Source organism: Rhinichthys klamathensis, unplaced genomic scaffold (assembly GCF_029890125.1).
Source record: "Rhinichthys klamathensis goyatoka isolate OS25496 unplaced genomic scaffold, OSU_Roscu_1.1 h1tg000127l_1, whole genome shotgun sequence".
NCBI classification, from domain to species: domain Eukaryota; kingdom Metazoa; phylum Chordata; class Actinopteri; order Cypriniformes; family Leuciscidae; genus Rhinichthys; species Rhinichthys klamathensis.
In genome coordinates, this window is record NW_026606664.1 from 1,556,257 (window position 1) to 1,700,435 (window position 144,179).

The following is a 144,179-nucleotide window of genomic DNA, read 5'->3' on the forward strand; positions in this document are numbered from 1 at the left end:
TAATAGCTCCCATTATTAATTGTTTTCGCTCTCCTGCTAACATACGGACTCTCTTCCAATCCCCCTACATCACCCACCTCCACCCCCAATGCGAACTCAGTCTCCATGTTTCGCTTCAAAGTACTTCAACTGACATTCAACCAATGGTAAATGGCATCAGCACAAAAACGTACATTTTATCCACTAGTTACTAGTATTTTTTATTTCATTTTTCGTTACATATTCTGTGGACTACTCGTATGAAACTCCCAAAATATTAGCTTATTTTGTAATAATGCGATTGTGGTGAATCGCACAATGATTTATGTCTCATGTCGACCACAGACTTCCTGCTAGATGCCTCCGATGCAGGTGGCCAAGATAACCAGAGTGCCACACTGTGCGGTCGCTTGCATAAACATCCGTTTCTAATTCGGGATCGGTCCACTGCCGCCACAACTGAAGATCAATCTACAACAAGCCTATTTGCATTTCCTGCTTCGTGACCATTGTCCATTGTAGCCAAAATCAGTGATAAGTTAGCAGTCTATCTGATCAACAGCTCATAGTATTCGTCCTCTCTGGAAAGTTGACAGAGATCTGAGTGATAACATGGACTGTTACTTTTTAAAGTGAAAAGATTGTGTATGTGATTGGTGGACATTCATCCTTAGTGATAATCAAAAAGAGACGCGACTCACAGATGTGGGAGATGTTCCAAGTGTGCAAACTTCAAATTTGCCTTCAAGTTCCATGAGGATATTTTTATTTCATATTTCTGTGCATACTGAATTATTAGTATTAACAGGTGTGGAGAGATTTTCCTAAATGTGTTGCATGAGGGTATGCTAACCTTCGCAGTGTGGTTGTAAAAACACCAAACATTGGTATGTTTAGAGGACTTAAAAAAGGACTCAATTCTGAGCAAGAATGTTCTATTTCCAGAATTGTTCACTGTCCTTCTTCCAGAAACCTCAACTCATACTTGCATGAAGCATTGGCTAATCAAGTGATAATTTTAAAAGCACCTCCTATTTCCAAAAAAAACACACCCCAATAGGTGTGCAAAAAAGTCTGAATATCAGAGTCCAAGAGAATGACAGCCTCATCCTAGCTGGAGTTATTATCAGGGTCTTGAATGGCTCTCTTCTCTCCTTTTATTGAGAGCCAATCACCCAGTAATGACTATCACACCAGAGTTTGAAACATCAAAAGGGCCTGTCAGAAAGGCGACCCTGTGAACCGTAGTAACAAACAACGTCTGAACTCCACCTACTAGCTATGCACAACTTGCTGGGATGACTGCCACCATACTGTCAAAATGTGTTTACTGACTTATTACAACATTTTAAAGTCAAATTAAATTGTTAAAGTAAACAATAATAATACAGATTTTACACACACACATACATAATACATACCATTCAAAAGTTTAAAGTCTATAAGATATAATGTTTTTAAAAGCAGTTAAATATTAAAATAACTGTTTTCAATTTTAATATGTGTTATTATATTATATGTGATGGCATAGCTGAATTTTCAGCATCATTCTTCAGTATCTGGGATTCCATCAATACGTGAAGCGAATCTTTTCAAAGTAAAAAATAAAAAGTGAATTAGGTGTGTTTCAATCAAGTTGTTTGATCGGATGACGGTGGTATTGATAACATAGTAGTAAAACACCATCAGCAGAAACAGCCGATTTGTCACATGGTTTTGATGTTCGCTACGTCAGAATTTATTTGGCAAATGCATTTACTTTCCACCTCTAGCGAGTGTGAAAACTTTTTAGCGAAATAAGAGATTTTTTTCTTCTTCAAAATTTGGTGTTTCCATCCTTCGTTTTGATCAGTTAAATGCATCCTTGCTGAATAAAACTATAGCCTATACATTTCTTAAAAGCTTATAACCCCAAACTTCTATATGCCTATACTGTAGATTTGTTAGCCTATACTCTCATCATCTATTTTCATTTTTAATTTCACATTGTATTATAGACTACAGAAGACAGCTCATAAAGTAGAAAAGCCTTAAACGCCTCACACAAAGGTGAAAACCCGAAAGACATACATTTGTGTAGCCGTACTTTGCGCGGGAAATGCCGAGGCGCATTGTGACCTTGCTGGATCAAGTGATAGGTCTACTGTATAATTTGTCAAAGTTCGCCATCTACTGCATGTATGGCTTCTAATAGCCTACACACCTTTTGAATTCAGACAATCCTTTGATAAGTAAATCGTTTATTATTTTAACACTTAAATAGGCTGTCAGTTGACAGTCACTGAGCCTTCCCCATTGTTATATCGGAAAAAACCCCCAGCTAATACCGGTTTTGTACACAAGTGTTTTTGATTATGGGAACTTATCCTGTTTTTCACTTGCATTAAGAATAGTTCCTAAAGCTTATCCAAAATAAGTGATTATATATCAATGAAATATAACCTACATACGATGTACAGTAGGTGTTTTTATCCTACGTCAAGATAAAATCTGATCGATCTGCTCGTTACTCTCTGAGGTCTGGACTCGTTATATCGCCTATGAACTAGTCAGGTCTGAACAAAATGGCCGCCTTCTGCACGGGATAATGCGGTGTTTCAAAACTATTATGACAACATGTCACTTTTGAGACTGTGTGCCTATTCAGCGGGTTTATCTCGCAGTTTTGCGGTTGACAGGGCTGTAAGATTTCTAAATGGCGATTATTGCCGCTTGTGTCTTAGAATACGGAGTAATGGAGAGAGACAAATTCAAGGTAATGAGAAAACTGTCTTATTGTCATGCTGTCATTTGTCTTGTCCTTCAAAGCACATTAAGTCTGTCATTTTACTAAACTGTAATGTCTTTAATATCAGGTGTATTTTACATTTAACGGTAAAATGTCCTTTGCAAAAAGTCAAGTTGTTTACATCTCAGATGCTCATTTATATCTCAATGTCAAGGAGGCTTTGACATCTAACAAAGTCTGTCATAGTTCATAAAATGAGGTGATTTTGTAACGCGATGCACATTTCTGGTCTTAAATGTAACGTTAATCTAGACTTACAGTAATATGTCTGTATGGAGTCTTTGTTGTATTAGGTTTTATGTCTCGGTCTGTGCTCCAGCACCAAAAAACAATCAGTAGAGTTTGTAAACTTTTTATTTCACTGTTTTTCTCTGTCATTTCTCAGACAAAACATGGACTACAGTTTACCAAAGACACTATTCAGCCATCCCTAAGAAGGAAGATAGAAAGAAAAGATTCTGGGAACAGTCTCAGTTGTTGGATGGTATGGTATCTTTTCCCCTTATGGTTATATCTAATATCATTGATTTGCAGCTGTTGAATTAGCTTTGTGTTATACGAGAACAATTTAATTTTTTATTATTTATTTTATACCAAATTGGCTGTGTATGATCTTTGGCTGGCTATTTTTTGCACATTCAAATATTAATTAATAAAATAAATAAAATGTTTATTTCAATTTTAATTTCAAGACCGTTTGATTTGTATAGCTCTTTTCACAGTACTCATTGTTTCAAAACAGCTTTACAGAAAATCATGAAGTTAAAATTTCTAATATCTTAATATCACCATGTCTTATAGTTACATTTATCAGATGTGTGACAATATAGTTTACATTTTGCAGTGATATAAACAATTACTCAGCAGCGATATGCTACAGTATATATTGCTTTGCGTGAGTTTGATATACATTATGTATGCGGTTAAAGTTGGATGTACTATATATCTTACTTCAATTATATCACTGGGTGATAATATAGTTTATATTTTGTGCCGATATAGAAAATCACTCAGCCAAGATTTGCTATATAATATGTATTGCTTGTATGTGAGTTTACTGTATGTGTGTATATATAGAACTGTGCGGTTATATAGTTTACATTTTTTTATTATATAAAAAATCAAGCAGTTGAGATAAATATAAAATATTAAAACTAAAATGTATTACTAAATATACAATAATAGCTATTAATTGGTTACAATATTTACAATAAACCTTCATGGGAAAATATTGAAGCTCCAATACAAGCATTTTTATATATAAGATTCATAATACTCATGTGCACTTCATTTATCTCTCTTTTTTTCCCCACAGTTCTGGAGGCCAGAATCCAACAGCTCCAATCTGACGTTGTTGTAGACGTCAAACATGCAAAGGTGCAAATCATCAAAATGCAGCAGAGACTAAAGAAAACAGCACCTGGGAATAGTCAAAAGAACTTGCCAGGAGAAAAAGCAGAAACGCTTAAAAGTGGGCCAGCTGCTAAAAAGGGTGTAACTGAAGGTTTCAAAACTAACGCGAGTCGCTGGATGGAGAAACTCAAGCGTGAAAAGTGGATTAAACCCAAAAACCAAACTTCACATAAAATGCACGACAAGTCAGTTCCGGGTAAAAGCAGCAAAGGCAGTTCGATGGTTCCTGGTACATCTTCAAAGACAATCACGACAGGCAAGAGAAGTATGACGAAAACTAAAATAGAAGCCACTACGTCTACCGCAACATCCTCCAAAGGCAAAGAATATGCCTTGCAAAAAAAGGCGAAACGGAAGGTTTTGAGAACCTCAGAAAGTTTAGCCGTCAGGTTTCCAGGATTGCAGAAGTCTTCCGGCAGTGAAGTTTCTGTGATGTCTACTGAAGAGAAACCAGCAGTGGTTACAGGTAATGAATTGGTTAAGGAAGAGGAGCTGGATGTAGACCAGAAGAGCTTGACTGCTCCTGAAAGGCTTCTGGAGGATAAGGAAGGAAACCGCTATGGTGATCCTCAGCTCAGAATTCGCTGTTACTTGGAGGCGTGCGTGTTCATTGACGACGTGGCTCGAGCTCAGAACTATTTATTATGTCATCACCGTCAGTTATCCAAACGCACGCATCTGTCTATCAGCGCCTACAACATCATAATGAGGATGTGGGCCAAAAAAGTATGTATGCACATGTGCATCTCTCTTTCGGCACCATATTAACGTTTTTGATGAAAAAATATAGTGAATATAGTAATATTGAGAAATATATGAATAATTTTTTATAATAATAATAATCTTACTGATTCCAAACTTTTGAGTGGTACTTTTTCATTGTGTATATATATATATTGCTTGTTTTTTCCCCTTATTTTGAATTTATATAATTTTAATTTTTTTAAATAAATGTTCAATATTTTGCTGATTCTTTTCTCTTTAGTCTTATATTTTTCTTTAAATAATTTTCCACAGCATTAAAAAAATTATTTTATTATTTTTCAGAATTTTTAAGTATTTCGCTGTTTTTCCCTTTAGTCATTACATTTTTAAAAAAAATCCCTTTTTAACAATATTTGTTCTGTATTTTGTGTGTTCAGTCTTACATTTTTATGATTTTTCATTTAAATGTTTTAAAAAACTTTATTTTAAGTAATTTTTTAACTGTGCTTTGCAGGGTTCCATCAATCACATTCGTCGCTTGTTTGTTCTGATTGAAGAAGCAGGCCTGAAAGCCAATGTCAAGTCTTACTGTGCTGCTCTGGAGTGCATGGGCCGCATGTCTGCGTGTGAAAGATTGATCATTACCAGGTAACCACTTACCAAAAGCCGAACTTCAATGTATTCCAATCACAACTATGTATAGGTGGATCTGACAGATGGTGCACTGCCAGTTTATCATCACACAAGTACTATCTCACGAAAGCATGATATGGTCATATTTTACTCAAAAACCTGATCGGGGGGAAAAAAGATATGATAAGCAAAGCAATGCAGAAAATTCATAATGGTAGTATGGTACTAAAACTCGCTTCATAGTCTATATAATTTTTCCATGACGTAATTCAAGTTTTTTAGGATTAGAATTTAGGATTAAATATAACCCGGAAAGTATTTTAGAACATTTAGAAAGTATAACATAATCATGTCAAAAGTAATAATTCGAGTTCCGCAATGCTGAATTGATTGACAGTTCCAGACGGTGTCTCTAGATGTCAGTGTTGCAGTGTGCAATAAGTCATGGATAACAAAGACTCCCTCGTTCTCTTATACGAATCCAAATTAAATTGATAAACATGCAAATTCGTAATGGCGCTCATATATATGCTTCTTTTTTTTTTTTTGGGTGAATACATCATCCATGAGCTGATTCATTCATCCATGGGACTATAGGATTATTCTGAGCCTGCCTTGACTAGGTCCAAAAATAGAAATTCAAATTGTGGTCATTCATCTAAAGAGCATTAACTCAGTGGACCGCCATTTTCTCTCTGGTCATCTGTTTGTTTTGTGCCCTGCTCGTCTCCTGGCAGAAGGATTTAGCAGAACACCTTCTCTCTTGCATTTATATGGGGAGCTCCTTGACAGAATGAGGCCAAATCAAAAAACTGTTGTTTTGGCTTTACCCCCCCTCTATATTGTATATGTTATCATCACATATATTAAAATAGGTTTATTAATTAGGGCTGTCAATTTTGTATAGTATAATTGTTGACCTTAACATTTGTTTAGATTATTTTTTATTAAATATTCAATGCTTGTCAGCCACAATTTCGTACTAAATGTCTTGTCTATATTTGTTTTTCTCAGAAAATATTGATAGAAATGCAGTTAATTGTGATCAATTTCATTCATTAATCAGTAATTAATGCGATTATAAAGTCATTCTTCTAGAGCTGAACGATTAATCGTTAAAAGATCGCAATCTCAATTTCAATAACGTGATTCTCAATTTATCCAGAATCGTGCAGCTCTACATTCTTCTATGGAACACAAATGAAGATATTTAGAAAAATGTCTCATACTAGAGTTTCAAAATATCCCAATTGAGTTTTCATTGTATGGACAAAAACAGTCGCAACATTTTTCAAAATATTAGTATAGTGTATATTTAGACGTATCTGTGAAAAAATCCCTTTAAGCCTCATGTTTGAGCTAATCTGCTAAACGTCTTAAAACGATCAGGTTCAAATGACAGTTTTTCCCTTAGCAGCTTGTGTTACCACACTGTAACCGTTTTAAGTTATCCAATTGATTGTATTAGGCTTCTGTGCGTCTGAGTATCTCCGCATTTATAAGTGCTAACGGTGACTGCTGAGGCTATATGGTGCCGCCCAGTGACCGAACAGAAGGACAGGTGCAGGGTGGCTTGTGGCAGCTGGCTGTGTGATCGATCACAGTCAGCTGATGGCAAACACAGTTGTGCAGTGGAAATCTTCTTTTTACAAACCCCAGTGGTGCCTATTTTCTATCCATCTGTCTCTCTTTGTTCTCCTCGCCACAGTTTCAATTTGTCTTTCAGCTCTCATGTGGCACGGTTGTTGCATCCTTTCCTGCAATCCAAACTTGCCTATTTACACGTGAATGTGGTTTCCTTTCAAGTCACGATCCTTAGGATCAACCGTTCACACTGTTGTTTTGTGTGCAAGGACACTGTAGTCAAAATCAGGTGATGCAAACACCATCGTGAAGTCAAGAGCTGTCAGTGTGGATGGAAAACTCAAAATTTGGACTTATTGACCTCAAAAGGTGCATGAGAAGATATATGCGAGAGGCATTTTATGCATTCACATATGCGTCCAAAGTCGCTGACTCGGTCACTATACAGTGAGTGTCACGTAGTTTGCTGTACGGAGGAGGAATTGGCAAAAAAAAGAAGCAAATTTGGATGTAGTGCCACACAATATTGTGCACTTCGTATGATGTTGATGAATCACAAAACAAATTTGTCTGTTCACACTGAGAGCATTTGAATCTGAATTCACACCACATATGGATATGTTTGGATTTGGTTTATAAACATTTAGTTTATAAACATTCAACTTGTTGTGGCTGGAAATTATTTTAACATTATGGGTTATAATCGATAAATGGCAGATGTTAAAATTTAACTAATTTAAAAACAAAATGGTAAAAAACTGAAGTGATTTGTTTTAAATGCTACAAGTGAATTAAGGCAAGTGAATTAATATTATAATGTAATATTATAATATATATATATATATATATATATATATATATATATATACACATATTTATAATGTACCAGTGTTGTTAACTAAGACTGAAACTTTTTTAAATTCTTTAATTGAGAAAAGGCTGAAATAAAACGAAAAGTTAAAGTTGAAATACTAAAATTTCTAAAGCTGAAATACAAATATACAGTTTGTACACTAGAAACAAATATAAAATAATAAAAATAATAATGACAACATCACATAAATTACAAAAACTTCAGAATTTAGAATATGAATAAATACTATAATAATACTGTAATGTATAGAATGAAAATTGCTCATTTATTTTGAGATTTGCAGTATTATTAGTGTTTTTAAAGATTAACTTTATTTATTTATGTGTGTGTATATGTTTGTCAACCAATTAAATGGGACCAATATTTTGTGCACTTTTCAATAAAAAAAAAACAAATTTTTAACCCATTAACACACATTAGGAGGAGCGAGTAGTGAACACACACACTGCAACCATGGGCACAATGAAAGAAGCACTTTGAATTCTCCACCAAAAATCCCAAGTAAAGTCAACTCTCACCCACCTCTATACTTATCAGCTTCCTTTGTCCTCTGCAAGAGATCAGGCGGTTAAAAGAATGCTTCAGAATTACCCTGATAGAGTTATCCGGCTCTCCTAATTGCATTTGCATCAGCTCAGTGTTTAACATTTCCTAGAGTATTGAATGCAACCCTCAGGAGGTAATGATGCGATTGTTGCTCTGTCACGCACAAGATGGAAAGGGTAAAGGAATGTCTTTCTCAAGGCCTCACGCGCCCTCGACGGCTTCATCTTCACGGTGTTCGCCCACTAGAGGGCACTGATGACTCATCGCCGGTGTGTTTCACTCCTAAAGGAGCCTGTTGCTTTGGAAACTGCCTCTGCTTTTCTCAGGCGAACCTTAGGAATAACCCGGTCTGTCCTGAAGCCTCATGGTAATGTAAAATACCGCAGCCGGATGCAGACCTTAACGAATAAATGTGATTAAACAACTAGTACCACAGCTCTGTTGAATTCTTGATTTTGATTGGTTGATAAACATTATCCAACACCTTAGAAAGTCGAGTAAGTAGTTCCTGGTTTGTTGAAGGGATTACAGTTCTGTAACTTCTGTATGATGTGCATTGTGTGCTAGTAACATCAGCTTTTGCTGTTATTTAATTGTAATCAGTGGAATGAAGGTCAGATAGTTATCCACCAAACAATGACTAGTTGTTTTCAATAGCTGGAGATTTTAAGGTAAATTGAGAGATTGTAATAGATTCACTGCATGAAACAATAGATCTCAAGACGTTTACTGTCGACTTTAAATAGCCTGCTGTGATTGGTCTTTCAGTTCTTGGTTTAGTTCAAATCATTCTGTTCGTACCTGAAATTGAACATCTTTGGCCATGTATTGATGTGATTTTCTACGGGTGTTACACATTTTCGAAGATGTCTTGTTTGTTAAAGGGATAGTTCAGCTAAAAATGAAAATTGTCATTATTTACTCGCCCTCATGTTTTTCCCAAACCTGTATGAGTTTCTTTCTTCTGTTGAACACAAACATATATTTTAAAGAATGTTGGAAACCAGACAGTTCACGGCACCCATTGACTTCCATAGTATTTCTTTTCCTACTATAGAAGTCAATGGGTGCTCTGAAAGCCTTAGTTATATTTTTATTAATATATTTAATTATATTTGTAAGTTTATTTATATAGTTTAATTGTTCACAACCAACTAGTTCAGACAACTCAAAGACTAGTCAGTTTTGAAAATATGTACACTACTGTTTGGGATCTGTAAATATTTTTTTAATGTTTTTGAAAGAAATCTCTTATGCTGATCAAGCCTGCATTTATTTGAACAAAAATACAATAAAAACAGTAATATTGTGAAATAGCATTACAGTTTAAAACAACTGTTTTCTATTTTAATATATTTTAAATTAAATTAAAATCTTTATTTATTCCTGTGATTGCAAAGCTGAATTTTCACTATTATGTCTTCAGTGTCACATGATCCTTCAGAAATCATTCGAATATGCGGATTTGTTGCTCAAGAAACATTTCTTATTATTATCAATGCTGAAAACAGTTATTCCAGAATTCTTTGATCAATAAGAACGGCATTTCTGTTTAAATAGTCCTTGAAAAAGAAAAGTATTAATTTCTTGAAAAAAAAAATCTTACCCAAACTTTTGGACAGTACTGTATATTCCCTAATTTTAATATATCACATGACTGTGAAGTATTTGCAAATTTGTTGACCATATTACACTTCCATATCACTTCACCACATGTTTTCCAGACTAGTAATGGACTGTTTTGGGCAAGATTTCTAATCAATGGTGTATAAATAATGTAATTAATTAACTTTAGTAATAATTGCTTTGCATCATGACTGCACAGTAACATTAAGCGAGTATTAAATATTCCTTACCTATTTTCTCTGGCACAGACTCTCATTCTCATGCTTTGATTAGTATTCTGTCCACGACAGGAACATAGCTTTACATCAACAGTGAGCAGTCCAGCTGCGTGGGGCTCTGACTTTATTCACACTTTTTCTGTTCAAATAAACACGGCCTTGTAATTCTTGGGACATGTGGCAGTGGCCTATCTAACACCCATTACTAGAGGGAGCAGAACGTTCTGTTCGAAGGCACTCCGTGTCAATGCAAATATTTGATATTCCGCTCCAACACCCCGCCAGTCTCGGTGCTATGAGCACAGGTGCTGCGGCCAGTTTTCTCATTATAAGGACTTTCCCTTAATCCTTTGGATTATCAATGTTATTTTTTTTCAAGGTGTATTTTAGCTATTTTTTGAGAGAAAATGGCTTCATCTGAGATAAATTCACAGTTGAAATGAACGTGAGAGGATGAGATTTGACATTGAAGGCCATGTTAACCTGGTATAGGAAAGTAACTATGAAAAAAATTCAGAAATTCATTTTTTTTTTTATTGTATTCATCTCTCTTCTGGTCCACACAGGTGTCTGCAGCAGATGGAGGTGGACGGCTTGTCCGTGGATGATGTGTTCAGCCAGTGTGTGTTTAAGAAGGATGAGAGAGAAATGGTCCTGAGGGCCGTCCGATTGGTGCAACCCGAATACCAACCTCTTGTGTCCAAAGATCAGCCTGTCTGTTCCCTGTCATTGGTGGAACAATTTTATGCTGAGGTACTGTTTTATTTTTATCTATGGTTGTATTCTGATATTTTATTTTATTTTGAAAGAAGGCTCTTTATGATCACCATGGCTGCATTTATTTGATCAAAAAATGGTCAAATAAATGTAATTAAAATGTCATTTATTCCTGTGATCAAAGCTTCATTACTCCAGTCTTCAGTGTCACATGATCCTTCAGAAATCATTTTAATATGATGATTTTCTGCTTAAGAAACATCAATGTTGAAAACAGTTCAGAAAGTTCATAGTTTATTTGAAATTTTGTTACATTATAAATCTTTTTACAGTCTTTTCTGTCACTTTTGGTCTCCTTGCTGAACAAAAGTATAATCATTTTGGAGGCTTTTCTCAGTTATGTTAGAGTTTGTCATATACAGATACAAGCATTTGTGTTAAACCTTCCTCGTTCATTGTTAGTGAACTGGTTGTAAAACAGTTTAATTGCACTGTTAAAATGGAGTTGGAGTGGAGGCTGGTACCATAAAACAGCTGGTGCTTTTCATAAGACTATATACCTGTCAGCGTTAAAAGACCTGCCTGAACTTGTCTTGTGTGTCAAAATGACGAGTTTCACTACTATGTCAGCTGTCATCTGCTATATAATTCCTTCGAAAAGAGATGCCCGCGCTATTTTTGGGCGCACTTGAGGGTGTCTTTGGGCCAGTCTGCCCCTCAACCAATTCCCAGGCATCCCCCTTTTTCCCCCAACTGATTTATAATCGCAGGTGCACATAAGCCCATTTGTAACCCACACTTCGCGGCACAACACCTTCAATGGAAACTTTCCTGGAAAGTATAGAAGAACTGGGTCATGTGAAGGTCTGAGATGAAAATGCTGAAACTCACAGGACAAATCAGTAATGAAACTCTGTTACCAACTTTTCAGAGATGCCCAACAGGCTCAAAATACGTTCAGATATGTTGCTTGGGTTTTTTTGTGTCGTTTTTTTTTCTTCTTTTTGTGTCGTTTTGCTTTGTTTAATTTAGTTTTGTTCATTTTTTAAAAAAAATGTTAACAGCCATTGTTTGATTGTTGTCATGAAAAATACAAAACAATCTAACAGAAGCTTTCTTGTGTAAATTATAATAGAATTTATATTGTACTATAATTTATATTTCTATACTAATTATTTCAATGAATGTAAAAATAGTCCAGCTAGGTCAGTAAATGGGACCGAAGCGTTTTTTGAATAAATTGCGATTGGCCTACTTTTGGCAAGTTAAAAGTGCACTATGCAGGAATTCCGTTTTTTGTCAAACAGCGACCCCTAGAGTCGCTGTGGAGTACTTGTTCTGTCGTAAATAGCACTCACGCAGAGATGGCTCGCACTCACGGCCTGATCCCCTCCCACTGTACACCGGTACCTGTTCAGTAGGATGGACGCTGTAACGAGTTGAAATAAGGTGTGGCCCCTTTAAGAGCTGCGCGCGCCCTGTTTAACGGCAGTCTGTATTGTATGTGCGCCTCGAACACCACATGTATACGGCGCCGGGTTATTTCTGTTTGGTGCTTATTTTATCAGAATTTTATCAGATCTTTTTTGCCGTAAAGCAATTCGTTACATCGCGAGACCTGATATCACGCGACACTTCCTGATGCTGCGGCCGGCGGCTCGCCGGTGTTCTGACGATTCATGCTACCCATCGAGATTTGCTACTTACTTGTTATGCGCATGTGCAGACTCACAGTTTTTTTAACAAAAGTAAAATTTTCATATGTTATAATGTAATTTGAATTTCCCTTTAAAAAATGCTAACTACCATATGAATATTTGTAAACCTGCTCAAAGTTGGAAGTGTGTTTTTTCCGCTCACATGCGATAGGGGGGTGCGGAACGACCACCATTCAACCCGAAAAGAGTAATATAACCATTCCAATGACTCCGAAGCTGTTCGGTTGAGGTAAAAAACCTGCATAGTTCACCTTTAAGATAGTGCAGGATTTATGTAATGTTTGTTTTGTTTTGCTTTGCGTTTTTTTTTTTTACTTGTTTTTTTTTTATTTTTTTTTTCCCCCAAAGCCATTTATGATTATTGTCACGAAAAGTACAAAACAATCTAACAGAAGTTTTCTTGTTAATGCTTGTTTTGTTTAGCTTTGTATATTATTTTATTTGATCATGTGTTTTGTTTGTTTATTGTTTTGTAGGTTTTTTTTTTTTTTTTTTTTTTTGTGATTTTTACTTTATTTAAAGACAAAACTGTGTGATCTTAATCCAGACTGTAAAAATATCCATCATAGTACTATGGTAACGATTGACAATGTTGACCGGACAATCATTTGAGGTCATGGCAAGCAAAATATTCATACATATTTCACCTTAGGAGGAAAAAAACAGGGAATTTCGAAAGTCACCATTAAGTTTAAATGTGACCAAATACTGCCCATTTACCTCCTTTTATAATTCCCCAAATTTTAAAATCATGTTGTGTGCACTAGGTTTGGGGTAGATTGAGATGCGTTTCCTCACAGAGTTGCCATAAATGCCCTTTCTTGCATCCTTTATCTGCACAACCTCATTGAAGCATTGAAGATTGGAACGACACATCCCTAACGCCGAGGTCGCCACACATGATTCTCCCTGTCAGGGGAGAAAATATGGCTTTGTGAAAATATGGGCCTTAGCCAAACCGTCTCTAAATACACAACACTGCATCTCGTGTTCTGCCTGGCCGGGCTGTAGTAGTCATCCCCGTGGGCATGATTTATCCCTCCACAACCTTTGTGCTTGCTTTGGCCGGCGTCCATGTGATCTCTATTGAGGACAGATTTAGCCGTCGCGAGTATTAATGCACCGGCCGACCTGTTCTGTCCCAACCCTTCCATGATGTGTTTGGCGATAATTCCCAGCTGTCTGTGTAAAGCCGCCAACGCCTCCCTTCGAATAATAAATGACTGCACATGTCAACGCACAGCCCACATTAACACGATCTCCGCACCTCTTAGCAAGCTGTTGCTATAATATATGCCGTATTTACAGTTCGTATTTTATGCAGCCGCACATTTGGCTGACGACCAGACCTCCGAGAGGGGGACTGTTCAACCTCACTGGATTTTAATTGGCCGTACGTGGAAGTTATGAGACAGAATAAATACATTCAGCGTTTGACATTCTCATGGTTATTTTAGCTAGCTAGTTTGCTTGGTTCTTTCGAAAATAAGTGCACTTAAACGTAATGATGTTTGGTTCTTTAATTGGGCCATAAAGTGCAATGGTTTCTTTCGATCAGGCCTCATAACAAAGTGTGCCGCCTGTGAAAGGTTGAAGTAAATAGTCTCTGTAATTGGCAGTCAAATGAATGATCGTTTTTTTATGTTGTCCTAATGAGATTTAAACCTTCTCAGTCTTCTTATCCAGTTATAAGGAGCCAGTAATATTCAACTTGAGCCTCTGGCGATGAGCGATTCTCGGCGCTCATTATTTAACGGGTCGTCTTGCGCTTTTATGATTTTGCATACAAATAACATACACCAAACTCACTGGTTCTGCCAGGAAGCCTTAAGCATTACTTGAGTTATAATATTATGCAATCAGGTGAGTAACTTAATAGTAGGACTCTGTTTAACATGATAATTTGGTACAATTATATTTAAAATGTGTTAAACTACAATTTTACATCAAAGTTCAACATCATACTACTTTACTAATAAAATTGTTACTAATAAAACTAAATGAAAGATAGTAAAAGGGAATATTCTGACCCATATTTGAATCTCAGATAATTACCCTTCTTTTTTCAATCTAAGCAACAAGGCGCATTTGATTGCATTTATTATCTAATTTGATTCCTATCTTGTGTTTTTCAGAGGGAAGGAGCCACGTATCCGAAACTGGACTTCAGTCTTAAGGATCTGCAGGACCGGTTCAGTCTTCAGCTGGCAATGGAGAAGGCCACAACTGCCACTATTGACTCCGTAGAGGCCTTGAAGCCTGTCACCGATCACATGGCCAAAATGGTACGAAACCGCAACCTGTCTGATTTTTATTTAAGATTGGATTAGAAAAAGCAGGGTGTTTCTGTTAAAGCATTTATGGCAGATGTGTCAGTCTATAAGCTGTGTCTAGCAAATGCATTATTTTTGTCCCATGACCATATATTTAGAACAAGCTCATAATATATAGCTGTTTTTTTTTTAATTATGCTTAAATTATAAAAACTTTTATTTAAATTCCCAAATTGATAGCTGTGGGGTAATAGTGTGTTGGCTTCGTGGTAAGATGTACATCTACTATGTATGTATTCTTTGCCTTGTTACAAAATGGTGTAACTATATTGAGATATTTTTGAATATTAAAAATTGGGAGGAAAATTGGGCTGGTTTATGAAAATTTGGGGAAAAAATATCAGCAAAGTATTTTGGAGTAGGATTATGTGTTCATAAGTTGTTTCTTTCATTTAAAATATACATAGTTTTCACATATTCCCCAATGAATTAACTTACTCTTAATACTGGTTAAGTTGGACTTGTTAGGAATATTAGTTTTTACATAAATTCTCTTGGTCAGCATACCTAAGAAGTGGCACAGCTTACCCCACTTTCCCCTACACCAAATTATTTATATCCGTTTGTGTGCCAGAATTAATATTGCTATGACTAGTTTCACTGAAATAAGCACAGTGGGATTCCTCAAACATAGGAAACTATCATAAAGAGGCCTTTCAAAATCTTGTACACATGTGGAGACTCACAGAATTTCCTTTCAATAGTTAACACGTCAAATTTTGTTTTTAGGATCCAGATTTGCACCTAAGCTATGATACATTGGCTAAACGCAGACATTTGTGAAAGCTTCCAGCTCATGCATTGAAAGTAGCCATATTCCCACACTCCTGCATCTTTCTACACTGGCATTTGCTCCACTGCCTGTTCCTTCGCAAAAAAGGTCCCCAGTGGTCCCGCAACATTTGCAATTGGGTTTAATGGAATAGAAATGCATTGTAATGTCTCTCCACCAGTCCTGTGAGAGAGCCACCCTTTCATCAGAGGGTCAGCATAACTGATCTGAATCATATCTGCCTTCTCTGTCGGTCTGCAGGGAAACCAAAAAGCACCTTGATAAAGAGATGACCCACTTTCAACCGGGCGGCACTAACTGCCCACTGAACCCGATCTGTGTTGTGCATAAAACTCACATCTACATTTATATGAAATTTTATTTTTTTAAAGCCACAGGCTGCATGAGAGGTGAATGGGATTTTGAGTGAACATCATGAAAACTATCAAGAAATCACTTTTTTCCCCCCACATAATTCTGACTTTTTCCCTCACAATTTTTTTTTGTCTCAGAATTATGAGGTATAAGCGTGTAATTGTGTGTTATAAAGTCGATTCCTAAAAAAAAAAGTCAGAATTGTGAGATAAAAAGTCACAATTACCTGTTTTATTCAGAAACAAGCATCCATACATTTCACCCCAAAAGCCTGTAATGAAGCCTGTAATGAAATAATAATAAGAAAGCCTTTTTTTTTAGGAGCGTAAAGACACTTTATTTTTATGACAATTAGCATCCTCTCCCTAAAATCTCAGTATGTTACTGTAATGGAGAAAAATATTGTATTATATCAGGGATCCCCAAACAAATTAAATAGATACTATAATATATTCAAATCATGTTAGCAAGTCATGTTAAATCATGCTAGCAACATGCCAAATCATGTTAGAAATGATAGCAATGTGCTAAATCATGTCTAGAAACATGTTAAATCGTGCTAAACATGTTAGCATTGTGTTGAATTCATGCTAGAAACATGCTAGCACAGTGTAATATCATGATAGAAACATGTTTAATTAACTGATTTTTCTTTGTTACAACAATGAGAATTGGTTAATGCAAGTTAATGTGCTTAATTTTTGTCAAAAGCATCTCTTTTTTTTTTGTCTACCTGTTTGTTGTGCACAAGTTGTAATCAGCATTTGGTTTCCAAACCCTTGTGCAAGTCTGTACAATGCCCAGTTCTCCAACATTTCGATCTGAATGTATTGTCTTTAATATTGTCACACAAATTGAGCTCTGAAATAAAAATTGAAAAATACATTTATATTTTTATAGAGAGAATTACTAGCAACACAGAGGAAACACTGGGAGAAAGCTCTCCTCCAGGCACTGAAGGAAAAGAAACGGATATTATCTAACAACAGCCAGAGGTCCTGGAATACCTGCATTTACCCATACCTGTGTATCCTGGATGATCAGGATTATGTGAACATCATGCTTCAGGTACCAACTTAATCAAACATATAAAGTTCATGAATTTGAGCTGAATTTCCTTAGGTAGAAAAAATGTCTATCTCTTGGCCACTGTAGTTATTTTTAAGCGTTTTAACATAGTCAGAATAACTGTTTGTTTCTTTTGAAGTGAGAAAAGATGTACTTTGTGCACCTTTTAAAGTTATTTTTCTCCACATTCAGAGTTTAGACAAACTGTCTCCCAGTGGTGAATCTTTGCTCTTCATGGCTGAAGAGATGGGAAATAGAGTCCACAATCTGTACTGCATCCGGCAGAAGATCCACAGTCAGATGATCGAGAAGCTCAGGAGTATCTACAGCTCATATGCTGAACTCCTGGCGAACGACACCAAGGTACAAGCTTTGGTTGACCAGATACCAGTGTTGGGCAAGTTACTTTTAAAAAGTAATTAGTTACAGTTACTAGTTACTTCTTCCAAAAAGTAACTAAATTAGTTACTCAGTTACAAATTTTAAAAGTAACTAGTTACTTAAGAAAGTAACTATTGCGTTACTTTCAAGTAAAATTACATTTTAAATGCTCAAATGTGACCCCACCTCTACCCTGTCCGACTATGCGTTATGATGGGTCGTTCGCAATTCATGAGCGTTAGCCGTTAGTGATGATGGATCGACTCGTTCGCGAATGAGCTTTTGATGGGTCGTTCGCGAATGAGCCGATTGACTCTAAGAGCCGTCTCTTTTAGGTGAATGTCAGGAGCTGGCTCGCATATCTGAAGAGCCGACTCTATTTTTACAAATTTAGCCTATAGAAATGAAATGATTATGTAATAAAAATTTAAATATTATAGTCAAAGTCATTTAAAGAGGCGTTTGTGAGCCAAAAGAGCCGGCTCTTTTCAGTGAGCCGAGTCAAAAGAGCCGAATGCCCATCACTACTATGCGTGCTTTCGAACACCCGCCCAACTCTACCTCTGATTGGCTTACAATGACATTTTACTCTACCTCAGCCAATCGTCAGCATTTATGCGCTTGTCTCGTGCTCAGCCCACTAACCAAGGAAGAACAGTAAAAAAAGTATTTGCCTCTCGCTCAGAGATCTAGTTGGTCTGATAAAAAAAAAAAAACAGCTTCATCAGTTTTAGTAACGCACCGCATTTTTTGGCAGTAACGGTAACGACGTTATTAAGATGAGAAGAGTAATCAATTAGATTACTCGTTACTGGAAAAAGTAATGCCGTTATTCCCATCACTGGATATGACACCTTCAGTCTGCTTTCATATGAAATATCCAGTTGCTTGTTCATTATAATGCTTCCCGTTTCATCGTAGACAAACGGCATGCTGCCGCGGGAGTGTTGGACGAGTCTTGAGATGGAGAAGTGTAGCGGCCCCTCTCTTTTAAGTGACGACACCCCTTGGCCCCTGGTCCTGATGGTGCAGCTTGGCAGCTTCCTGGTCGACCTGATGGTTCATGAGCTCAAAGTCCGAAGCAACATCCTCAATCCTGCTCAAGAGAAGAAGCTCATTCCCGTCCTATACCACATGTACACGTTCCGCAGCAATCATAAGGTAAGAGGTAGAGACCAGCTGGACTGGAAGTCATACTAGTTGAAATGATGCACAATCCTATAGGAAGCGAGCTTGTTTTTGCTGTCATACTGAAGGCTGTTCATGGCCAGATAGCTTTCATTTGAATCCAAATGACTGTCCATTAAAAGTCATCCATTCCCACTCTGAAACCTCTCACAGACACGCATGTTTTCATGAATTATGGAATCCTTTTTCCAGTGCGAGTGATCGCGGGTCAGCGGAGGAAGATGGATTGTGCCAAAACTAATCTCTTTTTTACTGTCCCCTTAATTGCCCGGTTGATTAACCGCAGAGGGATTGTAGAAAGGGGGAGGAAGAGCCGAAAAAGATCAGGAGAGTTTCCTTTTTTGTCTTGAATCTCATTCCCAAGGCTTCTGCCCCGGCTCTCGGCATGGCAGAGGCCTCCGCCGTGGGCTTCAAAGACCTGAAGCTTAACCCCTGTTTCTCCGCTGAGCTTGCAGATGGCCCGTGCAGCAGGGAAGAGCTCTCAGTTTAGCGTGTTTGTGGATTATTCATGTGGCATGAATGCAGTCAAGTGAATTCACATTAATTTTTGAGACATTTAAAATGCCACGATCTTCTTTCTTTTTTAGATTTAGGGTACGTTTACACGACAACAATGTACTAAAAGCAGAAGCATTTTTCCTTTTGCGTTTTTCGCATACAGGCAACAACGTTGTCAAAACGTTCCCTGTTCACACGAACCGCAATAATTATTAAATATGCTGTATTATTCATGCCAGGCCAGTAGTTGGCGATGTCACTTTGTAAAGAAAAACTATGCGCCTCTAGACCTTATGCGCCAGAGAAACAAGCACGCAGCTTCTTTAGAATATTGTCTTTGAACTTCCGTTTTTGCGGTAAATCTGTATATTTCTATGGCATCGCTGTCGAAGAGTAATTAGCTGGTGAAGTGGATTTTTTTACTGTAGAGTTCACAAAAGTTATCATGAGCTTTGTAATGTTTGAAGCTGATGTCATAATAAATGTCAGTTAGACCCGGAAGATTTTAAATGAACGGTTCATTCATAAATCCGTAAGATCTTCTCTTCATGCTCTGGAAATACAAACTGGAAGACGGAACACAACGAGCGCTGCACTGGAAAGGGGCGGGGCTACATAAGGTCTATAGACTGAACATGTAATACGCATATGCATGAAGTCTCCATTTTCACTTTTTTTGTATTGAAACTTTCACTTTGAAACCAATTTTCAAAAGTTTGCGTTTTCAGGCCCACAAAGCGCCATTGCCATATAAATGAACGGCTAAAACTCATAAAGTTTTTTACGTTTTTAGTTGAAAACGTTGTTGTTTAAACAGCCCCATAGACCAGTGAAATACCTTTACAACCGTTGTAGTTCGATGCACAAACAAATCACTCTTTTGAGGAATTCTTTTTCGTGAATCAAAAACCTACAGTGAAATGTAATTCAGTTCACAAGCAAATAACTCTGGTTCTTTAATTTTAGTTAATCCACAACACACAGCATGAACAGTGCAGTCCGATTCACGAAGCAACGGACTTTTATGAACCAATTATTTGGTTCATAAAAGTTACTCGTTTATACAAGTTACTTGTTTGTACATGAACCTACAAACAGGTCATGTCAATTGAACCTTATTGTATATTCATATTTCAAAATTTGCTTGATTTCGGCAATTGTTTATATGAATATATTGTGTACTTTCTCTTTCTCTTTGAATAGAAGTTGTTTATCCAGCTGTCAAAGACAGTTACGTCTGTTTTGCACCATAAACACTTTACCAGCAGCACTCATAAATCATCTCTGATTTATTTGAGGTTGGATTACAGGGTTGCTGCGAGCTAGCGACGAGAGATGTTTATTAATGTAGATCTGTCACGGCATTTAAGGATTTAATTGTCCATGTTTAATGTCCTTTTTGTGACATGCCTTGAAGTTAAGTCTTGATTTTCATTTGCTCTCTTTGGCATCCCCATTAGATCGGCTTCATCAAACCGCATCCTATTGTGACACAAATCCAGAGGATTGCGATGGAAACCAAACTTACATTTGAATCCTACGTCATGCCCATGTTGTGTCCACCCGTGCCCTGGATGTCCCCTAAGAGCGGCGCGTACCTGCTGATGTCCACCAAGCTGATGCGTGCCACCGATGGAGCCATCCAACACCAACTTCTCCTGGAGAAGAGCCGAGATGAAGATCTCCATGCTGTGCTGGACTCCCTCAATCAGGTGGGCAACTGTCCCTGGAAGATCAACAAGCCCCTGTTGGACATCATCATCTCGATATTCAACGACAAAGGCAGCGAAAAGCTCAGCATCCCTCCCCCGCTGTCGGAAGCGCCTGAGATTCCTCGCTTCAACCCTCATGACCCATCCTACACTCAGATTGAGAAGGCCTACATGAAGCGGGAGGGTGTCAAAGCCAAGAAAAAGGTGACGGAGATGCACAGCCTCCGAATGGACGCGCTGTATAAGCTGTCAATCGCCAACCACATGAGGGACGAGATCTTTTGGTTTCCACATAATATGGACTTTCGAGGTCGTACGTACCCCCAGCCGCCTTACTTTAACCACCTTGGCAGTGACGTGACCAGGGCCTTGCTGGTGTTTGCCGAGGGACGACCTCTCGGTCCCAAAGGCCTCGACTGGTTGAAGATCCACCTGGTGAACCTCACAGGGTTGAAGAAGCGTAGCTCACTAGCTGGAAGACTGGAGTATGCTGAGAGCATCATGGAGGACGTCCTAGACTCAGCAGACCATCCTCTTGACGTAAGCATTTCAATCGCACACTTACCGTACCAGTGTACTAGGGGTCGCAGGACTACATGTTTTTAAATTACTTTTAAATAAGTCTTCTAGAAAAGTATTTCACTAGATGGTGGGTCTATGTTTAACTTAAGTACGATTAGTGACGAGATTGATTAGTCGAGATGTTGGTACTAAGTCATTGAATCGTGGGTTCGTTCGTTCATTCATTCATTCAGTGACGAAGCAAGGCTGTATTAATGAAAGGGTCATTGAATCATCGACTCTCCCTATTCGTTCGTGAAACAGTTCTGTCGTGGCTTTTGTTGGAACTATTATTTTGTTGCAAAATAGACCAAATAATATTGACAATACTGTGTTACCTTTTTGTTTGTTGAACTGTTGTATACAGCTTAAGTCAAATGTGCAATGTGTAGATATTCGGGAAAAATGGCATTCTTGCTCATATAATATATGATCAACATTAAAAACAAGAAGAATTTACTCAGGGAATGTTTTTGTAACAAAGAGAGTTTGAGTCTTAAATCGATCTCTATGCACAGTCTGTGTCTATATTTGTTCATTCACACTAAAAAAGTGCTGAATCCCCACTTTTACAAAGGCACATTGTCGAGAACAGCAGTAATGTAACGCCGATTTACTAAGGCAGCATAATCTGACTGCACGCAACCTATCATATGGACGCTGCTTGTGTGGATGCAGTCAGTTTTGACCGCAAAAGATGTGGTCATTTGATTGGATGTCATGTATTTGACCTTTTACGGCACTACCATTTTACTGTTTTTTCACTAGATGTGACAAACATGCTCTGTTTTAATGTTATTTTAAGGTGGGGCAGAATTTAACGAACGGTAAAACTCAACATTTTGGGAACCACTGCAGTACACCGACCTCATATACATTGTATAATTGATTCCATGGTATCTTTTTTTTCCAAATCTGAGTGCATCACAATGCAGGCTCGGAGTTATGACTGAGCAATATTATACTGAATGTTTTATTGAAATGACTGTCACATTCCTTGCTCCCTAAAGAGTCGCAGCTCTAATTTTGCAGGGTCGCAAATGGTGGATGAATGCAGATGAGCCGTGGCAGGCACTGGGTTGCTGTATGGAGATAGCAAATGCCTCGCGCTCACCCGACCACACCAAATTCGTCTCCAGTTACCCTGTACATCAGGTACTGCGTGGTTACTTTATAATTTAAATATATTAAGAAGACCAAGCTTTTGCTATTCCAGTACAAGTCACTATTGCACCTAATTGCTGTTTAGGGATACGTTATAGATTGTAAAACTACTTCCATTAACTACACTCTCTCTCTCTCTCTCTCTCTCTCTCTCTCTCTCTCTCTCTCTCTCTCTCTCTCTCTCTCTCTCTCTCTCTCTCTCTCTCTCTCTCTCTCTCTCTCTCTCTCTCTCTCTCTCTCTCTCTCTCTCTCTCTCTCTCTCTCTCTCTCTCTCAGGATGGCTCATGTAACGGCCTCCAGCACTATGCTGCCCTCGGGCGGGATGTGATTGGTGCTACTTCAGTGAACCTCGTGCCCTGTGAACTGCCTCAGGATGTCTACAGTGGCGTAGCTCAGCAGGTCAGTCATTCTGCGGCACCAGGGGGCGTCAGTGCATCTTACTGCCCCTTTCAGTCTAAGTTGAATAGTCATCTTAAACGGCTTCTCATCCACAACTCACAACACATGGTCTCAAAGCTCCAGTTTTCTTTTCATTTCTGGGAAGACTGTGTATTTTTTAGAGAACACTATCTGAGATATATTGACCTACCTATTGATTTGACTATATTTGAGAACACAGTGTACCCTTTGAATACACTGTTGTATCGTTCTTGCCATAGACATCGGGTTGCACCAACCTTAGCTGAAGGGTACATTGCAGACATCTCAATGAGCTCTGCTGAGTCAGAGATTGGCCCAAACAGCCTCATTGTTCCTCAGCAGCCGGCATCAGAGCTTCTGTTTGATAGCGTAAGCTCTCAAGAGCCCCAATAAGACCGTCAACAACTTTTACACCTCATGTGTGATTAATGAACCTGCTCCTCCCTCCATGCAGATTAAGCTATTTATAGTTTAAGTGAAGGACAACTGGGATATTTCTGTTATCGTTGTTTTTATTTCTGAATTGCCCCTCAGTTATATTCAATTGTTGAAAATAATGAATACAAATTAGTAATCATTCATTTCATGATTTGTTTTGATTGTATTTTAAAAGATGTTAATAAAAATACATTTTAATATGTCATTTCTATATATTATGTTTACATTTTGATTTATATTTCAAATCTAAAAAAACTTTTATATTGTTACAATATATAAAATAATGTTTATTATAATATTTACATTTTTTATAAAAAAATAATATACAGTGTTATAATAAATATAATATAAAAAAATGATAAATTATCGTATTATATTATAACACTTTATATAAAATATAATAAAATAATATAATAAATTGTGTTATACACACACACACACACACACACACACACACACAATAATTATAAATATGTTATAATAAAAAATGTTTTATTTCTATTTTTTCTATTATTATTATTATTATTATTATTATTATTATTGTATTTTAAAATATATATATATATATATTATATATATATTATATAATAGTATATAATTTATAATAAATATATTATTATTAAAAATAATACTAATAAATTATTGTTATTATATTATATATCACAATTTATCAAATATAATCAAATAATATAAAATTCTGTTTTATTTATCTTATTTTAATTATATCTTATTTTAGAATATAAATAATTATATATATATATACTTATGATTATTTATATATTATTAAAAACTTAAAAAATATATATTTTAAATCTTACAATAATACTAATAATAAACTATTTGTATATATTATATAAAATACTATAATATAATGTATTTTATATTGGAAAATATATACAAAAATATAACAATGTTTAACCTAATCGACTAGCCTGTAGTCTGATGACTGTTCAACTAGTCATCAATTGTGATCCATCACTAACATAAACATGATGAATAAGTGCATTGATTTATGGGGTCTCAGAAAAGTGCGCTGTCCCGTGTCTCACAGGTGGAAGAGTTCAGGGCTCGGGATGCGGAGCAGGGATTGAAGATCGCACAGGTGCTGGAGGGCTTCATCAGCAGGAAGGTGGTGAAGCAGACGGTGATGACTGTGGTCTATGGCGTCACTCGGTACGGGGGTCGTCTGCAAATCGAAAAACGGCTGAAGGAAATCGATGATTTCCCTAAGGTGAGGCTTGTTGCACTTCAATTATAATTATCATAGATGGAGCAAAAAACTCGGGGAAGATGAAGAATGAGTTTGTACACGAAACAAACCTTGTCCTGCATGATGTGTGGATGGATGTGGTCTGTATTTTGCAGACCCAAATTTACTATTAAAGCAATAAAAAAAGCAGTTCCAGCCAGATTGAGACCCTTTTCCAGCCAAAAGGTGTTTGTACTCAATCTGGCTGTCTAGTGCTTTAGCTATACAAACTCCCCATTTCTCTCTTATTTCAGTCCATGATTTCTGGCTATCTAACCTTTTCCTCAACTCGATTTAAAGGCGAAGATAAGCTTGGTAATCTTGCTTTACATCGCAGGTGACGTGAACTTTAAGGATTTACTTTCCCCTCCGTTTGCTTCAGTCTTGATTTCCCCAAGTGCGGCCATAGAAACAGGTGATGCTTCTCTCGTCTCTCCCGGGCTGCGGAGAATAAAAAAGAGGAATTATCAGGGGATCTCATCTCCACAATCTGCTTGTGAAAGCAAAAATTTAGATGGATGGTCCTTTTGGTCTCTTCGGAGACTTTTTTTTATATGTTCAGTTATTTTCAGGAATTTCAATAATTATTGGTACCTGACAGACACATACAAATGCATTTAAATATTATATTCACAACCTGATCGGGGTTTGGATAAAGCATTCACAGTGTTGTGCCTGTGTGTATATAACAATGTGCTATTTTTAATCCGCAGGATTACATATGGGATGCTTCACATTACCTGGTGGTTCAGGTTTTTAACAGCTTGAAGGAAATGTTTACTGGGACGAGGGAGATTCAGGTATACAATATGTCATCCCCTTTTACTCTTTATTAATCATGGTTCAATTTTCTCAGGCAAAAATACAGTTAATTTAATAGGAATCCACGCAATCAGGAAATTTGTATGGATTTCCCCTTGCAGATTTGGAAATGGGTTCAAGTTGGTCAGTTTTAGTATTATATGCTACAATTTAATTGGGGTATTAAATTGTATAATTTAATACATTTCTCAATGCTGTCTAGTGTTACTGTTACTTAGGGGTGGGCGATATGGGAAAAATATATCACTATTTTTTTCAGGAAAGTCACAATTCACTATTTTGTTACGATTCTTTTGCATGTTGGTTTTACTATTTTGCAAGTGACTGAGCATTACAGCCAAACTAATGTCCCCTATTTTAAAAACAAAGCCTTACAAGGTAACAAAATATAAAATAAAAAAGAATTGTGGTCATTATTTTCTTTGTTATTAAAAGGTAAGAACAAAGATACACATTACATACACAACATACAATATACAAATGAAATAAACAGTACTTTTTAAAATGTATAAAAATCGAAAACAGTTATTTTAAATTGTAAGAATATTTCACAATATTAGTATTTTTACAGTTTTTGAAGAGCATAAGAGACTTCTTTAGAAATATTACCGACTTTTGAACAATAGTGTTTATCGTTAATTTTAAACCAAAACCCAAACCCCTGTTGCTTCTCTCCTTTTTTTTTTGAATGAAAAGATTGTTTTTGTGAATAGCCGGATATAGTTCTGCAACTGGCTGCGGCTCACGAATTACAGCTGCAGGAAACAGAAAAGGAATGAATGTCCCCGGTGCAGTAGATCTTAGACTAGCCGCTCACTGTCTCCTGTTGCAACCCCCCCCCCCCCCCCGGGGAGCAGAGCAGACAGGCAGAACGAATGTGAAATATCCCCCACTTTGCCTACAGACACAGCCAGCTTCCTAAATAGGTCAGGTCCTCGGGAGGGGCGGCGTTTGAGCCCAGGTAGTTGATCATTGCCGTTACCGGCAGAAGGTGATACAGGAGTGGACAGTGTTGGTGAACGCTCTGATGAATGGAGCGTTCAGGCCCGGCCCGCTTCCAGATGAACACAGGAATTTATCTCACACAAAGCGTTTCGGGGGGAGCGCACTGGGGATCTGCGAATATGGCAGCCGCGCAGCAAGCACTGTTGCTGCGGATCAGCAGGTTTTTTAAATGCTTCGTCTCAGCAACATCTTCCCACCTGTGCATCTGGACTCTTCCAACTAGCACAGCCCAAGACTTTATCGCAACTAATTTATCGCAATATTTTTTAGGTTAAGACAAACCGTTGCAGATATAAGGGTTTCATTTAGAGTTTGTCTCAGCAAAAACTTCCCACCTGTGCATTTAGATTCTTCCAACTAGCACGGCCCGAGACTTTTATCGCAACTATTTATCGCAATATTTTTTAGGCAAAGAAAAATTGTTACGGAAAGGGGTTTCATTTTCAGTTTATGTCAGCAACAACTTCCCCCATATGCCTTTGGGTTCTTCCAACTAGCACAGCCAGAGACTTTATCGCAACTACTTTCTCGCAATATTTTTTAGGTTAAGACAAACCGTCACAGATATAGGGGTTTTGGTTTCAGTTCGGCTAGCTTGTTAAATGGGTTTCAATCATTATGCAAATTTGTTCTGAATTCTTACAAATATTTATAAAATATATACAAACAAACTGACTTGGATCGATTGGTTAATGCTTTTTGACTTTTTTTCTCTCAGGAATGGCTGACGGAGAGCGCTAGGCTAATAGCTAGGTCTGGGAGAACAGTGGAGTGGGTGACACCGTTGGGACTTCCTATCGTTCAGCCCTACCACCGAACTAAGAACCAAACGGTAAGTGCTTTAAGATTAACTTGCTATTTTAACTAGTTTACCATTAAAAACACAGGGGCCCAAAATTGGCCCTTTAAACCTTTACGGTCTTCCTTTACGGAGTCCATGTTTTAGGGATGTATTTAGGACTCTCTTTTCCCAAATTCTGTTTTCCGTTTAAATTTTTCTGGATTATGTTTAATTAAATTTGATTAAAAAGGATGTATAATCAATTGAATCCAGAAAATGTTAATCATTTAATAGTTTATTAAATTTTGACAATAATATTCAATACAATTCTTTCTTTTTTTTTCAGAAATTAAAAATGTTGGCCAATACCATTAACCGATAATTCTTTATATTTGAAAGCCGATAGCCAATATATTGGCCGATAAATCTTAATCCAAATTTGTATATAATTTTTGAGAGCCTGATTACAAAAACAAAAGTCTCACCATTAAAAGCCATGTCCTAAACACACAATTATAATATTGTCATAATAATTTTATGTAGCCTATATGAAAGACTTGTGCTGCACATGTTGCACTTAACTGTATTTTTCTTTTTTGAAGTGATTCCAATCATATAAACCAATTCAAAACCATCATGGTAAACAGTGCTCATCTGAAGTGTTTCTCAGCTGAAGGAAATAATTCATTATTTATCGTCTTTAATACGGCCAACTTTTCTTATCGGGCAGATAACGATAACATTAAAAACTACAATACTGTATATCGGCCGATACCGATATGTTGGCCGATGTATCGTGCATCTCTAAAATTAAAATTCTGAACAAATCTGTGTTATACAGTAAATTCCGTTTTTTATGACTGGATTCTGCATTTCGCATCGCAGAAATCACAGTCCTACTTCTTGACATATAAGACTGCCAATGCGGGGGAAAATGCATCGATGGTGCCAAGGGGGGCATTCGTGCAACTCTGCGGCCTCCAAGTTTGTCACTCAAATTCGTCATATTAAACCTCTACTGCACAGCGTTGCCCTCAGGCAACGGAAAGTTTTCTTAAGTTCAGTACTTTTTTCTTTAAATGATTACAACCAATTAGACTAGAACAAAGGGCGCCAATGTGAGTGTGCCCACCGACACGAAAAACGCCACGCGTAAAAGCGTAATTTCTTTTTAAAATGCCTCGGGTTTGTTTTTTTAGTTTGACGCACCGCGTCAAAAACTATCCGACCAATGAGATTGGCGCTTTTGCTCACGTGTCTGGAGCTTCTGAAGTTACAGTAAAACACAACTTGGGGGCGCTCAAACACAAAACGGTCTTGCCGAGCACACATACGCAACGGCGAAGAAGATATACAGCGTCTACACTCTGCCGGGAAGAAATAAGACGAGGAAGATGCAAGGCAAGATGAATGTAGAGCTGCTGGTCTCGTTGCTGTCGGAACATAAAGAACTGTATGACAAACAAGACAGCAACTACAAAAATCTTGATAAAAGAGAATGTTATGGAGTGGTATTGCAGAGCAAATGGGCGCCATCTAATGTCAGGGAATGAATTTGCATGTTCACTCGGCTCATCGTCAGCGAAAATCGCTTGGGTGGGAGCACAAAAAACACGTTGAAAAACGCTGCCGAATAACGCGCGCCGATATTCGTCCCGGTGTGTACGAGCCTTAAGCTTGTTCACTTATTTTGGTATTAGGAAGTTGCCAGGCTTGTACTTGAACAGAAACTAGATTCATTTGACATTTTCTCCTTTCTGAAAGACACTGTAAGTTCTTTCATTTCATCATCGTTGAGATCTTTGACTGTACTTCCTCAGTGAGAATTCAGCAGGGAGTCCGACCTCTCTCTGCCCAGCAGGCGCACTCACCCTCGCTCTCCATCACAACCTAGATCTCAGAAGCACTGCTTGTCAAAAAGGTCTTGTGCAGCTGGGAGTGAAACAATGAAGTAACGCGGCTGAGGTTTTGCATGCAGACGGCCTGCGCTGCTGTCAGATAGCATCAGCAACAGAGCTGAGGCGGCACAGCGGTGGCCTGTAGTGCGTGCCGGGATCCAGCAGAGAGCATCTGGCAACCCGTCTGGGTCTCAGCCGCTGAGCATTTGCTGCTGTTGCTGGGCCGTCCAAGTGCCTAATACTAGATTCTATAGAAGCTCATTTCCGCCACAGAATAAAAAATCGAAAGGTAATTCTGACTTTTCTTTTTCAATTCTGACTTTTTTGCTCAGAATTGCATGATATAAATGTACAAATGATGAGTTATAAAATCAGAATTGCGTGATTTAAACTCACAATTGCAAGAAAAAAAGTCAGAATTACCTTTATAAATCAGAATTGCAAGTTTATATCATGCAATTCTGAGAGAAAAAAGTATTTTATAAGAATTTTTAGTTTTTATTCAGTGGCAAAAACAAGCTTCCATAATCTTCCAGCATAAAAAAAATGCTTTTCAAAAGCTGAAGTAAAGCTGTATTTTGATGTAGTATTTTTTATATATCAGATACAGCAGGTTTATATATCATATACAGTTTTTCAGTTTCATTTTTTACAATGCCGATTGTTCCTAAGAACTTTTACAGAAATAAAATAAAGAATTCATAAAAGGGTATTGGTTAAATTTGGCCAATTTATTTAGCAGTAGATTTTAAATACTTTTTTTTAATTTTTTTTATTTTATTATGCTTTCATCAATTGTTTTCAGATGCTTTTACATATAGATTTTATGGTTTTATTGTCCCACTTCCAGATTTTCTTAAACTATGAAAATTTGTCATAAAAATATTATTACATTTAAAATCATGATAATCTAAAAAAAAAAAAATGCATAAATAAATTCAGTATTAATTGCATGACAATTAATTATAGCATCTTTACCAAAGGTGTGGGCCTAATTCTTTTTTTTTTCCACTTGTGAGTAATTTAAATGTCAAATTATGTAAGTGTGAAATTATGTAATTTTATGTATTTAGGACACATAAAATGCTAACAGTAAAATTAAAATGTAAAAAATATTAAGCACAATTTAAGATGTAGTGGAAATTACAATTTCATTTTATTTTCTAAAAGTGCACAGGACAAGATACACCCCTCTGCATGACATACTTAATGTGCTGGCATTTTTTCTGCAGTGAAATATTAACACTGGTCAAAGGACTGTACAACTGGGTACAGTTGATGTCATGTGGACCTGAATGACATGGGTGTGCCTGTAAGTCTACAGTACTTCATTCCTGTAGAGTTTTTAAGAACCGAACCCATTCATTCCTCTCACTCCCAGGGATATATGTAATGTCATGTGCCTGGCCTTTTCACGTTCATTCCTCTGGTCCGCATATCTAGGCAATGGAAATAATGTGTGATAGCGCCTTAATGGCCTGTGTTGTCCTCAGTGGGGTTCTGCTGATGTAAAAGTGCTATTGTTGGTTCTTGCATTCTAAAAGTGTCTCTTGCCCTTTTTCAAATGCAGCAAGATGTTGACAAATCAGGCCAGAACCTAAGCAGATATGATGACTACACAATTCTGCGATTTTCTTAATAATAATATATTTTTTTTTACAATAACACACAATTTAAAATATTTTTAAATAGATGTTTTATTTCATATTTTTAATAATTTGACATATTTTTAAAATATTTTTTTTAAATTTGTTGGAGCCTATATATTATTGTAAATTGTAATAATAATTCAAAAACAATTTAAAATCTAAATAGAATTAGATTTTCTGCCTTTTTTTCAGCCAAAATCTGAAATGTGTTTTTTTTTTGTGTGGAAAATCCTAAATATTATAACCCACTTCCACGAATGTAGGTCATGACATTTTATTGGACTTTTATGGAATATCTGATGAAGGTCATCATTAGTCAGGGACTCAAGCACCCTCATAAATTCTTCACCATTTGAGCCCTTTTCTTTTACTGAACAAGAGGTGTGAAGGACATTTATGCCATTCAGCATGTTAAAATACTTCTCATGTGAATGCTGACTCTTTCATGACAATATAATTAATCTTTCATGACACAATAACTTGCGTTTCAGCTTAATTATGATCATTTTAAAATTATTATAATGGACCACAAACTGAATTCAGCATAAAAGCATTGGCCTAACTGAAAATTGACAATTCTTATGCCCCTTCTGCTTTATTGCCTTGTCATAAAGACCGTTCTTTCTCCACAGCTCTAAATATATACCTTGCATGTTTTACTTAAATGAAGGGATAGAAGTACCGTGCCAGCATTTGAAAGTGGTCCATGTTGTGATGTATTACATAGGCCACTAGGTCCGTTACTACACACATTCTTCATGAATCATGCACCCTTTTATCCTCAACAGACGGTTGATAGGTCAAGGTCCAGGGTCGATCATGTCCAACACCCATTCAGACCATCAACCACATTATAACGAGTCTATATTTATTTCACCTAGCGCTGGAGACACGTTAGGCGGTCACACCAGGGGTTTGCAATTCCCTCGTAAATGTCACACTGACCAGATTAATGTAGCACCATCAAGACCCCTATTAATCACCAATGAGCCCCAGCTCTACCTCCACCTGTTCGCTGTACTACTCCCTACATGGATGAACCGGCATAATGGATTTTAATGACCCTTAATGGTGTTGTGTAAAGAATGAGTTTTACAGCCCTTTTTATGGTTATCTCTTTTATTCTAGTTTTCATTTCATTAGCATATTGGGTTATGTCTGAGGGGAACCTGTAGTGGTCTGCCAGATCGTCAGCTTTGTGTTTTTAAAGTGTTCGGGTCTTCCGCGCGCAGTGCAGTTTCCTAATGAGGACTTTTTGCTGTGTTTGAGGCTCAACTGATTGACAGGGTCTAACAACCTGGTACGTGAGGTGCATTAAGCTCTGTGCAGACCGTATGGCAGGCTTAAAATGAAATCAAACGTTCTTATTCTTTCAGGAAGAGAATCACTATAAAAGTAATTATAAAATTAAAACCGACCATTTTACTTAATACTCATCCCTGGTCTAGCTCTTACTCTAAAATTAAAATTATCTTATCTTTTACTCACCCATGAGTTGTTTCAAAACCGTATTTTTTTTTTTTTTTTCGTGGAACACAAAAGATAATGAATATGAAGTCATCTTGATTAATTGTAACATAAACGCTTAATAAAACACTAGAGTTTCTGCAATAAAGTGATCTGATTTTGTATTAAATAGTTTAAACCGTAAAATCTAACAGATTTGAACAGTGATCTCTTCTCTGCCAGCCAGCGCTTTGCACTCCAGGCCAGTGGGTGGCGGGAATGTACACCTGCTGTTTCTGGTGTTTTAGGAGGGAAGTAGTTCTTTGGTATGTAGAGCCCACTTTTTCGCCATCCAATCGATTTCCCAAGGCAATAATCAAGTCACATGGCAGTTTTCTTTCCGTTGAATATCGTGTTTCTTTTGGAAATGTCACATTGCGAAAGTAAAATGCGTTGTGAAATCTGTTTTAAGTTGACCTTCGGATGCACCTTTAAAAACGTGTTTAGTTTTCCAAGAAAAGGTTGTTGAAACATTTTTAAATTAAGTTATATAAAACCTCTTCCACGTAACCTATCTTGGTGTTCTCTTCTGCGGTATGACTCTTAAAGCCAAAAGAAAATCCAAATCAGTATTAATCTCAGCCCCCTACTTCAAATGTTATCAAGGAAACGTTTTATCCTGCTAAAGCTGTGAGACACTTCAGCTGAGGTCACCTCTCTGTGATTCAATCTCTTGCAACCCACCCTTGATCTTTCTTTACATGGGAAATGGCGTATTAATTAGATGCCGGGGAAATGGGAGCGTGATGCCGTCGTAACAAAGTAAACAAATAAGCCAGGGTGAAATCGGCAGTATCTATTCAGTCACTGTGCACTGTTGATAGGGGAAAGGAAAATACACTTGGGAGGGAACCATGGGATGTGCATCAGTAAAGCTCGCTAATGTGATTGTTTGCTGTTAATCAGTTTAGGGGTCACTTTTGGAGGCTGAAATGTTTCTTTCACAGGCTATATGTCAAGATGAGGAAAAACAGTCTGGTAATTCTGCAAGGAAGACGACCAGCGGGGATTAAAGCCGTGGGGAATCATTTGTCGCCTTTGCTTTAGTGGCCAAACACTTGCGGTGCCCTTGAAAAAAAAAAACAGGAAATGTGATTTCCCTTGGGGTTTTTGCAGTGTTCCTTGTCTACAGTCTGATCCCAAAAGGATGTCGAGCTCTGCTGCAACTTTTATGACCCAAAGCGCTATTTTTTTAGCCTTCTACATCCTGCTAATTGGCCAAAGCCAAAGTTTTGCCTGTTCTGAAAGTCAGACCAAAAGTGAGGTGCTTTAATTTGTGCAGGGCAGCAAAGCATGAATCGTCTATTTTAATTGATCTTTCACCAAAACAGTTGTTTTTGTTGAAGCGTTGATGGAAACAGCAGATATGTCAAGAATATTCCCAGAGGACCTAACCAGTCAAGAGGTCACAGATGGTTTGAAGCCTCTCTCTTGGGGACTCTGAAAGATTAGAGAGTGTTACCCTGAGGCTCAAATGGATGTCTTCAATAAAAGAGGTGGCAACTTTGTGGGTAGCTGGATGCTTGTAAGCTAAATGCTGCCCTTTTGGCATACAATGCAGGATGCACATGCAGGAGACTGGTCAAGTCCCAGTTGTAATTTGTCCTGATTCCATTTCCCCTTGCTTTCTCCATCATTTCCTATCATCCCTCTACTTTTAGTCCCAATAAATCAGCAAAATACTCTTCATTTTGGTTTTTAGATTCATGTAAGGTCTTTCTTAGGTGGCCTAAGTTCTTGTTCTTGTTATAATCTTGTTCAATTCTGCAACAAAGGACACTACAGAACAAGTGAAGCAGATACAGCAGGAAAAGTACAGGTAGCTGTCCAATCCAAGAGTCATCGCACTTCAGATAGAAATCCCTTTTCCACTAACCGAGCATCATGTCAGCTTGCTTTGGTCTTGTTCCCCTTCATCATGAGTTTTAGTTATGCCACCTGAACCAGCAGATAAGGAGTATATTACAAGTCCCATTGGAAGTAAGGTTTTCTCCAAGTGCCTTTGACGATGTACGTTGACTCTTTAGATGTCAGAAAACCTGGTTCACTCCCATCACACCTCTCAATGTCTCCTTGGTTTTCTTGTCCCTGTTAATGACCCTTATAGACTCATAAATCATTGTACCTGAAAAGCCTCATGACTCGTTTCGCCATACACCATTCCCCCAAATCAGAAATCCAGAATGAACACATTAACCCTTTCCACATCACATTTCCGCCCCAGTTTTGACCCCTTCACGTCCCAGTGAACTTGCAGTCTGGTGCAACCCTGATTTAGCAGCAAAACCTTTTACCTTAACATCCCCGTCAGCACTTTCTATAGATTTTTCTTTTGTTTATGTCCATCTTTCACTGTCCGAGACTTCACTACCTGTCATTCTGCTCCTCTCCCTTGAATTGAGCCACATCGGGTTGGGCTCCTGGGGCACCGGAGAAACTAATCAAAGAAGTAATGTGATGGAAGCGCCCCTGACGCTGACAGTTCCTATACTGAGAGCAGTCACTCACTCAAGGGTTGTGGCCTAACTTCAGTGCCTATGTGATGGGCGCCTACCTTTACTAAGGTTAAGCTCATGTTCTTTAATAGCATTGTGTTGATATTGGTGGTTTGTGGGGGTTTATGGGAACATCACCCTTATTTGGCCAGTCTCGGCTTAAGAGACTCACTCAAATTCTGATCAGTCATTGAGAAGGATCAATAGGAAACTTTAAGGTCAGTCTGGTGAAGAAAAAGAGTATTGCTTGCAGTATTCATATGCGTCGGTTTATATTAGAGGTCAAAGTGGTAAGTTGGATAAAGGTCAACTTACTGGAACGTCTTATTTAACCCAGCTAATGTGAATTTTTTTTTTTTTTTTCATGAGGATTTACCCTGTTACCAGTGCAATAATTGTACTTAAAAGTATTGACATTGCTACACAAGCTTTTTTTTTCATAGTGACACATTCAAACTCTCCCATTTTCTCTTGTTTTCCGCAGCTCAAGAGCAGCATACAGAATCTGAGCATCAATATAAGCCATGATGCCAATGAGTAAGTACCTCCCCCTTACTTTGACCCCTGTATTGATGTTGACCTCTGACCTCTCCCCACATTACTTGTTTTGGTTTCCTTGTTTTATTTACATGAATAGTACTTCATTTAGCGGCTTGAGTGATGTTTCTGTACTTTTAATCTTTTTAAGAGATTTTGAACGATAATCCGGCCACTAAATATTGATGAAAATTGTTCATGGGAAAGGGGATTACAATGCACAAAAGTCTAATAAAAAAGTTATTCGTTTACTAATTTATTGTCATCTGATCATGCTGTTAAAAACAGGTTTTCATTGCACCGTAGAGTATCATTGCACCGTAGTTTGTATCTATAATTTAGTGTTTGTTTATATTTTATTTTATTTCAGTCAACAAAAAGGTTTTGTTTTAAATATTGTTTTAATTTTCGTTTTAGTACTTTACAATAGCACTGCCCCTTTGTGGTCAAAAGCATTTCTATTGCATTGTGGCTTAATAGATTTGTGTTGGGACTTAATTTGATTGTTTTGTGGCTTAATTTGGTGGAAATTTCCATTGGAAATGTAATGCTCAATGAGTCAGTGTAGTAATACACAAGAAAACGGGTATATGTGTAAGTCTTTGCTGTACATTTCGTTGTCTTTTGTTCCTTTTGTTGAGTATCATTGCACCGTACCCCACAGAGCACATTAAACGTTAAATGGGAGTGCTTAACAGCAAATTGTTTGAGTAACAGGAATACCTAGAGGCAGCGCCTGTGTCACACAAGCATTTGACGCTGTTCTGGGCCCATCAGTGGATGGCCAGAATTCATTATCAAATACAGAAACCCCTGGAGGATATGAAAGAAGCAGAAAGTCTCTCAGATGAGAAGAGTGGCATTTCGTGTTGAAATGTCACCACTGCACATCCTGTATGTCATTTACTGAATGGAGGGCTACCCAGAATGAACAATGAATTAACATCAGCGCTCATTTTATCATCTGTTGACGTGCATTTGCATAGGAGACCAAGTATATTTTTGATTATTTGGAGTTAGGATTGTGTTGTTTCTAAATGAAATAGTGTTTTAAAGGGATAGTTCAGTAAAAAAAATGTAATTGTCATTTATTCACCCACAACCTTTCTTTTTGTTTCAAGCCTCTCTTTCTGTGGAACACACAGAGTTACAATGATTCAAAAAAGGAAACAGAGTTATTCTATTCTGACCGTATGTTCACACCGCCGCCGGCGAGAGCGGCAAAATTCGCTCTCGCCGCCCTCCCAACGACGCCGTGGAAAGATTTGTGGACGCTCTGATGCTCTGACGTAGATCGAATGTGTGGTCTTTTTTAAAACTGTATTTAAAGGGGCCGCAAAGCAAACAAGCATGTCGATCGTTATTTTTGCAGAAAATTGATCGATGGAAAGAACTTAACAATTAGGGCCGTTACATAGTCAACGCAAGAAAGCAACGCGAGCAAGCGACGCAAGCTACACGCTCCTTTTCATAGTACGCAAGCGTCACGGGCGATGCGTGAAATGCAATACACCGATCACGCAACAGGGGGTAATAGAGTCTAGAGTCGGGTCACGTGATATTCAGATCAAAATGGCAACTGAAGAGGAGTGCATATTGCTGATTTTACATCGGCGGCAACAAAGGCAGCACAGAGATAGGCGGTGGTACTTTTCCTCTTCGCCCGCCGTTGTATTCAAATCTTCTTCTTCTGTAAACATAATAATATACCTTTTTATGTACATTACTTGCAATGTCGCCCCCACCGACAATGCATAGTATTGCGTGCATCGGTGCGTCGCGTATCAAAAACTAGGATGACACATTTGGCTACGCATCGACGCATAATGGCGGCCGAAGCGTAGCGATGTGTAGCCTTGCGCACGCGTATGCGTACCGATGCGTTGACTATGTAAGGGCCCTTATAGTGACATATTTGCTAATGATATAAACAAATTAAAAGCCATTTGTGTGGTGTGGCTTTTTGTGTTCATGGTTAAGTGCTATTATAATTTGCATTCCCGCTGAAAAAGTGTTCTAGCATGAAAATCTTGCCTATAAATAGTGTTACACGCCTTCTTATCAAATTCAAATGATCAACCTCCTCTATTTTGCTTGGGAACTTATGTGGTCGGAACCAAAGTTTACAGGATTACGTTCTCTGGAATTCTCTCAAACGGAGCACTTCTACATTCCGATTGGTTGCCGCCGGTTGCCGCCGAACCGTGTCATTGCTTATTACCATAAAGTTGACCTGACTTCAACTCTCCTCGCCGCTCTCACCGTCCAAGACGCGCCGCCCTCGCCGGAGCTCGCCGCCGGCTCTCATTGAAAATGAATGACTTCCGGCCACTTTGACGCTCTTGCCGGCGGCGGTGTGAACGCACAGTGAGTACACTGAAATCATATAAAAAGTCCATATAAAAAAAAATATAAAAGTTTTTTTATATTTCTTCATTTGCATTAAACAGAAGAATAATGGTCATATTGGTTTTAAACAACATGGGAGTCACTATATGATGACTAAATTATATATATTTTTTTTAAATATCCCTTTAAGTCTCACTGGTAACATTTTGTGTTTGTGTCGGCAGTCTCTTTGCTTATTCGACTCTCTCTCCAAAATGTCCATGCATAAACAAACGCACCGTCATCCACCACTTTACCATATGTTCTCAAGTCAGCATCATTTTATTAAACAAAAACTTCTGTGCTTCAAACTGAAACCCCAAATGTTCTTTCCGTACGCAATCATCTGCTGGTTTAATATGATCACCTCATTTCACAGTTTCAATCCTTGCGGTGCTTTACCCAGGCTTGGTTCACACCACTTGGAAAAGCCTCATATGGGAGTTATCTTGCTGACCTTCCCCCAAAAGCCGCAAGGACTTGATAAAAAACCACTTACAATGGGGCCTCACTTGTACTTCTCTATCACTGCCTGTGATAGACCACTAGACCTGTACTGACTATCACAGGAATTACAATAGCAGAAGCCAGGGTGACGAAAAGGGATCTCCCAATTCTCATAGATAGCCAAGAGCCCTCATGGCTAGACCAGCAGCCGCCACTGTGATTGTACGTCCCTCTCAGGCTTTGAGAAATGGCTTTGGGTATCCATGCAGACCAAGCTGAAGGGCTGATCTTCAGATATGTCCCTATGATGCCAGTCTACCAGATGTCAGCCACACATCTAGGTGTTGAAAGAAATCTCAAGCTGATCTAATACAAGCGCTTTAATTTCCCAGAGGACTCTTTCTAGGTAAGATGTAGATAAAGAAGCTTGTTTGAACAAGCTTAAAGTGAAGACCCGATCGGAGTTTCACACGAATGCGTAACAGACCACAGACTGAATCAAAGATCCATCATGTGCTCTAATTAGGGGCTGAATAGACCCTCATTAATGAAGAGACCTGAATAAATGATGAAATAAAGAGGGTGGCAGCAGCTCTCTTGTGGACAGAGACCTAAAGCCCTCTCTGAATTACCAGAAATTATCTTCAGCACAGTGTCGCTCTGTGAAGCCTAGAGATTGTAGATAGTTTCTTCAGTACTCTCTCTAGTCTCGCATAGCCAGACCTTCAGACTGACGGCAGATGGTCTGGACTCCATAGCAGCTTTCATTGGCCAAGAACCGCCCAGAGGCCGTCTGACTGACATGTAAAGCAACCAATCGCAGGTCGTTTTGTTCATGTTTAGGGGTGTGAAAATGTAACGTCGATGTCCAGACCGGTGTGTAAAAACCCTTGGAGGTATTTTAAAGAGTCTATGCCATAAACTTTACATACTTAACATACTTTTGAAAATCCAGCGTTTAGTTGATCCTGATAATCACTCATTGTCACAGTTGTAAACCCACGACAGTGTTCTTCTTCCATGAGGGGGTTTGGCTTCATTCAATGAAGGGGTTTGATTCATCCCAGGGCTCTAGAGTGCGACCAAAATTTGTAAGGGTGCGACAAGAATTTTTCCTAGGTCGCACCAGTGCACCTAACGTTCTCGCATGATCGCAATCACATCCGCTGCCTCTCCACAAACGAGTCTTTTGTTCTCCTTGCACGCATGGTTGGATCATATCTGGTCTAAACCAATCAGAGATAGAGATTGGGTGGGTCTTTGCCTCTGATTGGTTGTGGTTCAGATATTCCTGTATGACTAAAATGCTCCGTGCAGTGTGATTGAAATAAATTGCGACCTGTCACCTGAGCACCAGAGAATCAGTTATGGCAATCAGCAGCATCAGCTAAATAAACGCAGGAAAACAGACGACGAAGAAACTTTTAAAAATGTAGGCTACTTGAACTATTGATTTCTCGATTCTCATTGATTTTTACGAACCGTTGGGCTATCAGTTGATGAATGAATGGAACATTGTAGCGAGCATCCCATCCAATAAATCGCAATAATCTTTGTGCTTTGTTACTATTGATATGAAACAAAGTCTCAGATTTCAAATTAGGTCTATTTTCTTACGAAATTCAAAAACATACATAGTGTATTGACGCTATGGCGTGAGATCGCTCTGGCTCAGCTCAGCTCAAGAGAAGCAGCAGTGCGGAGCGCACATGATCTTCTCTTCCGCCTCAATAATACCAGTTACAGCGCGAAATAAACATGAACGAGCATCTGAAAGTGTGTTAAAAGATAGAGTACAACTTATCGAAATCCGTATCATGTCACATGGAATCGCTCAATCGGTGTTTCAACCGTGGAAAGACGTCAGTAAAACGCTTGTAAACAATGTAATGTAACGCCACATTTACCTCAGAAAAAACATATCCAGTGCCCATAAACTCGTTAGCTAGCTAGAAAAATTAACTCTAGAGGAGCATTGTGCCTAATATATGCACCATATTACATATTCATTATAATTTTTTATGTTTTTCAATATTTAATGCATGTTAATTGAAAAAAATCTGGCAAGTTTTTATGCAGCCACCATTTAAATGTTTATATTTCATATAACTTTATTATTGTTTAAAAAAGTGTAATTTAGGTGTTTGTGTACAAATCAGGTAATTTTTACCTTCAATATTATAGTAGGCTAATGAAGCATAGTGGGCTACAACTGACTCCCAGTTTACAGCATTAGTTGAGATTTGTTTTTCTTGAGAAAATTTGCCATGTACTGTACCTGATATCCAATATAATCAATATTGAATCGAATTGTGAAATTTGTGTCAATATCCTGCCCTAACTTGAACAATGTAAAAACAGCACTTTAATTAAAAAAACAAAAAAGATTTATATTTTTATATACAGTATAATTGTGCTTCAAATTAAAAAAAAAACTACACCTTATTCTTGTTTAAAAGCATTTACATAATATACATGAATATATGGAACGTGATAAAAAGGTGACCTTGAAATTGTGGCGTTAAAGGCGACGCGAGACGAGGAAAAATTTGAGTGCACCTAAATTTTGTGCTGGTGCACCTAAATAAAAAAGTTAGGCGCACCAGTGCAACCAAGGCAAAAAGTTAGTCTGGAGCCCTGCATCCAATCAGACGACAACTTCTAAAATTTCTGAAGTGTTTCCAGTTAAGTGTGCCAAATGTATCAGACGTTCAGCCAATGTCAGTGGGCGTGACGTCTGAGACTGAGACTACTCTCTCTCTCTCTCTCTCTCTCTCTCTCTCTCTCTCTCTCTCTCTCTCTCTCTCTCTCTCTCTCTCTCTCTCTCTCTCTCTCTCTCTCCAAGATACTAAGTTAGCTTGTTAGTTTCCTTTCACACCACCACACACCATAAAAGTTGCTCTGCGTTTGTAGCCTGTGTAGCTACTTTTGTTTTGTGAAAAAAAAAAAAAAATCACCTAGCAGTTTATTAAGCGGAGTACACAACACAGGCTAAGAAAAAGGGCTTTCTTGATAATACTCATGATGAAATTTGAGAGGATCTGACATTAAGTATAACTATTTTTATCCTGAACTTTTTTGTCTGATATAGAGCAGTATAATGAAATATCTTCAGCCCTAATAAGCACACACATTACTCTTTACCGGTCTAGCGGGTGCTCTGTTCATAGTGGGTCTCTGTCTTGGATGATACTCAAGACTGACCTTCCTGTTCAATGATGTATGGCTCCTGGCGCCACAGGTGTGTGTATTGCCCAGCGTGAAGTTGGTGACGCTGGCCTTAATTACCCATGTGTGTTTATATTGCGAGAAAATCTGAATGTTCCCTTCATAGCTTTTTTTGTGCTTTATTTAGGAAACCGGACAGCATGAAGCAGAAAAATGCCTTCCCGCCTAATTTCATCCACTCTCTGGACTCCACACATATGATGCTGACATCACTGCATTGTTACAGGTGATGGGCCGTCTGTTGTTTTACATCCCACACTCAAAAGGTCTTTAAATCTTTAAGACCACTTTAAAAAGCACTGCTTTTAATTTTTGCTCCAATTACAACAAGCTGCCTAGCAACAAACAACCAATCATGTAACGGTGATTACCTCATTTAATATTAATGATCTTTGTACAGTCCCAGAATCTTTCACGTGTTGTATATTTTGTTTACAGGAGAATTTAGTAGCTTAAAAAAATTAAGAGACTGTATTGTTTGGTTTTGCTTCTTCAGGCAATGTTATATCTCTTAAACATGCAAATAAATATGCTAACCTGAATATACTGACTGAAACAGATAAGCGTTTACATTTACCTGGGTTAAGAATAAAGAGTGACCGAGATTACCTTTTTATGTCAGATTTGATAAAGATCGTACAATAATACATACACTATAAAAGTTAATAATGAACATAATAACATGATCATTAGACAAGAATAAAAATGTATGCATTATGAATTATTTTTACAGGGTATCTGCGGGGTCTTGAAAAGTATTAAAAGGTGATAAATCAATTTTGGGAAAATTAAGACCCTTAAAAAGTATTAAAAAGTCTTATCACGGCTTTATAAAGTCTTAAATTTTGAAAGTATTTTTTCTAGGGATGCACCGAATATTCGGCCGCCGAAAATAGCCCAAAAGTGCATTTTCGGTTTTCGGCCGAAAGACCTTTATCACCGAATCAATACGGCCGAAATGTTGTGATGACGCAAACAGAAACTGCGACCTGCACGTGCTTGTCTGAAGCAACATATATGCGGTGTGGACGTATTTCAGTATATCTGAACCCGCGAGGAGACGGAAGCCTTGTTTATACTTTCGCCTGGCTCCGCAGAGCGAGTCTCCACAGACAGCGCGCGCACCTCTCCAAACGGTCGAGGCGTTTATACTTGACGCGCTCGCTGTTGTACTATTCTTTGAAACGACAGGGGACGACTCAAGTAACTGTCCTCTAACCATCAGGAATCGGTGAGAAGAAGAAAGATAAACACGTGACAATGTTTATTTTTTTAATAATAATCATGTAAAACCCAGTAAACCCTGAGATTATTACTTGTGACATTACAACAAAATATGTATAGGAATATGTACTAAATTAATGCTCTCTTAAATATTTTCTAATTTCACTAAACATATTTCATTAAGTTTCGTGTACATTTGTATTAAACATGGACCTTTGTTCATTAAAAGGGCTTTTTATGCTAGTGTATGCTCATTTTTAAAATGTAACCAACTAATTTAGACGTGCAAACTGGGTGCTGGTGTGATGAGAAGTTCGTGCTCGGCTTTGTTTTTATGAGAGAACATTTCATTTTAAAATCTTTCTGCAGGCCAGCAGATTATTATTTAATGTACACATGAGTGGGGTCAAGTTAAACATTTTAGTTTGAATTTTATTTTATACTGTGCATTGTGCTAAATACATATTTGCATAATTTGTAATTGATTTATTCTTTGAAAATGTTAATTTATGCAATTGCAATGCCTTGATTTTAGTAAAGTTTGTACACAGTCATAACCATAAATGCAATGGTACTTATAATTGGCATAATTTCTTTCGGTGTTCGTTTTTTCGCCCTTGGGTTCCTCTTTTTCGGTTTTCGGTTTCGGCCAAGAATTTTCATTTCGGTGCATCCCTAATTTTTTCTGAATTAGCTGTCCAACAGTTTGAGTCCCAAAAACATCGTAAAAGTGTGTGAATTTAGTCATTTTTTTTTTTTTTTTTAAACGAAGAACTGAGGCACATGTCAGCATGATTGTTGTTGAGGGTGGAGCAAAGTTTTGTTTTGTTTTTTAATAAACTTTGCTTTGATTTACTATCCCAGCCTATTTGATTTTTTTTTTTTTTTATCAGAGTGGTCTATAGTCTTTATCACAAACTAAAACTGTTAAGTTAAAAGTATCACTGATGTAAATGGTTACAGCTTGAAGTGGCGGTAAGGTATTAAAAAATATTGAGAAGGTCTTGAAAAAGTCTTGAAAAGGTATTAAAATTAACTTCAAGATTCCTGCATATACCCTGTTTTAAATACTACTACTTGTACTTGTACTACTACTAATACTACTACCGCTAATTATAATAATAATAAATAAATAAAAAATATGAACAGAACAATATCCATTCATAATTATTCATAACGCATATATAAAATAAAATGTATAATATTAATAAATATTAACGACAGTTTTCATTAATATTAATGATACTATTAATATTTATGATAATAATACATATTATAAAATTAAGATATGTATTAAAAAGTATTTATGATAGTAATACATATTATCAAATTAAGATATGTATTAAAAAGTAATGATAATAATAATACATTATTTTAATGCATATATTTAATAATAATAATAATAATTAAAAAAAACAGATTTCATTATTATTAGTATTAGTAATAGTAATAATGATGATAAATTATTTACATTGCATATATCTGATAATATATATAAAATAATATATAGTATAAATAATATTAGCAAACAATATTCATTATTATTATTTGAATTATTCATTGTTGTTGTGTTAAATGTTGTCTGTCTGTTTTCTTCACACGCGCAGGGCTGGTCTTACGTTTGTGTCCGTCCATGACTGTTATTGGACGCATGCTCTGACGGTGGACACCATGAACAAGGTGTGTAAGGAACTGAGCATTCACTGCAGAATGTTTTTCCAATGCAAATTCTTTTGATAGGAATGACTGAGCGGCCCCACCATGTCAGCTTAATGGCCAGATGTTTGCATGCTGAGTTCACCATATGTTCAATAACCAACCCTGTCAGCATGGGTTATTTCCGTAATGAATGGTCGTACCTCTCATCCTCTCAACTGGTCCATTTTTTGGAAAGTTGCCATTAACTAGACTTGTTTAATTTAGATTCCTAAGAATTGAGATTCCTTTCACAGATCTGTTTTAGACCCAGATCATTTTAAAAGAAACAATTCACCCCAAAATGAAAGTTATGTCATCATTTACTCACCCTCTTGGCTGTACTTACTTTACAATCACCTTCATTTGTTAAGTTTCACCTCTATGTGACACTTTACAGTGAACCTCTGAAGCTTAATAGCTCAGTCTGTTCCTTTAAACCGTATTCAACTGCCTGAATTGAGACTCTTTTTTTATCTTTTCCTTCTGTCTATTGTCTGCAAGTCTTCCCCTGACATGCTTTGTGACCACAGATTCCTCTTAAAATGGGAAAGTTCAAATTGGAGAGAGGTGAAACGTCTGAGACGAGCATAGGAAAAGGGAAGCGAGAGGGAGATAGCATTGAAGCTGGCGCATTAGTGTGCATAATGATTAACTGAATGCTCTTTGTCGCTCCTCAGGTGTGTCGTGAGCAGTTTGTGGCTCTGCATAGTCAGCCCATTCTAGAAGAGCTGTCTGGGTTTCTTCTGCAGAAATATTGCAGCAGCCCTCCGTAAGTCCCATTGCACATTGCTGGTTTTTAACTACTACTAATAGTGGTTCGCTACTAAACTGCTCACTGCTTGGGATGCACTGATATTGAAATTCTGGCCGATACCAAAAATGACAGTATTTTCCTGTTAATGGCCTGTTATAAATCTATAACAGGCCAATATTATAAATCTATACTACTTAAAGAAAGTTGATACACTCAAAAAAACTAAAAATAAATAGTATTTAGAATCAAATTTCGGCCGATAAATAATCATTTTCACATTAAGGCCAATAACCAATTAAATGGCTGATATTATGAACCTATGCTACTCTCTTTAAAAAAGAAAAAAAAATATTAATAAACACTGAAAACTAAATTAAATAGCCTGCATGTTACAATTGAATTTGGAGTAAGCAGAAACCATTAAATATCCAATATCGGCCGATAAATGCCTAATATCAGGTGATAAAAAAATAAAATAAAAAAAAAGGGATATTATTTAACCACTTTACTGCTAATAACATGAGTACTGGTCGATACCAATAATTACAGTATCTTCCTGTTTCTCGACAATAACCGATAAATGGCCGATATTTGAAATCTATACTACCGGTACTTATAGAAAATGTATGAGCACTAAAAACTGTGTGTGTGTGTGTGTGTGTGTGTGTGTGTGTGTGTGTGTGTGTGTGTGTGTGTGTGTGTGTGTGTATATATATATATATATATATATATATAGTTTGTATTCAGAATTAAATAACTGCAGAAACACGATCATTTTCACGTTAGGGCCGATAACCGATATATGTCTGATATTATAAATCTATGCTAGTTAAAGAAAATTGATACACACAAAAAATTGTTTGTATTTTGAATTAAATATCAAATATCGACAGATAAACAATCATGTTAAGGCAGATAACCGATAAATGGCTGATTTTATAAATCTGTTCTGCTTTCTTTTAAAACTTGGAATGTCTATTTAACGCATTAATTTAATTAATTAGTTATGGGGAAAAATAACGCGTTAAAATTATTAACGCATTTAACGCACCCACCCCGCCCCAGACCTACGTAGGTCATCTTGCATTTCATACAGCTGATTGGTGACGAACATGAAGCAGGGCAACCACTCACTGCATTATGTAGCCTATAGAATGGCCCTAAAATTCAAGATATCGGGGCAAAAATACCCCTGTATGAGTCTTTGTCTCATATCATATTATATAGTTAAGCAATATCACACGAGTAACGAGCGCAATATAACACGAGTCATGTTTTTGTCCCGAATAGAATGAATGCAAATGTTATATTGATTTTATACAACAGTTCAATAATTTGAAGTTAATATTGTGTTATATTTTAGACAATATTGTCTGTATTTGCTCAATTTTGCCAATAAAAATATTACCTGTAAAGCCAGAGCAGAACTGTTGTGCATCTCTGAGCAACACAAAGCGGTTTCGTTTCTGGATGAATCTGCGTTTTGAGTGAATCAATCGGGTGAACCTAAGATTCAATTGCCTATTCGTAAAAAGAGCCATTTACCTTATTTCTGAATTAAAGACTTACTCATCAAAACATTTACTGCCACCTACAGTTTTAGTTTCTTATTTAGAGTATCATTTCATTAAAACAATTATTTCATATTTCCATATGAATAAAAACCTATTAAATGTGTAGTTCACCCAAAGATATATGTTTATATGTCTTTCTAAAGCTAATTTTTGTAATGTCTATTTGATATGATTTGATATACTTTTCTCATTTAACACAATAATGACTTTAATGATCCATTGGGGGTAATTTATCAGCTAAATTTGACGTACAATTAATTAGATTAATTAATCGCCACATTGTGTAATTAATTAGATAGAAAAAATAATCGCTTGACGGCTCTAGTAAAAACTAAAATAAATAGTTTGAATTTAGAATAGGCTGAGAAGTAATTTAATTACAGTGTATTTGACAATAAATGCAGCAGTTCTTCATAAGTCCCACAGTTAATGTACAACCGTACGGAGTTCATTACATCAGTTCTTTAAATATTCAACATGGCTAGTAAGGATGCCCTGATATTAAATGTTTTATTGTAGCCGATATAATACACTAATAATAATAATAATACACTAAAAGCTAAAATAAACAGTTTGTGTGCTCAAAATGAATTTAGAATAGACAGATACAATTAAATAACTAATTATCACCTGATACAATAAATACAATAAAAAATATCATCTAAAAACGTATATGTTGCTGATATGAATGAATGAATAAGGTTTGGTTCAATTGAGTCAATTTCTTACTCTCACAGGGTTGTATCCAAGCCAAAGAAGACTCAAGAATACTATAAGATGGTTCAGCTTTTGTCCAGCGTTCCTCGTACAGGTGAGTTAAACCCCGTCGCTTTGACACACAGGCCAGCGGCTCGACATCATCTGATTGACAGCTTGTCGGGTTTAGGGCAGCTTTTGTGCTGTTGCATAACGACGCACCGTCCCGCAGGACCGCACATGCGATTTTATGTTCATCAGCGAGATAGATTTCATTAAACTGATGACAATTAATTCTGTCAACTGGTTAATCTGTTTATGTAACATGGGCCGGAAGGAAACACAATGGACAACATGAGCGCATTTAGCGCAAAATCACACATCACACAAAACCCTGATTCAGCAGAGACGATATTGAGGGGAGCTTTTACAACGTGCTTAAAATGTCAGTAAAAACAAGAAGAACGATGATTCATTCACCGTATAACACATACTTTTTCTTTCTGTAATAAACCAGCTTAATATTATTTCTAAAGTCCTGATACATGCATGTCCTGGAGGATTCATTTCATTTCAGGTACAAATGAAATTGATTTAAGATGAATGGATTGATTAAATAGAGTGGCATGGTAATGTTTAATATGCCTCAGTTTTTCAGTATTTATTGATTTCAGGTTCTGAATGAAAATACGTATGAAAATAAGTGTCATTTGTCAGTTTTCAACATTGATAATAAGAAATATTTCTTGAGCACTGAATCATCATATACACTACTGTTAATTTTTTTTAAAAAGACATTTTGTCCAGTAACGATGCATAAAATGTATTAACCCTCTAAGCCCTTTTTGGTCCGTTTTCTCTATTTTTACATTTGGCCTTATAACCAAATGTTATGGAGATGGAACACTATGTGTTTGGTATCTATGAATCCAGAAGACCCTAAGCGAACATAAGCATGCATGTAATATGTTTATAAAGGAAGTATGAGTGAAAAATGTACTATAAACTAGAGAATTTCAAAAACGGAAATTCGATTTTTGTCATTTATTTCTGAAAATCACACATCACGCAACAATAGTGAACAGTTTTTGAACAAAAAATGTATTTGTCAAAGCCTTTGCTTGACAGACATGTGTAATTGTTAAATAAAATGTGTAAAGAACAATGAAAAATGTAACTTTATTTACAAATAGTCCTAGGCGTTTTTCTTAGGAATGCTTAGAATTTTCTAAGCAATGCTTTCTCCTCGTCACTCTCCAGTAATTGTTCCAGAGCTTGTTCCACCGTAAATCGTTTACTGCTTGCCATCATAAAAGTGCTAAAACAATAAATATTGCATAATTGTATGTGTGTGTATATATATATATAATAATTGTTCTGTCTCTCTCTCATATAAATCTCTGATAATCCGCTCCGTAAGCCTCCGTTCGCTCTCTCTCCTTCTCTCCATTCAACGCTGTTTGCGTCATATCCCTAACTATATAGTGCCACCCCTTGCAAGGCTACAGAGTCCTCTGATTTGCTAGAAACGTCATGGTAACCTTCCTCTGATTGGGTAAGAAAAATATTTCTCCATCGGCAATTTTTCCATTGGTTGTTGTTCGCGGAATCTGCCAAACAACATAGATTTCATTGGCCTTTTACATAGTGGTATTCCGCAACAAGGAAGTGTGTATATTTACAAGCCGGGTAAGTTATCACTGTTTTCAGCGGAATCTGAGGAAGACGGTAAAAAAGACCGCACCTCTCTATCATTAATAGTTTTTAAGATAATTACACATTTGTAAAAGTATGCCATTTTGGGCGGTACTGCCCAATCCGTCCCCAGAGGGTTAAAGGTGACAGTAAATAAATAAAAATAATGTTTTAAAAAAACTTTTTTTGAAAATTTACATTTTGAACATTTTATTCATCAAAATCTGTCATGGTTTCAACAAAAATATTAACTGTTTTCAACATTGATAATAATAATAATATTTCTTGAGCAGCAAATCAGCATATTAGAATGATTTCTGAAGGATCATGTGACACTGAAGACTGGAGTAATGATGCTGAAAATACAGCTTTGATCACCGGAATAAATTACATTATAAAATATATTAAAATAGAAAAGAGTTATTTTAAAATGTAATAATATTTCACAATATTACTGTTTTTACTGTATATTTGATCAAATCAATACAGCCTTGGTGGCCATAAGAGACTTCTTTCAAAAACATTCAAATATATATTACTGTCACCAAACTTTTGAATGGAAGTGTAAAGTATGTCATATTCAAATCTATAAAAAGCGCACACTAATTAAGACACCAAAAAGCAAAAGTTATAATTACAAAATAAAAAAATGTACTCGGTGTCATCTTCCATGCCAATTTCAATGCCTTCATAATGAGTGCTAAACTTGTTGTTACATATTTCATGCTAAATCCCCGTAATCATGTCATTTCTCTCTTGTAGGTGATTTCAACCTGGAAAAGGTGAAAGAATCAGTGTATTTCTTCAGCTGAGGAGTGTATCGTGAGCTGACGGACCGCTTTCATCAGGAGGCTGAGAGCCCTCCACAGACCTCATCAAAACAGACTGCTTTTTACTACGTCGAACGAGTGCGTGATGCGGACGGATCGCTTGATCTGGTAGATGAGTGAGTGTGTGCGTCTGTCTTGTCATATTATCATAAAGACATCACTTAAGCACTGAAGCAGAGTTCTGGCGGAGGTAAACCGCAGGAGTCACCCTTGTGTGCGAGTACGAGAGCGTGGAAGCGTGTATGCGATCTCGTCTTGGTATGGAGTGAGAACGCTCTCTCGGCGGGGCTCTGATCCGCTCCTTCACTTCTGAGTGCTAACACCGGGCTGATTAACCACATGATTCTGCCTCTCATCGATTTCAAGGCAACCCCGTCTGAAAGGCCCTCTCTGACATTTCCACTTGGACATGATTTACTCCCAGCATCTCCCCACAGCTGGCGGCTCTCACATTCAAAGCCAGTGAAAAAACAAGAGGATGTTTATGATGATGGATCAGAGCACCTTTAGGACAGCTTTGGATGGCGTTTGACCTTGTGGTGCCCTTTTTTTTAAGACTTGACAGCACTTAGATGACTGTGTTTTACGAACAAAGACGTTTTGATCCGTCGAACGCTCGTCTGAGAATTTACACGTGGCATTCAGCGAGAAATAAAGTCAATATTTTTGCACTCTGGGTCTGCGAAAGGTTAATTGTTATTGAAATTTCAAAAGCTTGCTTCAGCAGCTCTGTTCTGTTTTCTGGATTTTGGCAGCGTTTTGTTACAAAGGGTAAAGCGAAACAAAACCAATCCGATGCAAGGCTACACTGGATTACACGAGAATTGATGTCAAAAGACCTGCTCGTTTCCTGACATCTCGAACAACCTCCGCGTAGGAAGTTACCCTTGCAATAGCTTATGGGCTTAGAGCTATTTGCCGCCACATATTGGTTTTAAGACACTTAACTCCCGTGTTTCCTGAAGCTACAGGCGAAACAAATTCAATTTGACCTGAGCTGAGTTTGCAATGTGATCAGATAAACGCGTCGTTATACAGCACAGCCACCAGTGTAATGCGATTCATAAACAACGACTCTTATAAATCAGTTCTATTAATGAATCCCTCGTAAGATTCACAAACTATATATGAATCATTTAAACGAAACCTCACTAAACCGCAAGTCATTTTTTGATTCTCGTTTACTCGTTTAATCTTTAAAAATGTGATTCACAACAAAGTGACTCTTATGAACTGATTATTTTAATGAACTAAATGATTCACAAAATCTGTTTGAAATCACTGACCTGGTTCACTTGGTTTAGTCGAAATAATGTAAGAAATGTTTTGTATACTTACTGTAAACAGTTAAGTTTACAATGTGAATCAGATAAATCAGAATCTGGATAATCAGCTGTTCATGATGTTTAATTGGAGATACAGTACATTTGCAAGATGGTTCAGCCAAAGGTTCTCTTCATCATCCAAATTTCACTGCGAAAGAATAAAAATTGCTCTCAAATCAAGTGATTGGATGAAACCCTCCACTTAATCATTCATAACATAGCTCAAACTCTTTAGCGACAGACTGAGAAGTCACTTAAAGCAATGAGCAACAGCGTTTTCTTAAAGATGCAGCACTTTTACAATCATGTAAATTATTTTGCTACACCGTCATTATGGACTACTGCATATAAATTGATGAATGAATACATAATACATTTTTATGAAACAGATATTTACACTCTGATCGGAAGAATCGCGAACTGAACATGAACATGAACTAAACGTCTATTTCTGCTTGCTGTCTTGCCCAACAACACCCCAAAATAAAATCTTTATTAGGTACCAGTAATGAGGCCGAAATAGACATCTTTCCATTGGAAAACGCTCATGGATGGACATGAGACAAGCAGATATCTTTCAGACCAATGATTGAAGTGGCCATCTCAGCAGTTATGACTAGAATAGAGAAAAAAGCCAGCTGGCCTTGGATGCAGTCATTTGGATTAATTCATTATTATTTCCCAGTTGATGTGGTTACTTCTGCTGCTCCTTATGTACCAAACATTACTAATGAAACAGAGATGACTGCATGCCAGAAAAGTCAGTTTAAAGGGTTAGTTCACCCAAAAAAGAAAATTCTGTCAGTATTTACTCACCCTCATGTTGTTCCAACCCCGTAAGACCTTCGTTCATCTTCGGAACAAGAATTAAGATATTTTTGATGAAATCTGAGAGCTGGATCACTCCTCCATACTAGTCCATAGGCTTCTTCAGGGATTGAACTTGCCGGCCTCGAAAAGTTATTAAAGACATCGTTAAAATAGTCCAAGTGACTACAGTGGCTCAATCTTAAGTTTATCAAGCGACAAGAATACTTTTTGTGCGCAAAAACAAACAAAAATAACGACTTTATTTCAACTATTCATTTCCTTCTCTTTGGGCCTCGAGTCAGTTAACGTAGTGTGATTCCGTAGAGCTACGTCACACGTAGGCTCACTATTGGCCGGCGCTGGTCATGTGCGTGATGCGTGTGACGTACAACAACAGAAGCTTACGCTATTACACTAGTGAACTGACTCGAGGCCCAAAGAGATGAAAATGAATAGTTGAAATAAAGTTTTTTGAAGTAAAGTTTAAATTTTGTTTTTTTTTGCGCACAAAAAGTATTCTCGTCGCTTGATAAACTTAAGATTGAGCCACTGTAGTCACTTGGACTATTTTAACGATGTCTTTAATAACTTTTCGAGGCCGGCAAGTTCAATCCCTGAAGAAGCCTATGGACTATTATGGAGGAGTGATCCAGCTCTCAGATTTCATCAAAAATATCTTAATTCGTGTTCCGAAGATGAACGAAGGTCTTACGGGGTTGGAACAACATGAGGGTGAGTAATTACTGACAGAATTTTAATTTTTGGGTGAACTAACCCTTTAATGTAATTTAAGTTGAAATGACTTAAACATCCAAGTTGATTGTACTTAAAAAACAATTGAAGACAGTAACTTTTTTTACAGTGCTGTCACTGGTTTACTTCCATTCAGGACACCAATAAAATGGCGACCAATTGAATTTCAGATCTGCTGGACTAAAATGAACTGATGTAATGAACTCCGTTAAGTTGTACATTAAACGGTAAGTATATTAGACCATCAGCCCATCATTATACTATTTCATGCAAAGCTGCAAAACAACCCCAGGGTCTTGTAACATCCTAATTAATGAAGCATGTTTGTTTAGTAGCTTCATCGCAAGACGTTCTGAAAGTTTATTTGAACAGAACAGCAGAGCCGCTGCTAAAAAAAAAAACATAGCTTTTTAATCAATAATTATGCCGTGTGCTCTCCTTTTGAACAACAACAGAAAAACATTTTTCCTCTACCATAATGCATAGTAAAACGTAGTAATACTTAGTGGAGCATATTTTGTTAATGATAGCTACAACTGAGACAAATATTAATTTCTCATGGACAAACTGTAAACTTTATTGCTTCAAATATTCCTTAGAATTTTGCAAAAAAATATAACACTTGGCATATATTGAATAAAATCAACAAACTGTGTTTGGTGCAACATAAACTGAGGATATGAGCATCATTAAAAGCAGCTATAAGATTATTTTTTTTAATCCGCTTATGGGACGACACTGGCTCGTGCACAGCGGAGTCTGCAGGGAATCATTTAAAAGACATGATTTTATTCAAAGTCATAAAAAATTTGCTTTTTTTTTTCAAAACCCTGCATATGAACAGTCTGATGCCATTTTCAAACATCTGCCCATTTTGTTATTTTTTAGAATTGATCATAAATGAGCAATTTACGCTTGGCTTCGTCTCCAGGATGCCAAGAACAAACAGGAGCCGCTACAACAGAGCTTATAGTCTCTTTCAAGCTGTGAAATAGTAAGTAACAGCAGAATATAAATAGGTTTTCAAGGATTTAAAGATCGAGAGGACATCAGACCTCATTAGGTAGCCATGGCGAGTGAGTTTAGTGCTCCAAAACAACAGATTGTGGAGAGACTCGTCGTCGCCTGATGGATCTCGTCACATTGCAGAGGAGGGGGTAATCACCCCTTAATGTACTTGCTCGCATAACCTCACTTGCCCTCTAAGATGTGCGATCCCCCTCAAAACTGCATTAAGTCATATTTATGCACTCTCTGCTTTATTTGTGAGGGAGAACGATTTTTTACAAACAGGACAGAGCCACAATTTTTGAAATAAATAGTTCATTGATAATGAAAAGCTGACCTTTCTGAAGAAAGCTACTTAAGTCCTTTGTAATTAAATACATTTGAATGCACCAGATAAGTGCAAATTAGTTTCCTAGTCATTAAACTTTGTACGTTAGCAGCATAATTAGCTCCAAATGTATGTGGTATTTACTTCCATGAACCCTCATTTGGAAACTGTTGATTCGTTTAATTGTCCCAACGCTAAATTAAGATGATGAAATGATCTCTGTTGTGGGATAGCTAAGAAAAAAACACACATATGGTCACACACACACAAAACGTTCAAAATCAAGGCAATGAAATTATATTTGTCTTTATCCTTTCATTTCATTTGACATCTTTACATGTCATCTTATGTTAACATTTTCCTTTGGCCTCCTTTGGTCTGAAGGAATAAGACAAAGACATGGACAGAAGTTCTCATTTTGAAACCGGTTTGGGACTCTTGAGCCTTCAAATACACCTTTATTTTTCTATAACAACTCTAATATTGCGTATTATAGGTTAAGTATCTAATCTCTAGCCGGTTCATGTCTAGCCGGTTCATGTTGAGAAGAGGGAGTTAGCTCCTACATTGTGATCAGAAGCAAACTGCTAAGTCCCGGTATTCAGACACATACCAGTTTGCATTATTTGTACTACAGTACATAAAAGGGAGTGGGTACATCTTTGTGAGCAGCTACAATAAAGAAAACCATTTGAAAGAGGCAAATTGTGAGGGTGGAAGCTACATTGATGTTTATGTCATAGGTACAATGGAAATGTCCCGGTCGTGGTAAAAATGATACAGACATATTCATTTTATGCTATCAAGTCTTGAGGGTTTGTTTGCCCTTGTAACCAGTCGCACCACATACATTCTGTGAGTAAAATCCAAAGGTGTGACAAGGGGTCGGGAAACGTTCTTGGTTAAGGAGAGTCCACACATTCCTGACCCAGGCAAAGCCTGCCAACACTATCGTGGTCACAAATTTGATGATAATCTAGATCTGATGTGATGTTGTTCAGTTTCTGGTAGACTGATTATTGAATCCTTCTTGGGCAGTCCTGAATCCAAACTGGGTCTCATCTGGGGGAGGGAGGCAGGAGGAAATGCACCTACAGACATTTGGTGGGGTAGTGCCATTCTTGGTGGAATACTTCCTCTAATACCAGCAGGGACGGGGAGGTTCTGGGGGGGACCGATTGAAGTGGAAGAGACTCTGGTGGACTGGGGAGGGCTTGGGGCAACTGGCTGTACCATATCATGGGGTAAGGATGGCTGGGAGGCGGATAGGGCACGGGCATCTTGGCTTAAAGCGCACCTGGGAACCAGTGGTCGATGTGTGGGACTGGGGACATGTTGCTGTACAAGGGATAACTGGGAGCCTGAGGGTGCACCTGGGGGGCTGGAACCATACTGGAATGTTCGACCGGTAGTTGCCAGAGGGGTATGGACAGGTGTGCCTGCAAGGGCAGAGGCAAGGGCTAAGGTGGAGTACTGGGAGCCTGGGGGTGTCTGGCTCTGGACCACCTGGAAGCGCCGCACCATGCGAGGTGACTGGACAGCCCCAGAACCCACTAGAGTGTTGCCCATCTGGGGACAGAAGCTCATGGCAACAGCTTGCTGGAGGGTAGCAATGGCAGAACTTGTAGAGGGCTGACTAGAAGGTGCAAACATGCTCCCATGAGTTGAAGGAGCCATGGACATGGACATGGCCCTGGGCCTCTGCATGTCTCCTTGTTTAACTAGTTTAACCATTTCTCGATCGTACTTCACAATCTCCTGGATCATCTCGTTCTCACGGTTGTTGAAGACGCCGGTGTTAAGATCGTGCTGTACTTTGTGCATCAGGATGGAGTTCTTCTTGCCTGAAAGGTACAGATTATGGTCAGTTATAGCTTTGTCGACACATCTTCGATCATACCTTTAACAGCTATATCTGTAACTAGCAAACAATACTGCAGTTATGGATGTCTAATGATAGTATCAACTACCTAAATGCTTCATTCATATTACAGTGAACCCATTGCACTCTGTGCCTTTAGTAATCGTCAGACACAAAGTAGCAAAGGCTTAATCTGACATACTACACTTAATCTTTGTCTCATTTTCCAGATGTAGTGATTTATATGGTGCTGAAGAGTCATTGAAATCACATTTGGTGGACTTGCACAATGGGAAAAGGGGAGGAAAAGTGTCCCTCCGCAAGAGCATATCTTATGTATATGGCCTTTAAGAAACGTGTCCCTTCGGGTTGAGGTGAACTCCAATCTAGCCAAATTATAGTTTTGAAAACATGCAATTTTGCACACCTCTAGTATTGTCTTTTGATCTGACTGTTGACAGAACTTGTTTAGATGGATGTTTGCACTTTACTCAGTGGATTCCTGTTGGGGTTTTTATTTCTGATAACTACATTTTCAGACTGATGGGTCATCTAGTTCCCTGTGAACAGCAAGCCCCAGAGCCCTGCTGAGATTTCCAGTGAGAGGGAAGCTATAATGTCTGGCACTGGTGTCATTGTGCTGAGTCACGGCACCGCTAACACTAACTCGCGACATGGCGCGTGCCTATCACCTGCACCCTGCTGCTAGCAAGACAATTTGCAGCTAAAATGACATCCTTCGCACAGCTCCTGCTGGCAGGGCCCCAACATCGCCTTCAATTTCTCTCACCTCCGTCTCCAGAAGCACATACAAATAACACTTATATCTATCACTCGTGGTTTGAGCATGCAATTTCACCAAGCTGTCTCCCAAATCCACAGCTACATGGTTCATATCACACGATGTGCAGCACATATTAATGGCATTCATCATGTTCACCTTGTTTTAGATGTCTCTTTGAATAGAGCTGTTCAGTTTGTGGTCTAAAACTCAAAGGAGAATTTGTATCTTTAGCATTATTAGCATTTCCATGTTGTGGGAAATTTGCAGAATTCGATTTAAAAGTAAAAAAGATTTACATTGCTATTGTGTGCTTTAAAAATGTTGCACAATTGTTTTAAAGTACATGTGTGGTATAAATGGTTTGTAATTTATGCATTAAGAGAAAAAAAAACGTCAAAATACTCCAAGTAATGTCAACCACAAACTTTATTTTACTTAGAATTAATTACAGAAATTACAGAGGGAGCCCATGGCGAATTAGCCTTCCGGTTAGGCCTACAAATCGACATAATAACTGAATCTCTCTTTTCCCATAGTAAATAAAAAACTGTCATTTTTGACGTTCATAAACTTTAACAGCTAACATTGACGGTAAGCGACTGCAGTAGGTCATTAATTGTGAAATTGTGGTAGCGGATGTTCTTCGGCAAAGTGTCTTTTTCTAAACTCCCCTGCATGAGCTGAACTGATCATTTATAGAATCTGGCTGCCATGGCAACAGCAGCGTGTGGGGTGGTTGCATGGCCCATGTGTAAACAACTAAGGTGGTCATGTGACAGGGAGTGACATCAGCAGCACACTGACCTTGGGAGATAAGGAAATAGGATGCTGAGAGGGGTGAGGAGGGCAGGTGGCCTGCCTATCTTGGCAAATTACGTGTTTATGTGCCGAGGACACAAGCCAAAAATGGCAAAACTATCGTGTTGAAGACAAACCAATTTTGGAGCTCATTAGAATTTGAGCACAGATGTGATCAATGAATGTCCAAACAAATGGAATCCTGGGCTGTGTACCCTTAACGCCTCTAACACAGGTAAACACACCTTCACAAAATGTGCGGAGTGTGTACTGTAGTATTACCGTGGTTCTTTATTATAAGCATAATGCTTTTTGTGTATGCAACCAATTTTACTTTCTAGGCAACTTACCTATTCGATCAAGGCGGTCGATGGCTACGGTCTCGAACGCTCTCCTCATCATGGGGTACTCCTCCAGTACTTCATTGAAGTTGTCCACGGAGAGCGAGTACAGTCGGCAGTAGGTGTCCGCCCGCACGCTGGCGGTTCGTCTTCCACGGGTCAACAGGCAGATCTCTGAGAATCAACAGGACATATCATGGTTGTGGTTCCAGAATCATTTGTATCTTAGTAGTTCTTAATTGTTTTTAGATGTGTCTTTTAGTACTTGTCACGTCCTGATTTTGCAGAGTTAGCCGCGTTCCTGGGTCAACATATTTTGTCGATCCTGGAACAACATTCCTGTCTGAAAATTTTGTCCTATCCCTAAACCCTACCTATAAGTTATCCCTAAAATCAGAGGGAAATGATTGGTGAATAATACTGATGTAGAAACACCTAACCCTGGTTGTAAGCCTAAACTTGACACAAACTGTAAACTTGTCCCTCAAATCTGATTGGTTGATTGGAATGTTGTTCCAGGATCAACAAAGATATTGATCCAGGATGCAGGAACGTCGCACCTGGTGAAATCAGGTTATGTGCTGGTTGTACCTGATGTAAGAAAAGCCTCTGCTTAAACCATTTTTTAAAAGTGGTTTTCTGGTCTTAGTTGGTTTTAGATTAGGTTTTTAGTAGAGATGCTTTCATAAAAGATATGAAAATTTTGCCAGATACCAATAATTATTTATATTTGAAAGCCGATAACCGATATATTGGCAGATGAATCTAAATCCAAATTTTTATATATTTTCAGAAAGCCTGAATACAAAAACAAAAGTCTCACCATTTAAAACCATTATAATGTTCCATTATAATTTTATGTAGTCTATATGACAAACTTGCGCTGCACTGTTGCACTTGACCTTATTTTCCTTTTTTGAAGTGATTCCAAATATATTTTAAGCAATTTAAAAAAAAACAGTCTAAGATGGTTTGCTCGCCTTAGCTGGTTTCCCAGCCATGTCAGACTGGTCCGGATTGCTGGTTTTAGAGTGGTTTCTGTCACTAGACCATGCAACACCAACTTGACCATGCCAGTAGACCAAGTTCAATAAGATAAGAAAAGTTTAAGCAGTTTTTTTTTGCAGAGTCTTAGCTAGCGTTTGGCTGGTTGGTCAGCTGCTCTCTTTAGTCTGACTAGTGGACAAGGGCCAAAAGAAAAACTTTAAAACCAACAAAAAAGACAGACTTGACCAGCTTGGTCTGGTTAGGAGACCACCTTGACCTTTTTAGGCTGGTTTAAGTGGGTTTTCTTTTTCAGCAGTGTTCAATCTAAACCCATGGAACATAAACTTCAACAACATAATAGTCATGTTAATTAAGTTTTTCAAGCTCTTTTCTCTTTATTCCTGAAAGTACACATTGAAATTTCACCACAACTGGAGTTGAAACCTGAAAAGGTAACCGTAGAGGACCTGTCAGTTTGCTTTGTCTCCTAACTACACCTCTTCTCTCTGAGTGGAAGGTCAAACTCAACATTATAGAGGTAAGATCCTGACACTGACTGAAGGGGATATATCTACACACACACACACACACACACACACACACACATAGATGCTCAGCATTTGGGATCTACCCAGTTGAAAATGTGGCCTCGATTCAACGTAAATGTTGGCACAGCTCACTCCAATTGAAGTCGCTGTGCCACTCATCCCTGTAGAGTGAATAAAACCTCAATGAGGGATTCAAGTAGAAGTTGCCTGTCATAAAAAAATCAATAATTCAGGGTAACATCTGCATCTTAATAAGGGCCTTTGAGATAAAGAGACTTAACCATGTGTTGTTAAATTGATTATATTGAATATTTAGATACATTCAATCATATTTCAGTACTATAAACTTAACTTTTCCAACCGTATTAAGTTTTATAAAGAGAAATGTCCTAGAGTTGTATGGCAGCAGGGTTTGAAAAGCATTCAATTTTGTTCCATTTATGATTATTTATTTATTTAATATTTTTAAATACACAGTAATATGACTGCCAAAATGTTTGTTTTTTTCATTAAAAAAATAAAACGAAAATACTTTTTTTCTTATTTATCTTCTATTTGCTTTTTTTTTTAAGTATCATCGTTTTAATAATCTAACAAAACATATTTGTCTCTCATTGAATTAATATTTTTAAAGATGTTTGGATTTTTTTTACTGAAAAAAAAAAGGTTTTTTCAGTCATATGACTTAAAATAAAAAATAAAAAATTGTTTTGAACTGATTATTGTATTTCATTACAATGTGTATAATTAAAATAAGTGGTTTTGTGGACCCCTAGTGCTCTGGCTGTTTCTAGTGCAGCTCTTTGAAGTTATTTTTGGCAATGTCCCTTATTGAGAAGCCTTTGTAAAGTTGGCACATGCAGCCTCTTGTTAAATACTGCATGCGATTTTCTTTCAAATTCTAGGGCTCACGAACTGTGTACTGATTGGCCAATAACTGTACTTCTTTTACAGCCAGATTTGATGGTTAAATAGCTTTGATGATTAATTTTCCCATTTTACAAGCGCACTGGTGTAAAAGCTGAGAATGATGGGCTTTACCACAAATGTGGAGATCAAATTTAGCTGTTTCAAAGTCATTACATAAAGAACATGCAATATCACAAACCTACGTAATGTTTTTCTAATAGAAGATTAAAAGAGATTAACTGAAAGTTCTTACCATTGAAGGTATTCACATATAACTTTGAATGTCTGCATATACTTACATGCTCGATTCAGTGTATAATTTGAGATATTTAAAGCTCAGCTCAGAAGATTAATGATGATTCTCATTTCTGTAAGCTGCTAAGAAGCATGGCCATTACACATGTTTAATGTATCCATGTGTCACTCACTCCCAATGTGGTTTTAAAAGCCTTGTAGTTCCTTAAATTGTGTAAAATATGCATACAATGGTTTATGCTATTAACTGAATCAAATGTCCATGCTGTTTTTCATGTTAACCTAACAAGCCATGAATAACTTTTTTACAGTTTGTCTACTATTGGTAATGTAGTGTTATAGCCAAAATATGTGTAAATATAAATAGTTTTTTGTTGTTGTTGTTGTTGTTGGTCCATACAATGATAGTAAATGGGGTCCAAATGTCGTTTTTGGACCCCATTGACTTTCATTGTATGGACAAAAACCGTTATTTCAAAAAACATTATTCAGAATATCCTTATCTTAACATCTATTTTATGTTTTAACATAAAACTAAACATAGATCATATTAAATTATAATCTGTTTTATTTTGCAACTTCGGGAAGAAAAAAAATGTTTACAGAGTGGGCTTTTTATTATGTGAAGCATGCAAGCAGAGAGACGCTGTGATCGGTACCATGACAAATCAGTCTGGCATCATGAATAAGCCCCTCTCATTCATGCATTTTAAAAGGTAAAGCGTAATTGTTTTTGGCCAGGGATTCTCTGAAGTTGACGTTACAAATTGCTCTGCCATTGCTGTTCTGCTCCACTAATTCGGTGTTATTAATTAGCCAAATTTGTTCTTTATCTGCAGCCATTCTTCAGTGCCGCTGGCTCCTGGTATATTCGCAGCCTCAGTGAACTCTGCTCCTTGCCCCTCCCAGACCTTGCCCTAAAGACTCTGGGGGGGGGGGGGGGGGGAAACACTGCTTTTTTCTGGATCACCAACGCAAGCCACTTCGAAGAAGGCAGCATCTTAAATGGGACAAAGCTTGCTGGAGGGAGTAACTAAGGAGTCATGTTTAAATGTCAGTGGTATTTATCACTGCAGTCACAGTGCAAGTGAGCTGTTAGGGCCTCAGATGGAGCAATGATAAGGTGCAATAATGTACGGCTGCAAACATTTTCAGCATGCTTTCAATTTTGTTTTATTTTTAATTCACTTTTAAAACTCGTTTCTGTTCAGTTTTTGATTTTCATCAAAAAAAATCAAAAAGAAAAGTGAACAGGAGGATTAATTAAATAATGTTGACTATTAAAGCAATTCCTTAAAATTGCAGTATTGTTTCATTTTATAAAAAAATAAAATAAATTGTGCATAATTTCCTCCCTGGACTTTTATTTTGAAATTTAATTTGAATATACATTAATAGCTAATAACAATTTAGCCTTGGAAAAATATTTGGCTGTAAGTAATTTACCATTCATTGCAATATGATTGAGTTTGGTATGATTATTTTAATATAATGAGTGATTTTATTTGATTAGGTAATGTAAAAGTGCAGCATTAATTATAAGTATAATAGTACAAATTTTATGAGTGGTTTAGTTTATTATTCAATTAAAAGTATATTAATTATAATTAACTATACTATATTAATTATTATGTAAGTATAATAGTAAAAAGATATGTTCTAATAGGATCCTTGTGGGTAAACTAGAGTTTATTCCAAGAGTTTTTTTTTGTTTGTTAAATTTGATAACTTAAGTTGTACTGCATTTGGAAATGAAAATTGTAGTTTTAAGTATTTTTTTAAGTTCCTATAGGGACTTTTATTTTGGAATGTTAATATTTTACAGGATGTCACAACACGACAATTTGGAAATGTACCCATACAACAGTTTAGCCTTGGAAACGCATTTTCTGTAAGTACTATATTGAGTATGATGTTCAAACTGCCAAATTAATAAGATGGTCTTTCTGTGTGGTCTTTACCCCCAAAGTAGGAGCCATCCGAGAGCTTCATGCCGATAGTCCCTTTGGTCAGGATGCTGACTACGCCATGCTGAATGAAGTACATCTTCTTGCCGATAGTTCCCTCTCGAACGATGTAATCTCCTGGTTGGAAGACCTCGAAGCGGAGCTTGGTTAACATTGCTGTCACGAAGTTGGGATCTGCGTTGGCGAAGAGCGGCATGGACGCCACCAGCTTCCGGCAGTTGAAGTTGACTATTTCCTGGAGGTGCGGAAGTGAGTTTACTGTCAGTTTTAACACAAGTTATCAATTGTGTACAGTGTCTGTTGGTAACTGGTACCTCTCTTAATGGCTCGTTCAGTTCTTCCAAAATGCTTTCCTCATCGAACATCTTGCCCTGGTATCTGTGCTCATAGTAGTCGTGGATCTTCTGCCGGAAGTCGGCCGGAAGTTTGTGGAAAGACATGTACTGCTCGACTTGCTTGTACTGAGAAGAGAAAATGGACACAGGGTATGTATGTTAGCTGACATCTCAGGACACACTTTTGACCCGAAATTTAGGTTTCCTGTATGGGCGTTTGTGCTATTTTAGGAAACATCAAGGGAAGTTATTTATGGTGGATGTGATAGACTAAAGAGTGTATGATAATATGATGTTCTCAAAGTAGGAAGAGTATGATGAATCAGATGATAAGCTCTATTCATAGCGTAGCATATGTAGTTAACCATCTCTCTGCAGCATCTTCTGTACTGTGATGGCTTTCTGGTTTGTTACTGGAATATGCAGTACATTTGTTGTGTTAAATGGTTTGGGCTATGTTTGTATGTTGTGTGGAAATTATATTACATAGAACAATTAATTATGAATATATTGATGTTTCAAAAGCATATCACAGATTTTTATAACACAGACTTACTACACTACTTTACCTGTCATTTAGTTTTTAAATAACAGAATTTTTCACTTTGATACTAATACGTCATGATCACTAGAATATTTTTAACACATTTTCCATATATATATAAAAAAAAAAAAAAAATCTGAATACCTTAGAGAAAAAATGAGTTTAAATAAAATTTTCTTATTAATGTCCGCAAAAACTCTGTCAACTGTTACTAACCTAAACCTGAAAAATAAAAATAAAAAATTATCCCCAAACCATGTGACCAACATTGTGATATTTTCTTCTGCCGTGGATATTTTGAACACATTATGGTAAATATCCTCTTAATTGTTTTTTATATATTTTATCTCCATTGACTTATTGTCAATGAGTATATTAATTGCCCGTCAACTATGTTGGATACATTGTTATGGTTTGCAGTATTTGTATTGTTTTCTTTCAAATAAATATTAAAATGTGAGGTTAACCCTAATCAAGAAAATAAAATTTGGTTGGCCAGGCAAAGCTTGCAATTGAAATTGAGGCAAAATGGTGAAATTGTCAACTATGTTATCTGTCAACTATGTTACTGTCATTTTCGACTATGTTTTGGCTGATTTTTTTACATTTTAAATGTAAATGCCTCTTCTGATATTCTTTCAGGGTATTATTTACATCCACATGGACTGGAGTTTTGGATGACATCTCTTAAAACTACAAAATGACCTTTAAAGTAGATTTATGATGAAACCGTTTTTACACAAATATAAATTAAAAAAAAAAAATCTCAGAAGTATTTTAAAATAATCAGTGTACATGTGGCAGAATAGACCAAAAATGTATACATTGTGAGTCTTAAAGTGTAGCACTTAATCAGTGTGTGTAGTGGCATACAGTTTGTCTGTCACATAGTTGACAATCTCACAAGGGAAATATCTATATTTATTGTTATATTTTCTGTGTCAGAACAATGTGTTGCAGAAATTAAATTCTAAAGAAATGTTTCTATCATATAGTCTGATTTGTCCTAGTACTCAAGAATCAGTGATATAGAATGGTGGCTATATTTCACAGGTTAACAAAAGGTCAAATTTTGAAAATCCAACCTTGTGACTTTATGAAGCAGGGGGTCATATTAACAGTCTCTATGTTGAATGGCAAAGTGCGGAGGTTAGAGAGTGTGTTGATTACACCAGCTCATGACATCTCTGCAGCATCTCTCTCACACACACACATCCTGATGGCAATGTCAAGGTGGATCCATTTAATAATCCGCTGCATTTTTTACATTTAAATAGAGATGAAAGTCCATCTATATGATACTGGACAATTCTAAGAGTAGTGAGCGTAGATTAAGTGACTAAGAGTATATTTTGAATAGATACAGACAGACAAACAGAGGTGATGAAGATGAAGTTAAGGTTATTTTGCAGTCAAGATCTCAGATTCCATCAAACACTTATTACCAAGGAGGGAGGCTATTTACAGTATACGATTGGGTGATAAATTTGAACCTTGTGTCACAATCTTTCTGAAGCAGTGTTAAATGTGAGACAGTCTTCTGTGGCCTCTCAGACCTCATATTCCAACATAACTCAACTATATTGGGTCATGTGCACACCAGGATAATGACATGGGGGAAGGGTGATGCTCCTTAGTGACCTCCCAGCTGGTTAGATGGTGTTGGTTGAAAAAGGCATGTGGATAATGACTGTCGGTATGTGCGCGGTGACATATGCTCGGCTTAACAAGCCTAGGGTCGATTCTTGGGCTACTAACGGGGGTGCAGTGTTTTGCACTTGTTAGTGACAGGTACTGTCTATTGTACAGGCCATTGTGCTGTTGTATGGAGGGATTTTGGTTTATTATTGGTGTTTGCTAAAGCGAGAAACCTTTTTTTATTATTATTATTTTATTTAAATTTTTTTTTGTTTCAGTGTGCCAAACAGATTTGGAACAACATGAGGGTGAGTAAATGGTTCGTTCACAAATTAAGATATTTTTGATGAAATCCGAGAGCAATCTGACCCTCCCGTAGACTGCAACGGTATTACCACAGAAAGGTAGTAATGGCATTGTTAAAATAGTCCATGTGACTACAGTGGTTCAACCTTAATGTTATGAAGAGACAAGAATACTTTTTTTGCACACTATTACTCATCATCCCTTTGGCAGTGGGAGGGGAATCATGAGAAGTGCACTGACTGACTTTAATTAGCTCAGAGTGGAAATCCCTATCATAAACCCATTTCATGAAAACCTTTTGTTTCAGTAATCCGGCCCAAATCCTAATCTAAATCGATCTTAATTAATTACAATTGGATAAGGGATTTATACAATCGCACATTACCGAAAGAAACAACCAGGGGGTCCCGACTCTCAGCATGCCATTATCCCTTTTCACCTTTTTTTTTTTGCATTTCTTTCTGCGTAGGGTAATAGCACAATGCTAATTGCTAGTTTTGTGAATAAAACACATCTTTAATTAACCCACTTTACATATATAGGAGGAGGCATGTAGTGGTAAAAATAATTAAAAGTATTAAAAGTGCAAATCTTAAGTAAGAGAATTTAATCAGAGACTGTTTAACATTGACACAACTGTGCTTAAAGAAAGTACCACAAATGTGTTTACTTGCACATCAACATTTAGCCACCTCAAAATAACAGAGCCCGCTCGTCTCGTCAAGCTCGACACACTCTGTAATTTACGCTTTGTCTCTTTCGATCAAGGAAGTCTATTTTCTCCTCTCTTTGGTTCATTCAATCAGCCATGAAGCAAGACAAGGTGTTAAGCTGAAATGTGAAGCCAATTACTTGAACCTTGTTGCGATCACTGTTTGAGTCTCCTATTACGTAGAGACAAGGACTGTGCATTAGCACTGAAAACACTTTAGGAAACTTTCAATTTCACCTGGTCTCAGACTGGGTCATATCTCAGGAAACTGTTCTCTGTTTATACTCGGATAGATAGATAGATATTATTATCATTATTATTATTATAACCTTTATTTTACCAGGAAAGAAAGCAAATTGAGATTAAAAATGTCTTTTGCAAGAGCGTCCTGGCAAAGATTATCAGCACACAACTCACGTGGGTTTAACAAATAACATTCATCCATACATATATAGAAAAGACACAGGCAAATTTTAAATAAAATAAGTAAATCAATACATAAGTCAGGCAAACCATCTACAAACAGATGTTTCTGTCTCCAAGTCTTTCAAAATCGCTTTAAAAATGTCCAATGAAACAAACTCCCTGAGTTTCAACTTATTTTGAAAATTATTCCCGGCAGAAGGAGCAGCAAATTTAAATGCCTTTTTTTCCCAGTTCAGTCCGTTTCAGAATAAGAAAAAATCCTGATTTAGATAGATAGATAGATAGATAGATAGATAGATAGATAGATAGATAGATAGATAGATAGATAGATAGATAGATAGATAGATAGATAGATAGATAGATAGATAGATAGATAGATAGATAGATAGATAGATAGATAGATAGATACGTGGCTGTCACAGAACAGAGCTAGCGTTAGCTTAGCACAAATAAAATAAGCTACACATCTGGTGACCTACAGGTAGATGACCCGATTAACCTGTGTAAGCTTCCTAGCAGAAGTCATCAAAGAATTGATGCAATGTTGCGTAATATATTAGAGATAATCATCTTAGTTCATCCAATATGGCTGAATTGACATATTCTGATCTGACTCTGACATTTGAACTGATTTGTGCTTGTTAAATATTACCTCGGTCTTTGTTGCTTGCTTGCTTGTTTTTAGCAATGTTTCTCCATACAGCACCAGGACTTTATTTTCCAAACTGTTAATTTAGTTTCTGTAAAAATTTACAACATAATCAAGCTAGCTTACAAATCACACAGCTCCAGTAAACATGTGGAAACAAGCAATTAATTATGAACTATGTTAGCGCATGTGCTAAATGCATGAAATCAAATCACATTTTCAGCCAGTCCACTGGGTTTTTTTTTTTTTTTTATCTTTGTAATGGGACATGCAGTTCATCTTCAGTCAGTGACATAAAGGGATGATATATTTCCCATGACCATCTGCCAAAGCATCAAGGTCATCACAGTCACCAAGGAGGGGGGATGAAAGCCTGAGTCCTGTGAACCGTATATCATGCTTTCGTTCCATATGGACATAGAGTCCATCAGTGAATACATTTAAACCATAGGTAGGGCTGGGCGATATGGAGCAAAAAATATATCTCGATATATTTTGCTATATCTCGATATTCGATATATATCTCGATATCTTTACAGGAAAATGAATGTGAATACAACTCAAAATATAGGCCTACAATCAATAGAAAATTAATTTTCCATAACAGAATGTAACCAAATGAGAAAAATTAAACACAGGGCCTGAATTTCGTCATCATTAATAATCACGTGATTCATATACAGAAACTGAATAAAGAAATCAAATGGAAAATAACACTGAGTAGTATTTTAGTCCTGAATAAATTAAATACATAGGTTATTAATCCTGATTCCTTTAACTTAAAGCTATCTTTTGTTGTATTGACAACAAAATGAATGACACACATATGGCTGCCGTCACTTTAAGAGCTAGTGCACGGATCCTGTGTTCATTATACTGGCATGCGTTTTATGCTTATTAAAGACAAAACCGACTATGTTTAGAGTATACTCACGACGACCGAAATTGACAATTTTGCGTGTTAAAGCAATATAATCCGCGAAAAATAACTTTTGTTACTGGCCAGCTGTTCTTAAGGCGGATTTTCTATGAATGTGCGCATAGAAAATAATCTCTCAGAGAGCGCGCGAGCACTGATTAGTTTAAAATCGCTTGAATGTTTAAACTGGTAAGACTTAAAAAGACGTGCAAATGGTAAACTTCAGTCACGATGCACTGCTGGCCCGATTGTGCGAGTGAATATCCATCATGTCCCGACTCCTAAACGCGAGTGTGTTTTATCGCCGCAGCTCTTGATGCTTGCCTTGCACAACACATTATGAGAGACGAGAAAGAAGCGGCACCGCTGAACACTCACGCTGTTTGTGAAATTGCGTCTGGCAGATAGTTGTTAAAAGAATGATTTGATTTTATAATCTGTGTGGATTACGATTGCGGGAATTTCCCGCATTATAAATGGGAGACCTGCGGGAATGATTAGAATTATGCGCAATACCCGCGCCGAAATTCGAGCCCTGCAATAGTTTAAAACAAGACGTTTGTAGTAGCCTTCTGATTACTGGAGTCCATTAATCGAACTTCCATGCCTCTTATATAGTAATTATATATTGTAGTATGTAGGCTACCAATTTACTAATGCAATTAATGCTCACACTCGGTTTCTCTCGTGCTCTGTCGCTCGCGCGCAGACACACTCGGAGTTCTGTAGCCTCCGGGCTGGTTGCGGATGAGACAATTGTTGAATGAGACAACACGCGACTCAGGTGAGGGGGAACAAAAGCAAGGAGGCGGGGGCGAGCACAGCACAGAGAAGGCAAACTAGCAAAGTGGCAAAATCAGGATTAAATATAAACAATATATCGATATATACGATATGTCAAAATCCATATCGTGTTTAAAAAATATCTCGATATATTTTAAATATCGAGATATCGCCCACCCCTAACCATAGGTATCCGACGCCAACTAGGATTATGATGGTTTACTGTTAGGTAATAACCAGACCCCTACAGCCCTGTAGTCCACAACCCTAAACAAAGATCACAAACAATTCTTGCTGTATACTCCTGCAAAAAGAATTGTAATATATTATTCTGTAAAATCAAATCGTTTCCATACATGATGCAGTCAGTATATTATCTTTTGTACCAACACATTCTCATCCCAAGGCGTCATCTAACTGACACTTTTGACCATGCGTCAACATGCCGACGCACATGGTACCCTTTAAGCGTCAATATGAGACGCTCATCCTCGGGCGTCATCTAACTGACGCTTTTGACCATGCGTCTAAATCCGACGCACATGGCACCCTTTAGCGTCATGGGTAGCGTCATTTTCCGTTATGGGTAGGTTTAGGTCTGGGGTAGGGTTAGGGTTAGACCACTAGGAGGCGCATCTCATATTGACGCTTAAGGGGTACCATGTGCGTCGGCGTGTTGACGCATGGTCAAAAGCGTCAGTTAGATGACGCCTTGGGATGAGAACGGGCTGTTTGTACAGTACATGTTGGACAATGTTGTGATCATTATTGTAACATTCTAATCGGAGACTGCAGTGCCCAATGGTCGATTGATACAGCTCGATCTGTACATCTCAGCAAGCCTGTACATACAACTACAATTCCCTGGGGTGCGCTAATGTTGACAGAAACTGATCTGAGACTTCTGTCGTTCTACTTCATTTAAGCGTTTGTTGGAGGCTAGACCTGAGCAGGTTTTTGAAAGTCAAAGTTAAGCAATGCAATGCTTGTTACGTAATGGCTAATGTCCCGTTCATCTGTCGTTGTCTGGAAATCCATTGGTTTCCACATAGCAGGGGAGATGGACAATGGGAGATCTACACAGGGACATTTGTACATCATACAGGTTGCAAAGGCGTGATAAATCCTTTTACAGAAGGGATTTTAAAGTTCACTCAAAAAAGTACCCTATGCTTTTTACAGTGGCTTTTGAATATATACTATACATTTATGTATCCTAGAAAGCATATTCTGGGTCAATATGTTGTAAATATATCCCTGTTATTTTAGAAAAGCAAGCACTCAAGGACCACCATCACAGTAATCCACTTCTTCCTCTCCACCAGTGAGATCTCCTTCATCTCAAGTATGCACAAAAATCATCAGCTTTTTAATGTAAATGTTGTCTCAAAGAAACATTACATTGCGTTTATTCTGGATCATGAGGTCAAAAACAGCTTCCTATGGGCCCTTTATCTCATGCAAAGAATGGCTTTTGTTGGCATCTTTAGCTCGTTCTACGCCCCTGCTGCCTCAGTGGCTCTGTTATCTGACGGCAAGCAGCTCTGTTGCTAGTGATTAATGAACAGGAAAGTCTGCCGCCTGAGGCGAGATTTGATGAGCTCCACCGAAAGTCCCTTTGGGATTCTCTGCATTACATCATTCCTTCAAATCTTATCGTAATATATATATATATATATGTTTAGAGTAAGAATCTAAGGCATGCAAATAATGATGAGCAGAAATTCCTTTAAATACATTTTAATACCTTGAAATGTTGTGCTTGATCTTGAAATTCTTGTGTTTTAATGTGTTAATGGAGCAGAGGTGAGGGGGCACAGTGACCCTCATAGCGCCGGCGCTGAGTGGACATCAAATTTCTTTGAAATACAATCTCCCCAAAAAATATTTTCTTTTAAAGCACATGGCAATAACAAAACGATTATATATTTTCAAGAAAAGGGAGGATCCAGAAAGTCGCATGCTCAATGGAAAGTGCAGAGATAAGAAGTTTGTAACCAAATCGTTTGTGACGTCTAGACACGGGTTGCAAACTAGAGTTGCCGGTGTAAACAAGCACCAGATGCCGTGATTAGGAATCAAAGAAGACCGAATTACAGCCGTGGGAGGGACTGACAACTGATCAGATGAGAGGGAGACCAGATTGCAGAGAATACCCAGAATCCTCAGCCGTGGGGATAGTTGGCCTGAGCAGTTTCATCCTCTCAAACAGACGATAGGTACCGACTTTGATCTGGCAAGATCAAACAAACGGTGACACATAAGAAGGTCATCTGCAGGTGTATGTGTGTGTGTGTGTGTGTGTGTGTGTGTGTGTGTGTCCGGAGCATAGTACCCACCTTCTCCTGGTACTGGCGCCGGGAAGAGTCCAACGACTGTATGAGGGCGGTGGCATGGCCAATGAACATGGCGTAGCAGGTTGCTCCCACGATCATACTCAGCATGGTCAACCAGATATCAGACATACTCTCTGGGGCCTGGCGTCCGTACCCGATGCACAGCATATGGCTCATGGCCTTGAACAGGGCAAAGGAGTACAGCTCACTCCAGGAGTCATTCTGCAAATTGGAAGGCGAGAAAGTGATAAATAAAAAAAAGAAAGGGAGACTTTGATTACTTCATCAGCACCAGATACACTCTCCTGAGCATGATCTCCTCTGGACACTAATCCTTGTGTCAAAATCTTGGCTCATGATACAAAACCCCTATTAAAGGCAGCTTGCCAAGTACTGTACTTTGGATAGCTACGTGTGCCATGGACCTGTGATAAATTCATTATTTCATCACTCTGTCTGTTATTTAAAGGTGGTTAATTGGACCACATAATGTTAAAAAGTCTTTCCTCCCCTCGCAAATATCTGCATAGGACCTCAGCTGCTACGCTAAAGTGCTTCGCCTCTCTTCATAAGCTACTGATTTTTCAGGATTGACCTGATGGGTTCCCGTGAAATGTGCTTAACCTAATTTGCATTCACTTCGAGCAGGTTTAGACAAGGCTATGAAGATCCTGAATCAAAGTCAAGGAGGCCACGGGTGACTTTGAATGACGAAGATGGGGGAAAGAGGTGAAAATGGGAAATGGGGTGGTGGGTAATCAGGGGTATTACTTTGTGGAAATGAGTTGAGAAGTGGTTTACTAGGGTTGGGATGGAGGAAGCCTCTGTTGAGGCCAGGACACACCTGACTGCTATCATTGGCAGCTTGGGTGCAAAGACAGTGTTTATAGAGTGCAAGTGTCGTGGAGAAATTAGAAATATAAATGTTTGCAGACTCAACTATACAGTCCTAAAGAAGAAGCAAATTGTTGCCTCGACCCCAACAATCCTGTCAAGTACAAATGCAAACAAGTCCAAGAAGACATTGTCTGGAGTCTAACCATTTATTTGAGAAACTGCAAGGCTTGGCAGTGTAGAAAGCATGCAGTGTGGGCAGTGTGTCTCAGTGTGCCTGCCTTCATGTCTGCTTTCCATCTTCTTTACATGTCTGCCTTCCAAGACTTCCAGACATACCCTGAACAATACATTTTTTTCTGGGTTAACTGGAACATCTCAGTGAGCGCACAGGTCAACAATTAAACACTGAATGAACACAATAAACTGCTAAAGTTCCACATTTGAACCCTCCTGACATATGCATGGGAACGAAATAAATGAAATATCCACTTCTTTTGCTTAAGTTTATACTTAGATGGATCTGAGTCATGCTTTGCACTGTGAGACTGATTTCTCAGGATTTGTACTGCTACATAAACACTATAAACACAAAGATTTGCTTGGCAGTGGTATGCTTCTCAGTAAGGTGTATGCAAATAAACACATTGAGCAATTGCTTAGCCTTGAAACATTTGCCCATTAACACCCCAGCACATGTTCTACATTCTGTGGATAAATAGGCATTCACAAATTATTTCCTGTTCCCTGCATTTATGGGAAAAGAAAGAGGAAATGTTTAATGCTGCATAATCTGTTTTAGCAGACATAAATTGCAGTGCTGCTAGCATGATTTGGAATGAGCTAAATGAAAGATTAGCACACATTAGGGTAGATCCGGTTAAGCAATTGTGCTTTGGTTACGTTTGCTTATCGAATGCCCTTAGCGCACATTTAACCTAGTGTTACTCTACCCCACTGGCACAGAAATGAAGAGACTTAGCTATTAAGTTGATTTTGGGCAAGTTCAACTAGCATAGTAATTTGTCTTTACTGCATGGCTTTTTTCTTGGAGAAGTATGAACATAGAGTTTTGTACAGTCTACATTCTGCTGAGGGAAAAAAAATCACCCTAATAGTTACTGTCTATTATGGCTTGCTGAGGTATTATAATGGTGTTTATAATTGAATAAATATAGAGAGCTAATTAGCTGCAGTGCAAAGGGTTTTCTGTAGCATTGCTTGTTTAATCATGTATATGTGAAAGAGCAAACTATTTTTATGGTGGTGAAGACAAGCCACTTTTAGAAAAATGTTGTAGTGATAAATATGGTAGTTGTGAGAATTGAAGTCCCGACTTTCAGTTTAAAGAGCCAATAGCCTTTGTTGTTTGTTGACTTTAACATATAGTAACATTGAATAAAACAGCCTGAAAAATGTTTTTGTGTGTTTGTGTCATTTGGGCAAAATTTTAGATTAGAAACATAATTTTAACAAACGGCTTTGTCCTAATGTGAGATTTCAGTCTTCCCCGTTTCAGTCTATACGTGTGTGTCTGTGCATGTCTGGGGGATGCTTATCTTAAAGGGCCCCTATTATGTTTTTTTGAAAATTACCTTTCATGTAGTGTGTAACATAGCTCTAAGTTAACCTCCTGCAAAGTTTTAAATTTGAAAGTGCACCGTATATAAAGTTATTGTCTTTCAAAAGTTAGAGTCGACTCTGAGTCAATGAAATGAATCGTTTTTCAAACGAGTCATAAGCCGTTTCGTCGTGACGTCAAGATGAAACATTAGCTTATTGCCCGCCCACTTATTGCGCGCGCAGACACCAGGGAAAACTTGAACCTCAAACCGGCAGATGATTCCTGTGGATACTGGACAGCATCATGTCGAGAAGACCCTGTGGTCTACAATGTGAAGACAAGGTACAAGGTAAAGACAGTTTTTTTTCACTGCCCAAGGATGAGCATGTGAAGAATCAGTGGTTAAAATGTATCTTTACCACGATATCACAGCAGTATAATCCTAAACTTTTGCGGTGTTCCCTTTATTTTACTGACGACTACTTCTCAAATCTCGGAGTTAAATGCAGGATTCGCAAGTTGCTTGCTCTTGAAAGATGGTGTTCAAAATACTTAGTTTTGAGTTTGATATTGTGTAGGTCTCCTGCTAACTTGCTAACTCATGTTATCACTGAAATACTTCTGCTAAGCAGCTAACTGGCTAACTCATGTTATCACTGAAATACTTCTGCTAAGCAGCTAACTGGCTAACTCATGTTATCACTGAAATACTTCAGCTAAGCAGCTGTGGGCCACTATTACCTAAAACTGTGTCAATTAATGCAGATTATCTGTCGTTCTCACTACTTTGAGGAAAGATTAAGCATGGAGCAAGATTTGTTTTACCAACATGTATGTTACATCAGTCATTCACGCTAGAGCTCGGCTAATGTATACATTGCATACATGCACTGTTATTGATACAGTTTCCACGTGTTCACCGCAATATATTAGAAAAATACTTGGTAAATTAATAAGTACAAGTAAAATAATCGGTTTGTGGATGGACATGCACTTGTTAATGCTGATGGTGAGGTAGCAAACTGAGTAACGTTAGCATATCACTGAGAAACGTCCTGCTCGAGTCGTTCTTGCGATGGGGGTTCGGGTTTGATGAATAGTTCTTCCAATGTTTCATCTTTGGACTCGCGCTCGCATTGATATGGTACAATCGACGTCATTGTTCATTAGTCTGTTTAGTTTACTGTGTAGGAAGCCTTTAGGACAAGCAGAGCTGATGTTGTTATGGCAATGGGCGTTTTTGTTTTCGACGCGCTGTACGCGGTACACCAATCACAACAGACTGAGCTGTCTGGCCAATCAGAGCAGAGTAACTCGCGTAAAGGAGGGATTTAGAGAGATTGATTCATCTGACGAGTCGTTTGAGAATCATTGAAAATGTGGTGATGTGCAAATGTATATTATGAGGAAATGAAACCGTTTTTTGACCTTTGATGCATGTAAACCTGTTGTAGGAGACTCCAAAACAACATTAGGAAACTTTAAAATAGCATAATAGGGGCACTTTAACTTTGAATGGCTCCTCAAGTTTGCAGAGCTCATAAGCAAGACTCTTAAAAAATGCATATGTGAGCATGTACCTTTGAATCGGACATGCTTTATTTGGGATTCTAACCGTGCACAGACGGATTTAAAGATGCTAGGTCATGGATCACAGGGCACAGCTGGATCAAAAGGGATCAAAGGGTGTATTTCAGTGCATTGATCTACCAGAGGCGGGAAACACAGTGGCAGATGAATTGTGGTTGAATCATCTGTAACTCATTTATGCACTTCAACAAGGAATTTTAATTCAGTTTGGATGTGATATTGATTAGTCTAGGCTTACATTAATGAACATGATGTTTTTTTCCAACAACTATTGAAGACATATTTTCAGAATCTGACCCTGGATATCTGCAAACAGGAAGAAGGCAAGTACAAGTGATACTGATTTGGACTGGATTCACACTGTCTGAATGTCATCACTTTCTTTCAGTATCCTGAATGGTAATGCCTCTTTAAGTTTTATTGTGTTCTAACAAATGAAGGAAGGTTTGTAAATTGTCCAGTGTTTTATAGCACCTTTGCTGAAGCAACTCTTCAGTGAGTGTGACTCACAGGCTTCATTACCGCACAAAGAAGGGCCTATTGAGAGTACAGGCGGACACTTGAAATAATGAGACGGATCGTTTAACGCTGCGTCTTTCATTTCAAGCAATCTGCCTTTCGAAAGCTGCTGACCTTGATTGCTAAGCACTGGCAATGACTAGACTGACTGCAACTATTGTGGGAACAAAAGCCAATGAGAAACTTGTCCCCATGTCACATGGCGGCATATATGAGTCTCAAAAAGGATGACCAGGCAGGGAAACCCTAAATAATCTGCATTTCTTAGATTTATTCAACTCTGTGAGTTTGTCAACCTATCCATTGGTAAATTCAGTTTGAAAAAAAAAAAAGCGTGTTGCGTTTTTCATACCAGACTGGTTGACGACTATTCACAAACTGTCGCCAATCGTTTACACTAAGGTTTAAAACAAGCCAGCCTTTGGTTGTCAGAGTGGTTTTCTGCCCACGTGTGAATCCCCAGATAACCCAAGTTACGATCGATTACTGTATACATCAGTGTAGCAAATGTCCAAACAGTGTCTTTTCTTCAAACTAGACTAAACAGCATGGAGAACTTCTAGAACAGATGGATGATGGTGAGCAGTGAGGGAGGGGTGACTCGAAGTGCCTGGCAGACTTGAGAAAGAGAGAGGAGCAGGTGATGGAGTCGGCTCCCCAATGTGCCCATGTGATTAACACTGTCAAATACTGATGATATCAGTAGAGGTGTTGGCTTTGTTATTTGCATATTGTGTGGAATTGTCCAGGCATAATTTGAGGACTCAACCATTTGCTGTGTCCAAGATTCAGTTCCTGGACTGAAAATGGCTCATTCCTATTTGTGTGTAACTGTAGAAAATAATGCTCAAACTTTGGGCAACACAAATCACTGAGAACTTGCTATTTAGGAGAGTTGGGGAAGATTTGCGTGACAGAAACCGAGGTAAGTTGGAAGGTAAGACTTACCACCATCTTGTTAAGGGACACCCAACAGTCCGAAGGGAAGTCCTGCAACATGGGCACCAGGAACTGCAGACAGCCATCCCAGTGGCACAGCAGCAGCATCATCCCAATCAGATTGATAATGCGCATCACTGCACTGGCCAGGTCATAGGTCATGTGAAAGATCTGTCAGTCAAGATAAGAGCTCATTACATTTGAGTAGCAGAAGGGAAGGACTCTCTAGGACAAACCAGAAGATATTAAATGATCACGACTCTGAAACAAAATCCTTCATTTTCGGAGGGATTGTCTAAACAAGCTACTGTTTCAAAACCCCATTTGACTTGTAGATTATTTGTGACCTCTAGATTTGTGAACATATTGTATTGAGATCAGGTTTGTCAAAGCTTTATGTAATGAGTACAGTACATTCTACAAACTTCATCCCGTCAGATTAGATTCAATATCGGTGACTGTGAGGTCAGAATGATACGAACATGTCTGTGAATGATGAAAGTAATGTGCCAAACTGATACCGAGTTCTTCCCGGCAAGACTAAGGAAGAGTGGAGAATGTGTCTCTTGGAGACAGCTGTGTGTGCAGTTTGTTTGTGGTTACAAAGTGAAGAGGACAGCTATTGGAAAGCGATCTGGAGCCAGCCCAGGATAATTCCTTGTGTGGTTGTGCGAGACAGTGTCAACACTCTCTTCCCATACCAGAAACAAGGCTTGTCACACCTGAGAAAAGCCAAGTGCCCCAAATAGCAACTGAGCCAAAACAGCGATAAAAGAAGACAAGGCAGAGACACTAACCTGGCTCATGTTGTAAAGTTCTTAGTCGGCATGGGTTGTTTTTTCTAGCTTAAGAAGCAGCAGCATCTTAAAACCGAGACAATGCAAAACATAAAACTGACTGGAGACTAATATTTGAAGAGAAGCATCATGCTTGGGGCTATGGTTGGGAGTTATGGCTGTTTATTTAGCATATCATTGTCGCCGTGCAGTTCTTGAAAGCCTCTTTGATCAGGGTCACTGATCTCAATGTGGAAGCACTTATAGGTCTCATTACACTGCGATTTAAATTTGGTTAAATTAATGATCCATATCAAGTATCCTTTTTCGTCTAGCATGCATAATAACCTACTGTAAGTGTAAGGGTGTTGTCAAACATCAGCTGACTAATGTCCTCGTTAAAACGCTGGCTTGTGTATGTACAATATAATCACCAGGCATGTTTTTTTAATAGTTTTTCAGTATGTATACCATGGTGTGGTTGTTGGTTCGAAACAATTTTGTAAGCAAATTTTACAAACTATGTGATAGTTTTAATCTCCAATTTAATTTAATTTATACCCATTAAAGCAAACGCTTCGGCTGACTGAACTTCATCTTCTTTTAGTTTTTTTTTATTCATGTGTTTATACAACCAAAAAATGGTCATTCTAAAGGCCGGCAATGAAAGTTGACTGCAAAGTTATGAAAATATTTACGCATTGGAATGCTCAGGTAAGATGCCGTAAAATTAGAATAGCCTTCTGTCTGTACCATCTTGACGACTTTGCTGGCTTTTATCACTTTTGCTTTGATTCTAGTGAAAACTCGTTCACTAAGCTGAACAACAGCCAATCAGAATTCTCTCTCTCACCGACGGGCGCCAAGTCAATATGCTCAACTGGTCAAATATACCCCACCGCAAAAACTACCGGCTGACGCTCAACAACTGCCCAGCGTAGGCCAACAGCCGCTCTTTGGCTTGGTGTGTCAGCACTATAAACGTTTTGATTTCTTGGTGTTTTTACAGATTTAGAAAGCTAATGCTTAGCCTGATAGCTTACCATTTATAGTTTTTATACTAAATTATAAATGGTTAATATAAGCTAATCAACTAAACATTTCCCTTTAATTGTGCTTTTTAGTTTCTTTGTGTTTTTAGCAACATTACAACTGGCCTGACAGCTTAGCATTCATTTATTAGCATGCTAACCTAACATACACAACGTAATCTTGTAAACAAAACATTTATCTTTCTTTGTTTTTAATTACCCTGCCTTTTGCAAGCTAACTATTAGCCTGGTAGCTTAGAATTCGTTTTTTCACAAAATTATTAATGGTCAAAAACATGTTTTGTGTTTTTTTAGCAAGATAACAACTGGCCTGATAGCTTAACACAATGTTCACCATTGCTAACCTATACTCTTTGTAATCTTGTTAGCAGAAGGCTGACAAGCAAAGCCTTTTTATTAGCTAGCATAAAATATGGCTATATTATGACATGCTACTTTGGCTAATGAAAGACTTTTCTTGTTAGTTTTTCTGGAAACACTTTCATTTTTTCTTCTCTTTATTAGAAAGGGGACCGTGTACATTAATCAACATTGAAACAATGTAAATGTACCCGAGTTAGCTCAGAAGTGCTAATTTTCATCGGTAGTCCCCCAGCCGGGTGTAAAAAAGGCAACCTCACTTTAGTATGGGGAACACATATTCACTATTAACTTTTGTGACTTTTGCCTCAATAAACTCCTAATTTATTGCTTATTAATAGTTAGTAAGGTAGTTGTTAAGTTTGGGGTAGGATTAAGAGATGAAGAATATGGTCGTGCAGAATAAGGCATTAAAATGTGCTTTATAAGTACTAATAAACAGAAAATTCAGTTAAAAATGAGAATTGTTCTAAAGTGTTACTGTTTTTCTTGTTATGGCCAAAAACACAACATGCTTTTTGATCAGGCTTTACAAACGTCCAAGGGGGGCAGCAGTTTACATGCAGTACAAAATCAAGGTAATGGGCAACAATCTAAGTGTGCAGTTGGGGGTTATGCTAGCGTTTTATGACCTTTCCCCGATAAAAGACCACAGTTTTAAGGCATTTACATTACCTTCACGTAATCAAGGTTAAGGAAAAGTGGTGTAAGACAAATGGGTTTCACAACTTGGTAATATCTTTTAGGTTGTCTTACTCGTGCTTTGTCCCTGCCTGAGAAATCAAGAGCTATACGGGGGCTAAACAGTGTGGAGTGAATGTGGCACTGCTGTGCAAGGTTGATTCAGTAATTGAGGGCCATGCTTAGCTCACATTACCACTATGTAATCAGGAGCATAATTGTCCCATTTGGTGGTGAAAAGAACGCATATAACTGAATCATCCGTCAGCTCAACCCCAGACAAATCGTCACATTGCTGTCACCCAGCTGGCTCTCTATATAATCATCTGAAATGTTCACAAAAGGTGGTGTTTTGAAATGTTGGTCATTGTTTTAATGTTAATGCACTGAACTGTTTTTTACTATTGTGGTCAGTCAGTTGCTGTTATCAATGTTTATGATGGCTAATTACCCCAGGCTACGTTAATTAGCCTGTGAACCTAATTAGTCACCCACGACAAACACCTACAAGACAGCATTGGAAATCAGTGAAAAGCTCCATTGAATACATTCTGCTTCTCGCAATTACAAACAAAAGAAGTGACATCACCAGGTAAATAAACATTTTGCTATGTTCGGAATAGCATACGAAAGACTGTATCCCACAATGCAATGTGCTCGATCTTCTATCTTCAGTGTGACGAATGAACCAGAAGTTTACATTCATACCACTTTTATCCAAAGTGACCTACATTTCCGTCAAGATATGCATTTTAGTTTATGCATTTACTGGAAAAGAACGCAAGAACGCTCTACAGAATATCAGTCATGTTTTCAACATGTTTCTTGTCTTATTTTGTCAGACTGCCAATGCCAGAAGCTGCATCCAAATATGCATACTTCCCTACTATATAGTAGGCGAAAAAACCAACAAATTCTCATCCCAAGTGACACTTTTGACCATGCGTCAACATGCCGACGCACATGGTACCCCTTAAGCGTCAATATCCTCTGGCTCATCCTCGGGCGTCATCTAACTGACGCTTTTGACCATGCGTCTAAATCCGACGCACATGGCACCCTTTAGCATCAGTTAGATGACGCTTCCGTTATGGGTAGGTTTAGGTCTGAGGTAGGGTTAGGGTTAGACCACTAGGAGGCGCGTCTCATATTGACGCTTAAGGAGTACCATGTGCGTCGGCATGTTGACGCATGGTCAAAAGCGTCAGTTAGATGACGCCTTGGGATGAGAATGGGCTGAAAAAACGTATGTGAAAAGAGTAGTATGGGCAAACAGTAGCCCAAACGTACCCAGATGACCTACAGTGAAATTCAGAAGTACGCATATATAGCGTTTTTAATGGTAGCGTGCCGCACAAGTCCTGAAAAATGAAGCCAAAGCGTATCGATCGCCCCCAGGTGGCTGGTCCCAGCATAGGTCATAAACCCCGCCCTCTCCATGTAATCTAATGGGACATGAGGCAAACTAAACAATCCAATTACACATCAAATTAATTTTTTTCCGTCATTTTAGGTAGTTTTATCATGCTGATGTAAGTTTAAGTGTTCATTTTTTTATAATAAGTTTGGTCTTAGTTAGTTATTTGATGCTATAAAAACGGGAGTGTGACGTCATGATTGACAGCTTCTCTGAGCGAAGTAGTCACCGAGGCACCAACTGACTTTTTGGAGGATTTCCAGGCGGCGATTGTAGCTTCAACTTTCATTTCTATATTTCCATAACTGTTTATTTCACACCGATATAATGAGTTGTTCTGCAGTAAACCGTACTAACCGTTTCAGAATCAGGTCCCAAATCAGCGCCACATTGGGACATTTGCCGCTTCACTTTTCTACAATGGAACAGAGCGAAGGTGTGTCGTCCATCTTTCTTACAGTCTATGGTCGTGAAGTAATTTCGTATTCAAAAGAAGAGAGTATGCGCTTTCGGACGCAGCCATTGTGTATATCCAGCAGAAGCAATTATTTTTGAGTTAGGCTACCGAAGCTATCAGCCATGATTCATTTTTTTTTTTTTTATCTCAAATGGCAGCCACCATGAGATGACCGATGACCTATTCAACGTAGAATAAAACCAATTTTAAATGAGGACAAAATTACTCAATGCTCCTTTCATTTCAATTTCTTCACATTGTCACAAATCGAAAGATCGTGTTTGACTTCAACAATGAAGCCCATCTTACCTCTTCCCATTGATGGATGTAACGAATCAGTCTGGACAGTCTAAGCAGTCGCAGTAAACTGAGAATCTTGGTGAAGCGCACAATCCGCAATGCCCTGGCAGTCTTGTAAACCTCAGAGTCGATGCCTTTCTCTACGATGAGAAAGATATAATCCACCGGGATGGATGAAACGAAGTCCACCACGAACCACGTCTTCAGGTACTTCATCTTGATCTTTTCTGGGTCCAGTATTATCTCTGTGTTCTCTTCGTAGACGATGCCTGTACGGAAGTTCAGCACCAGGTCCATGAGGAAGAACGTGTCGGACACTACGTTGAAGATAATCCAAGGGGTGGTGGTCTCCTCCTTGAAGAAGGTGATGCCCACAGGAATGATAATCAAGTTGCCCACCATAAACATTAGCATTGTGAAATCCCAGTAGAACCTATGTGGAGAATGAAGGAACAGGCACATGAATTCAGTTAATACAATTATTTACAGGTCATACGCTTAAATGCATGTGCAAAAAATGCCACAGAATTTTTATTTTATTGATATTCAGTGTCTGAAACAAAATGTCTGAATATTTTCATTGGTAAATTATAGTTTTCGAGGTAGACTTGTGTGCATGAATTCATTATTTAGCTTGGTACATGGACACCTTATGTTAATATGAGGCTGTTTTTTGGGAACTGTTTTGATTTTTGGTTTGGCGTATGTCAATCTAATGTGGCATTTTTCATGTATTTGGCATAAGAGGCACACCCTTATAATAAGGAAATGAAATTCAGTCCTCGTGCGTTCGGTGAGACGGGGATACACCCTATAAATAACCCCAGCCTTGACAAACACGCTGCACGCACACGAAAGGAGAGAGGCGATGTAGGCGTAATAAAACAGCTTTTGTGTGATATAGTGCCTGTTGGATGAAATCAATATGGTGAGATATTGTACCAATAAATAAGTCAACCTATGCAAGGTCATCACAAGGACGCTGAGAACGAGATACAGACAGAATGGTTTGGCTTACAGATTTGTGAAATTTAAGTGTGAAATTAAGAGATAAGTAGCTTCTCTTAAGGTGCATCAATGATTTTTTTTATTATATATGGCGAATTGACTGCAGATATGTCTGTGGTATTGAAAGCAAAACTTCAGAAGGGATCATAACTGAGCTTTCTCAAGTAAAACTATGCAGCTGTGCTCTAATAATATGTGCTCATCACATAAAGCTCATTTAAATGCAGTGCTCCGTTTGTCTTCTCTGTGCAAATAATAATAGGTCACCGGCCTGCACTGCAACCTGTGATTATGAATAAATACGAAGAGCTTGAACAAATCCATTATATATTTTCTTTTGTTTGTTTTTTTCCATGCATGCACAGGAAAAAAAAATGTGCATGAACAGTCATTGGCACAATGAGCAGAGAGCGTAAAAGAATGTGTAATGATGCTGATGTTGGGGAAATAAGGACTCTAGCCTTTATTATACGTCTAAAATATTCCATTAAAATATTGTACTGAATGGATTTGTATTATTATTTTGATTAATTATATATTTTTTTAATATAAATTATTTTCATATATATATATATATATATATATATATATATATATATATATATATATATATATATATATATATATATATATATATATATACATATATATGTGTGTGTGTATATATATATATATATATATATATATATATATATATGTGTGTGTATATGTTATTTGTTATTGTTTATATTTTTGAACTGGGTATCTGAAAAGAGAGAATAAATTAGTTTTTTTATTATTTTATTCTTTTTTTTTATTCTTTTTTATGACCAATATATATATATTTTTTATTATAAAATATTGCATTTGATACACTGAGCTGGGTATCTGAAAATAGAGAATGGTTTATTTTATTTATATTATAATTATTATTATTTTGTTGTGTTGTGTTTTAATGATTCTTTTTTTTTTATTATTTGTATGCCTGATACTTTTATGAAAGATAATTTCATATTTTTATTTGTTATATCTAATATTAAAATATTGGAAATCTGAGAATGGTATATTTATTTATCTATTCATTATTGTTATTGTATTGTTTTTAGATGTTTATATTATTTGTATGGCTACAAGTTAGATATTCTGTAAAATCTTTTATTTCTGCTTTGTGTTTCTCATACACAAAATGAGTCATCTCCAGTTGAATGCACAGTGGTGTACTAACATTGTTGAGTGTTAATAATTTGCTGGGTCTCCAAATGATTATGAAAAATATTGGTCAAACTGATTATTGGTCTGTCTCAATCAAAAGTGCATACTGCCTAAACTGAGGTAGCGATCCTGCAGAACAGCCTTTTTGGAGGTAACTTGATATAAAATCAACCTGTTTGTCACTGTATTTGAGGAAAGCCTTCTTGCCTCCCTGTCCTGGGACATAATTAAGAGGACACTATCATTAAAAGTGCTTGCTGGGTGAAACAAACAAACCGTTGACTATATTGTTGAGCTATAGTAATAAACAAGATCAGTTCTGATCTGATCCAGTGTCAGTTTTGAGCAATTTTATTTTGAACTATTCAGATGCTAAAGAAAGCTTGTTTGCACTTTGTGTGGCATTGCACTCGCAGCTAAAAATCAGTGGTAAGGCTCCACAAGACAGTTATATTCCCACTTTTTTGATTGCGTTTCATTGCAGACTTTACCCTGAGAGGCTGACGGGATCATTTCTGAACTTAGAAGTAAGTGTCCTGACTACATTTCCCTTTGCAGTTTATCCGGCTTTTACGCAAAAGGATTTCCATAAATTTTCTGGTCAATTATACACACCTGATGACATGAAACATAACAGCTGGTGCAAGTTGGCCATCAATGATTCATTTAGTTGATTAATGATTTGAGTTTGCTAAAATATCAAGTGAATGTGAGTTCCCGATCCTTATTACTAATTATAAAAAAGTGCATGTTTGATATTACAAGCCTATGGGATGTTCCCGGAAAAGGGTGCATTTTGTGTCCCTCAAAGCTGATACTGGTGGTATGATGGTAACAGAGTTGACGCAGAATTAAATAATTAAATTAGTTTAATAAAGATTAAACTTAATAAAATGTTCATTTAAATTAATTGTTTGAAACCTGTCATATTGACATCACAATATCTTTGCAACCTTGTTTGTTAATAATGTCATCCTAAACTGTGGATGGTCTTAGTCCTAGTCCGATAGTCAACCCTGTTATTGTGACCAGTGAACAGGTGTGATACTGAACTCTAAATATTTGTGAATAAATATCAGCACACCTTGTAGTGTTATGACCTGAGCAGAATGGCTAAACAAACATTAAAATGTCAACTCTGTTACTTTCAGGAAAAAGGTAACAGAGTTGACATTTTTAAGTTCAATTAGCCATCGCGGTCTAGATCATAACACTACAGGAAAGAGAAATTAATGCTGATATTTATTCATTCACAAATATTTAGTGTTCAGAATCACATCAGCCGCTGTTCACTGTGCAAAGTCACCGTAACAGGGTTGACTATGTAAATATGTCCTCTACTAACAAATGTAACATTTTAAGATGATGTTAGTAACCAACAAGGAGTATACACATAAGTGCCACCTTAATTATTAATAATGTATAAACATAAGTGCCACCTTAAAATGTTAAATTTGTTAGTAGAGAACCACCGCTGTCACTGACTGTACAATTAACAGCTGATGTGAATCTGAATTTGTGAATGAATGAACGAACAAATAAATGAGTAAATAAATATCAAGGTTATAATCTCTTTCTTGTAGTGTTATGACCTAGACCACAAATAGCTAATTGAACTTTAAAAGTTCAACTCTGTTACTTTTTTCTTTTTTTACTTTCACTGCATTTTAAAGTGTTATTTGTCAGAAGAGGACGACCTTAAATAGTCAACCCTGTTACCATGATTTTGTTCAGTGTAACTCTTGGGGTGGGACAACGTGGGATGTAAAAAAAAAAAATGATACAAAAATGTGCATTAATTTCGATTTTATATACATGTTTACCTTGAAGTGGTATAATGGCACAATGTACTTTCTTTCTTTTTTTTTTGTCTTTTTTTTTTTTGTCAAACAAAATGTTTAATATTTTACAGAAACGCACCTTTTTATACCAGAAAAGCCAGCCATTTTACAGAATTCATGTGAATTTGCAACCAGGTATTGAGTCTCCATAGGTGTTACTCCATCGCCCCTACCTGAAATCACTGTATGGATGAATAATCCAGTTGCCAGCGGATTTGACTCGTTCCTGCTCCTTCTCCACAGCCTTTTGGCTCCCAAACATACGCAGGGAGAATTTGTTGACCCCGGGCTGTAGCATGGCGCTAAACTGCCTCTGCATGTAAGTTTGATTGTCCCTGGTTTCCCCATCATCTGCCGAGATCTGGCCATCCTCAGACTTGGGGAAGCCCACAGAATGGTCCGGCTGGTTCGGGCTCGGTCCGTGGGCAGGGGGGGCGTTGGAGAAGGAAACCCTGGAGTCCTTCTTGTCGGCGGTCGGGGCAGGAGTGACCGAGCCGTCCATGCTGGAGGTGCTGGAGTGACATGCAGATGCTGGGAAGCCTCCACCTGTCTGCTTCTCCTGCTTGGAGAGGACTGAGGACAAGCTGTCGTGTCTTCGGCAGTCTCCGTTGATAACGCATCTCATTCCGGTGCCATCCTCGTCGTCAAACCCGCTCCTGGAAACATTTCCGTGACTGAGGAGCGCGGTGGATTCCGTGCTGCGTCCACATGAGACCGAGGCGAAGTCCTTGTTGTTGGAGATCCTGCTCGTTGCTCCCCCTCCTGGTGCCACACTCTTCATCATCCTGAAGGAAGGGTCAAGGATCTCTTTGTGGTCTTCATCTCCGTCCTCCGCTTCGTCCATGACGGGGTTGCTTTGAGATGAACCCTGACGCCGCCAGATTTCGAAAGCGCAGACGTGGGCAGTTAGTGGCTTTACTCCGCGTCCCAGTGTCACCACACACAACTACACCAGGAGCGTTGCTATGGCTGCACGCGTTCACTCCCTTACCTGGAAACGCATCGCAAGCTCTGTGTTCTCAGGCATCAATGAAACTATGTCAAGGAGAAATTAGTGGGAAATGGGCAGAGACGCGCTTAATTGTGCGTTTCTTTGTGTTAAATATACAAATGTAGGTTAGTAGCATGTAGTAGCCTATGGTGGGGATGCATTATCCATTTACACATTTCTAAGAAAAAAAAAGAGGATGCCTGAAATTGTCTTGGTTTCATGTAGCCTATATTTGAAAAGCAATACCATATTCTTATATATAATTTGATTAAACTGTCAGGTTTGTGACCAAGTAAAATATTATTTTGAATCATGAATAATATCAGGGGTCTTATAGGTTCCATTTGACCTGAACAAAAAGTGTCGTCAAAATGTTTTCTGTGCCCTTTTTAATTTGTCATCACTTTGTCAAATGGTTTTTTTCCAAGTAGGCTATTTCGAATGATATTCTCTAAATAGCTCCACTGCTTTTTAATGAAACAGTAAGAAACTACTTTTTGAAATATAATGTGTTAATTATTGAGACGTTTTTGTAATACCACCTAGACATCACATTTGACAAAAGGCACCTTTAATTGAAAAAAAAAAAAGTGTTCATCAGAGCCAGCGATGCTTTAGATCTGGACGACCAAAATACATTGCTCTCCAAAGCTTTAGCGATAGTTTGGGAATATTTACATTGACTTCATTACTATGAATAGTAGTAATAATATGGGTGACTATTGTTTAAGCACATGAAGGTTTAAATGAAGGCTTCTTGTCTCCAATATAACAATGATGTGAGCTGTGTCACGTAGAGCCGCTCCCTACAACTGAAGCGCATAAATGAGTAAACGACGCCCCCTTCTGGCGGCTCAAAGAACACGCTGATTCTTCAGTACTGCTGCGCCTCTTATGATTTTTACAGTAAATCACTTCACATAAACAAAGCAATATTCAAAAGACAAAGTTAAAATCAAATCTTTATTCAGATTGTGCGAGTCAGAACATTAGACAGTGTATTTCCTACGAAGCTAAGGCAAAATAATTTATACACTTCCATCAAGGTCTTAAATTTGACGCATCTCTTAACTTGGAAATGGCACACATCCAGACACTATACTTCACAATGTATTACAATGCAAGTATGACCGTCTATAGGAAAGTATCATTTAAGCAACAAAACAAGCCTTGACTAAAATCCCAACTTCACTGACTTAACCTAGAAATATAAAACCATGTCATTGTCCTCCATGTTCGAATTTGGGAAACAATTTATAACTGATTATCTGAGGAACGCTCCACTAGCACTTGGTCCTTATGGGTTTAAATGGCAGGAGGAACCCTAAAATTCAACATTGGAAACCATCCAAGCAACTTGAAAATAAGCTTGTTAGACATTAAACGGAAAATTGTTAGCCAGACAGAAAGTGTCATTTGACCATCCACATGGAACAGTGCACTTTAATATGCAGCAACAACAAGAGTGCTGCACATAAAAGTTGTTAATTTAAATTATTTTAATAATTAAAAACAGCATGTACAATAAAGTGGTTGAACATTAAGGCTTGCAGGAAGGGAAATGACTGCCAAAAAGTCTTTTGACTGCTACCACAGAAAATGGTTGTTTCAGTACACACTGAACATCATCAAATAATCATGCTGCTAAACAGGGATCAGATCTCACACTTGGTAGATGTTTCAGAAAGTCATGGTGCGTACACTCGTGGAGAACAGTGAAAGCCAAAAAAAAAAAAGTTAATTCCCACATTAAGAGATTTTCACTAAACACACTTCTACAGCACGGATACAATCATGCAATTTCCCCCCTTCCCCCACAGAACCACTTTAAAAACATCTGCTGGCAGCACATTACAGATACCAAAAAAGTAAAAGGAGACCAATTTATATCTCAAGACATTTACACTCAAGCAGAAGGTTAAGGAACCGCAGGGTGCACTATAATGTGCTACTCAAACGAAAATACTCTGCATGTCTTCAGCAGTAGTCATCAAGACACCTGAAACAAACAAAAGAAAACTCAGCAACAAAACCTGATTATACTTCATATCTAAAAACAAACAAAAAACTAATATATATATAAAAAAAGATGTATATTAAATAAAATAATAATTAAAAATTATGTTAATGTGCATAAACCATAATTATATATTTAGGGCCAGAGGACCGATGGTGTGAGGTCTCTCTTGGAATTGCTCTGTTTATTATACTTTTTTTATACTTTATAATCCATTACAGATGTGTTTCATAAATGTAATAAAAAAACCATAAAAATTACTTCAGATTTGTTTTTAAATATGTATAGACAATAATAATTTTAAAATATAATAAAACAAATATTTAAAATACAGAAAATAAATTGTTCAATTAGTTTATATTACATTTATGAATATACATATTATATTACATGTATAAACTAATACAATTAATTAAAAAAATATATAATTTCTGTATTAAATGCATAAAATAATTTAATACAGAAAATAAAAATAAATATTACAGTTTATATTTTATAATGAATTTATGAACACGTCCATAATATAATAAAAAAAACGTACACATTAAAAATCATTTTATTATATAGTTTAAATTTGATTAGGATTAAATGTATACATTTATTGAATTTCTAAATAAACTTTTGAAGAGTAATACCTTTTCTCCTCCTCTCAGTTGGAGTTTCTTTGCCGGACGTTTTTGTCTTTGTGGTTAGTAGCTGCGTTGCTCTTCCTGTAAAACACGGCGGTACGTCAGATCCCATATGAATGTCCTGAGCTAGAAGCACATCGAGGGGCTAGTCTAGACTTCAACATGGCCTTAAAGTTCCTTCGACTGAACTGCACAGATATCTGCACTTCAATATCTCATCACAAATATTACAAAACACTTACAGTGGTGCAGCTCCTGAGTCGTCATCTACCGGAAGCAGGACGACATGGAAAGAAAAAGAAAAGCGTTAAACACTCCCTTTCACAAGATGACGCGTGTAAAAGACTATAGTCTACTAGTACAGTTGCAGTAGAGTAGAGTCTAAGCTCTAGTTTGGCAGCCTCAAAACGGTGCGAACCTTAACTTTAAAAGCAGAGTCTAATGAGTAATGTGATTCGGGACTGGTAAACCTCGTTTATATTCTTAATTTGGTTATTTCTACTGCAAAATCTGTACACGTCATCTAAACAGCTATGACTCTTTACAGCACTACTAATAATGATTCATGCAGAATAATGCATTTACATTAACCATGCAGTCTGATGTTGGATTGAAAGGATACGTTTAGTGGTTTTCAACCCAAGAACAAACGTTTCCAATCAAGTATCATTTGTTTGTAGCACAACCTCACGTCCTACACATGTAATGTTGAGAAAAACATGGTTCTTTTTCTGCATCAATCATGATGAAGGCTCTCAAACAGCATTATATCACATTTGTAAACTCCTGCACTGGACTTCTAAAGTCAGTGTATCGACCAGAAACCTTCATATTGAAAAACCACCACTGAAAAATGCCCTGCCTCTGACACACATGAAATCTGTGGACATGACAACGGCTGTATGGAAATGAAAAGAATTATAATTAGTGCGAAACTTGACTATCAGACACTTCATGTACCGCATAAAATTCTCTTCAACAAATGGCATACAATAAATAAAACCATTCTAAATTAAATTGTATGTCAAATGTACATATATTATACATTTGTATTAGTTTGTTTATTTATATATTTGTGGGGATTTTTTATTTTTAAATACATTTTATAAATGTATACAATATATACTATATTATTGTATTTTAGCTTTTTTTTTTACTTCAAACTGCATGGATTAAATCACTATAACTGTTTTATAAAGATAAAATTCAATAATATTGTAAATAGTATACATCATATACACAACACTTGTATACATAAATATAATTTATATATAAGTAAGCATTTTAAGGGTGTTTAAGGTCATTAAAATGATTTTTAAAAACATTAAATACAACAATATAATATTATTGATAATAGTATAATTGATTAATAATAATAATGTAAAATATTATAATATATGCAGTTTGTGGGTATTTAAAGTCACTATAAAAAGTTGTTTAAAACAGATAATACATTAAATAAAGTAAATGGAATTGATTAAATATATAACAATAATAAGTAAAATAAAATTATAAATGTATTTTTAGGGGGTTTGAAGTCACGTGACTATTTAGCAAAATATTACAGCTACTGGCAAGGTTGTGCTTCAGACAGTTAGACAGTCAAAAAAGTAACTTTAAATAAGATGCGAGTTGACACCCAACAAACATATTATTTTAAAACAGAATCAGAGTGTAAAAAAGAGGTATTTTCCCAGGTTCTCATGCAGAAAACACTCAGAACGACAAAAACGGTCAAAGTAATAAAGTTGGGATTATATATTTTGCCACCCTTGTTGCCTCTCAGAAACAAATGAGACGCAGAGGAAGTCACTGCTAGAATGTAGGGCTGAAGAATATCATGCAATGAGAAGATGATGCAGAGAGCATGCAAGGCAATATAACATGATCCGTCTGAAATGTCATTATGTTATTATGCATAATACCTTGGCATTTAAAACCCATTCTGAACTGCAATATGTCAGACTCAGCTAAACGCTTTCACTGGCTAAGGGAGAACCAATAAAGTTGCTTTTCTTAAAACTAAGTATGAGGAATCTGGTCCATTTTATCATCTTATGCAAGACAAACTGCCAGTGAAAGAGTTGTACTTTTCAGGCTATCAGCGAGAGCATTCAAACTCCCAAAACCACTCGTTTAAGCAAATCCACTTCAGTCTGACATGCAGTTGAGCACTTACCACAACGTAAAAGCAGCAGCGAACAGAGAAATAAACAACGTAAATCATAAAAATAGACTCAGCTAAGGCACAGCCACACACTACAGCCAAATAAAATAAACATACAAAATCAAACTGAAATAGATCTTGCACCATTACGAATTCATAAACAAAAATGTAAAATTACATCCACTGATCATTTGTACATTCACGAAAATGGAAAGTGAAACAATTATGACTTAAACGGTTCCGCCACATACCGTCAGTGATCTCGTCAGGCTTTCTCTTCTTCTCGTAGATGAAGATGATGGTGACGAGGATGATGACCTCAGCGACAATGCCGAGGAATGGCCACAGGGCGGCAAGCTGGCTGCGCACACGCAGCTGAATCTGATCCTGGGCTTTTCCCGCATCACTGATGCCGAGGCACTCATAGGTGCCCATGTCCTCTTCAATGTTCAGATCTTGTACGTACAGTGTGGTCTTGTTGGGGGTATTCTTTATCTCATACTTGTCAGAGCCATTGAAAATGGCTTCCTGTGTGTTGAAGACAAAACTGTCATGTTATTAAGGCTGCAGGATTTGGTTAAAAAAAAAATCCCTTAAACTAAGTTAAAAACTAAGCTCAGAATCGAGTGGAGGGAGAATCGCGATGCATACAGAAAATCTCAAAATCGATCCAGAATCGCTTGATGCATCAATGTATTGTCCCAGCCCTAAAAGCTTCCGAAAGCAGATGCTAACAATTGACCGTTTGCAAAAGCCACGCCCCCTAGTTATTGTTACTACGCCCGTCAAACAAATGGTCAAACACGACCAACGCGACAGATTCCCATGACGGGAAGAGGTATACCCATGCGTGTCAGTGACCTTTTTTGGAGCAATACCTCAGCGATATCCTCCAGATCGAGGCAAAAGGGGTTACAGTATGCAGGGGAGGGATATATTCAAAATATAAAAATACGCAATGGAGACACGACTACTATCGAGTAGTAATTTTGCCTCAGAGGATTATACATGCGCTTTAACAAGCAGGTTGTTCATTACCACGGCAACCTCTTGCGTGTCATGCTGAATGCGATTTTCGTGTTTAAAAAGTGACTATACATAAGAGACGGAAAGATGCAGATAACCATACATTATTTAAAGTTATCTATTAGTTATGATATTGATATATGAACTGATGTTGTCAAGTAAGCTTCATGCTTTCCCCGTTGCGAGCATGCACTCCTCTAAACTGTAGCCTACGGGTGCTGCACTGCTAGTTGACTGCTGCTCATTTCCCGCCGAGAATATCATGTTAACAACAACCCTTTAGAAAACGTAATTCCTTTGTGGATCCTCTTGATCTGCTTTCTCCATGTTTCTTTGACTAATCTCAGTGTCAGTCTCACGCACGCTGCATGCGAGTTAACCATGTTCGACATTTAACTGGGAGTGGGGCCGTCCACACTGTTTTATCCATTGTAGGCACCGCTCACGTTGTCTTTTCGGCTTTGGAAACGGAAACACAACTCCTCCAGACAATCTCTCGGGGTAACTAGTGTCCGATTTACAAGCGCCGTGGGCGCACCGCTTCACCATCTTGCTTGGAGTCAATGTTTGACGGACCTGCTCACATAGTAACGGTTGCTATGATGTGTGATTGGACAATGGCCGTTTTGGGGGGGGGGGCCGCCGAAAGGTCAATTGGCAAGTTCAAACCAGACAGACATTTAAGGAATATGGTACAATCATACCACTTATTACATGGTATTTACCACATTAAATAACTATGGGGATAAGAAATACCGTTTTGAAATCGTACCCGTTTGTTATCTTATAATCCATTACAGTGTACAAAACAATCGTTGCAAAATGGCAGCAGTCGCATTTTGTATGAAACAAGAGAGCGAGTCTGCAATACCGGATGACAAACAACAAACACAAAATATTGATTTGAGTTTTAATATTTTATTAGCTCACCAAACTTCCACGAGGAAAAAACGTTTCTAGCAAGAGTAAAGCATTGACTCCAGTGAGTTACCTGGATGAGTCTGAGTTAACAGTGTTTAACGGTTGTTACCAGAGAATAACGGCACGATTGACCAATCAGAATCAAGTATTCCACAGAGCTGTGTAATAAATTATGTTACAATTATTTTATTTAACTTGGGTTGAATATTATTTGTGACAATTCGATTAATACAACTACTATAATACTACTACTACTACTACTACTATTAATAATAATAATAATGATCAGGGCTTGACATTAACTTTTTTGCTCGCCAGCCACTGTGGCTGGTGGTTTTCCAAAGTTACTAGCCAAAATTGACAATACCGTGGAGAAAAACCTTCCATATAGATATTTTTGATATCTCATAATTTGGCAGCAGGTGTATTAGGCTGCTGTCAGTCACTTTAAGACCTGACGCACAGATCCATTATAATGTTGCACGTGCGTTTTCTTAACCGTTTATGTTCACTTAAAACACAACTGTTTTAGTGCAGCCGCGATTAGTCAATGTAATCGACCATGCAAATTAGTCGACGGCAATTTTTTGCTACGGGCCGAGCGCGATTGTTCCCGCCGCCCCCGCAACGTTGGTCTGGTTTCACACTCAACTTAATTCTACCGAACACTTCAGAAATGCATTTCAGAAATGTACATATCAAAATGTACAGTAAGCTAATGTATTAATTTAAGGCAGAACAAAGAGCTAATTTAAGTAATGAATACTTAAGCATGTTTGTTAATAGAGGATTAGATTAGGACTCTGGCTAATATGGTATAGCCTAATGGAAATGCAGATACTTATGCTTAGATTGCTAATACATAATGTTTTTCAACAGGTGACATTTCATATTTTGGCCCTTCAGTTGAGTTCAAAATAAAATGGACAACGAAATGACAAACAATGTTTTTTTTTTTAATTAGTCATTTAGATTAGTCGAAAGATTAGTCGTTAGAAAATTAGTCGTTAGTGGCAGCACTAAACTGTTTACGTGAATACTCACCAAGACAGTGTATTTGACTGTTTAAATGCAATAAGCAGCAAAAAAGAACTCAATTTAGTACTGAGAGGTGGCTTTGTGCGCATACATTTTGGGTGTGAGCACAAAATCTGCGGGAATGAGTAAAATAATGTGCAAAACACGCAATCCTATGGTGAAATTCAAGCCCTGTAACTAGGGGTGTGATGGTTATTATATAACCGTGAGACCGACGGTTATAGTTGAACACCGTCATTAGAACTCTATAACCGCCAAAACCGTGCTATTAAAATATCTTGCAGATAAGGTTATATAGGCTACTAATATCAGTGTTGGGGAGTAACGGAATACATGTACCGTTGTTAACTATTCAGAATACAAATTATGAGTAGCCTAACTGTAGTCTCCACAGAACATAAAATATTCATTTTATTTTATTTTTCGTGTTTGCATTTATGAGGAAAAAACAATGTTACGGACGTGACAGTTCTCCGTTACAGACGTGACTGCTCTGAAACCATTAAAGCTTTTCACAGAGACATCAAACAGAAAGCACAAAACCTTTTTTTTTTTTAAAGTGAATTTCGTTTTGTATTAATTGTATCTAAATTTTAATCAATGTTTCATCAACCAATTGCCTGGATTTACTAAAGTAAATATACCAGAAGATCGATAATCACGAAACAGAGGTGCTGGAGCGTGAACTGGAGCTCATCTATAAGGTATAAGGTAGCCTACTTGCCTCACACAGACATGTCTACTTTTAAACAGAACAATTCAAAATGAAAGAAAAAAGAAAACAGACTGCTCTCTACTTATGCAATCCGTATGAAATGTGCATTTCTCTCTGGCGCGTTCACTACTGCGAAGATTGTGAGTCAACATCGTCAACTTCATCTTTGGCCGACACTGACAGATAACCAACATTATTTATCTGGATCAAATGAAATGAGTGAGGGAGGTGGGTTTGTGTGTCAACACACTGTCAGAGAAATGAGAGCAAGAAAGCGCAGCTAGAACAACATTTGACTATTTTCATCATTAATAAATTGGATATAATATTAAAATTCTATTATTATAACTATTCGTACAACCACATATTTTATTAGTAACATTATCATCACCATAAATAAATTGGATAATATTGTAACAATTCTATTACTATAGTTCATATTATTATTAGTAGTAGTAGTAGTAGTAATTATATTACTAACAACTAGAAGTATATTTACTATTATTATTAAAGCATTGTAATATTAAATGTAGTAAAAATACAATAATAACAATAGTAAATGTCATAATATCCAACATCTGTGGAAAAGCTTGCAAGCTTCAAGTTGATCTTTTAGTCTAGAAGTCTTGTCATGCCATAAACAGATAAACATTACTGCTAGGTAAATCAATAGCAAGTGCATAATGCCAAAATAACAACTTTGCAACCTTAACCAACCTTCAAATCGATGGACAGGTGCCAATCTCATGTTATTACAAAAGTTTAGTAAAGTCTTGCTTTACCTTTCCATCCTTAACAAGTTTGTACCAACTCCAGTCAGTAGGCGGGGGGTATCCATGGCTCACACATACTAGGGCAGCCTTGTCCTTCTCATTAGCATTTTCAGAGTGTTTGTAGGCCACTACATGTGGGGGAGCTAACAGGAAGAACATAATTATGGGTGATGAACACTAACACAAAAAAATACAGCTGCAGCAAGATCAAACTCTTACCTTTAATTTCAATGGTTTCATTAGCCGGAGGCTCTGACTGGAAGACGCACACATATAGTCCAGAATGGTGGTAATCAATCTTTTCAATGCTACGAAAGAGAGAAAAACAAGCAATGAGACCCACAAATCAAAACCAGAATTAAAGTTTAAATATAAACTCAATATAACAACACCACAGCAATAAAGGTGGAGGGGAGGACAGTACAGTAAAGCAAATATGAACGATAAAGTAAACAGCTTTTCCAGTACACTGCTCAGGCATCCCCATGGATATTTTTCCGACCCAGCAACTCTAATGGGAATTAAGGTCAGCTAGTGTGGTGTGCTGGAGGCTCTTAACAGAACAGAGAAGACAGAGGCAAACAGAGACGCTGCACTATATTTAATGGACCTGGATTGATGGTTAAACACTAAATGTGCAAAGCAGATTACTACCAAAAGGGCAAAGTTCTAAATTTCGCTCTTCTTTAGTCACAATTATTTACACGAGGTTGAGGAACATACCGGTATTCAGTGTAAGGGCTGTCACTGGTGGACTCTGATTTTTCAATAGTCTTGCCATTCTTGGTCCAGTAGTGGCCTTTGATGGGAGAAGGAGGGTTGGTAATGTTGCAGCTGAGAGTTGCAGAAGTCAGATTGCTCACCATCGTTGGACTGGTTATGATGTTTGGATCTGCCAAAGCATAAAAGCAGAAGTTACACAACTATACTTTCCGACAGCTTTCATAACATCTTGACTGTATAATGGAAAAGAAATCCAGGAAACCAAGTATTCACTGTTGATTATGCTTTAAAATGCGTCCACCAACCTCTGGATTCGCTGTGGCACCGTAAAAAATTACATTTTTGGACATGACGGAACAAATCGGAACATTGCTGACCAGATGTTCACCACAATGTGCACCGAAAGGCAGATTGCGCACTACCAAAGGAGAAGTGAAGGTACATTTTAGCTGTGAGCTTGGGAAACATTGAGCAGTTTGCAAGCCAAAACAGATGGGAAGAGGGAACAAAATTATACCAACCAGCAACTGGTTTGGAGAATATGAGCTTATGAAAACCTGTTGAGGAAAAGCACTAGGTGGGCAATGCAGTGTGCTAAAGTGCTCTAAAACCACCTAAAGCGTTAAGCCAGACATCTAAAGAGCCTTTTAGAAGTTTACTAAAACCAAGCCACATTAATGTGACATAATGAGAGCCCTTTTTCAGAAAGGCATGGCAATTAGTGCGTTTTACACCTTCTGACCATTAGTAACGTTAACTGATCAATGCCATTTCTTTAAAAGGTTCAACTTCATCTCACAAGCTCTAGGCACTGATATGGCATCAGATTACTATGACAGAACAGACGCTGCTAGAGTAGAAGTCATGTGACCTGGTATGGGAGGGCGGCAAGGGAGGGTAAGGTAAGGGAGAGTCTGAATCTACGGGACTTCCTCCTCTACACTAGTGGACACACCTCGTTTCCACAACATAACTCACGTTCAAATACTATAACGTTTGCTTGTGAGCGAATCCACTTGACTTTGGGCGGGGTCCTGAGGTCGTTGCGGTCAGGGTCGTTTGAGGCGCGGCACTCGTAAATGCCCGTGTCGTTGAGCATTAGGTTGGTAAGGAAGAGCGTGCTGGTGGCATGGTGAATATAGGTGGCGTTGACGCGTACACGATCCTCTCTTGCACCGTCAAACAGCTGAGTTACTGTTTCATCTGGCTCCTCGCCCTCAATGAACCACCACTGAACTTCAGGGATGGGGTTCCCTATGACCTCACAATCCAGCTCGGCACTGTCTTCTATGAGTTTCATCTGAGACAAGGGTGATTTTATGAAGCCCGCTGGACATTTGACGAGTGAATGGGTGAATTGGATTTAGAGTGGACCGTTCATTGAGATGATATGAATAATGATTAGCAGGCAGGCAGGCAGAAAAGAAACAGCAGAGGAGAAAAGAAAAAGAGAGAAAATGTTAGAAATGGAAGACAAAGGCATACATAAGAAACAAATTGGATTGAGCATCATGGTGCAAGACTTCAACACTTCATGATAGCAAAACCCAAATGAAGAACATTAGAAGCATTTTAAAAAGACAATGAGTTGAAGCATGCATAAAACCAAAGCTTAGCATATCAAGAAATGCAGTGAAAAATGAAATTAGAAAAATTCCCATGGAATAAAGGTATGAAGTAATGGTGATGACTGACGGGGCTTAAAGGGAGAGTTCACCCAACAATGAAAATTCTGTCAATATTTACTCACCATTATGCCATTCCAAACCTCCATGACTAATGTTTCAATGGCTTTTGACCAAAACAACATTGGACCCATCTGAATTTTAATGTATGGAAAAAAAAACCCTGAAAAGACAGTCATAGGCCTACAGGTTTGGACTGACATGAGGGTGATTTTAATTTGAGCTAAGTAGGCTATTCCTTTAAGACTTGTCATATGATTGCGGTCGACCGTTATATCGCTAAAGCTGATAATATATTAGCTGATATTTTTTCTGGTTGGCCAATGTGTCTGAAGGGGGTTGTCGGAATTGACATGAACAGTGTAAATGAGAAATGAACCTAAAAACAACTTTCTTTTGAACCCTGAACCATTGTGTCGTTCTTGTAGACTCGAAGCATGTACTCTGGAGAAAAACAAGGTTGTACTGTGCTAATCCCCCATGGAGAATTTCAACAGAATTCTTCTGATCACCTTGGAACAATACACACCCTGAACGACATGGAAGTACGTGCGTAGCGGCTTGAACAACAACCCTCCACATCAATGAAAAGAACACTGAGATCAGCCTCAGACCTGTAGTTGCCTCCTGCAGTGTAGCACATGTTTTCATTGTGTTTGGTTTTGAAACAAGAGTAAGGTACTGCTCCCTTTTTGTCCATTGCTGATGAGGGAGGAATGTTTTAGTGAGTTAGCCAGGGAGGGGTAAAAAGGGTACAATGTCCACAATCCACATTACATTCAGAGCAGTGGGACTCCACACATGCCTTAAGCCTGAAATAACATATGCCCTTTGAAAGGAGAACAGGTTTCATTCATTTGACCATTATGAAAGGTCACCAACATTAAGTGGCCCAGAGTAGACAGAAATTCAAAACTACTCATAAACAAGCTCTAAAAGGAATTTAAGCATATTTGTGTATGTGTGCTAAGATTTAATGTTACCATAAGACAAGCATATTGACTAAATATTTCAAGCCTAAATTGTAAATAACTCCAAACCGGGAGAACGGTAAAGTACAAAAGTATGGTGCAAAGTCTGCCACTACTAGATAATTAACTTAACCTCTTCTAGTAAACAAGTCAATAAGGTCACCTTCTCACAAGCTGACATGTGGATTAATTGGCAGGAAAAAATACTGACCTAAGGTCACTTGTTTCATCATAGTTTCTTGGCTCAATCCTTTGATTGAACGTTGATAAATGTGGGATATCCTTCCCTATAAAAGGTAGGAAACTACACAGCATGTCATAACTGTTTAATCACAAGGCTTTTAAGATCTCTAAATGCACATGGGACATTAAGCTCTATAAAAAAGAAAATTGAACAAAATGCACCATTTGCCATCGACTCAACTCATTCTGATGGCCTTTAGGAGATTATCATAGAAGCTAACAAATAGATATCTTTCCTGTACTACCATGAGACCACACAATTTAACTAAAACCTGCATTACAAAGAAGCATAAACTAGTTGAGGCTTTTACACCATGTTCTGCTTTGTAACTACGCTAAACATTAGTTAACCATTGTACATTACATCTTTATTTAGAGCAGGTTGCCTAGATTCAAACGAGCCCACACACAACATACGGATATCCTATGAAAATACTCACTGAGTGATATGACATGCTGCTTGGCTAAAGCTATAGGGTTCCGGGATTCCGTTATTTGGAAATTCAACCAATATAACTGGATCTCAGGTAAGGTGGGTAGGGATGATGTGTAGAGACCAGTCATACGCTGTTTAACAGCTTGAACGCGCTTGGATTGGACCGATCATTCAGATTGGCAGGTCTTCATTTACTGTGCGCCATAGATTAGGAGTGCACAGCTGAAACACACTGGAAGATCATCACTCATCAACCAGGATCTTATTGCTTGTTATTTACTACAATTTCTATGCTTTGTGGCGTTTACACATGCAAGTAGTTCTTATGTTCAGTAAAACACTCAGACCACTTGTTTGAAGAGGTTTTTGGATTTTTGATAAAAAGGCTACCATGGTTCCAAAAGCCATAACTTCTGAACGCTTTGAGATCAACACAAAATTTGGTGAAAATGCAGTTGACATTGTAAACAAGCCCAAACTTGATTATGACCTATCAGATTTACCCTCTAATAGTCACCGTGTAATAATAATAACAACAAAATCAATCAAATTGCATCACTTTTTTTCTGGGGTTTTCTCAGTCGTGTCAGAGACAACTTATATAGAGACATGCCACTTCCTCAATCCTCAATACAACTATATAGGGAAAACCCGTAACGCCAAAGATGGCGGTTGTATGCACATGCCCCGCCCCTCCCGCTGGAAAGCCAATCGTCTGCTTTTAACTAGGGATGTGCACGAATATTCGATCTGTAATTATTATTGGAAAAATAAAATACTATTCGAATTTTACTACATTGCTTTGCTGGCCGTAAATGCAGTGAATCCATGATAAATCCCAAGCACTAACTCGCAGTTATAATTAAATGCACTGGGTGGCGCTGTGGAGTGTGTTAACAAGTTGTGTGTATTTGATCACATAATGTTGTCGTCTGCCTCGCGAAGTTTGGAATTACTTGAAAATGATCTTACTAAATGGAATTACTTTTGATCGAATTAATTAATTAATCTGAGTTATAATATCATCAACACAATGAGAAATCACATGAAATCCAAACAGTCGAATGAGGAAAGATAGCTGTCCATCACTGCATTCACGACTGCAGGTAAGCGCAGCTGGACCCCGCGTGATCCGTAATGATAACTTATCTTATAGCAAAATGATTTTGAGACATATACTTCCTTTAGGTTTCGTTGAGGGAGACAGGTTTAAGAAGAGAAAACGCAAAGTGCTGTTAGAAACTTAGAACACCGTTATCTTTGTGTCTCTGAAGCGTCTGTCAGCAAAGCGCCTTTTCTCCCTCGAGCATAAATTGCTGGCGGCGCCCCTGCATGTGGATATTGTTTTTCTCAATAAAAACGTGAAACAATATAAACACGATAATCATATGCTGGCTCGTGTGTGTGTGTGTACGTTCTGTACGATATCTGGAGCAATCTGCTTTATTAGGCGTTTTTTCCCGTTCGCGCTGCTTAAGCATGCTTTTATTAATGCTTTTGTTTTTTATATTTTTTGTTTACACATAGGCTTACTGTTTAATGTTTTCAACTAAAAGAAAACTTTAACATATATTGTAAGCTTGTTGTGTATATTGCCTAATTGTAAGCTTGTTCAGAAATGGTGACAAAAACGTGAAAAAAAAAAATTTAACTTAAAAAAGAACGTCTTTTTCATTAAACGTCATTTAAATAAACGAATATTCGATTTTTATGAGCCCGAATATTCGAATGCAATATTTTTGAAAAATGCCCATCCCTACTTTTAACACAGTCAAGCCGGGAAACATATAAGCCTATCGTCTGGTTCCACTGACGCATGCGCACAGTTGAGGTTTGCGACAGCGGAGACGAGAACCCTTGCGTAGTAAACGTATAGGCCCTAACCTGTGGGGGAAAAAGACCTTTTAAACCTTATTTTGGGGCAAACTCAAACTTTTTCAGCGATTTTTATCATATTTTACTGCTGTTTCTATACAAGCAGTTTTTATGTCCTGGTGACCAGTGAAAGTGCAGTTCTGACTCTCTGCCCATTCATTTAGATAGGAGCCTGGTCTTGTTAGTCCGAAATAGCTGCCCGGAGGCGTTGCCAAGATGGCATGACTTGCCTAAAAGGACTTTGGTAGTGTTGTAAAATAAGAACCTCCAAACATGATCAAAATCTATTTTCCTTAAAATTTGAAAGGTTTTCTATCAAATTAAACAGTGTACCTGTTGATACCTTTTTTTTGTAGAGTTGTAAGCCCTTACTTTTAAGTATGCCACTTGAACTCATGTGAAATCATAAAAAATCCCTTCAAGGCGTAAGGGTTAATGCTGACATTCAACAGAGCTTACATATCCCTTATATAAAGCTTGAATGATCAGGATCCGTATCCACCCATCATGATGACAAGAAATCAGTAGTCGGTATCAGCTACAGAATCGCTAATTCTCGCTTCAATATAACAATGTATGACAGAAAAGCAAATTATAATTTCTCACTAGACAAACACAGAGAGAAAAAAAGTGGCAAATTTCAAAATATCAATTTAACTTTCCTTGGTTTGTCTTTTTAATTTTACATTTTTATTTGAAATGACATAGAAGTAGCGATAGATCAATTATTTCATACTGTGACATTAATCTGTTACACTCGGATAGACAAAAAAAAACGGAAAAAAAAAACGGCGTGGACTTCGTTCTATTCATCAATTGTGGATTGAATTTTGAGATGTGCACAAACACTCAAATCAAAGCAAACTTGAAGTCGATTGTAGAAGGGCGATATAAATGGACTAAAGGGATCGGAGATGTCCGGCACACTTCTGTTCTTTTTACTGGAATATCAAGTTATGACATTGATTTAACATGAGATCAAAAAAATTAACGAAACTTACATAGATTAATCATTCACACAACATGTAGTTCTTTAACATGAATTTACATTTCAAGCCGACTTTAAAGGAATAGTTCACCGTCATCGTTTACTCACCCACAAGTTGTTTCAAACCTGGCTGAATTTCTTTTTTCTGCTGAACACAGATGATATGTCAGCAAGCAAACAGTTGATGTACCTCATTGACTTCCATAGTATTTTTTTTCCAACTATGGATAATGGAAATCAATAGGGTCCATCAACTGTCTGGTTACCAACATTCTTCAAAATATCATCTTTGTGTTCAGCAGAAGAAAGAAATTCAGCCAGGTTTAAAGTTGAACAACTTGAGGGTGAGTAAACAATGACAATTTTCATTTTGAAGTGAATTATTCCTTTAAGGCTAGTTAACTAGTGGTTCAGGAAACCCAGTGACTAGTTTTGAAAGTATATATTTTTGCATACGCCCACAGATTAGTGAGTAATTCAAAAAAGTTGAAGGACAGGACTATCCTCACCCACAACATGCTGACAAACACCTTCTCTAGGCATTTTCCAAAGTTCAAAATGGCTGCCAATAGCATACCAAGCACAAAAACACAACATAAAATACCTGCCCTTTCGCTTTAACCCAATTTATTGAGCAGAGCTTAGGATCGAGAACTAAGGGGAAACTCATTAATTCTGAGAAGTTATGACTTACGCCATCCAGTTATGTGGCCTGATGTTCTCTCATAACAAATGAGAGTACTATGAGACAATGCAACAACAGCATGAGCAAATCTGTTGCTCAGGCACATATTGTGTCATTTTGAGGAAATATTAGTGCTTACGTGCAGAAAAAGCACCTCCTGAAGTGTTTAGCGCTCTATGAAGCCGATTAGGTTTCAGATTTACCGACCCAGCCATTCATCAGCTGCTGCTGTTGGGGACTAAAATTATAATGGTGGTGCCAGACCATAAAACAAAATCATCCTCATTACTCTGCCATTTTCATTCATCATGCAAACCAACTGATGCATCTAAAAGGATGGGGATGCTGTTTAACATATTTAAATAAATTTTACAGTACATGATTTACAACTAAATTCTAAACTGCTAAACTTTCATTACCGTAAGTGAGCAATGGTTGCATGTCTACAAGTTCCGTGGGATTGGATTCCTGTGCCATTTCCAGTGATGGGACATTATAATGAGCTTAAGCTAAGCCTTTTGCTGAACAAGGATAGACTAAGAGATGAAAAATGCTGCCTAGAGGCCTCCTTCATGCCAAATGATTGGACGAAACATGTTTTGCCTCCCCAAGCTTTCATTGTGATTAAAGGTTACACTTAACTAATGTTTTACTGTACTAGACAGCATGCCTCCAAAACTAGCCTGCTCCAGTTGTCATGGCTGCCTGATGCTTATTACATCATTCACTGGAGTAACGTTAACTGACCTGCCAGGAATTAGGACAAGCATTTATATTTCTAACAAGCAAAATTTCGAAGAGTCCTGGCAATAATTAAACGTCAACTAAGAAGCATGATACACAGAGAGATCCTCTTTAGTTTGAGAAATGTGTAACTTAGAAGGCTACAACACCCCCCTAGCCTGGGATTAAAGGTTATTTTACATGAAAGACCAGAAAATCCACATGGTGGGTTTTGTACTTTGGCTTTAATGCCGTGATGATCATTACTGTCGCTAACATATTAACGCTTTTTTATTAATTGTTTATATTAATATAGAATAAAAACTTTTTTTTTTTTGATAACGACTTACATTTTTTGAATTTGAGATGACTAAACGAGCATCACTGAGAAAAATAATTATTTTACAAAAATCAGCTGTTGCTCGATGCGCGTGAGCCATTTCGCGTATGCTCGTGCGCGAGTTGGCCGACGGTTTAAACGTCTTTTTAACATTTCAAACCCTTTCAAACGTTCATCATCTATGTATTTCGCTTTACTGTGAGGTAAAATCAGTGTAAAAGCAGTCGGCTTGCCGTATAGGTCGTGTTTATGTCAACACCCGGCCTGAAAAAAATTAGCTCGCGAGCTTCATGATCAATAGAAAAACAAGACGCCGTACCTGTAAAAGCCTCGGCTTGGAACCAGCCGATACAAATGGCGACAATTGCGCCGAACAGCTTCCTTCTCATGGTGAAATGTTGTTAAATGTGTAACAGAGTGAATGACGGGCCTGTTTCTAGAGGAAAACACAGTACTGCTGCAAGCCCTCGGTGAAGCCTCGTCGTCCTCTACTTGTTCCGAGCGCACTCAAGAACGCGCACGTATACGGACGAGAGGTCTTGCGTCATCACGTCCGGTCCTCAACGTCACCTCCTTGTATGCAAATGTACAAAATTATTTCGAGATTTTTAGGTTTTCAGAAAATTGCAGGCTCTGTCATTGTAACTAACCAAACGTGTTTTGTGAGTATAATGTTCGAAATTAATCTAAACCTATACATTAATGTAATTTAAATGCATTTAAAATTATACATTTAAACTTTCACGTAGCCTAAAAGCAAATAAATGAAGACCAGAAATATGTTCCAAAAGAGATAATAGTTCAGCAGGATTTAAATACTGAATACTTGATTTTTTTGCAAATTTATACAGATTGTTCTAAAGACCAAACTGGGTGTACAGCCGCTGCAATGTATGTTCCTCACTTTAAATATAAATTTGCAAGAAGAACTGCTAACAATAAATCAGTATGCAACAGAGATGGTCGCTATTTAGATAGCCTAGTGGGTGGAAGAAATCTAACATACAACAGTAGTAATCTGTTCAGATTCATATGGAAAATCAGAATGAGATATAGAAGTAGGCCGACTTTGTAGAATCTGCCAAATGAGAATTAGAGTAATTTTTAAGGGAAACGAGGACGTGGACAAGATAGTTAAACAGGGACACATGTCACACATCAGGGCATTTATCTTTATTATTTATTAATTTCTTAAATAACCCAAATTCATCAACATTAGCCCATTGAATGAAGTGACACTCGAGTGATCAAGATTATTTCAATATATAAATTGACGGGTTTCCTGTTTACAAACATTACAGGGTGCGTGCGCATACCAGAGGCAGAAAGCCAAATTGGTGAGCTGGTCCGCTACTGCAACAACCTTAAGTATTGAAGCTTTCCTTATTGTATGTATTGTTTTGTTTGTATATAACTGCTGTGCTGACTCAATACAACGTGATTTTAGTTGGATCTGTTTGTCTGTCTTTAATTTTGCAGCGTTAGTGATGTATAAATTATTATGTTAGCAGTGCAGCATCTACTGGACAGCCCGAATTTGCTTTTATATAAGTTACGTCACGCTTGTTTACGTTACAGACACCACCACTAGCCTACTGCACGAAACCACGAAACATGTCTTTTTTTTCTGCCTCCCGGTTGCTTGCGCAAGCAGTGATGACGTTGCAGAGAAATCCACGTATAATTTCCTTCGATTGCTCCGTCCTCATTTTCTTTCCCAGACAGCAACATAATGGGTGCTTCTCATATCCCTCCTCGTCTCATCGCTCCTCCATCCTCCATCCTATGACCCATAAACCGATCGAGCTCAGCCATCTTGAAGGACATCTCAATTCTCTAACTGCACCGCGAGGACCGAGGAGTGAGGAGGCTTCCAGAGGAGTTATGAGCGAGGATGCACAGGTGTATCCTTTGCAAACGTGACACATGTAGCCTATAAATTGTCCTCCCCTTCACATCGGTCACAATAATTTTAATTTATACTTTACCCTTGCAGTTTATATAAACCACACATCTCACATATTTCAAAAGGGTCTTGCTTTATTATTATTTATTATGAATTTCTTAAATAACCAAACTAATGCAACATAAGGGCAGATCCTTTGAGCGCTGCTGATGACGCTGTGAAGTGACGCTCGAGCGATAAAGTATTCCAATGTATAAAAAAGTTTTCATTCGATTCCTCCGTCCTCATTTTCTTTCCTTACAGCCTTCCCTCGCGTCCTACAGGGGGTGGAGCTGAGACGCGAGGAAAGGAAGCCAGGAAAGGAAACGAAGATGCACAAATAAGAATTGAGAAGCACCCAGTATCGGCCCAGGTCCGGCCCACATCTGGTGCACCTGGAATCCACACAGCCCGGATGTGGGCCGGATCTGGGCCAACACACTGGGTGCTTCTCAATATCCCTCCTCGTCTCCTCGCTCCTCCGTCCTCCATCCTATGACCCGGAAACCGATCGAGCTCAGCCATCTTGAAGGACATCTCAATTCTCTAATTGCACCGCGAGGAGGCGAGGATCGAGGAGTGAGGAGGCTTCCAGAGGAGCTATGAGCGAGGATACACAGGTGTACCCTTTGCGGAAGAGTTTTATCGACTAAACATGACGCACGTATCAATTCTCCTCCCCCTTCACATCTGTCACAATCATTTGAATTTATACTTTACTTTTGTAGTTTACATAAACCACACAACTCACATATTTCAACAAGGTATCTTGCTTTATTATTATTTATTATGAATTTCTTAAATAAACAAACTTTAACAACATAAGGGCAGATCCTTTGAGCACTGCTGACGACGCAGTGAAGTGACGCTCGAGTGATCAAGTATTCCAATGTATAAAAAAGCTTTCATTCAATTCCTCCGTCCTCATTTTTTTTCCTTGCAGCCTTCCCTCGCGTCCTACAGGGGGTGGAGCTGAGACGCGAGGAAAGGAAGCGAGAAAAGGAAAAGAGGATGCACAAATAAGAAATGAGAAGCACCCATGTGTGTTTTCGTTTGCACCGTTTCTCCCTGCCTTGTTTGTAATCATGGTAATTCATTTGATTTCGTTATTGTGTTCAGGTGTGTGTGTGTGTCATTATCTCCCCTTTTTAAGTCCTGTTCAGTTTGTGTTTCTTTGCCGGGTCTCATCTATGTACATTGTGTGGAATGTCATTGGATTTATCTTGTGTATTAGCCTAAAGCCTGTTAACCTTCATTCTTCGTGCGTTTGTCTCTCACCGGACACAAAGCGATCGTCAGAAAATTTGGACTAAACAGCTACATTTGTATGGATTAGTTTTACAATCTCTTTATGAACTTATAAAAATAGTACAGCTATACAGTTCATAATACATTTTATAAGTGTTAAGTTCAGATTCAATATTACAATATAGAGTATGCTAGCTCTATTATTATTATTATATTATTAATAATAATAATAGCCTAAAAATACTATTGAGTATGAGTGTAATAGCAAAGTCATGACCTTCAAGTGAGGCTTTTGTCACTCAGTTGTTCCAAAATGACCAAATATATAATTATATAAAGTATATTTTATTACATATATTTTTCTATACAGAAGTAAAAGTAATTTAGTCATAAAAATGTGAATAATAAATTGTTAATTTTTATTTAAATCTTTTTGAACAAAACTTTCAAACAGAATCACTAATGTCCTATTTATCGAAATAAAAAAAAGTATGCTTACACAGTGGTGTGATTTCTCTTAATTCGCATTACTAACATTCATTAGTATTATTCTTAAAAAACATATTGTGGCACAAAATTGTAACAATCAACAGCAATAATGCATCATTACCTTGAATGGCTATGTAAGATTCTTAAAGAAATAGAACAGACAAAGAGAACAGAATTATCTTAAGATGCCTTAGAGATGTACATCGATAATAATGAGTACAAGCTTACACACAAATATAATATTAAATCAGCTACAAAGGGAGATAAAACTCCACTAGTAGCACTTTATAAGATTGTCCTAAATAGGACCAACATCATCCAGATAGTCGTCTGCAAAGTTGAGCATCTGCTGTATAGCGGTGAGAAGCAGGACGTCACAGTTGAGCTCCAGCTCCAGCTCCTGACTGTAGTTCTTCACCGGTAACACACAAGACACCGGCACACCCAACCGAGAGCTCACCTCCTGCACCTGCAGAGACAAAACAACATGTCATTTACATCTATACATTTAGCAGGCATTTCTATTCAAAGTGACAAAGATGAGCATGAGGAATTTGTCACAAAACCGACAATATTCGTAGTAAACAATGCCAGGTTTAAGAGAGGTTGAAGGTTATAGAGAGTGACTTAATGTGAAGGAACAACAAGTCACTGAGTCCTCAACGAAAAGTCCATGTGATCGGGTGATCATGTCTCACCTTCGTCTTGATGTAAGAAGTCATATAAATATTTTGAAGATCTTCCATCACATCAGGACATGCTTCATCTACTTTTGTCATCAAAACCATCTGGGGAATGCCTTAAAAAATGTGTAAATAACCATTAGTTAGTCGTGAAACATTTGGCATAAGACAAGTAACTTAACATAAGATAAATAACTTACCCAGTGTGTTCACTTTTCTGCGTATGGCTGCAAGTTTTTCCTCTAGTTTGCTTGACATGAGGGAGATTTTGGTGGCGTCGATCACATACACCACACAGTGGATCTTCTCCTGTAGAGATGCAGGTCTGGAGGCCTTTTGCTCATCCGGTTGAAACGGTGTTGTGGGGTTGAACTGAACCAAGAAGATTTAGAGTGAAATAAACATTGTTATTCTTGATTCTGGAGAACAGTGCACTTACTTTATAGCGGTCTGGTACGTGACCTTGAAGAATGCTGCTGATGTCATCAATATCCAGTCCTGCACCCGATTGCTCCTCGAGTCCCATGGTGTCACACAACACAAATGGCAACGGCTTTCCTTCACGGCCGTCTTTCACTGTGTATGTGCGAAACTACCAACCAAGAAGAGAAACACATCAAGACCTGAAGTCATCAAGAGCTGTTCCTCGACCTGAAGAGACACTTCTGTAGGAAACACTATGAATCCTGTTGAATCTGTACCTGTGTGGTCAGACTAGTGCCTGCAGATCCTGACATGGCTTTGCTGGTCATGCGGCCCATGAAGACGGAGTTGATGGAGTTGAAGAAACTGGATTTTCCAGCACCTACAGGACCGATCATTAGAATTCTGACCCGACTCACAGACGTCATCATGGGTTTATAATTCCTGATCATTTTCATGAGCTCGTCTCTTCGTCTACAACAGAGATTTTATTTCTGTACAAAACTGTATGAAATCAGCAGCAAAACAACATTGAGTGAAAACTTACTTTTCTGTCCACTGAACATTCCTCCATGGCTTCATCTTGACACTGATCTGAGGATCTTCTTCTGAGGATGTTTTATTATACAACTTACTTTGACTTAATTTGACGGTAACATTAACAGCAGTACATTTTAAAATACTGAACTCTGAATTTATATAATTTACTCTACACAACTATATGTGTGTATTTAAAATTCAATAAACAATTATATTAAAAAAAAATATGATAGTTGACTTACTCCGTTCCACTTTGTACACCTCACATTCATTCAACTGAGTGTCATTCCCATACAGTGTGGCAGGATTAAAATTGAATGGATTAACCCTCACACTTCCAAATAAATGCTGTACTTGATGATACAAAGCTGGTTGGTTGTTGTAGCAAAAGTACAACTGATCACCAAAGTTGGGTCCTCCAGCGTCATCAAGACGTGCATAATGTCCACTATTAACTTTGATGCACACAGGGATCTCGCCTCGAATGCTGAACAGGAAAGCTTCCTCATCTGTAATTTGCCGTCCACTTTGAGTATAATCTACACTAGTGTATCCACCAAAGATGTAGCCTGATCTGTTATAGGCTACAAGTAAAGTGGGACCCTGATGGTCACATCGCTGATGGAAGGCAGAAGCATTATATCCATGAACAGAAGCTTTGTAGAGAAGAGTCAGTTCAACATTCCCCAGCAAACCACAGAGCTGCTTTCTTTGCTCTTCTGATAAAGTAAGTGGAGCGTTGAGAGTAAAGGGCACTCCGAAACTGAACGCCATCTAAAAAGAAAAAGGATATATGATTTGAGATATTTTATGTTGTATATCATATTACAGATTTTAATTTTTTATTGATTCTTTATAGTTTTAATATAGTCAATAATGTATTGTTATCTTTACAAATAAAAGCCAGCAGTATTGGCTGAATTAATAATCCTTAAATTCTAGTTGTGCTTTCAGATATTTACACTCATAGAAGTAACCACACTTTTGTTAACACAACTGTTACTTCAGACTAACAGTAAACAAATCTTTAATTAATGCACGTCAACATAAACTAATACATTTTCGAGATGTTTACGTAAGATGTTTACGTAAAAAAAAAATTCTAACATGGTATCTGTCATGAATGCCTGTCATGTATGCCAGCTGGAGTGCCCGCGTGAGCCTCTCGAGGGCACTCTCTTCCTGTGCTAGGTTTCACCATGGACTCATTATGTTTTATTTTGTGCACCTGTGTTTGATTTTTTTTGTCCTGTCTTAAGCCTGAGTGGCCCTTTGTACCTTTGGGTAGTTTTGTAAGTGTCATACTGCATGCTGAGCGTTTTCCTAGTTCCTTAGTGTTTTCTAGTTTCACAGTTCCTGGACTCCCTGCCTGTATCTGGTTTTCCCGTTTGCCTTATCCCTGCATTGTATGATTGCTGATCTGGACTACTTACCTGGTTTTGACTTCTGCCTGTCCTCTCGTTCCTGTTTCTGGATCTTCTCAATAAAGGCTGCATTTGGATCACCACTGTCTGTTTCCACCGAGCAGTTCATGACAGTATCGCAGATGGAGCTCAGGGTGGAGCCACATAAACAAGCCTTATCATTGTGAGCAGTGTTTGCATAAGGTTTCTGCTGACCGGTCAGAAACTAGAACGTTTAACTTGAAATGAAACTGAAGTCAGCTCGATAAAGAATGACTGAATGGACGAATTCTTTTTATGAAATTTTATTTATTAGCCTACTATAAGGACATGTAATATGTAACAAGGACACGTAAAATAAAGTGTTAATAAATAGTTATTTATATCTGAGAAACTACTTTCGTGTTTGAAAACGATAGCATTAATTAGACTTATGTTTTAGATTGGCCTATAGAACATTACCATTTTTGATATTCATGATTTATTATAGGCTATGTTGTCTATGAAGCTTACCTTTTAGCTGTATCTTTGTGCATCAAACACTGAAATGCTGTTCGTACAAGATAATACACCAGTATGAAAAAAAGCATGTGAAGCTCCTCCTATAAAACACTGATCTGCTCTTTCTTTTCCCTGGCCTTTCCTATACAGGTCCCTCAAAAAATTAGCATATTGTGATAAAGTTCATTATTTTCCATAATGTAATGATAAAAATTTAACTTTCATATATTTTAGATTCATTGCACACCCACTGAAATATTTCAGGTCTTTTATTGTTTTAATACTGATGATTTTGGCATACAGCTCATGAAAACTTAGATTTTTTTTTTAGCATATTTCATCCGACCAATAAAAGAATAAAAAAAATTATTTTTAATAAAAAAAAAAAAAATAAAAAAAAAGTCAACTTTCAAATAATTATGTTTAGTTATGCACTCAATAGTCAATACATGGTCGGGAATCCTTTTGCAGAAATGACTGCTTCAATGCGGCGTGGCATGGAGGCAATCAGCCTGTGGCACTGCTGACGTGTTACGGAGGCCCAGAATGCTTCGATAGCGGCCTTAAGCTCATCCAGAGTGTTGGGTCTTGCGTCTCTCAACTTTCTCTTCACAATATCCCACAGATTCTCTATGGGGTTCAGGTCAGGAGAGTTGGCAGGCCAATTGAGCACAGTAATGCCATGGTCAGTAAACCATTTACCAGTAGTTTTGGCACTGTGAGCAGGTGCCAGGTCGTGCTGAAAAATGAAATCTCCATAAAGCTTTTCAGCAGATGGAAGCATGAAGTGCTCCAAAATCTCCTGATAGCTAGCTGCATTGACCCTGCCCTTGATAAAACACAGTGCACCAACACCAGCAGCTGACATGGCACCCCAGACCATCACTGACTGTGGGTACTTGACACTGGACTTCAGGCATTTTGGCATTTCCTTCTCCCCAGTCTTCCTCCAGACTCTGGCACCTTGATTTCCGAATGACATGCAAAACTGAGCAACTGTCCAGTGCTGCTTCTCTGTAGCCCAGGTCAGGCGCTTCTGCCGCTGTTTCTGGTTCTACTCCAGACTCAGTCCACTGCTTCCGCAGGTCCCCCAAGGTCTGGAATCGGTCCTTCTCCACAATTTTCCTCAGGGTCCGGTCACCTCTTCTCGTTGTGCAGCGTTTTTTTGCCACACTTTTTCCTTCCCACAGACTTCCCACTGAGGTGCCTTGATACAGCACTCTGGGAACAGCCTATTTGTTCAGAAATTTCTTTCTGTCTTACCCTCTTGCTTGAGGGTGTCAATGATGGCCTTCTGGAGAGCAGTCAGGTCGGCAGTCTTACCCATGATTGCGGTTTTGAGTAATGAAACAGGCTGGGAGTTTTTAAAAGCCTCAGGAATCTTTTGCAGGTGTTTAGAGTTAATTAGTTGATTCAGATGATTAGGTTAATAGCTCGTTTAGAGACCCTTTTCATGATATGCTAATTTTTTGAGACAGGAATTTGGGGTTTTCATGAGCTGTATGCCAAAATCATCAGTATTAAAACAATAAAAGACCTGACATATTTCAGTTGGTGTGCAATGAATCTAAAATATATGAAAGTTTAATTTTTATCATTACATTATGGAAAATAATGAACTATCACAATATGCTATTTTTTTTAGAAGGACCTGTAGTATAACATAGGCTACTCCAGAGAACAGCGGAAATTATCTTTGGGCAGTAACCACATAGTCTGTCCATCTGTCTGTCCGTCCGTCCATCCATTCATCCATCCATATATATGAATTGATTAAATCATTTGTATATACAACACTCACTGCTGCAAACGTTTTTGCATGATTTAATGAAATTATGTGTATTAAAATAAGCTCTGTCCGAAGTAATAATGCTACAAGGCATTCTCTTAAAATGGTATACTGTGCATTAATTAGGTCATCAATTGATTATTGTAGAATAATACATGGCTCAGCATCAACCTCACTGCTTACAAAGATAGAGGTGATTCAAAAACAAGCTCTTAGAATATGTTGTGGAGCTTCTCCTGTGACACCTTAGCAGAAATGGATGAAAAGGCACTTGACATTAGTGAAATTCAGCTAAAAATGGTATACTGGACTGGTATTAAAGGTCATTTTACAAATCACCCAGTCAAAGAAATATTGGGAAACTGCCGGGAATATGAGAAGACATATCTGAATAGCTTTGGCTGGACAGTAGGCAAACAGGCTCAACAAATAGGCTTCAGTAATATCAATATTAGCCCCATTTGGCTCTTCTCTATGCCAACAGTTGATCTGCATATACTTAAGCAAATAAATGGAAACCAGAAATATGTTCCAAAAGAGATAATTGTTACGGAAGCAGACTCAAGAGATGGTTGTTGACGTTAGTGACGGTTTATTGACAACACTGAGCAGGAACAGATAGCAGGTAAGTGAAATGAACAATGGTAATATGAAGAGCGGTGTGCAGGCGATGATTGGAATGGTGCTTCTTATGACAGGAGGTGGGAGAGATGGATCGCTGGAACGTGGAACACAGAAGACACTCACTGGAGATGGAGAACTGGAGACGAGACGTTGGAGAAGGAACTGGAGATAGGACGCTGGAGAGGAGACTGGAATGGAGACTGAAGAATCGTCAGGGAGAGAGATCAGGTTGATCAGGTTTGGATATTGGGTAAGGAGTCCACTTCGAATGAACGAGATCGGACGGTGAGCAGAGGTGAGGAGTGTGTGTTTATAGTGGTGGTGATGATGAGGTGCAGCCAGGTCCAGGTGTGAGTGATTAGTACTCAGGTGAGGGAGTGCGCTGTGATTGGCTGGTGGGAGAGCTGATCTGTAACAATAATAGTGCAGCAGTATTTAAATACTGAACACATTTTTGGCAAATTTATACAGATGGTTCTAACGACCAAAATGAGTATACAGTCTGTCCCTGTAGGTAACATCCAGACAAGATTCATGGTTCCTCTGAGATTATGAGCTCAACATTTATATGTTGAGGTTGTTGCTGATGTGTTAGGCTACTGAAAGTTAAGTTGCAGGAATTGTATCTTCATAATCCATGAGTTCTGACTGAGATGGATGTACCTGTCCTGAAGGTCAAAACTCACTATTGAGCAAAAATAAGCAAACATTGATGCTCTTTAGTACCAGTGTAGGGGATAATAATAACTGTGGGAAATAACAAATCAAAACAAATGAAAGCAAGTACAGTAGCCTACATTAACAAAGTTCCCATGGGATGGCGATTAAACATAGCAACTTAAACTTTAGTATGCTCCTCACACAAAGCTATCATACAACATCAGAACACTTTAAATTTGCTTTAGTCATGTTTTTGCCATGTTTGAAGCTTGACAGACATCATCCGTCCATTTCCTTTCAGTGTAATAAAAGTAGCACCAAACAGAGATTCTGCTAAACTTCTCCCTTTTTCCACCGTAGATGAAAGTCATACAGGTTTGGAACGACACGACGGTGAGCAAATTATAACAGAATTGTCATTTTTAGGTAAAATATTCCTTATTAACATATGACAATGACTACTGGTTCTAAAGTTTATACAGAAGAGGTTGTAAACTGTAAATCCACTTCAGGAGACAATGTTCTTCCTGTGAGTTTGAATCCATCCTCATCAAAGAGTGTCAAACTGTGCTCATTGTTCGCTTGTTCCGTTATTTATACAGGGAATGCTCCTTTCTAAATATACATGTTGCATCTATCTGGAGATATTTATGGTGGGAAGCTATAAGAACAGATGCCTTTGTTTTATTTTGTATGAGCCAAATTTGTTTATAATTTTTGAGAACCTGATAACAAAAGCAAAAGTCTCACCATTAAAAGCCACGTCCCAAACACACAATTATAATGTTCTCATCATAATTTTATGTAGCCTATATGACAGACTTGCGCTGAACATGTTGCACTTACCTGTATTTTCCCTTTTTCGAAAGGATTTCAATCCTATTTCAAGCAATTATTAACCATTATGGCAAACAGTCTGAAGTGTCTCAGCTGAAGGAAATAATCCATTATTTATCAGCTTTAATATATCGGCAAAAAAAAATTATCAGGCAGATAACGATAACATTCAGATTGAACATATATCGGCCGATACTGATATGTTGACCGATATATCATGCATCCCTAGTTTAAATGAAAAAAGATTTGAGCTTCTTGTAGATCCTCAAAATTGTCCAGGGTGAGGGTGCAATAAAACCAGAACAGTCGATTAAACTAAATAACCGTATCTTTCCAATTAATATTAATCCTTTACATTAGAAAACAAAACACAGCTTTGTTTTAAAAAAGCTTGTTGATTAGAATTACATATTTATATAGGCCTACTAGATATTTTATCACATAAAAAATATAAAGTGTTTTAAAGACAAAAAAGGTCAAGGAAAAAGTATTGTGATTCAACTACTAAAGCTGCAGTCCGTAACTTTTTTTGGTTAAAAATTATCCAAAAATAAATTTGAGCAAATGCATAACCAGTCAGTGTTAAAAACTCTCTGCTTGCCTTAGCTCGATTCAAAGCGGTAAGCTTGTAATAATGTGTTTAATTCCAGTGGTACTGGTGGATTTCCGCGGGAGATTCGAGCATGTCTTTGCGTCATTACGTCACATCCAGCCTGATCTCACGGCAATTCGTACGAATTTTACGAGGTGGCTAATTCGTACTAATTCATACGACCTCACTCGTACAAATTCATACGATTTTTGCTAATTCGTACATATTTTACGAGTTACCAAATTCGTATGAATTCGTACGAATGACCTACCCCTGACCCCGCCCCTAAACCTACCCATCACGTGGGTTTAGACAAATCGTACGAATTCGTACGAGTGAGGTCGTATGAATTAGTACGAATTAGGCACCTTTTAATCACTCGTACGAATTCGTACGAATTGGTCGTGAGATAGCGTTGTCACATCTGCACACATAAAGGAGTCTCGGCTAGTAGGCTATATTGCGTGTAAGGAGGTGTTGGAGGTGGAGATTTAGCCTTTTCTCACAGCACTTGATAATTAAACTCATCAATTTAAGGGCGGATCCAGAAAGGTTCAAACGACAATCACCAGTGACAAAAGATTCACCCGCTGTATAATGCAAAAGACTCGTTCAGACTTCGGAGTGCCTACAGAAAAAAAGAGACTGCAACCGTACCCTTGCGAAAACAAGGATAAATATCGGAAGGGCTTTTGAAAGGTCAAAATTTGATTATATTCCAGTTTTAAATATCTGATTACAGATACATGTGTTTGTATTTCAAAGAGAACAATTTCTAAGGAACATTAATTTGTTGGTATGACAATTAGAAGTTAGTCTGCACAGAAATGGAAACTGAACTACAGGTAGCCCTAATACACATTAAATGTAGTCACGCAATGCTGATGTTGTTAAACATTAACAATTTGAGAACAAGGTATAATTTGCATGGTTTGACGTGATATGATAAGCGATCGTAAGATTTAATCAGCACAATTTACTCCAATACTTTTTTCCCTTAGTTTGTCAGAACAAAAGTGGATGTTACTTACTTGTTCAGATGACATTTTCCAGTGAAAATTCTTATGTTGGTTATACTTCCAGAAAGTAGAATCTGTGATGGCACAACCCACGTAAAGTTGATAATTCGCGAATAACTGCAATTGCAGATTTCGAACAGAGATGGCGACAAAGAGGAAAAACTGCGGACTGCAGCTTTAAATATGCCAAGTAGCCTACTAAAGATACAGGCCTATGTATATTTGCTTTTTCAAAGTGCATTTCCCAGTTTGATACAGAAACAACATGGATAATTTCTTTATAAAACAATGAGGGAAATTTTAATTTATGGCTCAGCAAAAAAGCTTTGCTTCCATAAAACTGCAAATTTTTATGGATTTTGCTTCCATAAAACAAGGGCATACAAAATGCTAGGCTATAAGGTAGGCTACAATTGTTAACCCCAACATCAGTTTCTGCAAACCATTAAAGATTTGCACTAATACTCAAAAAAGACATTCCTCCCTCAATCACACTATGCAGGTCGAAAGCCTGTCACTACTAGGAATTTAAATCTGAATATACTTGTAGTCCTACCACTACCAGGCGAGAATTAGCATTTTAGCATTAGCATGTTTTTTTGTGTGTTTTTTTTTAGATGAGCAGTTTTCAGGGTTTTTTTTTTTTTTTTTTTGCTTAAAATAAAGTCTGTACTTAACATTTACATTAAACAGACTTTTACATTTTGTTCTACAACATAACAGCCATTACAGTCAGATTTTTGTACTGTACATTTTGTTAGAAAGAAAGAGAGTCAAACAGCTGGTTTGGTTATGCTGCCTCCAGTGGCTTAAACATCAATGTTTTGTCCATATGTGGCTGTCCAAGCCTGTCTTTCAGTCTTCTAGAGAGAACACAACAACGACGGTCGGACTTCCAAGATACATTCACATTAAAGCTGGCCTAAAAATACAGTTAAATTACACAGATTTGAGTAGGATACAGAAATATTCAACAACTACAAAAATAATTTCTTCTTATAAAATTACTCTTGTAGGTCTAATGTTTTAATGTATAGTTTTGATGTTGTTTTCTGGTGTATTATTTGGGTTGAGCTTTATGCTGTGTACTATGAATTCAGTGTATTTGAATTTTGATTACATATTTCGACCAGCAGGTGGCGCAATTGCTCAAATGTTTTTCAAAACCAATGATGGTCTTTAGCAATGATGGTCTTTTAGGGGGGCGCAATACTCAATAACAGCAAATAATACATTTGAGAATTGGCTGGTCTGAGCTGGTTTAAGCTGGTGTTCAGTTGGTTTTAGCTGGTTGGTCAGCTGGTCTCCCAGTTCAAAACCCCTCTAAAAGCAGCCTACCACCTTAGGCTAGTTTTAGCCGTTTTTCAACAGGGAAGTTTATGTAGGCCTAGATGACAGAACAACATATTGCACATGATGCAGTTTTACAAGATCTTGTAATATATAAAACACATCCAATTCCACTCTTATTTTTCTAAGTCAGTCAGTAAATGAAAAATGTTGAGTTTAGTAAGATGTATTTCTAGGGACACTATCTACATCTGCATTTTTAGCTTTATACTTAAGCGTTTTGTCATATTTAAAGGAATCCTTGGGGCTTTCGGGCAAGAAAGGCAATAAATCTATTCTTGGATCCATTCTCCAAGTTCCTAAAGCATGATCCCATGCGGGCTGTAGAAATAATGATTTAATAGCCTGTAGAGACATATCTGTAAGATATCAATCCAAACCCCGTGGCTGCCGGGCTTGTGCGCTACCTTTTGAAATGCCTCCAGTTGACAAGAACAGATCAGAATCTCAGGGAGTAAGTAGGAGTTTCTGCATAATTGTCCCTCAGCCAATCACGGCTCCCCGGACCACTCGCCTGACTGCGATTTTAGATATCATTTTTAGGGTGTGCGCTCATTGCGATTATGACCTAGAGTAACACTAGGAGCAAAACATGGCTTTAAGTTTTACAACTGAATCAATTATTCAGAAATAGTTCAAGTTGTACTATTAAGTAACATTTCCCATATTTTTTTCTATTAGGCCTATAGTACAGTAAACAATACCCCATTGAATATATAACAAAGTGCTATTTAGTTGCCAGATTCCCGGCCAAATCATAATGTAGGATTAACTATTGATAATGAGAAATAATGAGAAAACAACCCCATTTGTTTTTACCTCTACATACTTGTGCAACACACCATTCATAGTATGTTGAAGTCATATTTCTGTTAAAGGGATACTTCAGGATTTAGCATTAAGCTTTGTATTAGTAGGAAACCTGTGGTATTTTCAAATTACGTGCTTTCCACCCTCATATCCCCCGGAGACGAGAGATTTATGTATTTTTTGTCTGGAAAAAATCCTCCAATGACGCAAAAATCGTCATTTTGCGTCATCGGAGGATTTTTTGGCCAGAGGCTAAAGACTACAGCCAGTAGTAGGGGCTGTCCCGCATGTTCTCAACCCGCCCATAGAGGGCGGGATCTCACTCACAGAATGTACACATAGTGTCAGCCATCTTTTTTTGGAAGCTAAGCTAGCAGGCTCTTGTTCTGTGGAGAAAGCCGAGTAGTAGGGGTTACCATCCTCTTTTTCCCGCCGGCCGTCCGGGATTCAGCTTTTGCTTTCTGCAGTCGCCATTCATTGTTTACATGCACACCTTTTGTTTCAATCTAACTGAATTCATTCCGATTGGTGAATCTGAATGTAGTGTTTACATGAACGTTAAACAAGTGATCGGTTGATGTGCGTTTTAACATTGCTAAGAAAATTTCCGCTCCTCCGTGAGAGATACGAGATCGGTGCGTCTCACAGGTGTCGCGCATCGGTAATCACGCCACCGGCCTCGCGCCGTTCTCCCGCGGCCCTAGTCTCGTCCTGCTCGCCACAGTAAACACAATGAATTGCGACTGTAGAACGCAAAAGCCGAATCCCGGACATTTTGGGCGATCTCGAAATCCCGGGCAGACTCATCACGGAGACTCACTTGTAGCCTAGACTTGTTGTTTAACTACTGCGCTCTGTTACCGGTAGGCGTGGCCTCCTAGGGCAGCGAAGCAAGTGCATTCTGGGAGTTGTTGTCTTTCATCCACATAAGCCAAAAATACATTTTCTGGCTTTTCTCAGCCTAGAAAGCTCCAAATTCAAAAATAATTTCACATTTCTTCTATATAAATGACCCATTTAAAATACACATTCATCTTTCCAGAGGTGAAGTATCCCTTTAACAAGGTTGTTCAGTTCATGAAGTCTTCAGTTCCCCAGGCCCATTGGGTGAGTTTTATCTGATGTGTGTGGGAGCGATGACTGGAGGAATCTGACAGCACAGACGCTGCTATGTTTGCGCTCATTAACTCAGCTATTGTATCCACTGTTCCACGTGCGACACCCCCACGTCTGTCTCAGTTGGAGTATTTGTGTCTGGAGAGTACTGACAGCTATTCAGGACTACAGAAATGACAGTTTGCAATAGTTGTTACTCTCATTGTGTATTATTTATTTATCTATTGATTTATCTGTTTATTTATCTGTTTGGTTGGTTGGTTGGTTGGTTGGTTTGGTTGGTTGGTTTGGTTTGTTTGTTGGTTGGTTGGTTTAGTTGGTTTGGTTGGTTTGGTTGATTGGTTTTTATGGCTGGTTGGTTGGTTGTTTTGTTTTTGTTTGGATGGTTGATTTGGTTTGGTTGGTTAGTTGGTTGTTTTTTTCAGCATCATTACTCCAGTCTTCAGTGTCACATGATTCTTCAGAAATCATTCAAATATGATGATTTGGTGCACAAGAAACACTTCTTATCAGTGTTGAAAACAGTTGTTCATATTTCTGTGGACATTTTTTTTTTTTCTAGATTATTTGATGAAAAAAAAACTGCATTTATCTGAAATAGAAATCCTTTGTAACATTATAAATGTCTTGACATGTCATTTTTGATCAATAAAAAAAAAGTATTACTGACCCCACACTTTTGAATGGTTTGTACATTCATTGTTATTTAGTGAGATAGATTATGGACGGAGAAAGAAGTAGTTCCCGTTAAGTTTATGGACATTTCCTTTAACCCTAAACACGACACAATACAATATTTAATTCAAAATACGGTGAAAATCAATAACAGTACATTGGACCTTTTTTTGGACCTGTCTTAGAGTGTAGAACTACCTTTCACATTTGAGTCATCTGTTTAGAGCTGTTGATATTTCATGGACACCTGTTTGTCTGATTTTAAACATGTCCAGATAATGTGAAAGACGGAGCAGGAAAACCACTCTTCCCCAGGCCAAAACGTCAGACTGGAACTTCTTCGGATCCTGAGTCATGCACTAGTTTAGGTTTGAATAACTGGAACCGTCATTAACACCAATTTGCAGGCGTCATACATCAGACAGAACAGTAATATAACTGTGAATGTGAGCTATCCACACCAGCTGGGAACATTGCTTCACACGAGGCGAAGAAATAACAATTTCCTAATAACAAAATTCTGTCATCGTTTACTCATCCTTGTGTCTTTCGATACCCAACTTTCTTTCTTCCAAGGAACACAAAAGGACTTATAGCAGACTGATTTTTTACGTAAAATGAAAGTAAATGGTGACTGAAATTTATAGCGATATTTTCAGACTACTAATCCTTATGCACTGTTGAGGTCTGCGGTGACCCCAAATGACCTTTGCTGAAAAAAAAAAAAAAGATTTGACTTGATTTGACAAATGACTTTGTCGACATTTGCTATAGCTCCAAAAAAAAAAAAAGAATTAAAATTATATCTAGGATGTTAGTGTGACTTAAAAAAGGGTCTCCCCAGATCCCACATTGGAAATGAATGGGGAAACGATAAAACTGATACTTAAAAAATAATAATTTTTAAATAAAATGAAATCACAAAATCAGCCACAATGTAGAGACAAATACACAGAAAAGAAATGGCAAAAAATGTCAGTTACAATGCAGAAAGCAAACAAAATGAAGGCAAACACATCCACGATGGAGTAAACACACACAAAACATTCACCACTTTTTTTCTATAGAGTGAAGATAAACATACAATTATTGTGCAATCATTTAAGACATTTCTCCTTATATAGAACATTTTTGGCATAAAGTTTTCTTTAGAGTCAAGAACCCTGTTCTATACAGAACCTTACATTTTATTGTGAAGATTGGGATATAGCTTTTAAGTCATTTTTGGTTCCCCAAAGAACCTTTCAATAAACAGTTAAATGAACAATATTTTTTAAGAGTGTGGGATACCTTTATGGTGACTATTTTGGAGCTTGACAGCAAACACTTTCATTAAATGGAAGAGAGCAGCTTTGACATTGTGCTAATCATCTCCTTTTTTGTTCTGCAGAGTTGATTTATTTATTGTTTGTACCTTGTTGCTGCTGTAAACGTCCATCGTTGGTGGCACATGGCCATGATGAAGTTAGATTGTTATCGGCCTGTTGGAAGGTATTAACCAGTCCAGATTAGTCCGTTGGACTTTGTCAGGCATCAGCGCATTTAAAACAATACAGTTGCTTCAGACCAGTAATGACTTTGATGGTGCAGATAAGAGGAAATTGATCTGGATGTTTTTTTGTGGTTCTCATGCACGACATTTGTAGACATCAACTCAGGCGGCCTGTCCTGTGGATTGCTCATGTATCATAACCCAACTCTGGCTGAATTTCAGAGAAAATGGACCCCATATGGGCAGATGAGAACAAAACGAGTATTTCAGGAGGCATTAAATCATTTATGAAGACTCCAAGAATATAGATTTAAAAAGTTTCAAACATCCAAAATTAGATATTTTTTTTCTTGCAAGGTTGAAAGGGAAATTATTAAGCTCCATTACTTTTTCCAAAACAAATTTGTCAAGGAATCTGGTAATCAGAAATTTCTTTGGAGAAAAAAAATAAGCTATCAATAGTTTGAAAGTAAAGTCATGACGTCTCAGGATGAAAAGGTGTTGATGCAAGTGTTATTTTAATTTGAGATAGAATCATTTGTTAAGTGAAACAGAATCATTAAGCCAAGTTCTGAAGTCTCATAATCAAACCCCACTGAAGTTTTAGACCACACAGCGAGAAATAGTGAGATCAGGCAGTCAAAAGATACAATCTCTGCTCGGTTTGCTGTACATCGCACTCAACCGGGACGTTTAGAGGTTGCCTAACTTCCGATGCGTACTGTTGTCTTGAAGCAAAATGCAATTGCTTGCACCTGTTAACCTTTGGCATGTGGTTTTGGTCAATTAGTTCAACCACAAATGACAATTCTGACCATTCTTATCATTTACTCACCCTCGATGTCGTTCCAAAACTATATAACTTTCTTTCAGAAGTGAAACACATAAGGAGATGTTTTGCAGAATGTCCAAGCTGCGCTTTTCCATATAATGAAATTGAAAAATCGAAAGCACACTTCAGAATCTCGCTGGATGTAGGTCATCCTGGTACTTTTTCGCCTAATGAATGAATTCGGACATACTACTCACATACTTTTTTTTGCCTACTAGATAGTATGGAAGTATGCATATTCAGACGCAGCGATGACTGTTTCTATAGACCTTATTTAGCCCCGCCAATTTTCAGTGCTGTGTTCATTGTGTCCTGTCTTTCGGTTTGTATTTCCACAGCATGAAGGTAAGATCTTACGGATTTATGAATGAACCGCTCGTTTTAAAATCTTCTTGATCTTCTGACTTTTGTCCACTTCATCAGCTAATTATTCTTCGACAGCGATGCCATTGTAATATACAGAGTTACTGCAAAAACGGAAGTTCAAACACAAAAAATTTAAGATGGCTGTGCGCTTGTTTCTCTGGTGCATAAGGTCTATAGTAACCGAAACTTCTAATGACATGCAGTGACTTTAACAATGGCGAGTGTTATTTTTTCCATTCATTTCTACAAAAGGGATTTAAAAAAATAAAAAAATAAAAAATTGTTGTTAATGCGTTATAAGGCATGAACCAAACCAGCGAGCTATGAGCAGGCCCGCATTAACCTGCCGTTAGGCCCTGGGGCTGAGAGGTTTTGTAGGCCCACAATAAAAAAAAAAGTCTAATGATCACGTTTGTCTATACAACAAAAGCAGAAATAAGTTTCTCTCCCCGAGATAAACTTATTTCCTAACGAAAACAGTATTCCATAAAAAAATCCACAACAACAGCAATGTAAAACCTCCACAGCACAGGCTACTGGAAAGCAGTAAATAGTCTAGTTTTAGTCGACGAAATACAATAAGATTTTAGTCGACTAAATTTAAAGTAGATTTAGTCGACTAAAACCGAATGGGTTTAGTGAAATTCTATGCATTCATTTAGAATTTCTCTAAAATTTCCAAACCCATTATATATTCCCGTAGAAAACATCTATTAACCTGTTAATATGAATAATTTTAAAAGTTTGAACATGCAATACTGTACAGACGCAGATTTAGAGCGGTGACATAACATAATATCTTAAAATTAAATAAAAACACTTCTTCTCCAAAAGTAGAACAGTCTTTTTTTTCTTCAATTAATGATTATGCAGTCTTTAACTTACATACATCATTCTTTATTCTTTCAAGCAGACATATTTATTTGTATAATTTAAGTATAATTAATCCATATTAAAGCTATTAAAGAGCAGTGAATGCTTTTCTCTTTTTATTTTGTTGTTTGATTAATATTAAGTGCACAGACGGCATTAGGTTTATTACGCACTGTCACTTTAAGACCGAGTGCGAAGATCCAATGACACTGATGCACATCCAATATTCTCACAACTGTACATTCATTCTGTAAAACATAACCGACTGTGTTTACGTGAATACTCTCTAAAACGGACATTTAGACATAATGTTGTGTGTATTTGTCCATTCAGACGCGAAAGAGAGCTCAATTCAGTCCTCGCGCGCTGTCTGTCTATATGTGCAGGGCTGCACGCTTCGGGTCGGGACCATATCGTCTCGTTTTCGTCTGTGAAAAAAAATTGTTGACGAAAATAATTACGCAAATTATTCGTCAACGAAATTAACACTGCCCGCCTGTTTGCTTGTCCTCTCCACTGTTCATCGATCGGTGCTCCGCTTAATGAGCTCGACTCACCTTCATTTGCAGGTTTAAAAAATCCTGTTAGCTTTGGAATCTTTTTTAACAATTCCTTCTCACTGTTTTCTTTCTGTCGCGATATTTTTCGTTTATGAGCACCACTCTCAAACTTTTTCTTCCTCAACATTTTGATAGCTATCATCAGCCTCTGTGACTAGCATTCATCAGCCTCTGTGACTAGCATAAATTTGAATAGACTACTATAGAAGATGACGCAACTGTTTCTCTACATTCTGATAGGCTGTCATATCATGCTTCCCACGTGGGTCACTTGTAAATTGGATCAATCAGCAGCCAAAAACATGAATATCAAGTGATTGACAGAAAATTCGACAAATTACAAAACAATGTGATTTTTTTTTTGGCTTATGATAGGCCCCTTGTCTTCATAGGCCCTGGGGCTTCAGCCCCAGTAAGCCCGTGCATTAATGCGGGCCTGGCTATGAGGTGAATCATAACAAAACAAACTTTGATTTGAAGCAAAAAGTATTTGAAAATCAGAAAAAAAATACGAAGGTACAAGGCTTTAGTGAGGGAAAGAACTACAATCCCATGAAGCATTAGGATCATAATCAAATTAAAAACAGTGTAGAAATATAAAAATACTAATTTAAAAATGTTGATTATATCTATAGAAATGTAAGTTTATTGCAAAATATGCATACACATACAACTATTTAAGTATTCTGAGAGTGTAGGGAGACTTGGTCATTTGCAGTGCTTCATGGGAGTGGGTGGAGCTAATGAGCTCTTTTGGCATGGTTTGCTTGTTTTGACTCTGATTGGTGACATTTGGTGTACAGCATCATGGGTAATGTAGTTTTTCACCACAAATTCCACTGCTAAACACGGTAATTTGAAAAATAAGTTAAAATAATACAGGCTCACGGCTTTAACAGAAGGAAATACCACCGATTAACAACCTCGTAGCTCACAGTGTAGGGATGTCTAAAAAGGTTTCTTAGATATCATTAATACTAAGTTTTTACTTCCGGAACCCAACTGTTGAACTCTATCGCGCATTGTACTTTCTCTCATTCATAAGTAATATAACTGCACCATCTTTGCTTGTAGCCTTGTCACATCTGATGTGGATAGACAAATTGCTTTTTGCTTGTGTCTTATCTCAATCGAAATCTGTTCCCAGCTGTCTTTCCTCAGGTTCCTTCCTGTCCAGGAAGTAAATACTGCAATCCTGACAACATATAGCACTTAACTTTACTGCACTGTGTGTCACGCTACACATAATTACTAATGCTTTGATACCCCAGCACTGGATTGCACTTCCTGAACGTTTTGAATCAGTCCGGCCTGTAACGAGTCACGACACACCATGAACGAATTAGGGGCGCCACTCATAACACAAATGACGCACAAGTGGTGATTCGCTGGTGGAATTTTGAATAAAAATGTCACATCAGCTATGAATTCATTTGGCAAAATGACTAGGCTAGACATAACAAGATCACCTTACTTCTATGTGGTGTACAGTGTGGTTTTACTTGAACACCCAAACAAACAGCACTTTGTTTCTTATTTGGAAAGAAAGCCAAACATAATTTCAGACGCTGAACATCTGACGACCTCCTTCTGTCATAACAACACAATTAAATCAGGCCTGTAAATTGCTCTCAGGATTACTGTGGAACATTCTAGACAAACAGAAATGGAGAAAAGCGAGACGTCGAAACAATGCGTTACAAACATTTTTTATGGAATTGTTATGGCCTGTTAGAGCAAACAATTAATTCCAGTTCCAATGTAATAAAAGAGCCCTGGATCAGAATATAAACATCTCTCAAAGTTAAACCAGATGCGGAGTGCAGTCGGGATTCGGGAGAGCCTTTCAAAGAGGGGGAAAAACAAGTGAGCTTTTCAGACAGGAAAATGAGTCAATAACCCCTATATTTCTCACTACTGCCACTGTTAGTTAAGGGGCCGCCTCATAGACAGAGGGCTAATCCTTCCAAGACCATGTTGTATAATGGGGAAAAAGCTAAAGAATTCTTAGAAAGACTATTGAGAGTAAATTCTTTGGATTCACAATAACACAACTGAGTGATGATAACAAGAGATAAATTCAAGGGCCACTGGGGGCCTCAAGCTGAGAGACCTGCAATGTCCTGACATCTGGAATTTTCTTTTTTAAATATTAAAAATTTCCCTATGAAATATTAGAAATAACTTTTTTATTTTACTTTTATTTCTATATTATCAATTGCAAACCGTAATATATTTATTATTATTTATCTAATATCAAATTATTATTATAAAATTGATTTATTGTTTTATAAATTTCTCAAATGGAATGACATGATCGGCTCCCAAAATCTTGAACATGAATCATCAAGACCAGGGTTATTATAGTTTACTGAACCATTTATAAAACCTAATACCATTTATTTAAAAAAAAAAAAACATTATTTGTTGCTTGAAATAAAAACATTTTTTGAAAAATATTTTGTTTCAGCTAGTAGCCAAGGCAACATTTCTCATTTTCATTTAGTTTAAATGAAAATGAGATAAAAAAAATAAAACAAAAATAAAAAAGTCCGAATTGCGAGAGATAAACTCTCAAGTATGAGGAAAAAGTCAGAATTGCGACAAATAAACTCTCAATTGCTAGTTATAATGTCAGAATTGTGAGAGATAAACTTGTTAGAAAAAAAGTTCTATATACTCACAATTACCGTTTTTATTTTCTATTAAGTAGGGGAAACAAGCTTATTTTAGTACTTAAAGTTAAAGTAAATGAAAATGAGAAATGTTTGTTTTTTTCACTTGTTTCGTGGCAGAAACAAGCTTCCAAAAACATAAAGCTAAAATAAAAAATGAATAAAAACTATATAGGCATACTTTTAAGGAAAAAACTCATAAATTACTAAATTACTAAAACAAACTTAAATTCAAATGAAAACGAAAAATCTAAAAACAAAAACTAATTCAAAACATGAAGAAAAATATAACTCAAGGATACTAAAATAACACTGATCAAGAATCATGAGAATCATATTGACAACATTAATTTTGTGTTTTAATAAAAAACGTAAGTAAACAATACAAAAATATGCAATTGAATAAATTGGATTTTACAGTATATATTCAGATACTGCAAAAGGTCTCTATTTACAAGAAGGTACAAGAAAGGTTACACATGGAACAAACTAGTAGCTACAATGTTGATTTACACAAATATCGCCAATACGTCAGTCTCTTTTTCAAATCACAATACGATTTACTGGGAATTAAACAAAACACCTTTTAAATTTCTTCGTATGACTATTTAAGTATACAACAAGGTCAAGTGATACAAACTCAGACACACACAAAATGACAAAAACACAACCCTGCAATGTGAAAACCATTAAAACAGTAGAATGTACTGTACATTCTTTGACTGTCCCAGCGTCCTCGTAAATACTGCAGCCATCAGACTGTAGCTGGTAATTTCATTGCTTGGTGGGTGGCTCAGTTTGGCCTTCACTTCAGCGAAACATGGCCTGGAAGTGTTGCTGTTTTGGCTGAGTAATCCCTCGAATACAAACACTACACGCATAACACTTTATCTCAATTAGTCTCTCCCATGCCCATAAGAATTTCAACCGTGTGTCCACATAGACTTTGCAGAGAGGCACATTTTTGGGAAAGCTGTACTTAGGAATGCGCAAGAAGATGATTCCATGGTTTTTGGGCATCGTTTTTGCTAGTGTGTTTTTTGCTTATAGAAAAGAGAACAAAAAGATGGCTGACAATGGCTGAAAATCATGGGAATTAATATATAATATAAATTAAATAAAACAAAAAATAATATAAAACATTAAATGTTAGAGAAATTTTCTAAAATACTTAATTGGCAAGAAATAGCTCTTTGTGAATGTATATATATATATATATATCATGCAGTTCTGACATGTACAAGAAAACTGAAGCAAAACCCACAATAAATACCTTGATAAAGGCAGCTGAACTATACGTATATATGGTGTCTCAAACGTGTTAACACATAAATAACAGACTTCATTATTTTTCTCCAATAAATAGTAGCTTGTAGTATATTTACAATATACACACTGTCAATTCATCAGATCAATTCTCCTGTTAAAACCACACATTTCCTTTAAATATGAATTGCATGCGTATAAAATACTAGTAGTGGTTCTTTGGTACAGAGGACCGTGTTGTGAGACTATATGGTTTCAAACAGGTTCTCTCACGTCTTATGTGCCATCATCATATGTACATGGAGCGGAACTTCTCTTGACATCCTCAGAAGAGTGAATTTTCCTCACTTCCTTCATTACCTGTAAGACAGAACATAAGTTCAAAATGAGTTCAGCAAGTCCATTGTGGAAATATCGTAATGGTCAAGTAATTCCAGTTGTGTGAAAACGTACTTCTACAGTGTCCGTAGTGGCGGACCCCTATGGATCGACCCAAAAAGCAGGTAGCCCTACGCAGGTGGCAGGCGCTTGGGTAGGTAATGTTGTCATTGCCGCAGATGGTTTGCTCAGTGACCATGGGCATCGGGCAGGGCGCAGTGCGGCACATGACACAGTGGGCGCTGTTGGTCTGGTCCGTCACACAGGTATGTGTACCAGGACATACGACATTTGAGCAGGATTCTGAAAGAATGGTGCCAAGGGTCAAGATAACGATGAAAAAACATAAAATACACAGGTCCCATGTAGAATACTTTGACATGAAAGTGTACACTGTAAAAAAGTTTTTTCATGATTTTCTATCACAAATTTTCTCTTTAGATAATTAATGTGCAGATAACATAATATTTTGAGTTTGTGTTGATTAAACCAATCTCCTTTGTATTAACTCTTTTTTTTTTATTTCAATGAACTAAAAATTAAGGCAACCAGGTTACTTCATTTTTTAAGTTAAACCAACAATTTCTTTTACATAAGCCGCATTTCCATTACAGATTTGCGCAAAACTTTTGCGAGATTTTCTAAATGTTGATAGAAAACTATTACGAAATGGCGCGCGTTTCCATTAACTGATGTAATGCGACTAAAACGTAATTTTTTCCTCTCGTGATAAGTCATTCCAAAAATCATGGCAATGGGATGTTGCTAGTTTCATGTATATTCCAGCCACCGCACCAGCCATTGTTTTTAATCGAAGGAGACGCAGGCGTGTTATCCAAGCATTAATGGCAATGAAAGACCCTCATACTTGAGAGCGCCACGAATGAGATGTTTCTGGGTGTTTCTCCCTCATATCTGCTTCGAGGTCTTAATTAATAGTGACATTTCTGTGTTGTTAAGAATCCAGTATTCCCATAATTCTTTTGTCTTTTATGAGTTTAATAAAGAACTCTGTCTCATCTTCTGTCCAAACATACCGCGCCATCTTTAAAGAATGATCACGTGACTTTTGAATAAGGCAGGTGACCTGCTGTAAATGCGATATGTGGGACTTTTGCGAAAGTGACGTGTTTCCATTGGCCATATTTTCAATTTGCAATTTCAATTTGCGCAATTTGAAGGGTAAAGGAAACGCGGCTTGTGTAAGAGTCTTTCATTTTAAGTACAATTAAGTGGCCTTTCACTTCATTAATTTATATTATCTGAAAGTACACTAGAAGTGCACATTCAATACTATTAAGCACACTTCTTTTTCACTAAGGCCTGGTTAATACATATGGTAAATTTTGAGTGATAATCTAACTATGAAGCTTTTCCTTCAGTCTGAAAAACATCTAAGCAAAATGATGGACTCTGCATGTGGAAGCTGAAAAGCAGCAGCGTACTTTTGCAATCCCCCTGGTACATAATCTCCAGGTCAGGGTGACCTCTGCAGCGAGCCATCAGGAGTGCGCACTCGTCTATGTACGAGTTCCCATCGCTCCCACACACGGCATGTTTAGTGGAGATGTTGGAACAGTCCGGAGAGCACACGCACTGGGGACGTCCAGACTTCATCCTGCACACCTTTCCAGGGCCACAGTTGACCCCCTCACAGTTCTCTGTAAAAGAAGGGGGATAAAGTGGGAAAAAGCTGATTATAAGTAACCCTATAGGATTTATTTCAATATTGAAAAGTGTTTGTTTCAAACTTGTAATTTAGAAGTGTGTTTATTACCTCCTTTTATGCAGGGCTATGAAGCACTGTTAGCACTGCTTTAGCAGTGTTAACCCCGCATTGCACACTACAGAACATGTGTAGTGTGAAACAATGCGTCTTAGAACGTTACGACTAGATGCTTAGCAACTGACAACCAATCGCGTGCCTCATATTCACTCATATTCAGCGTTTGATGGGAGAGATTTCAAACGGCGATGGGAAATTTTTCAATTGAAGTGAAGATGAGACTGTTTCATTCTTGCCTTTACATTCAGAAAAAAACTTTGACAGTACAGTCGGTGATGTGTAATATGAGGATGTGCAATGCTAGTGCAGGTCACATGTGACGTTCATCCAATCAATGACACTGACACAGCAGGGTTTAGAAATGTACAGTGTGAAATGTCAGCTTATGAATACCCAGGATTGTTTACCCTGGGTAAAGTATGAGCAGTGTGAAAGCAAGATAACACAGGACTCCATTAACCTGGGGTTCAGAATGACCCAGAGTTAACTATTTAAAGTGTGAAAAGCTCATCCATTGACATGTTTTTCAAAAAATGTCCATTCTTCATTCTTCCACACTTTGAAATGGATTCAGCTTCTGGTTCCCATTCCTACAAGTTCTTTAATATCCTGTTGCTCCCCTTCCCTGTGAAGCCAACTAAATCATTCAAGGCCGAATCAGATACCTCCACCTCCACTGGAAATCCCAGCATAACCCTGTTATGTTTCCTCAAGATCCGCAGGCAGTCACACATAATTTACGAACGGCCTTGTCTGCCCCTAAAAACAAATCTAAGGAAATGCGCCGGACAGACACTAAGCGTGAGTTGAGCTTTCAGGAATGCTTTGAAGCGTTTGACATTGAGAACACACTGGGGAGGTCACACAGTAGGGTCCGCTAGTCCATATAGTTTTATGATAATGGAAAGCAAACACCATGGAATAAACAATATAACAGACTTTCACTTCCAGTCTATCTTTCCCCCCAAGTGTCTAATGATGCTGATTGTGTTTGAGGCTTATGAGGACCAGACCTCTCCAGCATGTGGCACACATTTTTCTTTGCGGTGTGCTAGAATTCAGACATCTCTGAGAGGAAAAGGCAAAACAAGCCTGCTTTCCAATAAGAATTGGGAAAGACTGAATGCTGAGAGAGGGAGGAGGGGGGAGGGGGTTATATCTGCTATTGTGTCAAACAATTTATTTATTTTATGCATAATGACAAATATAGCTGACTTCCCTATGAGAGAAAAAATAGTCAATAGAGATCCTTTTTTGAAATAGCCAAGAGCCTTTACTTTAAGGGTACGCTTACATGACAACGATATGCTTAAAATGGAGAAGTTTTTCCTTTGAGTGTACCGTGTACAGACGACACCATTGTCAAAACGATCCCCATTCACACGGATCCGCGAAAACGACTAAAAACACTGTATTCTGCTGCCAGGCCATTAGATGGCGATGAAACACTATAGACTGAACACGTAATACACGTGCATGACGTCATCGTCTTCAGACATTTGCGTTTTGGTTGTTTACTCAGAGACCGTTTTCAAAAACTTGCACTTTGAAACCTGTTTTTAAAAAGTTTGCATTTTCAGCCACCCAAAACGCTGTTCTCGTGTGGGATGTGTAAATGAACGGCCAACATCCGTCAAATATTTTACGTTTTTAGTTGAAAACAGTGTAGTATAAACAGTCCCTCATTCACAGTCATGAGCCACAAGTTGCTACTTGCTATTGCTAATCGGAATTAGGTCGTATTAAGGTGCGGTCAAATTTACTGTTCTGTGAATTTTTGTGGGCAAATTCCAATCATTTCTATAGGAATCCACATGATCTTGAATTTCGATTTGCAAGTAGGTTGTATTAAGGTTTCCTAATAGAGTTTGCAATGGGTTGCTCAAGTTGCTCAACCAATCTGGGGTGCGTTTTCCGAACAACGACGTAACTTGCATACTAGAGCACGTTCGCACATGCACACTATTAAAAAACGATGCTTTAAATCTCTTGACAAACTAAAATACGTAAATTACATTTGTATTTATTTAACCTTTATTTAACCAGGAATAGTCCCATTGAGTTACAGTAACTCTTCTCCCAGGGAGTCCTGTATGTGTTCTAAATAAAAGATATAGATTGTACTGAATGTCAGCTTGCTTATTTGACTTAAGATAAGGATTTATTGAGTCCACGTCATGTAAACAAGAAACTATGCTCCTAAACACAGGTCGAGAGCTGTCGTTCCAACCACACAACTTTGCGATGCTGTTTGCGAATATTCGTTGGAACGATGGTTTCGGGAAACACCGAATATGACTATTGAGCTATGCTGATAACGACGGAACTTGCGTGGCTAACGATGCTTTTGGGAAATGCACCCCTGCTTGGTTTGGTTTTTGCCCCAAAATGTTTGCTAACATTATCGCACCTTCAGTGGGAAGGTCATTCTCATTCTAGAGAGCATTTGATTGGACGAAATAAATGAGTGCAGGATGAGTGATCAATTTTTTTTGGTCTGTTTTTCTGGATGACTATAAATTTTAAATGTGCTTATCTGCTAAAAGTGAATTTTAAGAGTACACTATTATACAGATGACCTCAAACTGATAGATATGGACTAAAAACCACAAAACTACAATTTTGAGCACGATTATGGGCTTGCTGGGCTGAGGAAATTCATTAAAATAACCATGTCGGCTAACTTGTTTACTCCAGTGATAACTGTCTGTATTTAAAATGTCTGATGATAGTAGAGTTTTGGAGCCCTTATGTGAACCTACGTACCTGGCCAAGGCTACCAGTAGTGAACTCTTTCCACAACAGCCGGAGAAAGTTAAACAAAACATCTGGTGTAGATCCACGCTTTTTAAACTTGCTGAAGAATTGCATTTGCAAATAAAACTCTCCAAACCAAGATTTTGCCTACAATACTAGATTTTATCTCCTCAGCAAAAATGGTTTCAGCCCTAATTTGCAAACAAGGAATGTTCTCTTATGTGTGTAGAAGGCTTAAAATGGTAGTAACCAGTTCAAGAGGGCTTCAGCACAGAGACTCTTACTGATATCAACAAGTTGGAACATTACAGTGGGACAACCCAGTCTACCTGCTGAGAACAGAGGGTAAATACGAGTCTGTACCTTTACACGGCTTACAGGAAACTATTCCCAGGAATCCCAGCAGGCTGACTTCATTAATGGGTAGACTGGTATTGGACCAGGCAGTGTCCAGACGGCCAGCAGCACAGCACTCTTCCCTGCTCACACCCCTCATGAGCACCATGTCACAGCGGTGCTCCGGACCCTGCTGCAGCCAGCACATTCCCGCTAGACACACAAACACACAATGAAAACATATATAATCCATCTCAGGGACAATGGCAACAATACAAACCTATATCAGAGATGTATTTTCTCCATTCCTTCTCACTTGTACATATGAAAAGTAGCCTATTTTTATGCCTAAAATAAAGATGACCTCAGATGTGTCATATTGTTGGCCAATAAAATATGTCACGCGAAATATCTTGTATGTAAAAAATTACATGACATTTTATATGGGCTTAAATAGGCTTTTATTCAACTATAATTATTTTTTCAGAATAAATACAACTTTTATATTTCCGTTTTATGGCTCAAATGTTGTGTCTGAAAATAGCCTAGCTGGTTAACGTATGTCACCCAATTAAGTTGAATAAAGTATGCAATAAATGGAATACCTGTGCAATACATCCTAGGTAATTAATAATAATAATTCATTACATTTATATAGCGCTTTTCTAGGCACTCAAAGCGCTTCACATGGAAGGGGGAATCTCCTCAACCACCACCAATGTACATTTCCGTTCATTTGCATTATTAACATATTATGTGTAATCAATGTATATAAAATGTATATATATAGGCCTATATATATATGTCTTTTTTTTTACAGTGTTTTCAAATATTTCAATAACCACAAAAGTTTTAGATTACATGCACTCAAGAACAGAAATCGCCTTTGCTTGACGAGGTAACCATGACAACAGCTGTGCGATCGCGGAACATTTGAACGAAAACTTCGTTATTCAGTATAGTAGATTTGTATTTGTTATAGATTCATCTTTAAAACGATTTACTTTAAAAATCCATTAAAAGTATGCTTATTACAAACGTAGCTAGTAGACTATAACAAAATGTGTTAATATATCTTGATTAACGTTAGTGCATTGACATCTAAACTTCTGAAGACTATCACGAAAAGCGAAATATAACATTAGTCAAATGCGTTATCTTTCACTTACCGTTCGTTCGATGTTCTCCAAGTATTTCACAAACTGAAATAAGTATCACACAGTGTAGAACAGCCAAAAAGTTCATGATGCTGCTGAATACTTTACACAGATGTTTGAACCAGCGGCTTTCCTTACAAGTATCAGATTGATAAAAAAAAGTCTACAGAGCCTTTAACTTGGGTTGTTTCCACTCGGTTTCGTGAATGGACTTGTTGTAAATGATTGTGGTCCGCCTCTGTATAAATATTTTGCCCGAGTAAATTATGCTTCTGGGATGGGCGATAATTCCAGCCAGTTACGTTGCTGATGCCGTTGTGTACTTGAGTCAGTTCTCGGATATGAGGCTGAAAAACTCCCACACTTCATCTCAGTCCGTCTGAACTCAGTTAACGTTAACCAAGAAATTTATCATGATATCTTCAATGGCAAATTATGCAGATGCATGTAAGTCTATGCACAAAGGTTTATTTTAAAAATTTAACCCACGTTTGGCTTTCAAAAAAATTATTTGATTTAAGAAAAATAAAACTTTTAACATATTAACCATATATTGGCCAGGAAAAAAATATATATTTTATTATATAAATATGTAAATAAACCAATATAACATTGCCCGTGAATAGAAAAAAATACCCTCGTCCTGAGAACAAAGATCAACCTTTCAGTTCAAATCTACCTCAATTGAATAGCTGAATCTTGTCTGACCAAAATACAAAACCACTGCTAGAGAAAAAGACAGTTTGTGTAACTGCTGTTTGAATTGAAACCGGTAGCACTTTATTTTACAGTCCTGTTCCCCATGTACTTACTATGTACTTATTATAGTTATTACAATAACTGGGTAATAACTATAGGTTCTAACCCTAAACCTACCCCTAACCCATGTAGTTACCTTATATTACCCAGTACTTTCTTATGTAAGTACACTGTACTAAATACACATAAGTACACGTACTGTAAAACAAAGTGCAACCTCAAAACCTCATAGTTATTGAGATGTAGCCCTTGTAAGTTGTAACCTCCTCATGTGACAACTAGCCCTGGGTATTTATAGCAGAACTAATAAATAACAAAAATATATACATTTGTAATGTGCAAAATGTTTCAAAACGCAGTCTGTGTGTAATGGTCTTGATCTGTTTTAGTTTCGCTTTTCATTCTGTTTCTGTATGCCAGTGTTTCCTGTCATTATTAGTTACCTTGGTTGCTGATTTGTGTTTCACATCTGTTCGCTGTTTCATTGATTACTCCCTGTGTATTTAAACCCTGAGTTTTCCTTAGTTCCATGTTGAGTATTATTGTTATGTTATTTGTTTGGTATATGCTCTCGCTCTTTTGGTAAATAAAAGTCTTATAGTCATTAATTCCATGTCCCGCTTTTTTGTCCTTGGATTACACTGCGGCCCATAACAGAATACTGGACCAAGACCAGATTAAAGTGGCAAAAAACAATGGACTTACCTGAAGTCTGTTTACTCTGCCAGGAGCAGGGAGATCGCTCACTTGAGGACCACACAAGGGACTTATAAGAACTGGCTGTGAACTGTCTTTGAGAGAAATTTGTGGCGTTTGTGGAGTGGGTGCTCGTGAAAAACGGATCAGTATCTACCATCTTCCACACTTAGGAGGGTATCACCACCCCCACTTCGGATCCAGAGCCCAGCCAGCCGCCTCCCAAAAAATGCACGGAGCCTATGCCAGAGCCCACCGCAGATAAAGAGTCCCACCCAGCTCCAAGTCTCCTGCATCTCCGCTAGTCCCGTCCAGCTCCAAGTCTCCAAGTCTCCTGTGTCTCTGCTGGTCTTGCCCAGCTCCGCGTCCCCTGTGTCTCCAAAGATCCCGACAAGCCTCCCTCTCCCACCTCCTCTACCTATTATAGTCAGTTCCCCAGCCCTGCTCTGCTGTTTCCCTTCAGTCCCTCGGCTTCTTCTCTGGGTGGATCTGCCTTGGGTCTTCCAGTCTCCAGCTCCGCCTTGGCAAGAAGATCCCCTGGCTCTGCCTCCAGCCGCCGAGCCAGTCACTCCACCTCGGTTTGTCGACCAGTCGGCTCCACCTTGGCTCCTCCCTCCCACGACTCTACCTGGGACCATCGTCCTTACAGCTCCACTGGGCTCCGCCTTGGTCAGATGACGCTCTGCCTGCATTACGGACTTCCAGGCATTCAGCTGCGCTTTGTCCCTTTACCCCTTCAGCTCCGTGGGGCGCCGCCTTCAATCCGCTCCTCGTCCGGCTCCGCCTTAGTCCTCGGGCAACCTGGCTCCGCCTCGGTCTCCAGATCCATCGGCTCAGTCTCAGTCTGTCATGCCCCTGGATCCGCCTGCCAATTATCCACCATGGCTCCTCCATCTCTCAACTCCACCAGGGCCTTCGTCCTGTCTGCGCTCTAGGTCTCCCTCTTGCCTTCATCTCCTCCCTGGCTCCTGCCACCATCATCGCCACCCTGGTTTCTCCCGCCGTCATATCCTCCTGCATCCTACCTGGTGCCAGCCCCTCATCCTCCTCCAAAGCCCCCTCCCACCCTCCTAAATTGGACTAACAGTCTCTTTCTGTTTTCTCTTGCTCTTCGTGGTAATTAAAAAGTTGTATAGTCATTCATTCTGTATCTCGCTTCTTTTTCCTTGGATTATACACAGCAGCCTGTAACACTGTTGTCACCTGACTTTAATTTTAATTGCAATACTATATGTAATATTTGTACAAAAATAATCTGCAGGACTATTTAAATGACCTGCAAAATAATGTAATCCACGATATTTTTTACTTTATAGATTAATATTCAGCATGAGCATAAGTTCTCAGGAATGCTTTTATTGCTAAAAAAGCACTGTTTGCTAAATGCATAAATGTTAAATAAATAAATAAATTAAAAAATAAAATCTTAATCTTGAATAATAATTATAAAAAAAATTAATTTAAAAATGTATTGTTAGAGTGAATACTTTTAAAACTGGCAATTTCTGTCAATACAACAAAGGTAATTTGATACATAATCAAAATTATGCTTCTTGTCAACACATTCTCATCCCAAGGCGTCATCTAACTGACACTTTTGACCATGCGTCAACATGCCGACACACATGGTACCCCTTAAGCGTCAATATGAGACGCTCATCCTCGGGCGTCATCTAACTGACACTTTTGACCATGCGTCTAAATCCGACGCACATGGCACCCTTTAGCTAGCCTGGTTCTACCAGACTCTCGTACATTTCATTTGTACAGAGAGTCTGGCCTCGCTCCATTGAGAAACGTTTACTTCCTTGTAGGCGGGTTCTCTGTTAAAGTTCAAAACTATTGGATCTGCCCAGCGTCACTCAGGATCTGCCATAGCCAATCGCTAACGTGTGGTCGTGACGTATGTCATGCGCCGAACCCGGCTGGAAACAACAAGTCCGAATTCCATATTCATAAATCTAAATATCTAAATGCTAAACCTCTCTTTCTTATATTTGTGAAAGAATTTTAAAAATACCTCTTTTCAATTAAGTTGTCTGAGAACAAAAAAAGCCTTAAAAACATTATCTGTTTGTAATTATTTTCCTTTTTTCAGTGTCATGTAATTCTCTTAACTTGTTCATGTTTATTTTATATTATCCCCCTACTGTTTTATTTTTGTTTTGTTTTTATTATTATTTTTTGTTTGTTTTTGTATTATGTTTTCTGTTATTACTTGTGTATTGTTTTAAGCAATAAAAAAAAACAAGTCCGAATGATCAGAGGATTATGTTTAGAATAAGATGTCTGTCAACGAGAGCTGCATGTTTTGTTCATCGAATTTAAGAGTTCAAGGAACAATTCTAAATTCTAAATGTATATTTGACACTAAGGACAGTGATGTATTCAGTCAACTGTCGAAGCTGGGTGTAATCATTAACACTACGCCGCTGCGGTCGTTTCGGATCTGCCGCAAATGCTGTACAGTGATCATCGTGCACGCCGAGCTGCCCAGCACCAACTCCTAACCTTTCTGCCTCCCTCACTTGGTCCTCCATTAGTGCAACAAGAGGAGACGACAACAACTATCGGCTTTGCATCCTATCGTTCGCCTTAGCTAACTCATTCACCACTAGCGGAGTGAGCTGGAAAATTAAACTTTTCCCGAACCCCGTGGGGAGGAGGGCCACAACATCATGGCCACCAACAACACTTAGCAAACATTGATCTTGCTCCGGCTTCAACTTCTGGATATTCGGCAGTTTTGCAACAACGGACCGAATAGATTTTCTCACGTCTTTCTCCGCTGCCATTACTGAACTCCAACTCAAACTGACGCGCTACATCAACGTCATCGTTCTCAGCCACTCCCTCTGTTCGCTGATTGGACCGGTAAAAAAATTATTTCTGGAAACCAAAGTCTACAGCACAATCCCAGACGTAGTACTGAAGGAAAATAAAATTGAGCGGAAGTGCGTAGGAGGGCGGAGCCAGGCTACCCTTTAGCGTCAGTTATGCTGGGTACACACCAAAAGATTTTTTACATCTTATAAGATTTTCAAAACATGATAGACCACAAACATGAGGACAAAAAATCCTAGATGTAAGCGTTTTGCTCCTATAGTGTGTGGTGTGCCATAATGAGACAAAGACAGCACACCACACACGAACAGATTTTCAACCAGAGTCTCGACTGTGAACAAAGGAAATCTCACAAAATCTCGCGAGACTTCAGAATAAGCTTGGCGGACGATATGCAGGAAGAAATTGCGATGATAGTGTTTGGAATGATTTTCACAGAAAAACATTCGTGCTGTTGCCACAAATCAACAAGCTGATCCTCCATCTCTGCTGTCCACATCAATTTAACTTTTTGCAACACCATGACTGCGTTTGTTATGCTTCCGTCTTCCATCATCTCGCTTTCTGATTGGATCTTGTTTCGTTTCACGTGATAATCTCCAGAGCGTGCGCATGTTTGTCATCGGGGTTCCCCCCACACATCAGGATTTCTGATCGAATATTGAATATTTACGATTCGCGATCGCTGTTCTCTGACGTTCTTCCGAGCAGGTTCGGACACTCTTAACACACCTCACACCAAGGGAAAATCTGATAAGATAATCTGTAGAACCATCAAGATATTCGGGACATAGCTAGGATTGTCGGAAGGGGGAAAATCGGCCCAAAATCAGCCCGATTATCTTTTGGTGTGTACCCAGCATTAGATGACGCTTCCGTTATGGGTCGGTTTAGGTCTGAGGTCGGGTTAGGGTTAGACCACTAGGAGGCGCGTCTCATATTGACGCTTAAGGGGTACCATGTGCGTCGGCATGTTGACGCATGGTCAAAAGCGTCAGTTAGATGACGCCTTGGGGTGAGAATGGGCTGTTCTTGTATCCGCTGATGCTCTGAAATCTTAATTTAGCACCCTGTGTGAATCAATTGAAAAGGCAGTAAAATGTCAATTTTGTTTTGCAGAAGTCTGTGCAAAAAGGGACATAATCAGGGCTGAATTAGGCTTTATTCAACAGAATATTTTAGCTATTATACAGTTTAAATGACTGATAAGTGACACCTGTGCCCAGATTAATGGAGAAAAACAATCCTGTGCACGGCCACAAAACAAGATAAGCAGTGGGGCCTGGCAGCTGCATCCGCAGACTGTCACTTATCAGCACGTGACTTCCATTAAAATGTGGTTTGAAAGTCAGTGGATTGACCACTAAATAGATGAGACTTAGTATGTCTATGGGCCATTCAGCCATGTGGAAAACCACCGTCGGCCGAGCATGGAGCTCATTAAGATGTGCTCAAGTCAAGGAGTTCCTTGAGAGTGGAACACATGGTTCATATTGGCAACTTGGGTTCTGATGTGAACTCCCATAGTCATGCACTGGCATTCTTTCTTCATTGGCACACCCATCGCTGTGGTATGATATTGCATGCCAGCTAATATTTTGCAGGTCTTCCCATATGTCTTGATCCTCAATGGAGGGTCTTTGATCTTAGAGGGGGAGAAGAAAATAAAAGTATCAAATGAACTGTCTATATCTGTGTTTATAAAAATGAGGGTGTTCTGTTGATGTACAATAATTCTCAGCGAATGCTGACCTTGAGGTGGGTGGCCTAAAGGAAGCACTTACTCAAGGACTTTCTCACATGGTTTGGATCTACAGAAACTATTTGCTGTTCCCTTTCATGTCGGTCACTCCAACGTTCGTCAGAAATGGGATCTTCGCAGAGAGACCAATCTACTTCGAGAGAAACTAAACGAGCCAATGCACATTGGCATGCGATAATTGCGCCAGCTGCTTCTGTCACGCAGTGTGGGTATATAATGAGCAGTAGGTGCAAGGCATCTTTGCATTTCGCTTCGGAGCCGAGCTGATTCATGTTCTGTTCCAGCAGTCTTACTTCTAAAGAAGAGACAACTTTTCGAGTGTTCTTTTTGGAAAAAGCCCTCACCTTCGTGTTGCGTGTCACTGCCTACAGCAGGATCACCTCTGTTTTCACAGCTTTGAGGATGACGGTTCAATTGAGTGCCTCAGCGGATTGCACTATTTCCCGCTGTTGGCCACGGACATCCTCCTGTGCGCTTCAGCACTAGAGAGAGCAAGTTTTCCTAAAAGAGCTTACATGAGTGTGACATTCCACTCGTGTGTTTCTGGATGCGGTCGTTCCCTGTCCTCATGTGATGGCCACGATCACTGTCTCACATGCCTGAGCTTAAGCATGCTGAAACTGCGTTCGTGGGTGGTTCATGTTCTCTCAGGATAACATGACCACATCGGCACGTTGTTCGTCTTCCCTTTCTCGCAAGGGCTTGAGCGTTCAACACGCCGTGTGCCCTCGCGCTGCCGGTGCGCGGGTTGTCACGGCAACCCAGCGCAACGTGCGGTGCTCTAGATGCGCGGTCTAGACTCGAGTACCTCACACGAGATGGAGTCCCTTTGCCTATTCCCCGATCTATTTCCTCTTCTGGTTTGCCACCAGAAAAGGGCTACTTTGGCTAATAGCATTGGCGATCTGAGGATTACAGTGAGCGTTCCCCGACGAGACCACCTCCTTGGGCCCCTCACTCCTCTAGCGCATCGCAAGCATGTTGAGACTGTGTTCGTGGGTGGTTTTCTCATAAGGGCATAAGCGTTCAGCTCACCGTGTGTCGTCGAGTTTGACGGCCACGTTCACGGTCTTGCATGCCTGACAGCTTACTGATGGGATTGCCGGTCCTTCTCATGGGGGACCTAGCGTTTCATCCGGGGCTCCAGCTGAGGAAATATGTCGACCGCTGCATCGGAGAGAGGGCTGCTATACTTTGGAAATGATGATGCTGAGCTTCCCATTAGAGTGGTGTGCGCTCATTTTGAGTCAGATTCAGACTTGAAAGCCATGCTTTCCCGGGCTGCTCTGGGGGCGCAGCACCTTGCCCGCCTCCGTGCTGTTTTCCCGGATGTGCGTGAAGAACTTTGACAGTATGGAAGGATATTGGCGCCAATATGGCAAGCCAAACTTTTCAAATGCATCCGTCCCCAAGATTGGGTTGCAGCGATCGACCTGAAGGACGCGTACTTTCACGTCTCGATTCTTCCTCAACACAGACCCTTCCTGCACTTTGCTTTTGAGGGTCGGGCGTATCAGTACAAAGTCCTTCCCTTCGGGCACCTCAGCCTGTTGGGACTTCGGGTCAACTGGGACAAGAGCAAACTCTCCCCTGCGAAGAGGATATCTTTTCTCGGTATGGAGCTGGACTCGGTCAACCAGACAGTGCGCCTCACCGAGGAGTGGGCTACATAGGCCTCCTTTCATGCTGATTGGATAGATCATTGGAACGTGTTCCTCAAGAACTTTATTAATGAAACATAATTTAAAGTTTAACGTGTTGCCATGACAACATTATTCAAGATATCAAGAATCCTTTCACAGGTGTACATCTGCAGTGTCTTTGACATTATTCTGACGAAGTTTGAAACAAATCGGGTACAAATAATAGGGTAATTTCAAAGCATTAAGAAAGTGTCACACTTCCTACTGCCAACTGGTGGGACTATAACTTTGACTTACAATAGTGGCAGC

General features: G+C 38.0%; 5 protein-coding genes across 6 annotated transcripts; 1 reads left to right on the forward strand and 4 right to left on the reverse strand.

Moving 5' to 3' along the window:
* Positions 1 to 2,538: 2,538 nt before the first annotated feature.
* polrmt (polymerase (RNA) mitochondrial (DNA directed)) lies at positions 2,539 to 50,913 on the forward strand. Its single transcript, XM_056256433.1, has 21 exons — positions 2,539 to 2,734; positions 3,153 to 3,251; positions 4,083 to 4,906; positions 5,400 to 5,533; positions 10,933 to 11,119; positions 14,937 to 15,086; positions 17,182 to 17,349; positions 17,542 to 17,712; positions 18,652 to 18,891; positions 20,877 to 21,668; positions 22,722 to 22,844; positions 23,130 to 23,252; positions 24,763 to 24,942; positions 25,674 to 25,760; positions 27,506 to 27,619; positions 35,601 to 35,653; positions 41,844 to 41,942; positions 44,548 to 44,620; positions 45,316 to 45,407; positions 47,704 to 47,777; positions 50,120 to 50,913. The coding sequence occupies exons 1-21, from the start codon at positions 2,596 to 2,598 to the stop codon at positions 50,167 to 50,169; spliced, it is 3,972 nt and encodes a 1,323-aa protein (XP_056112408.1). The 5' UTR covers positions 2,539 to 2,595; the 3' UTR covers positions 50,170 to 50,913.
* Positions 50,914 to 54,940: 4,027 nt separating this feature from the next.
* hcn2b (hyperpolarization activated cyclic nucleotide-gated potassium channel 2b) lies at positions 54,941 to 87,050 on the reverse strand. The gene is made up of 8 exons (XM_056256434.1): positions 86,212 to 87,050; positions 82,008 to 82,431; positions 76,965 to 77,126; positions 71,513 to 71,731; positions 63,176 to 63,322; positions 62,856 to 63,096; positions 58,205 to 58,369; positions 54,941 to 56,255 (listed from the first exon to the last, which is right to left on the reverse strand). Exons 1-8 carry the CDS (start codon positions 86,880 to 86,882, stop codon positions 55,369 to 55,371), a joined length of 2,916 nt encoding a protein of 971 aa, XP_056112409.1. The 5' UTR covers positions 86,883 to 87,050; the 3' UTR covers positions 54,941 to 55,368.
* Positions 87,051 to 88,757: 1,707 nt separating this feature from the next.
* Positions 88,758 to 105,509, reverse strand: bsg (basigin). 2 transcript variants are annotated; one of them, XM_056256436.1, is made up of 9 exons: positions 105,304 to 105,509; positions 98,017 to 98,367; positions 97,039 to 97,207; positions 96,535 to 96,623; positions 96,325 to 96,458; positions 92,094 to 92,370; positions 89,918 to 89,942; positions 89,682 to 89,756; positions 88,758 to 89,028 (listed from the first exon to the last, which is right to left on the reverse strand). In XM_056256436.1, exons 1-8 carry the CDS (start codon positions 105,371 to 105,373, stop codon positions 89,696 to 89,698), a joined length of 1,176 nt encoding a protein of 391 aa, XP_056112411.1. In that variant the 5' UTR covers positions 105,374 to 105,509; the 3' UTR covers positions 88,758 to 89,028; positions 89,682 to 89,695. The 2 variants fall into 2 exon arrangements, with proteins under 2 accessions (XP_056112411.1, XP_056112410.1); XM_056256435.1 differs by lacking the exon at positions 98,017 to 98,367 and having other exon boundaries at positions 105,304 to 105,504.
* A 3,354-nt stretch (positions 105,510 to 108,863) lies between these two features.
* On the reverse strand, positions 108,864 to 111,086 carry LOC130089218 (interferon-induced protein 44-like). The gene is made up of 7 exons (XM_056256437.1): positions 110,555 to 111,086; positions 110,320 to 110,374; positions 110,051 to 110,246; positions 109,789 to 109,941; positions 109,550 to 109,721; positions 109,365 to 109,465; positions 108,864 to 109,135 (listed from the first exon to the last, which is right to left on the reverse strand). Exons 1-7 carry the CDS (start codon positions 111,084 to 111,086, stop codon positions 108,965 to 108,967), a joined length of 1,380 nt encoding a protein of 459 aa, XP_056112412.1. The 3' UTR covers positions 108,864 to 108,964.
* Positions 111,087 to 128,832: 17,746 nt separating this feature from the next.
* Positions 128,833 to 136,304, reverse strand: fstl3 (follistatin-like 3 (secreted glycoprotein)). The gene is made up of 5 exons (XM_056256445.1): positions 136,179 to 136,304; positions 135,037 to 135,222; positions 131,576 to 131,791; positions 130,206 to 130,433; positions 128,833 to 130,112 (listed from the first exon to the last, which is right to left on the reverse strand). The coding sequence occupies exons 1-5, from the start codon at positions 136,252 to 136,254 to the stop codon at positions 130,078 to 130,080; spliced, it is 741 nt and encodes a 246-aa protein (XP_056112420.1). The 5' UTR covers positions 136,255 to 136,304; the 3' UTR covers positions 128,833 to 130,077.
* Positions 136,305 to 144,179: the final 7,875 nt, after the last annotated feature.

What these genes read in the sequence shown, in the direction of transcription:
- bsg (XM_056256436.1), bottom strand. Translation starts at nt 105,373, where the DNA reads ATGAGAAGGAAGCTGTTCGGCGCAATTGTCGCCATTTGTATCGGCTGG. An exon ending in AAACGTTATAGTATTTGAAC is followed by an intron (nt 97,208 to 98,016) that starts GTGAGTTATGTT and finishes ATGCTTTGGCAG; the next exon opens with ATCCAAACATCATAACCAGT. An exon ending in AACTTGTTAAGGATGGAAAG is followed by an intron (nt 92,371 to 96,324) that starts GTAAAGCAAGAC and finishes TTCAACACACAG; the next exon opens with GAAGCCATTTTCAATGGCTC.
- hcn2b (XM_056256434.1), bottom strand. Translation starts at nt 86,882, where the DNA reads ATGGACGAAGCGGAGGACGGAGATGAAGACCACAAAGAGATCCTTGAC. An exon ending in GGCGCCAGTACCAGGAGAAG is followed by an intron (nt 63,323 to 71,512) that starts GTGGGTACTATG and finishes TTCTCTTCTCAG; the next exon opens with TACAAGCAAGTCGAGCAGTA. An exon ending in TGAACGAGCCATTAAGAGAG is followed by an intron (nt 63,097 to 63,175) that starts GTACCAGTTACC and finishes CCGCACCTCCAG; the next exon opens with GAAATAGTCAACTTCAACTG.
- fstl3 (XM_056256445.1), bottom strand. Translation starts at nt 136,254, where the DNA reads ATGAACTTTTTGGCTGTTCTACACTGTGTGATACTTATTTCAGTTTGT. An exon ending in TTCCTGTAAGCCGTGTAAAG is followed by an intron (nt 131,792 to 135,036) that starts GTACAGACTCGT and finishes CTTCTTTTACAG; the next exon opens with AGAACTGTGAGGGGGTCAAC. An exon ending in GTACCAGGGGGATTGCAAAA is followed by an intron (nt 130,434 to 131,575) that starts GTACGCTGCTGC and finishes CCATTCTTTCAG; the next exon opens with AATCCTGCTCAAATGTCGTA.
- polrmt (XM_056256433.1), top strand. Translation starts at nt 2,596, where the DNA reads ATGTCACTTTTGAGACTGTGTGCCTATTCAGCGGGTTTATCTCGCAGT. An exon ending in ATGTGAACATCATGCTTCAG is followed by an intron (nt 17,350 to 17,541) that starts GTACCAACTTAA and finishes CTCCACATTCAG; the next exon opens with AGTTTAGACAAACTGTCTCC. An exon ending in GTCCAGCGTTCCTCGTACAG is followed by an intron (nt 47,778 to 50,119) that starts GTGAGTTAAACC and finishes TCTCTCTTGTAG; the next exon opens with GTGATTTCAACCTGGAAAAG.
- LOC130089218 (XM_056256437.1), bottom strand. Translation starts at nt 111,086, where the DNA reads ATGGCGTTCAGTTTCGGAGTGCCCTTTACTCTCAACGCTCCACTTACT. An exon ending in GGTGTACAAAGTGGAACGGA is followed by an intron (nt 110,375 to 110,554) that starts GTAAGTCAACTA and finishes CCTCAGAAGAAG; the next exon opens with ATCCTCAGATCAGTGTCAAG. An exon ending in GCACTAGTCTGACCACACAG is followed by an intron (nt 109,942 to 110,050) that starts GTACAGATTCAA and finishes CTTGGTTGGTAG; the next exon opens with TTTCGCACATACACAGTGAA.